This window comes from Anomaloglossus baeobatrachus, chromosome 5 (assembly GCF_048569485.1).
Source record: "Anomaloglossus baeobatrachus isolate aAnoBae1 chromosome 5, aAnoBae1.hap1, whole genome shotgun sequence".
NCBI lineage: Eukaryota > Metazoa > Chordata > Amphibia > Anura > Aromobatidae > Anomaloglossus > Anomaloglossus baeobatrachus.
The window spans coordinates 301,971,598-302,115,776 of NC_134357.1; the positions used below are offsets into that span (position 1 = coordinate 301,971,598).

The window sequence follows — 144,179 nt, forward strand, 5'->3', positions numbered from 1 at the left end:
AACCGTTCTCGAACGTTTCTAGAACTATCGAGCTTTTGCAAAAAGCTCGAGTTCTAGTTCGATCTAGAACAGGCCCCAAAATCACTCGAGCCTAGAACTGGAGAACCTCGAACCACGAACCGCGCTCAACTCTAATAGTAACATGAATTTATCTCCAGATCTCAATAACAACCCATCCAATCCACACACGCAAAGAAATCAATCCATAGCTGTCCATAAATTTTGGATTTTCTTTGCCTGTGTGGATTGGATGGGTTGTTAATGAGATCTGGTGAGAAATTCATGCCAATAGCACCTTTAGAAATATATTTACTTAGAATATTGGTGACATGTTCAATACTTATTTCATCCTCTGTATGCCTAAAAAGTGTACTTCTGGTAACATAAAGCATGACTGTGTCCTACATCCAACTGTACATGTCTATCCCGCATGTAGAGCCTGATTGAAAGTGGATATGTGACCAGATTCCATTATAAATACATTTATTAGACTTGATGATATTGGTATATTTACTTTGAAAATCCATTTCCAGAATCCTAATATTAAGATTAACATGTTATGTATCCAGCTATAGAATGAAATCGTTAGTGAGATCAAGTTTATTCTGTCTCTGCTCCAAGCTTATAACTGCAACCTGTACTGAGCAGTGAGAGATCTCAGTGTCAGTATCGACACTGAGTAGCTTGGGTTAGAGCAGGTGAGGGCAGAAATTGAGTTAATCTTTCATAGTTGATTATATAGCCATTCTGACATGGATTTTCAAAGTAAATACAACCTCCTCATCAAGTGACAGATCTGCTTTAGGATGCATTCACATTAGCGTATAACATCCAATGAGAGAGAACTGGATGCTATACGCTAATGACAGTTGGATGGAACTCTGTTGCGAGCGTATTCCAAGTGTCATTCACTGTGATCCAATTCTCTCACATGTGAGAATAAGATCACAGGTGGGGAGAAGAGGGAGAGATTAATTTCTCCATCTTCTCCATTGCCTGTCTCTGCATATATCAGATGATACCAGTGCAGTCCAATGTTTCACATGCACCCATAGTCTTGTATGGGTGCGAATGACTTAGTCAAAGCATGATCCGATTTTTTTCTCAAGCTGAATCGGCATGAGAAAAAAATTGCTGATCAGCAGTGCCCCATAGTATAATATTGGGCCGAGTGCTATCCGATAAAGCATCACCTAGCACTCGTCCAAGTTATACGCTGGCTATACGCCACTACTTTTACTTTCATGGCCTATCCTTGAGATATGTCATTAATATGTGATCGGCCGGGGTTCCGCACCCTGCACCACTGTCAATCTCTCAATCAGCTGTTCCCGGTGCCAGTGGTAGCAGAGCAGCAGGTGGCCAGAAATGCTGAGCTCTGAAGATGCGCTGCCTTCTGACAATGGAAGCTGCTGGGTTGTGCGCGTCATCCTTTTATTGAATGGTATGGAAGTGCCAGGCCACAGCCGCTATCAGTTGTTGGGGCTGCTCCGGAACTGAGCTTTTTTGGCCTCCTGCTGTCACTGACATTACCAAGAACAACTGATCAGTGGGGGTGCCAGGTGTCTGACCCTGGCCTTTTCTATCAGACATTGATGACCTGTCCTAAGGATAGGCTATCAATATAAAAGTAGGGGACAACCTCTATGCATTGTCCCACCACCAACAGTAATTACGTAAGTGATATATAAAAAGAGGTAGAAACTAAAGTTGCATTTGGTGAAACCAACGAGAAAAAAAAAATGCTTCAAAAGATTGTTGAAGGTGATAATGATTAAAGATTCTAATTTGGTAAATCTAAATTCATCCCCAGAAAAGCTACAGAACACATGCAGATCAATAAGAACATTCAATACGTTGGGGGTGGAAGGTCAAAACTTGAACCAGTCACTAGATGTAGTAAAGGCACTTGATATGGTGCGGAGGCCATTCCAATGAGTGTTTCTAGAAAAATATAGTAATGGGAAAAATGTTCTTTATATGGCTAAACTGCTAAATACCAACCTAGTTGCCCAGGTAAGTATAAGTTGTGCTTGATCTTTAATATTAGACAAAGAAAAAGAGTATGCTCAACATGAATATCAGCACTGTTATGTGTCAAACAGCACACATACAGTGTTGACATTCATGTTGGGGTTAGCGTGTTCAGTAACCATACCCTATTTGGGCACTTGCTTTAAATGTTTTTAATGTTTCAATGTGTGTTTTCCTTTGTACATTAATCCTTGTGCTCTGTGTGTTCGATTGTCCCTTGAGCCATTATTTTGTATACTTATGATATAATAAAGGTTTTTCAATTTTCTAAAAAAACCCATTTTTTCTGGTGATCCCTATTGTGGCATATTCTTTTTCTTTGTCTATGACGTTGCTGTATGCCAGGAGATCCCGGAGGGTGGTGCCCTTCTCAGATCTGATCTTTAATATTAGATGTAATTATGTAGTGAAACGTGTTTGCCATAGTAAATTATCTCGTGCCAACACACCCATTCCTACAGCTGGGACATAAATAGATTCTGTATATATTAATAGGGCCACACCATAAAACTAGCTCTTGATTCATCAAGACTAATTTACTGCAGGTTTTACTTGTGTTTGCAAACCATGATGTGTTGTTTTCATTATTGCCCTTACATAACTTAGAAAGGATCACTGGTGCTATTTTTATCTGTATTTACAAAATGGTACATTTCCATTGCAATTTTTACAGGTCTTGTTGGACAATTGGCTGATCACAATGTGTCCCCATATATGATCTGCTGTAATGTACAAGGAGACATGACCCTAAAGGGTGCTTTACACGCTGCGACGTCGCTAACGATATATCGTCGGGGTCATGATGTTTGTGACGCACATCCGGCATCGTTAGCGACATCGCAGCGTGTGACAGCTAGGAGCGACAATCAACGATTGCAAAAACGTCAAAAATCGTTGATCGTTGACACGTCGCTCCTTTTCATAATATCGTTGGTGGTGCATGCCGCTAGTTGTTTGTCGTTCCTGTGGCATCACACATCGCTACGTGTGACACCGCAGGAATGACGAGCATCTTCTTACCTGCGTCCACCAACAATGAGGAAGGAAGGAGGTGGGCGGGATGTTACGGCCGCTCATCTCCGCCCCTTCTCTGCTATTGGGCGGCCGCTTAGTGACGCCGCTGTGACGCCGAACAAACCACTCCCTTAAAGGAGAGATTGTTTGGTGTCCCAGCGACATCGCTAAGCAGGTATATGCGTGTGACCCTGCCGTGGCGATATTGTTCGCTACGGCAGCGATCACCCCATGACGAAACAGAGACGTGGGCGGGTAATGTGGTAGCGATGTCACAGCGTGTAATGCACCCTTAAGTGTTATTTCCCTCATCATAGCTAAAATGAAGCCTTGCACAGTCTTCAAATCTACAATGGAATGGTTCACAAATAAACGTATCCAGGTGTTAGAATTGCCAAGTCAAAGTCCAGACCTGAATCCAATCGAGAATCTGTGGGAAGAGCTGAAAACTGCTGTTCACAAACGCTCTCCATCCAACCTCACTCAGCTCCAGCTATTTGCAAAGGAAGAATGGGCAAGAATTTCAGTCTCTCGATGTGCAAAACTGATAGAGACATACCCCAAGCGACTTGCAGCTGTAATCTCAGCAAAAGGGGGCGCTACAAAGTATTAACTTAAAGGGGATGAATAATATTGCACACCCCAATTTTCAGTTTATTATTTTTTTAAACAATTTAAAATAAGCAATACATTTTGTTCAACTTTACAATTGTGTCCCACTTGTTGTTGATTCTTCACCATAACATTAACATTTTTATCTTTATGTTTGAAGCCTGAAATGTGGGAAAAGGTTGAAAAAATCAAGGGGCCGAATACTTTCGCAAGGCACTGTATGTCGACATGCTGAGCACCTTCATTGTAAATATGTCTCCGTTCCTGAGCTCCTTCTTGTTAAATATGTCCCCTATTCTGGTATAAATGTCCCCCATCCTGGACCCCTTACTGGTAAATATGTCCCTTATTCTGGTATATTTGTCCCCATCTTGAGCCCCTCTCTGGTAAACATGTTCCCAATCCTAGTCTATATGTCCATATCCTGGGCACCTTTCTTGTATATATGTTCCCTGTTCTGGCTCTAACACATTAAAAAAAAACAAAAAAAAAACACATTCTACTCACTGCTCCCACGTCCCACGGCGTCCTCTTTTGTAGTTGACATTGGCATGCCTATTTTGGCAACGCATGAGATCACTGTCATGTGATCCCAGTCACGAGCATGCCAATGTCAGTTGACCGTCCCTGTTTAGCTGGCAGTGTGTATTGCTGTGCAGGGATCCGATAAGTCTCTGCGCAGCAATGGATTTTAGCTTGATGTGAGTCCTCGGACGCACATCCAGCTGAAGAAAGCACTGGGGGGTTGGCGGGCCCCCTCCTCCCCGGGGGGTTAGCGGGCCCCCTCCACCCCTGAGCTCAATTGTGGTTACGCCCATGATTTTTAAAAAGTTAGATTTTTTTGCACAAATGTACTTCAGGCCCCCTTTCGAGTGATATTATGTACAGCTGTAATTTTTGCAGAAATGTTGCACCATTTTAGCCAAACATTCAATTTTTGCACTAAAAAGTAACAAAAAAGGATTAATCTGTAACTGAAAGTAAATAAACACATACACCCAAAAAAATCCTTTATTTGGAATAAAAGACGAATAAAAACACCCTCTTTCACCACTTTATTAAAATCCCCAAATACCCCTCCAGGTCCGGCGTAATCCACACAGGTCCCACAATGCATACAGCTCTGCTATATGAAGCTGACAGGAGCGGCTGTAAAACACCGCCACTCCTGAGAGCTCCACGGAGCAGCTGAAGTGAGTTGTGCGATCAGTGGTGCCGTCACTCAGGTGACCCGCGGCCATCGCTCTCAGGTGGAGAACTCCACCTGAGAGCGGTGGCTACGGGTCACCTGAGTGACGGCACCGCTGATCGCGTGGTTTACTTCAATCACTCAGGGGATTTGTGGTCACCGGTGAGTCCTTCACCTGTGATCGCAAATCAGGCCGCGGCACACAGACAGAGCCGCGTGATGGCTATGAAGTCGGATGAAGTTCATCCGAGTTCATTCTGATCGCGCGGCTCTGTCTCGCAGCCAGCCATGCTCTATGCTCTGTTTGCTGTCAATAAATTGAAAAATTCCCCATCATCTCTGCTTGCTGTCAATAAATAGAAACATTCCCCATCATCTCTGCTTGCTGTCAGTGAATGGAAACATTGCCCAACAAGTCTGCTTGCTGTCAGTGAGTGGAAACATTCCCCATCATCTCTGCTTGCTGTCAGTGAATGGAAACATTCCCCACCATCTCTGCTTGCTGTCAGTGAGCAAAAACATTCCCCATCATCTCTGCTTGCTGTCATTGAATGGAAACATTCCCCAGCACGTCTGCTTGCTGTCAGTGAATGGAAACATTCCTCACCATCTCTGCTTGCTGTCAGTGAATGGAAACATTCCACATCATCTCTGCTTGCTGTCATTGAATGGAAACATTCCCCAATATCTCTGCTTGCTGTCAGTGAGTGGAAAGATTCCCCATCATCTCTGCTTTCTTTCATTGAATGGAAACATTCCCGAACATGTCTACTTGCTGTCAGTGAATGGAAACATTCCCGATCAGCATTTTGGATGCATGTTTGACAGTGCGGTCCCACTCGGCTCTGCTGCATCCCCATACAATATGGCTGGCTGCAAGACAGAGCCGCACAATCAGAATGAACTCGGATGAACTTCACCTGACTTTATTGCCATTGCGTGGCTCTGTCTTTGTGCCGTGGCCTGATTTGCGATCACAGGTGAAGGACTCACCGGTGATCGCAAATCCACTGAGTGACTAAAGTAAGCCGCGCGATCAGTGGTGCCGTCACTCAGGTGACCCACGGCCAGCTGGAGTCCTCCACCTGAGATCGGTGGCCGAGGGTCACCTGAGTAATGGCACCACTGATCGTGTGACTCACTTCAGTTGCTGCGTGGAGCTGACAAAGAGTGGCGTTGTTGTACGGCTGCTCTTGTCAGCTTCATGTAGCAAAGCTGGATGTGTCGTGGGACCTCGTGAGGATTATGCCGGACCTGGAGGGGTATTTGGGGATTTTAATAAAGTGGTGAAAGAGGGTGGTTTTTTTTTCATCTTTTATTCCGAATCAAGGATTTTTTTGGGTGCATGTGTTTATTTACTTTCACTTACAGGTTAATCATTGGGGGTGTCTCATAGACGCCTGCCATGATTAACCTAGGACTTAGTGGCAGCTATGGGCTGCCATTCACTCCTTATTACCCTGATTACAAACGCACCAGGGCAATTCGGGATGAGCCGGGTAGAGTCCCAGGACTGTCGCATCTAATGGATGTGGCAATTCCAAGTGGCTGCTGGCTGATATTTTTAGGCTGGGGGGCTCCCCATAACATGGGGCTCCCCATCCTGAGAATACCAGCCTTCAGCCGTGTGGCTTTATCTTGGCTGGTATCAAAATTTTGGGGAACCGCACGCCGTTTTTTTAAAAAATATTTATTTATTTATTTTACTGCACTACATAGACCCGCCTTACTGCACTACATAGACCCGCCCTCCGGCGGCTGTGATTGGTTGCAGTGAGACATCTGTCACTCAGCGTGGGAGTGTGTCTGAATGCAACCAATCATAGGCACCGGTGGGCGGGGGAAGCAGGGGATACGAGATGGAATAATGAGCGGCCCTCATTTTCAAAAGCTGGAGAAGCCGTCAGAGCAGTGTGACAGCCGTGCAGCGCCGCGTCATTGATCGGTCAGTGATCAGTGGTTATGAGAGAGGGGGGGAGAGGGAGAGACAGACAGACAGAAAGAGAGAGACCGAAAGACCTGCGTTCTGTTTGTCAAAAAAGCGATTACTTTGGTTTGAGAGCTGTTCTGGTGACTACGTAAACGCCGCGTGCTGCTCTGAGCACGTTATTCCCAAACACCAGAAATGCAGTCAGGCACCTTCTACAGGCTGTGCCCATACTGTTTCTGCATTTTCCCATCCATTTCAGCCTTTTCCTCAGGTACCACAGCTCGCCGTTAGGTCCAACGTGAACTTATTCGAGTTTCCCATAGACTTACATTGCGCATCGAATATTCGCGAAAAGTCGAATAGCGCCGACCTATTTGTCGGATATTCATCGAAGCGGATATTTTGATATTGGATCATCCCTATTATTTACGCTTTTATGGAGATGGTGTATCCCCCTCTTTTTCCCTTATTTTAAACAATGAAATAAAGAGGAAATTTTGAATTTTATATTGTGCTGGATCATCACTTTTTTTTGTCCTCACAAACTCATGTGGATACCGGCCACAGATTTCCGTGCACCTGCTCATTGGAACCTACTGGGCCCTTCTGGACTTCTGAAGTGGTGAGATAATACACAAGACTATTTTTACAGAAATGAAGAACAACTTCATGAACCATTTGTGACATTTTGAAGAATTTGACATAGAAAAAGATCAACAAATATTATAAAACAAAGAAAGAAAAGTGATTTGCAACCCCCCCCCCCAAAAAAAAATACCCTAATGATAAATTGGGCCTTATGTCTTCATTTAACAATGATGAGATTACATTTATAATTCACTTTAAGTTTTATTAAATTATATAGTTTATTCCATTTTATTAAATTTCAAAATTACATTTTTAAAGTACAGCAAATGATATTAGAACTATTATTTTCTTTCAATAACACACAGGTACATATGCATTAGAGCCTAAAAGAACACTTACCAGTGAAAACGACAAGGATTAAGCATGTTGGATTTCAATATGTTTGATACTTTGAATAAGACATATCAGGTAGTAACTATTTCCCCTTTTCTCACTGAAAAAAACATACACATTTAGCCATTAATGTTGGCATAAACGAATAGTTGTTTGCCAAAGTGTATGTCCAGTTTAAGGATTAGGTACAAGGGGCTGCTGATAAGTCTTTGGCTTTACCCAGAAAGAAACGAGATAGGGTGATGAAACTTTACATCTATTCCACATACTCTCCACTGATGTCAGCACATTTCTTACATCGGTATTCCAAGTTCTGTAAGCCTAGCAAAAAAAAGGATATCAGTTGTGCCTCAAATCAGGCATCTGTAGAATCCATGGCATAAGAAATGGTGTGAAATTTGGTACCCTTGAGGGGTTTCTTCAGGTTTGGAAACAGATGATAGTCGGAGGCAGCTTGATCTTGTGATTAAGGTGGGTGGCCAACCAGCTGGAAGCCCAGCTCTGCCAGTTTTGCCTTGGTAGCTTGTGCAGTGTGAGCGGAGGCGTTGTCGTGCAGGAACAAGATTCCTTTGGACACCTTGCTGCATCTTTTAGCCTTCAGAGCTGCCTTCAATTGGTCCAAAAGTTCAGTGTAATACCTTGCATTGATGGTGGAACCCTTTTGAAGGTTGTCCACTAGCAGCATGCCCTCCTTATCCAAGAACACAGACGCCATAGTGGCTGATTTTTGCACCCTGAACTTCTTTAGACGAGGAGAACCACTGTGCCTGCACTCTTTTGACTGTTCCTTATTTTCAGAATCATACAACTAAATCCAGGTCTCATCCATAGTAACCAATTGATCCAGGAAGTTCTTATCAGTCCGGAAACGTAGACAAAAGGACCGGGAAGTTTTCACTCGCATGGTTTTCTGATCTGTTATCAAACATTTGGGGACCCAATTTGCAGATAGATTCCTCATGTTCAAATATTCATGGATAATGACACAAACACATTCCCAGGAAATTCCCATGATGTCTGCTATTGCTTTAGCTGAAAACCGTTGATTCTCCAGTGTGAGGTTGTGCACAGCATCGACGATCTCCAGAACAACAACCACTCTCGGTCGTCCAGGACGTTCCTCATCATTGGTGCTGAAGTGGCCCGTTTTAAATTTAACAGTCCTGTTCTTAACTATGGAATGTGAAGGGCATTGATTCCCCAATGTCTGCAACATATCACCATGAATATTCTTCGTGGACTTTCCTTGCAGAAACAAGAATTTTATCACTCCTCTGCTCTCAGTTGCTGTGAATATCGCATTAGACTCCGCTATTTTGTTTTCCTGCGTGCGTAGAACACTGCTGCCATAAGCAACAAACACAAAATTTTAAAAACCTATATTAGACACATAAAGCTTTCACATGATGTAACAATCATTACCATAGAAACAAAAAAAGATCACAAAGCCAAAGACTTATTAGCAGCCCCTCGTAAATATATGCTAGTCCATCTTTAACCTCCCTTGTAGATGTCCCATAGAATTTCTAAATACAGAATAATGTGGCAGTATCTCATAGGCAAAACAATTAATAATAAACAACCTAGGCACAATATTGCTACTGATTAGCTTCTCAGAAAAATTAGCATGTCTAGCCAACACACCTACATAATGGTTCCACCCTTACATAGTTACATAGGATGAAAAAAAGAAATAAGCCCATCAAGTTCCACCTACCTCCATTTTTGTCACTAAATCATTTATAACCAACAATGTTGTGTTATAAATATAACCTTTTTTAAAAGCTGTTATAGTATCTGCCATTACTACCTCTTGGGGTAGGGCATTCCACAATCTGACTGCTCTAACTGTATATAACCTTTTCCTATTCATCTACTGGAATAGCCTTTCTTCCACCTTCAGTGAGTGTCCCCTGGTCCTTAGTATTGTCTTTGGAAGGAATAAGTCATGTGCCAGTCCTTTATATTGACCACACATGTATTTACACATATAAATGAGATCTCTTCTGAGACGTCTTTTTTCTAAGCTAAACAGATCTAACTTTTTCAACCTCTCATCATATGGGAGGCCTTCCATTCCTTGTAATAATCTAGTTATCACCTTTGAACTGACTCTTAATTTCTGAGTATCCTTTTGAAATTGTGGAACCAAAAACTGGATCCCATATTCTAGATGTGGCCTTACAAGTGATTTATAGAGGGGTAACAATACGTTGGTATCGTAATCTAATCTCTCTTTTTATACACCCTCAATTTTGTTTGTTTTTTACAGCTCCTACTTGCCATTGAGTACTGCTGCTTAGATTACTTGTAACCATGTATTGATGGTGGTTCTGGCTCTGCATACATGTACTGATGGTGATTCTGGTGCTGCATTTATGTACTGATTGTGGTTCTGGTGCTGCATTCATGTACTGACGGTGGTTTTGATTATGTAGCAATAGATACTGTGCTTCATGTTAAAACTGGAAAATCCTAAAAACTTAGTTTTGAGATTATGAGGTGGCATTTTTGCTCCAAAAACTCACTGTAAGTTAGGATGTGCTCACACTAATTTTTAGGAGCAGAAACTCTAAATCCTCCTCAAAACTCAACACTTGATTCTAATGATGTAATAATGTACTGACAATGTATCTGGTCATATATTCATGCAAGCACTCCTTAACAATTTTTTTGTGGCCCTTCAAATAAGTTCAGTATGGCAATGTGACCGTTGCACCAAAAAATGCTGTGCACCCTTGTTCTAATGTGTATGGGAACTAAGACTTGCATTTTATGCTTATCATTTGAGATTGCTTTAATTTTACAGCAATAATAGAGCTGTCTTTTTCCATGTTTCTACAACTTCAATCCAGTTGTTTCAGACTCCAGTTGTTTCATTGTTTTGTTTCCTCAGTGCTAAATCTGTCTAGTAATTTAGTAATATATTTCCTTCTCCTTAATTCCTGCATTGCTAAGCATGAGTACAGTTAATTTGTCTGTTGTAAAATAGAGGAGCAATGATGTATTGGATAGCTCTCGCTAAGCCATCTCCCAGCTGAGTAAAAGCAGGTATTTAGTTGTATTTTAATAGACAACATGTTGTATGCGTTGGTAGTAGAATAGTTGTTTCAAATGTGCAATATGGATAATTTTTTTTTTTTCATTAAATTTATTGCCTTTCTTAATGCCATATTATACTAACACATTTAAACCTATTGCAATAAAATGAGTCATAGAGGAGCTTAATTTTTAAATATGCAGTCAGAGGAATGAGACACGGGAATGACTTTTAAACTTCTACCGGTGCCATAATGGCTCCATACTCCTTGGACTTTGTATAGGCTCATGCTAAAGATGTGTGTCATGTTATGACTACAAATTTTTGGGCTTCATGGGAACTGGGTTCTCCAAAGCGATGTACTTTCATGTAGATTTCTGGTGCCAAACAACAAATGCACATTGTGGTGTCTGCAAAATATCAGTAGACTTCCAAAAGATCTAATGGCTGCTAATTAGTGATGGGCGGACTCTCAGATACGTAGGATCAGCGGGTGTAACCGGATTAAAAAAAAAAAAGTTTACAGCCTGGATTTGATCACCGATATTTGGCCAGATGCCGGTCACCATATAAGTCTATGCACAAAGCAATGTTGTCAGCTCAGCTCCTCTGATTCTCTGGTGACCTAGTAGCAGCCTGGACTTCATTTTGGCAACTGCATGAAGACAAGCAAGAAAATAGATGTGGCGCTTGTAAGGAACCAACTTGAAGTAGTTCATATAAAATATCCAAATTTATTTAGAAAAGTTGTAAATAAAAATACATGACAGTCAGACGCTATCACACAGGCTGGGTACATAATTAAGGCCAAGAGATTGGCAGAAACGCGTTGTCCCCACTGATCATCTAGTCCTACAAGGGGGTAGTCATGACTGTCCTGTATTTTTATTTACAACTTTTCTAAATAAATTTGGATATTTTATATGAACTACTTCAAGCTGGTTCCTTACAATCGCCGGATCTATTTCCTTGCTTGTCTTCATATAAGTTTATGGGGACCAAAATCTGGTGCTTAAAAATGGTGGTAGAAGGGATAGGGGGATTAGAGCAAATGCACTATACTTACCAGTCTCCGGCGCGGTTGTAACTGCTCCAACAGTCATTCATTCTACTGGGGCCACTCATTATGGCTAATCCATATGCACTGCTTCCCCCGCCCACTGGCAGTCCTGGCGTCTGTGATTGGTTGCAGTCAGACGTGCCCCCAGCCTGTGTGACAGCGTCTGATTGCAACCAATCACAGACCCTGTCTGTGTGTCCCTATCATGGTTTAAAAATAAATTCATTTAAAAAAAAAATAAATTGGTGTATGGTCCCTTCTATATTATGATACCCAGCAAAGATAAAGCATATGGCTACAGGCTGCAGTCCCCAGCCATGCACTTATCTTGGCTGTATAGCAGTTACAGTCACATTGGAGCCTTGGTAAGTATAGAGCACCTGTTTCATTCTTATTTTTTCTTTAATTTTTTTTTTTATTTCCCGAGTTGCCAGATCCGGATCATTACCTGGAGTTCTCTAAGAGCTCTGGAGCTGAGTGTGTTTGAAACATTTTTTTTGGGAGGGTGAACAATTGCTCCAACGTTTTGGCCACTAGTTATCTATGTGCCTTGCAATTACTGTACATTACCTGTTAAGGCTGATTAGTCTATATATACAGAGAAGCAGAACAGATTACAAGAAGTTATGGATGCTCCAGGCTCTAACACGGACAGTGGGGGTAATTCATCAAGACTGGCGATTCTCTTGCTGTTCTTGATGAGGGGGCACATTAGGGAAGACGCTCCTGATTCGTCTCATGAATCAGGTGAGGCACGTAGTGCTCTGCTGGAATAAGACCTTTAGCTAAGCAAACGATGATGCTTGTCATGAATTTGATCAGCAGGGGTCCCCACGCCCCATCAAGACCTGTCCCACTCCAGCTCCTCTAACTTTACCGCAGCTAGTGTGAGAATGGAGTGCAAGAATAGCTACATTGCACAAAAAAGTGACTTTTTAAAGCTTTTTTTCGCCATATATCTGGTGAAAAAGCTTTGATGAATTGCAACCAGCCTGTTACAGAATTCCTGCTGCACACAGCTTCTCCACAGCACGCAGTAGGAAAGCTGATGCACCGTTATCATGCATGGTCTTTCTTCTGTGATTGTCTTGATATTTTCTTATTTTCTTTTGCCTTCTATTTCCCCTTGCTCTCCTACTCCACACATTAGTTATCTCTGTACATCACTATCCTTATTACAAGGCTTTCACATTAGCACTTTTATTTTCGCCTTCTCTGTTCATTCCAGCCTTGTCTGTTATCTCTCTCCCCACTTGAATACCACTTGCCTTTCTTTCTTCTAGAATGTCAGCAGTCCAAAATTCAAGCAGTGCATTGTGAGAATTAAGGGAACCAAAGTGGAGCAGACGCTGTTGGCAAACTCAGCCAACACAGTAGTGAGAGAACTGCAAGTAGTGCTGCCAGAGGATGCAGCTGGAGAAGGCATAAAACAACAATCAGGCAAAAAAAGGTATATATGGCTATCATTTTATTATTAAATTTCCAAACAAATGACTAGAGATGAGCGAACCTCAGGTTCAATTTTCGAACCGAACACCAACTTAAAAAAATCATGGTTCGGGGTTCGGATGCTTGACGTGCGAACTTCACTCATGCAGTGTTTGAACAGCTTCCACTGGGGGAAACAACAGCGTGATTACATGTAGTGTGCAACCTAAAAAAAATTGTTTGAAAAAGCCCGCCCATCCTGCCCCGGACGTGATCTGCTTATGGTTGGCTGTTTTTGGGAGGACACTCAACTGCCCATCAGTTACTTGCTCCTGGGTTCAGGTCAAGCTCGAGCCAGTGGAGGCTCAGCTCATTTGCTGCCAGCGAACTGAGCCTCGACTAAACCGCTCATCTCTACAAATGACATGTTCACTTTACTAAGAACTCATTAGGCAATCCATGCTGACCAAACTGCAGTCAGAATGAATCTCAACTTTGCTGCTGCCCCATTTCAGCCAGGTATAATAGTCTTTGTAATGATATTGCTTTTTAGAGAAAATTCACTTCAAAGATCTGGCCTGGGAACATAGTTGGAAACCAAACATGTCCAGGCTACACCCCGGCTGACTATGCCCGGCCTTGCTGCAGGTGATTGACAGATCTCTCTATTGCACGTACTTAGGAAGAAACCTGTGAAATGCCAGCTGTGAAAGGAAGAGCAGGCCAGGGGCAAAGCCCAACTAGTCTGGACCTTTAATTGGGCTGTTTCAGAGAATGGATAACATACCTGGCTGCGATTCATGCTGTCCGCTGTTTGGGCAGTATGAGTCAGCTGACAGGTTCCCTTTAAACAATTGGTCACCTGTCTACTTTGCCGACTACGGATTTTATATAGATTCTGAAGAAAGCTTGACATTTTATATGGTACCCAGATGGTAGACATTCAGCGAGACTGTCGCAGGACTTCAAGGATTTGTCCCAACTTCCTCTCACTCTCTTTGCTGGGTCCACAACTCTTCCTTCTCAGGGGCCAAGAACAGCATATACATAAGGCCCTTTTCAGATGTCCATGTTTCAGGTACGTATGACATCCATTTTTAACACGTACCTATGTTATTCTATGGTGACTCACACGGCCATGTTTTCTCATGGACCGTGTGACCCCTCTTGGCCCCACACGCATAAACGCAGACATGTCAATTTTTTTTTTCCGTGATGTCACATTGATCTGATGAGTGTGACATTAGTGTGATACGTACCAGAGAAAATACGGGTCTGTTAAATAAAAAGATTTTCTATATTCACCTGTATCCAGCGCTGTTTTCTTCTGCTCTGCTGTCTCCTGCTTCTGACCCCCGCTCATTATAATCATTGATTATTCACTGCACTGAGAAGCTGGAAGCCAGAGCATCACAGGCACAGCATCGCCAGGGACAAAGCCAAGGACAGCACCGCCACATCGCCGGTGACAGGTGAGTATCCAGCAAGCAAGCAATGTGTGTTCAGTGAAGTCCAGGAGGTCATCAGAGTTCCCAATGAACTTTGATGAACCCGTGAAGTCACCGTGGTGACACTCGTTGTAGCGCGGGTGTCATCAGGATATTATCAGAGTTCATTGGGAACTTCAATGACCTCCTGGATGTCACTGCACACACACTGCTTGCTGGAAACTCACCTGTCACTTATGTCCCCGCGATGCTGTCACCACAATGCTCTGGCTTCCAGGTCTAAGTGCAGTGAATAATAAATGCGTATAATGAGCGGGGGTCAGAAGCAGGAGGCAGCAGAGCCAAAGAAAACAGCTCTCGATACAGGTGAATATAGAAATTATTTTTTTTAAAAAGACCCGTGTTTTCTCCAGTACGTGTCACACTGATGTCACATGTATGCAAACACAGATGTCACACGTGTGACCCACATGTGACCCACGTATGACCCACGTATGACCATACTGATGTGTGTGGCTTGTACCTGATTAAACACGGATATCTGAAATCGGCTTAAAGTAAATAGTTATATCTCTTCTTCTCCAGTGATCTAGTCTCCAGAAGAATCAAACACACAACCTTCATGTTTACATACAGCAGTACAGCAGCTTTAGCTATGAACCATAACCCGTACTGAAGGAGATCAGAGAATTTGGTAATCCTGAACCAACTTTGGAGGCAGTGAACCCAAGAGCATACTATACAGGTACATAGAGATACATCTTACCCAGCAGTGTATTTCTATGCCCCTGTATTCTAGAGGTGAAGAAAAAGGCAGATTTTTAATTCCTATAAAATTAAAGATAATGAGAAACAATTAAAGAAAAGTAATGTTTTCTCAAGGTGTTAGCACCTCACAATGTAATTACAATATATAAGAATAAGGCTGCACATCAAACTTAGATAATGGTATAATGCCTCAAGCATATGGAAAAATATTGGAATATACAATGAAAAATGCTACTTGCTAATTTCGGCCATGTTTTTTCCATCTCCTATATAAGAAAGTCCTTAGTTACCACTCTCCACCTATAGCAGTTTTTAATTGCAATGAGATGACACACAGTTAGGGTCACAGAGCTAGGGACCCCAATATAGAGATATGCCTTGACGAGGCCTTGGGGCTCAGTTACATTGATCAATGCGATTGCTAATTATCTCCTTTTTCCTAATATTCATAGCAGGTATGCAATTCATTATTCACATGTTCAAATTAGCAAGTAGCATTTTTCATTGTATATTCCAATATTTTTCCATATGCTTGAGGCATTATACCATTATCTAAGTTTGATGTGCAGCCTTATTCTTATATATAGTATGTATTTTTGGCTTGCACTCATATATATATATTAGTGCTCACTTCAGTTATCCTATTCAGTTATATGTAGTTTTTTTTCTGAATGTGAACACAGCTCCGCCCCTTTCGGCCATGTTTTTTCCATCTCTTATATAAGAAAGTCCTTAGTTACCCCTCTCCACCCATAGCAGTTTTTAATTGCAATGAGATGACACACAGTTAGGGTCACAGAGCTAGGGACCCCAATATAGAGATATGCCTTGACGAGGCCTTGGGGCTCAGTTACATTGATCAATGCGATTGCTAAATATCTCCTTTTTCCTAATATTCATGGCAGGTATGCAATTCATTATTCACATGTTCAAATTAGCAAGTAGCATTTTTCATTGTATATTCCAATATTTTTCCATATGCTTGAGGCATTATACCATTATCTAAGTTTGATGTGCAGCCTTATTCTTATATATAGTATGTATTTTTGGCTTGCACTCATATATATATATTAGTGCTCACTTCAGTTATCCTATTCAGTTAAATGTAATTACAATAGTCTCTGATTATTGCGTGTTTTCTGTGCTTATTTAATGCGTTTTTTCCTTACTTGATGCGTTTTTGGTGTAGATGTGAATCCGGGTTTTTAATACTACAGAAAAGTTCTGCTTTTAAAAACGCAAAGGCAGTTTTTTTTTACTTGCGTTTTTTTTTATTTCAGGCTCCACATGGATGTTTATAGAGGAAAAAAGCATCAAACTTACACATTACAAAAGCGTGTTCAGATGCACCAAGGGTAAATTTGTCATGAAATGACATCAACTTTTCTTGGGCATTTAGGCCATGTTCACATGTATCGGAAATGTTTAGTTTTTTTTGCTGCTTTTTTTCACATAAATTCTGCTGTATTAACTGCCCAATGTGCATCTATAGACAACACTTAACTGTGTGATTTTAGTGATTTTTTTCTCTAGAGGCATCTGTATGGAGCCTAAAAAAGTGCAAAATCAAAGTTTTTCTGCGCTATAAAAACTAAATTAAAACCGCGGCTGTACCTCTGCACTAAAAATGCATCAAATAAACGGGAACAGGCATAGAAAATACAGTGAAAATTAAATAATTAGAGAATGTTGTTATTGAAAACAAAAAGCACAATATGTATGCAATATGTGAACACGGTCTTACAGACACAAAAATGTCAATTGAAGCTTATATAAAAATGAGAAAGTTCTGGCTGCTATGGCTATGAATGAATGAATGAATGAATGAATGAACAAAAAAATAAATTCACAGGTCCCAACTAGAGTTGAGCAGGACTAACAGATAATGTGGCATTAGCTTGGATAATTAAAAGCTGCACCGAAGATGCCGTAAGGTAAGAGATTCATGGGTCTACCATTCAGCCAAGAAGTACCACTTACAAAGATGCTGCATCGGAGTCCCATAAATTGATCCACTCATCTCTAATTTTAACCGTCCTGGACACAGCGGGACAGGTCTGGATTTGGATCTACACCCTGAAGTTTCGGGTGTCTGCGCAATGTTGCTCACTGCCACCACCCCCTTGACATCTCCTCCTGCTAGGGTATAAAGAAATAGCACAACACATAAATTGTCCCTCTTTCTGGTTTTCAAAGGTTGGGAGGTACATATATTTAACATAAACTACAGTTCTTTATAGGGAACCTGTCAGGTCCAATATGCACCCAGAACCACAAGCAGTCCTGGGTGCATATTTCTAATCACTGCCTAACCATCCCTGTATACACTAGCATAGATAAAGACAAATTTGGAAAAAGTATTTCTAAAGATATTTTACCGTATGCTAATGAGCGAGGGCCCTAGTCCCCTGGGCGTTAGTTCCTCGTCTAGTCGCCTCCATTAGCATGTCAGTACATCCCTGTGGGTGTGCTAACATGCTAATGAATATGCAGCATCACAGGATGATCTCACTCACCTCTCTGACTCCATCGCGTCCGACGGGGGATTTCGGCTCAGTGCGCATGACCCCGGAGTTTGGGTCATGCGCACTATGAAGAGCTGGGTGTACGCGTCCTGGCTTCAAACTGAAGTAGTGCGCATGACCCAAACTCCGGGGTCATGCGCCCTGAGCCGAAATCCCCCGTCGGACGCGATGGCGGCGGAGAGGTGAGTGAGATCATCCTGTGACGCTGCATGTTCATTAGCATGTTAGCACACCCACAGGGGTGTACTAACATGCTAATGGGGGCAACTGGCCGGGGAACTAACGCCCAGGGGACTAAGCCCCTCGCTCATTAACATACGGTAAAAGATCTTTAGAAATACTTTTTCTAAAGATCTCTTTATCTATGCTAGTGTATACAGGGACATTCAGGCAGGGATTAGCAATATGCACTCAGAACTGCTCGTGGGTCTGAGTGCATATTGGACCTGACAGGTTCCCTTTAATTCATGTTCATGTTCTATGCTACTGCATTGTGGTGCAGATCTTCCAGGACTCCGATAATACAAACTTATTATTACTGGCTTACCATGATAATCACATTCTTCTGACATCTATCATGTGTAGCCTCCACAAGTGCCTTCCTCCTCCGCCTACGCTGCAGACTTCCCTGCCCAGTTTCATCATCCGTCCAGAGCCTTTACATGTTTCATCTGTCAAGACTGTACTTGTCTAGTGATCATTTCGCTAGGTGTACTCAACCTTCAGGATTTTTCCTTCCTAACTTTAAATATAAAGAGCTCGGCTCCATTAAATAACATGAAATAGGAAGCAAGGAAAGAAGGGCAGTGAGCCCCATAGGGGTGAACAGGCCCATGACGATCGGGAGGGTGCAGGGTAGTAAGGAGTTAAAGGTTTTGGTTGGGGATGAGGGAAGTAGATGGGGGCATGGGATTGGTGGTTGGTACTGGAGGGGGGATTGGTGGAGAGCAAGGAAGGGGTGGGGGCGTAGTTGGAGGTATAAAGTGAATGTAAAATGTGTTACCTCCCCTTTCGTCGCTTGAACTTTGTGCCCACCCGCCCGCCCTTATTGTAAAAAAAAAAAAAAATTAAATAAAGAGAGTAATATACACATAAAAAAAAAAAAAAAAAAAAAAAAGAACAACAAAAGGGGGTGATGGTTTTGTCAAAAAAAAAAAAAAAAAGATGTTTGTTTTGTTGTCACAGCGGGGGGATAGGTCCGTCTGAGAGGTTGGGAGTACCGACAGTCGGTTTGTTGGTACGAAGTCGCTCAAGGGGAGTGGCTTCGGAGTGGATGGGAACTTGTAGGCGAAGGTCCTGCAGGTTCTGGGTGGGGGTAATTAACGATGGAACGTTATTACCCCTCACCTTGGGCCGGTTGGTCACGGCCGAGGTGGTCCTCTGGGCCGGTTGGAGGTTTACGGCCGGGGGGTTAAGATTGTTTCCCTCTCGGATGGATCTATCGGTGGTTTTGGTTATAAGGGTATATATGTATAAAGGTTATGTTTAACAATGGGTGGCATGTTGAGCCACGAGTTTGGTATACATATATACGGTTAAATAAAAGCTGTGGCCATTCCTTGCAATAAAGTCGTAGTTATCGTCTTTATTTAAGTAAATATGGTATGGGGGGTGTAGAACCTGTTAACCTGCCTATCCCTTATAGATGCGTCATGATAAAATATATACTATATAGTGCAGTAGAAAAAGAGAAATGTGCAGCAAAGTAAACCAGGGGAAAGGAGAGGACGCGGATGAAGTGAAAGGTATATTTAGTATATGAGAGAGAATATATTTTAGACTCTTGGTTTTTATTTATCCAAAGAATGATAAAACAAAAAAAACATAAGACACAAGAAAATCTGCCAGAAAGTGAGAAGTTCAATTCCTTATCACAAATAGTAAGCAGACTGGATCAACATACATGCAGCAACTCTATACAAAAGCATTTTTTATTTTAAGAAGTCACCTATGTAAACATGTTTTATAGCGCAAATGATAAAGAATAGAGCTTAGCAAATTCATTTGATGCAAATCAAATTAACCGATTCACAACTTTGCAATTTTTTTGTTTTCCCACTATAGTTTTTTCTTCTTCTTCCAAGAGCCATAACTTTTTTTATTTTTCTGTCAATATAGCCTTATGAAGGTTTGTTTTTTGTGGGACGAGTTGTACTTTTGAACGGGAGCACCATTCATTTTAACATAAAACAGGAAAACAGGAAAAAAAAACTCCAAGTGCGATGAAATCGCAAAAAAGTGCAATTCCACAATTGTTTTTTGTTTTTTTTACTTACCATATTCACTATATGGTAAAACTGACCTAGCAACATGACTCTCTAGGTCTATACGAGTTCGTAGATACCAAACATGTATAGTTTTTCTTTTTCTAATTTAAGTGATGAAAAAAATTTGGAACTTTGTAAAAAAATTGGTTTTGATGCCATTTTCCGAGAACCGTATCATTTTTATTTTTGAGAATCTGAGGCTAAGGGATGGCTTATATTTTGCACCCTGGGCTGACATTACCACTGATACCATTTTTGGGTAGATACAATGTTTTGAACACCTCCTATCGTATTTCATTTCAATGTTGCCGCGGCCAAAAACGTAATTCTGGAGTTTTTAAATGTTTTTTTCTTTATGCAGTTTACCGATTGGATTAATTTATTTAATACTGTGATAGAGTGGACATTTCTGAAAGCAGAGATACCAAAAATGTTTTTTTTTTAAATTGTTTTATTTTCAGTGGGACAGAAAAGGGGGAATTTGAACTTTTGTTTTTGTCTTTTTTTTCATATTTTTTAAAACTGTTTTATTGTATTAATAGTACCCTTACGAGACTTGAAGCTGTGATCGTCCGATTGCTTTTGCTATACAGGACAGTGTATCAGCATTGATCTGTACGGCAGAAATCACAATCTCCTATGAATGCCGGCATTCATAGGAGATTGTGATTTCTGGTGTAACAGCAGTGCTGATAAACTTACTTGTGCTATACAGGACAGTGTGTCATAACAGACACAGGGTTCATCAGCTGACAACTAGTTGTCATGATAACCCATCGACGCCCCGCAATAACATCACGGGAGTGCCGATGGGAGCGAGGAATGGTGTGCTCCCCACTGGCACATGCTAAATCTTGCTGTCAGAGATTGACAGCTGTTAGATCAGATCAGTCGACATGTGCAAGGAAAGATGCAGGTTCGGTGTTCGAGTCCAGATCAAAGGTAGGGACATGATCTTGGATGTACCACTACGTCCAAGGTTGTGAAGGGTATAAAAGTCAAATTTTGTTAAATTCATAGGTTTCCCAGAATTTAAAAAATGTGCAATTTGATTTGTTCAAATAGTGAAAAAAGTACTCACAGCTATTTTACACATTGCAGATTATTGCATCAGCCACAGAAGACTCACATGACCTGAGGTGCAATTGAAAAGACTTCCTCATTTTGCCTTGAAGCTATCACATCACATGCTATGGTGGAACCATGTTGGAGGCACTACCATAACCTGTATAAAAGCCAAGGCAGGGAACACAGCAGTAATTTAAGGGTGATTTAGGATAGTGAGTGGATGTCAGACCACATCTGTATGCAATGCATTTTTAACATCTCTTATGTACCTACTCTTTGTAAATTTAAAAGCTATTTGACAAAAATAATAAAGTAATCATGTCTAAAGATAAAGATAGATAGATGATACAAAGATACTAGAAATATAATAGCTAGATAGATAAATTTCAAATCCTCACTGCATATTAGAAACATCTCTGCTTTTGTGCCTTTCATGTTGAGTTTGTTCTACAAATTGTTATGCTTGTTTAATAAATAAATAACTAAATAAATAAAAAACGATGTGCGATCCCCCCTATTTTTGATAACCACTAATCAGCAAAGGTAAAGCAGACAGCTGTGAGCTATTATCAGGTTGGGAAGGTCCATGGTCATTGGGCCCTTCCCAGCCCAAAATACCAGCTTGTTTAACCTAATAAATAAATAAAAAAACAATGTGAGGTCCCCCTATTTTCAATAACCACTAATCAGCAAAGGTAAAGAAGACAGCTGGGAGCTGATATTATCAAGCTGGGAAGGTACATGGTTATTGAGCCCTTCCCAGCTCAAAAATACCAGCTTGCAGCCACCCCAAAACTGGCACTTCAAATTAGATGCGCTATAAAGCTTCGCCTTGGCTCCTCCTGACAATCTTGTTGACAATTGGGGTAATGGTAGTTGGACTTGATGTCAGCTGTGCATTTTCCCAGAACACAGCTGACATCAAGCCCTTTTGTTAGTACTGGAGCGGTGTCTACTATTACTAACCCAGTAAGTATAAAGAAAAAAAAACACACATGAAAAAGTTAATTTTAAAAAACACTCCCCCACTTTCTCCCTGGTTCACCAATTTATTAAAAAACAAAACATGCCTCCAAACGTTCCTAAATTCCGAATATTAATAGCTATGGAGCATTGTTTTGAAGCTCCATAGACTTTGAGCAGCAGCGATTCCCGGCTCATGCTGCCCTCCGCGAGACCCAGCGACTGTGATGAGTGGTGATGTCAGTAATGTTACTGACAGCACTTCTCATCACAGTTACTGGATGTTGCACAGTGCAGAATGACCTAGACCTTCTGATGAGCAGTAACGTTACTAACATCAGCACTCATCAGAGTTGCTGGGTCTCGCAGTGGGCAGCGTGAGCTGGGAATGGCTGCTGCTCAAAGTCTGTAGAACCTCAGAACAATGTTTTATAGTGTTTGATTGTTGGAATTGAGGAACGTTGTGGGAAGCACTGGACTATGTCAGACCTGTGTGGGAACTTTGCTTTTTACTAAATTGGTGAATGAGAGACAGGCTCTTCTTTTAATTTCTCTCTTTATATGTTTAAAGTTTTCACTTGTGGACTACGTTGAATTCCCTGGATTATGTTAAAGAAAAAGTCCGGTAGTGCTCTTAAAATGAACAAATTTTGTGTGTTTTTTTCTCTTTTTACTTACTGAGTTAGTAATTGTGGTGTCTGATAGACACCTTTCCATTTCTAAAACCAGGGCTTCATACCAGCTGTATTTTTGGACAATTTACAGCTGATATCAACCCCAAATACTATTACCCAAATTGCTAATGCACTAGGGCAATCTGGAAGAGCCGAGGTGAAGCACTAGAATTGGTATTTTTAGGTTGGGACAGGACTATAAACCATGGCTCTTCCCACCCTGATAATATCAGCCCGCAGCTGTCTGCTTTACCTTTGCTGGTTACCAAAAATAGGGGGACCCCATGTGGCTTTAATTTATTTATTTTATATTTAGTTAAACAAGCCTAAACACCCTTTAGTGCCACATGAAAGGCAATAAAGGGTGCAAGTTTATAATATGTAGGGGGGTTGTGAAATTATACACTGGAGTGTTAGCTGAGGCTATCTATTTGGGAAAAAGATGGTATAATACAAATAGATAGTCAGGGTCCACTGTGCAAAGGTATTATCTTGCTGCTGACTAATGGCTGATAACAGAGAACAGCAGCTGTAACACCGAGGGGGTAGCAATGTAGTGTTACAGGTCACACCACATAAAGAGCTGCCACTCTTACTTCAGAATAGCTCTGTTAGAGCAAGAAGCCTCTGTTGACTCACAGAGACAACGAAATAATATGAAGGTGTAGGAGCACCGTTACATATCATGGAGATCCTAATACTAAAGCCTCTGTTTCCTCACAGAGGTTATAGTATATATATTTACACAGTATATATAGTGTGTCTAGATCACACACACAATGTGTATAAAAGGATAGCAGGACACAGTACTAACCGTACTGCCCTGTACGCTGGCTCAGTGTAACCACACTGACCTAGGAACACTCTGTGCTAATCGCACTGTATAGCGATATGGATAAAGATCTGCTGCCCTCTAAAACAACAGCCACAGAAGAGAAGAGGATAGAAAAGACACCATTCATTCGGTTTAGCCTGATAGTATGTGTGCTAACGACACCTAGGTCCTACACTCAGAAAGTATATGCCTAACCAGCAATCACAGAGCAATGGGCGGACACACACAGGCTATAGACCGGACTGTGTCTATAATGCCTATTGCTATAGTATTCAGGAGGAGAGCACATGAATGGGCGTCTACCACATGTGTGATGCCCTGGCAAAACCAGGTAGTCACAGTTAGGCCCCCCACATTACACTGTTCCCTCACTAGGAAACACACAGCCGACCAGAAACCCTAGTCACCCCCTCTTAGGGAAAGATAGACATACCAGTGGGTGTGACCAGGCGGTTGGGACACTCCCACCCAGGGGTCCAGACAGCCCGGGGCAGGAAAAACAGTTAGTTAAGCTGAGAGTGGAGTTTGGAGAGGAGTGTGGGCTGGAGCTAAGTGTAGCTCCAGCAGGAAAGTTCAAGTTGAACAGTACCAGGGTAGGAGCCCTGGTGCCACTGGCTAGGAGGCAGACGGTGATCTCCGTCAGCAGGAGACGGGAAGACGACTCGGCAGAACCGAGGTGGACCAGGACTGACACGGAGAACTGACCCGAAAACCGTAGCACAAAGGGGGGTACTCGGACGCTGAAGCCAGGACCGGAACCAAGCGGAACTGGTTAATTAACCGATTGAGGCCAGGACTAGAGGTCCTGTCCCACCCAAAGTCCCTCATAGAAGACAACAGCCCACTGAATGGGATAAGAGGTCACCGCCAGGGCCCATAGATCCCACGGGCCAGTGTCTGCGGGCACGGCTCCTTAGGCCACATCCAGCCGGGAGCGGACTCCTGAGTTTCACACTAGGAAAGTCCACTGTGACGGGGTATGCGGCAGAGCATTAAGGGACGCCAGGCCAAGGAACAATCCAAAGGGCTTTATTGGAACCACAAAGATAAAGCACCAAACATAAATTTAAATCCTTAAAGTCTGCAAGGAGTCCACAACAAAACAAAAGATCCAGGGGCATCTCCCAGTATTCCGATGCCAGGGAAAATATGGCAATGGTCCTTATATCAGTTCCTTGAGTCCAACAGGGTGAACAACAAAACGCAATCCTACGTGGGCACTGATCTCCAATCTGTGACAGTCCATAAACAGGCTCTAGGATCCAGCCTCAGCAATAGATCCTAGTCCTTCTCCAGCCAAGCTCCAACTAACTGACCTAACATGGGTTTCATTGTTCTTCTCTCCTGGGATGAGCCCTTTAGGTGGGCAGAAGAGTCCAACTGCGCCTGGACACTTGATACATGAATGGACTTTAGACTCCTGGCTCTGTTCTGTTTACCAAGTTGTAGATTAGAGAAGTCCCATGTTGAGAAGAACAAACAATCCCCCACCAGTAGTACATACAGGACACTCAAGGAGAGACAGACTATTACAACATGAGCATAGGCGGGGGAGGGACACTCTGTTACATCCACCTTAGACAAATAGTGCAGGAAAAGGATAGAGACCACCAGCCGGGTGGGGGACCTGAATGCAACCGGCCGCGGCACCGGCCACCATCACCTTGGTTTATCAGAGACTTGTGTGGTTTATTAACCGTGAGTACACCAACATTCCCTGTGGTCGCTATCCTGTGCACCGAGCCGCCGGGTCCCGGGGCCACCATCCCTGCCCACGGAGGGGTTAACAACTTGCTGCACAACATCTCCCGCGGGTGCCCCATAACAGCAGCGGTGGTGTCCCACCTCACCACACACTGTGGGTGGCGTCACAAAGCTACTATGGCCTAGCCCGTACATCTACGTCCCCCCATTTATTCGGTGTGTCCGCAAGACCCCCGGGTCCGGAGACCCTCGAGCCACCACCCCTGGTGGCCTGGATCCGAGCAGCGCCGGCTGCTGGCACGGGGGCGGCACACATGCATGGACAAAAACGACTAAGCACTCACGTGCTCCAGGGCTTTTTAGAACTTTGTCACTGCCCACAAGATGGCGGCGCCCATAGCCAGCCCGAACCTCAGCCAATAGAGCTACAGAGCGTCATCGGTGATGTCACCCACTACCAATAAGGAGATAGCATGTCAGCAGTGATGTCACCTCAGCCAATCAGCTGCTGCCATGTACAGAGCATGCTCATTAAGGCCTATTCGGGACTTAGCTTGGAAACAGCATTGTTTTCCTGCACATGTGCAGTAGCTGCTTTTTGAAACTTAAGGGTACTTTACACGCTGCGATATTGGTACCGATATCGCTAGTGAGCGTACACGCCCCCGTCGGTTGTGCGTCACGGGCAAATCGCTGCCCGTGGTGCACAACATCGCTAACACCCGTCACACGGACTTACCTTCCCTGCGACGTCGCTGTGTCCGGCGATCCGCCTCCTTTCTAAGGGGCCCACCTCCTTCCTTCCTCATTGCCGGTGGACGCAGGTAAGGAGATGTTCGTCATTCCTGCGGTGTTACACACAGCGATGTGTGCTGCCGCAGGAACGACGAACACCATTGTACCTGCAGCAGCAACGATATTTGGGAAAGGAGCGACGTGTCAACGAGCAACGATTTTTCACGTTTTTGCGCTCGTTGATCGTCGCTTCTTGGTGTCACACTCTGTGATGTCGCTAACGGCGTCGGATGTGCGTCACTAATGACGTGACCCCGACGAAATATCGTTAGCGATGTCGCAGCGTGTAAAGCACCCTTTAGTCCCTGAACCATAGAAAGTTCTCCCCACCAACTGTGAAGCTGCCAACGATGACTAGAACGTTGCAGTGAAGGGCCAGATGAGGAAGAAGATGACTGAGGCATGGCAGCACCTCGCCCCGTAACACTGGAGATCAAAATTAGAGAACAATGTATGAATACTTGCTTTTTTCAGAAATAATGTGCATTGATCAACATTTGAAGTTTTTTTTGTAAGGGGTACATCATGCCACTAGAACAGTGATTTATTTTGCTCAAACCGTGATGATCATAATAGAGCACAACAATGACTGTAGCACAGAGAAAGATTATAACTACATTTTCTGAAGGTAACAGCAATCACCAATCAGTAGGAAGGGTACAGGCCTATGCTTTGAATGACTTCAGCACATCTGCGGCCACAAGACATCACTAGTCTCTCACATTGCTCTGGAGTGATTTTGGTCCACTCTTCTTACAGTCTCTTCCACAGTTATTTGACTGTTGTGTGTTTCTTGGCAAGTAAGGAACCACATCTTATTGAAGAAGGTTCTGATACACACTTGCATTCACTCTTCCATGTAGCTGTATGAGAGGTCCAACTCATGCTGCAGAAAATATTCCTCAAACCATGACACTTTCTCCACCACCTTTCACTGACTTCTTAACACACTTTAGGTTCAGTCTTTCCCCAGTTTGTTGATCAGATGCAAATAAGTTAAACTTGCTTTCATCAATAAAATAAACTGTGGACCACCTCTCCTCTGTCCACACAACAAGCTCCTCCCCAAAGGTGAGTCTAGCCTTTTGATTCTTTCTGCCAATGAGAGGTTTGGTCAATGCAGAATGAGTTTTCAGTCCAAATGCTCTTAAACCTCATGACACTGTATGACGAGACAGATACTAACACTATTCAGTGCTGAACTGGCAAGCATTAAAGCTACAGTGTTGAAACAATTACCCATGGAGATTCTCCGCATTATCCTGTCCTCTCTTGCGAGGGTGACCAGCCTTCTTGGGGGACTTGAAAGAGTTTTGTGATATTGTAAAGATGCAATATTCTCAAAATCACAGACTTAGAACGACCAACTTCTCTAGTTATGGCTGATAGGGTCACCCCTTTGGCCTTCATCTGGACAACCTGCTGCTTGAGGGTTTCAGTCACTTTGGAACGGCACACCATTTTTGTATAGTTAGTGGAAACTGAAAAGTTAGGCTGCCAGTTAAATAGGGTTTGTCAGATAATTAAGGAAATTAGCACCAGATGCCAGATTAACACCAATAACTTGCAGGTATCTGAAAGTGTTCTCTAATTTTCATAAGTGTTCTTTTACATTTATCTCATTTACATTTTTATTATGTGCTTTACAATAAATTCAATTTATGAAATAAGCTTAAATTACTGCGAGTTTCCTCATGTTAAGATATAATCACATAGGACTACATAATGAATCAACATTCAGAAAATTGTGTGTTGAGCTCTAATTTTCATCTCCAGTCTTTATCTGCAGTGTATCTGTCTATTTTATCCAATATCTTTCTATTACCTAGCTATATTTTTATATGAGGTGTTTTTTACCTTTGAAATGTGTGCATACAAATTGGATGCCACACGGATGGTCCATGTCCCATCTCTTTTTTTTCTCGCACCCATTTATTGGAGTCTCAGGCGCTATAGGTGGCCATATGCAGCATGCTATAATTTTTTAATCAATTCGATTAGAACTGATGGAAAACTCGCAGGTGAACAATGCCTCATTGAATAACATTGATGCGAGTGCAATCCAATTATTTCTTATATTTCACTGGGTATATTTATACAGTGATGTGAGCAGTGGCATAACTAGAATGCAGCGAAAAGAGAACAAGTCCTGCACTGCCTGCCCTCAAGTTACCTTTAGGTTCAGTGGCTCACGTACTGATGATTATCGCATAGCGCTGGTTTCAGGCGCAGCGTGCTGGTCGGTAGAAAGCAGCTAGGAGATCCAACAGCAGGGAGACGAAAAATCGACCGCAAACAGCTGCTATGCCAAACAAATTCTTTTATTCAGACGATTTTCTCCATAAGTGCAGGTAAAAATGCGGGAGGTGGCTTGGATGCGAGTCCCTCCAAAGGACGACGGCCGTTTCGTCTGTAAGTCAGACTTCTACGGGTGGACCCGTAGAAGTCTGACTTACAGACGAAACGGCCGTCGTCCTTTGGAGGGACTCGTATCCAAGCCACCTCCCGCATTTTTACCTGCACTTATGGAGAAAATCGTCTGAATAAAAGAATTTGTTTGGCATAGCAGCTGTGAGTGGCGTAACTAGAATTCAATGGGCCCTGGTGCGAAATTTGGACCACGGCCTACCACCCCACCTCGGACGTTGGTCAGATGTAGGGCAACTGTAGTTTTCTAAATCTTATAAGGCATACGATTTGCCCTGTCTCCCCCTTCATTATGTAGTAATGTCCCCCATCCTGGTATATATGTCCCCATCCTGGTATATATGTCCCCATCCTGCTATACTTGGTTTATATGGTCCTCATCCAGTTATATATGTTCCTCATAGTGGTATATATGATCCGCTTGTATATGTATACCATAATGAGCTGATCTTGGTATATATGTCTTCATCCTGGGCCTCTCCTGATGTACATGGTCCCCAATCCTGGTATGTATGGTCCTCATCTTGGGCCCATCCTGGTATATATGACCCCATCCTGGTATGCATGGATCCCATCCTGGTATATATGGCCATCGTCCTGGTATATCTGGTCCTCCCCCTGGTATATGTGGTCCTGGACTGTCTCTAAGGTATATATATATATATATATATATATATATATATATATATATATATATATATATATATAAAATTCTACTCAGCTCCCACGTCTTTCGGTATCCCCTGGTAGCTTACACCAGAGTGCACGCCATGGCGCCATGGCACATGATGTCACTATGATGCTCTGCCTCAAGTCACAGTAGGGACACAGCTGCCAGCCACTATTTGGATGGCAACGTGTATAGCAGTGTTAGTGGGATGCCCCTGGACTATCGGGTCGTCACAGGGTATTGCACAATCTGCCCTTGCGTGCAGTATCCACCTCCTTCTTGGTTTAGGGTTCCTAACTACATGGTGTTGCCTACATCATCTAATCAAATCCTAGATACACCATGCACCACACCCACCAAACACAGCAGTGGACGGCTTGAGTGGAATAGAGTCGCCCACCTGGGGGGTTGGAGAGGGGAGGTCAGGAGTGTCAAGAGGAGAGAGTTGGGTCTGAGAAATGAAAGTGAGAGGCAGTCAGGAGCGGGGCTCCTGAGAAGCAATCTAGGTGGCAGACGGTGGTCTGGGCCTAGAGGAGCTGGACCCCCAGTCGCAGGGGATCGTGGCAAGGGGCAAGGATCTGTCGAGGAGGACAGCCGGCGGCCTTGCACCATCACCGGGCTGGGACCAAGGCACGACGGGGTACGTGGACCCTAGGTCGGGGAGTAGCTTCAGGCAACCCGATAATTTACCCGAGGAGAACGGAGTCTTCAAGATCCGTTCCCACTCGATCCAAAATTGGGGCATTAGCACAACAAGGAGGATAGGACTTTCCAATTCAAAATGGTCCAGAAAATCCCAAGCGTGAGCCCTGAGAGCAACCTCCCACAATTAGCCATAGTGGGGAGTGGGACCCAGCAAGTTTTACACTACCGGGACCACTAAAGAAGTAAACTTAGGCTAAGTTCACACATCAGTTTTTTCCAATCAGGCACAATTCGATTTGTGCCTGATGCAACGGATCCATCTCAGATTGTGTAAAAACTGATGCGACGGATGCGGTAAAAAAACGGACCCGATTTTTTTATATTTTTTTATGCTGAGAGAGAGAGAGAGAGACCCCATCATCACCACAAAAACACCGCCACTACCACCCCCACCATCACCACACACGCAGGCACTACCGCACGCATCATCACCGCACACGCAGGCACTACCACACACATCATCACCGCACACGCAGGCACTACCGCACGCATCATCACCGCACACGCAGGCACTACCGCACACATAATCACCGCACACGCAGGCACTACCACACGCACCATCACCAGACACGCAGGCACTACCGTACGCACCATCACCGCACACGCAGGCACTACCACACGCACCATCACCGCACATGCAGGCACTACCGCATGCACCATCACCGCACACGCAGGCACTACCGCACGCACCATCACCGCACACGCAGGCACTACCGCATGCACCATCACCGCACACGCAGGCACTACTGCACGCACCATCACCGCACACGCAGGCACTACCGCACGCATCATCACCGCACACGCTGGCACTACCGCACGCATCATCAACGCACACGCAAGCACTACCGCACGCATCATCACCGCACACGCTGGCACTACCACACGCATCATCAACGCACGCGCAGGCACTACCGCACGCACCATCAACGCACACGCAGGCACTACCGCACGCATCATCACCGCACACGCAGGCACTACCGCACACATAATTACCGCACACGCAGGCACTACCGCACGCACCATCACCAGACACGCAGGCACTACCGTACGCACCATCACCGCACACGCAGGCACTACCGCACGCACCATCACCTCACATGCAGGCACTACCGCATGCACCATCACCGCACACGCAGGCACTACCGCACGCACCATCACCGCACACGCAGGCACTACCGCACGCACCATCAACGCACACACAGGCACTACCGCACGCACCATCACCGCATACGCAGGCACTACCGCACGCATCATCACCAGACACGCAGGCACTTCCGTACGCACCATCACCGCACACGCAGGCACTACCGCACGCACCATCACCGCACATGCAGGCACTACCGCATGCACCATCACCGCACACGCAGGCACTACCGCACGCACCATCACCGCACACGCAGGCACTACCGCATGCACCATCACCGCACACGCAGGCACTACCGCACGCACCATCACCGCACACGCAGGCACTACCGCACGCATCATCACCGCACACGCAGGCACTACCGCACGCATCATCACCGCACACGCAGGCACTACCGGACGCATCATCACCGCACACGCTGGCACTACCGCACGCATCATCAACGCACACGCAAGCACTACCGCACGCATCATCACCGCACACGCTGGCACTACCACACGCATCATCAACGCACGCGCAGGCACTACCGCACGCACCATCAACGCACACGCAGGCACTTAGCAAAGGGAGATAATTAAGTCCTGCACCACTGCACATTACCTGCAGTAACGTCTGCGGTATCGCCTGTGCCCGAGTCCGGGTGGAGAGCCTAGAAAGTCCAACAATCCAGAAGCGGGGTGCTCGTCATAGAACAAAATCCATGAATAAAGGTGAGAATAAAGGATGACCGCACTCTGTCCGCTGTGAAGGATTTTCTTTTATTCAAACACGTGCATAGTAGAAAGCCGGAGACACACTGTGAGCTGGCTCCTCAAGACTGGACGACGGCCGTTTCGCCCATCACTTACAGGTTAATCATTGGGGGTCTCTCATAGACGCCTGCCATGATTAACCCCTTATTACTCCGATTGCCACTGCACCAGGGCAATTCGAGATGAGCCGAGTAGAGTCCCGGGACTGTAGCATCTAATGGATGCGGCAATTCCGGGCGGCTGCTTGCTGATATTGTTAGGGTGGTGGGCTCCCCATAACGTGGAGCTTCCCATCCTGAGAATACCAGCCTTCAGCCATGTGGCTTTATCTTGGCTGGTATCAAAATTGGGGGGGACCGCACGTCGTCTTTTTTTAATTATTTATTTATTTTACTGCAAGATATAGACCCGCCCCCGGCGGCTGTGATTACTTGCAGTGAGACAGCTGTCACTCAGTGTGGGGGCGTGTCTGACTGCAACCAATCATGAGCGCCGGTGGGCGGGGGAAGCAGTGAATACGAGATTGAATAATGGGCGGCCTGCATTTTCAAATCAGGAGAAGGCGCCACAGTGTGACAGCCGTGCAGCGCCGCGCCCATGATCGGTGAGTGGGTGAGAGTGAGTGAATGAGTCAGTGAGTCAGTGCGTGAGTGAGTCAGTGAGTGAGAGAGTTTGACAGAGAGTGAGTGATTGATTGATTTTCTGACAAGCAATGAATTTATATCACTTCTGGGCATGCTGAGAAGTAAAAACCGGAACCGGTACATGCTTCCGTTGTTTTACGCATGCCACCGGATTCGGCACACATAGAATTTCATTATGCACCATGCCGCACAGCGCCACTATTCAGTTTTTTGCCCCTGGCAAAAAACGTTCCTCTCTGCGTCCTGTGCGGCCGCCGGAGTGACGATTTTTGCCGCATTCGGCAAAAACCGGGTCAAACGCAATTACATGCGGCACAATCCGGCGCTAATAAAAGTCTATGAGGAAAAAACGCATCCGGCGGCAACAAAAAACGGATGCGTTTTTCCAGCAAAGCGCCGGATGGTGCCGCACAGCAAAAACCTGATGTGTGAACATACCCTTAGTGCCAGGAGGCAGGTCACGGATCACCAGGCAGCACCATTGGGGACGGGACCCGAACTAAACTCCCCTCAGCAGCAGCGGTGTTCAGAGACTTGTTTGACCAGTTGTTGGTGTCAGCTTAATGGACTGAGTGAGTACCATAGTGACCCCCTTCCATCCAACGGCACTCCCCTTCGATCACCGAGCCCCGGGGTTTCCCCCCCTACCCGTGGAGGGTCACAATACCTGGCTGCCCCATTCCATCATCCCCGGGTACTCCCAACTGCAGCCGTGGTACTCCTAATTACCACATACCACGGATGGCGTCACAAACTTTATAAAATCCCTTGTAAATAACCCGCTTCATTTGAGTGGCCGCATGACCCCTGGGTCCGGAGACCCTCGAGCCACCAAGAACAGGGATCCGAGCAGCTCGGCTACTAGCACGGGGTGGCACACAGGGACCCAGCAGCTCTCTCTGCTGCGATACATTTCAGCTGAATGTACTCCCTCATCCAGCTGAAGTAGAAGCTTGGGTCAGCAGGCACCTGTACCCCCGGGGCCCGGTCCCAATCTCTACTACCGCGATAATTACACCCCTACCTGCACTCCTCTCCTCTCCTCACCCCATCCAGCAATTGTTGCTCAGGTCAGCTCAGGTATTGTAAAGATAAAGCACCCTCCCAGGACATAAATCTACTTTACTGTCTATTTAGCTTTGCAGTGCACAGTAATTTAGTTTTATTTAGCACAAGATACAGGACCTGGCTGCCTTCAACAAATTGTTCCAAATGGTTCCCTCAGTGCTCACATTGTATGTAACTGATTTTGTGGGTTGGTGACCCCCAACCTCTTATCAGTCTCAGTTCCTGATCTCCCTCATCCCCCCCTTAAGATTCCAAAGTGTTCCAAGCAGCTCAGTGAACCTTCATTAAGGTAAGATATGGTGGAAGAAAGGCCAGAAAGTTTTTGCAATATAACTAAAGGGTGCTTTACACGAGACGAGCTATCGTGCGATGCATCATTGGGGTCATGGTTTTCGTGACGCACATCCGGCATCGTTCATGACGTCGTCTCGTGTAACACCTCTGAGCGACGCAGTATCGCTCACAAATCGTGAGTCGTGTACTCGTCGCTCAGTTTCAAAATATTGTTTATTTAAAATGGCGCATGTTGTTCATCGTAACCGGGGCAGCACACATCCCTCCGTGTGACACCCCTGGAACGATGAACTCAGCATACCTGCGCCCCGCAGCACCCGCCGGCTAAGCGGAAGGAAGGAGGTGGACGGGATGTTTATGTCCCGCTCATCTCCGCCCCTCCGCTTCTATTGGCCAGTGGCTGTGTGACATCGCTGTGACGCTGAACGTCCCTCCCACTTCAGGAAGTGGACGTTCGTCGCCCACAGTGAGGTCGTCTGGAAGGTAAGTGTGTGTGATGGGGGTTAAACGAGTTTGTGCGCCACGGGCAGCAATTTGCTCGTGACGCAAAAATGACGGGGGCGGGTACGATCGTTCGTGCTATCGCACGATATATCGACTCTTGTAAAGCAGGCATTACTGTTGACCTTGTCAATATGATCGTACATTACTAAATAAACTAATGGAGAACGATGGTCACTGAACAGAGCGATGGAGAGGAAGTCAGAGTAAATATACAGCTGTGCCTGTGCTGCTGGCATGACAAGGCATGCTAAGTGCTGCCTCACAAACTTTATGTGCCACTCAGACTTCCACTGCTTCCCTCACCTGATTTATCTTCTGCAGAGGCTTGCATCACTCTGTACACCACGCACAGCCAGAGAGACCGAGGTCACAGGCAGCATCACTGTACACCGCGCACATAGCCAGAGACCGACGTCACAAGCAGAGGCTGTAGGGGTGGAGCCCAGAGCTGCCAGCCGCTTCTATTGAAAGTGCAGGAACACCGCAGCTCCTCTCTCACTGAAAGGAGACGGCTGCTTCTCTACAGGTCATGTGCCAGGTCCCCAACCCTGCCGGGTCCGGTCACGATGGTGACCTCTGCCACTGTGGTCGTTATGACCCCAGATGTGAGTGACCCCTAATGCAGAGATTCAATTGATGGGGAGATAGATAGATAGATAGCAGAGGACCAGCAAAATGAGAACCATAAGATGTAGCTGGTATTTAATCTGCTTCATTTAAATTGCAATTACACATTATCTTTCTTCATTGTTAATTAATTAATTAGAAAGAAGCAACTAGTCGTCACACCATGTTCTTACTAATCAGCTTCAACTCTAATGACTTATTTCATATATTTGTGAAATCCTTCTTGTGAAAATGGAATAATTGTTTCATAAAAAATAAGAAAATTCCTTAAAATACAGAAATGCAGCTGCGACTGTTGATCTCACAAAGTGTGTGTGTGTCATAAACATTTTTTTGAACATCTGTTTTTGTAGTCAAATTTTACATCCATACATGCCACACCAATATAGGACCCTGTTGCTGATGCTGGCTTTGTAGATAGGCACCTAATTAGCCTTTATTTTGGAAATGTTGTACCTACTGACTTAATATTTCTTATGGCATCCTTTTTGGCAAGGATTGAATAATTGAAGTAGAAATGGTTGTCAAATGTAACATTATTGTGTTGTAAACAATGTATGGTAAAAGAAATAGTGGCAATGGACAAGGTAGTGTAAAAGAAAAAACCCAACAGAAGCAACAATAATGCGACCAAACGCAGATCACAACTGGCCCGTTATGGACCATATGGCACACAACACTAATCTCAGTCACAGCAGGATGATATTACCTCCAACAGCGACACCATCAGTCTGAGTTAGTGTTCTGCACAATATTGTCTGCCTGATCACAAGTAATTAATAGGCATCTTTTCTTGACTATTTTTTTTTAATTCATGAAAAAACATAAAATTCTGTCAGTGCACCGTATTGCAAAATGGGCTGTTGGTTACTTCCAGGTTACCATTACTTTAAAGGGAACCTGTCACCAGTTTTTTCACTATGAAACCAAAAGTGTCACCTTCTGCAGCTCCTGGGCTACGTAGGACTGTGAATAAGGAAGCATATGACGAAACGCGTCCCTCGTCCAGGTTTTTAACCTTTTTTAGCATGTATTAATAAAGAAGAACAAGTTTTATATTTTGGATGTCGTGCTGGACTTTTTCATTTTTACTATATACAGGCTGTATACTACATGAGGATGCCTAATGCTATCTGGGTCTGCACTATGCTATATGGCAGCCGTATACTACATGAGGATGCCTAATGCTATCTGGGTCTACACTGTGCTATATGGTGGCTGTATACTACATGAGGGTGCCTAATGCTATCTGGGTCTGCACTGTGCTATATGGCGGCTGTATACTACATAAGGGTGCCCAATGCTATCTGAGTCTGCACTGTGCTATATGGTGGCTGTATACTACATCTGGATACCTAATGCTATCTGGGTCTCCACTGTGCTATATGGCGGCCATATACTACATGAGGATGCCCAATGCTATCAGAGTCTGCACTGTGCTATATGGTGGCTGTATACTACATGAGGATACCTAATGCTATCTGGGTTTGCACTGTGCTATATGGGGGCTGTATACTACATGATGATGCCTAATGCTATATGGGTCTGCATTGTGCTATATATGGGCTGCTTACTGTTATATGAGGGTTGCTGCCATGTAGTCTTCCATACTCATGAGCTCTGCATGACCACGCCACCACTACTGATTGGTAGCATTCTGTGTACATTTTGCATAGGCAGAAAACGGCCAATGAGTCCTGTAGGCAGGTTGACATAGAGCTCTGCATTCAGATAAATGCTAGATCGGTCGTAGATAAATCAGGGATTTTACCAAGATGACGCCAAGCAGTCCAGTAAGTGTCACATTGCTGGCATCAGAGTCTTTGCCCCTACATTAGCCTACTCTCAGATGGCGTAGCAAACACCTAATGACTGATTTCCTATAAACATCTTGAAAGGAGTTACTACAGTCCTAGGAGACCTCAGGGTGTTACACTGTGATTCATAGTGAATTGATTCATTACAAACTGAATTTTAAGGAAAATGTTGTCATACCTGCGAATTTAAATTTCAAAGATTTGATCATCTCTAGTAAAGGTTTACCTTTTGTAAATTGAGCCTTTTTTTTTGAGGCCCAATTTTTAAATGATTTTCCAAAAAACATCCTATAAGCATGATTGTTATAAGCCATGTAAATAATAAATGAAGTTAAATTCATCATATCACCATACCTCTCATCACATTATCACTCTTGATTATACTTTTTCCAACCCCAGAGTATTGTTTCTAAAAATTGCTGCCATTGCATGTGTTATTATTAAGGGGTACTTTGCACACTACGACATCGCAAGCCGATGTTTGCGATGCCGAGCGCAATAGTACCCGCCCTCGTCGCAGCAGCGATATCTTGTGATCGCTGCCGTAGCGAACATTATCGCTACGACAGCTTCACATGCACTCACCTGCCCTGCGACGTCGCTCTGGCCGGCGACCCGCCTCCTTCCTAAGGGGGCGGGTCGTGCGGCGTCACAGCGACGTCACACGGCAGGCGGCCGATAGAACTGGAGGGGCGGAGATGAGCGGGACGTAAACATCCCGCCCACCTCCGTCCTTTCGCATAGCCGTCGTGAGCCGCGGTGACGCAGGTACGCTGATGTTTCTCGCTCCTGCAGCTTCTCACACAGCGATGTGTGCTGCCGCAGGAAAGAGGAACAACATCGTACCGTCGCTGCCGCGCAATTATGAAAATGTCAGACACTACACCGATGATACGATTCCGACGCTTTTGCACTCAAAAACGCTTTACACACTATGATATCAACAGCGACACCGGATGTGCGTCACTTTCGATTTGACCCCACCGACATCGCATCTGCGATGTGGTAGTGTGCAAAGTACCCCTAAGTGTGTGATCTTATACACCCATATCCTTCTCTAAAAATGACTCTCAGTATTCCACCTCTTAGGGTGTACATTAGTTAGATTATTCTAGATTATTAACATTTTTTTTACCCATTATGCTATACCACTCTGACTATACACTAATAATATAATTTTCTAATTTGCCCTAAATGTAGTCTGTTTACAGCCTCTCAAATATTTTCTTACAATAGATGTTTGAGCTTACAGGTCTATGTTTCTTTGGCTATACTGCTCTAATTAAAGTAGTAGAAATGCCAAAATTACTTCAGTGTCCGCTAACTATTGCTGCGTGGTGCCAAAAATAGGATGCTACACAGTTAACAAGTGCTGTGCTTATTTGCATAGTTTCGTAAGAAGTATGATATAAAATTGATACATGTCCATTACATTCAGGAAGAGAAAGGACGAGGATTATGGATGAATAGTATAATATAACTATAGTAAATTTAACTAGATATTATAGATAATATGTTTTTCAGGACTTGGTGCAATGTACGGTACATTTACAGATGGGAACTTGGTATTAAATATGGTATAAAAAAGTATTTTGAGGCTTTGATATTGTGAGCAAAATAGACTCCTTCTATGCCTCTTGAACTCCAAATTCATAAGATTTGTTTTATGAGCGCTCGGGAAATCAATACAGCACACACGCTTAAAGGGAACCAATCACCAGGATTTTCGTATATAGGCTAAAGCCAGTGCTATACTGGCACTATCAGGCTGATTCTATACATACCTGTAGTGGTCAGCTCGGATGTTTAGGTTTTGAAATCCAAAAAAGTAAAGTTTATAAAATCACCTGCTTCTTGTGTGACAGCAGCTGAGGATCAGATAATATATTCATAGTTATCCCCTCCCCCTGTTAGAATTAGCATAAGTATTATACAAATGAATCACTTTGTCTCTTGCAGGACCTGTGGTGAGGTCATACCCATGTGACCAGAAGGGGCGGGGCCTCAGCCAACAAAGCTGGATACCAGGTCACATGGGTATGACCTCACACAGGTCCTGCAAGAGACAAAGTGAATCATTTGTAAAATACTTATGCTAATTCTAACAGGAGGAGGGGATAACTATAAATATATTATCTGATCCTCAGCTGCTGTCACTCAACAAGCAGCTAATTTTATAAACTTTACTTTTTTTAATTTGACAACCTAAACATCCGAGCTGACCACTACAGGTATGTATAGAATCAGCCTGATAGTGCCAGTGTAGCACTGGCTTTAGCTTATATACGAAAATCCTGGTGATTGGTTCCCTTTAATATGGAGTTCTCCTTTATTTGTACATGTGACCAGTTTATATAGGGTCACAGAGAAAGAATAAGTTCCATCTGAACTATGCACCAATAAGAGCAGTAGAGGCGTGAACAGAATGTGAAACTTCCCCGCTCGTCAGTGTTAGGCTGGTTTCACACTACGTTTATTTAACATCCGTCCATAACGTTTTTTTAGCGGAAAAACGGATCCAGTGCAAATGCGTTTTCACTTCAATGCATTTGCAATGGACTCGCGTTAACATGCGTTCACCTGCGTTTGCGTGCGTTATAGTGAGGATCCAGCGACTTGCAGTTTTTTAACATCTTTCAAAAATGCTACTTGTAGCGTTTTTGAGCTGCGTCCAAATACTGCATGTCACCGGATCCTGACTAAACAGCACGCAAACGCAGGTGAACGCTGGCGTGCTGATAGACAGGATCCTGCTTGCTCTACTGAGCATGCACAGAACCAGTCTCGCGTGACCTGTCTCTCTCTCCTCCTCCCTCCCTCACCCTCTCTCTCTCTATCTCTGTCTTTCCCCCTTCCTCCCCTCCCTCTCTCTCCCACCTGAGAGCTGCGGACACTCGTAACCAAGGTAAATATCGGGTAACCACTTCTCTTAGTTACCCGATGTTTACGTTGGTAACGTGTGCAGGCAGCCCTGCTCCTAGCAGCTGCAGACACTCGTAACCAAGATAAATATCGGGTATCCAAGCCCGATGTTTACCTTGGTTACCAGCGTCTGCAGCTGTCAGAAGCCGGCTCCCAGTCTAGTTCCCCTCACTCCCGATCACATGACTCCAATGCCCGCCCCTAAACATCCAGTGACAGGATCCTGCAAAATAACAGATGCGTTTGCATGCGTTTTTGCTGTAAAAGCAGGATCCGCTTTTGCAGCAAAAAAACGTTCCTGACGCATGTTAAATAAACGTAGTGTGAAACCAGCCTTAGCTGAACCCTGTGACACTATTAATTATAAGACAAGATGGACACTATGAGAATAAAATGGATTTTGTTCTCTTACAATATCAATAGCCTATCCTTTACAGAGACCATCAATATCAGATAGAAGTTTGACAACCACACATCTAATCCTAAAAATAGGCCATTGGTATCAAAGTCGTGGAAAAATGTTTTCCATACAGAAAAGGCAGAATTAAATTCAAAGTCAAGTTGTGAAATTTAGTTAGCAATTTGTTGTAATTGAAGCCGTGCCAGGTAGTCAAGTGTTTCTTTACAGCCATTTACGTCTGAGTGCCAACACCTGGAGTTATCTTTCCAGAAACCTTTCCAAAAACCCTTCCTTCCATTATGAACACGTGCTTTGTTTTTGCTTTGTATTTAAGAGCCAGGAATTAAGTAAATGGTATTTAAAGGGTGCTGCTAATGATTTACTTAAGATATGCACTTCATTATGTAAGTTCAAATTTTTACCCTATAATTAAAACATAAGTGTTCGGTGTTTCTTATTAGCTTCATTCACTTTCTGCTGCATGCCTTTTGGTGTAAGGCATATTAAGGAGACCTAAAGAGGAGCTGTCACTTGACATAAATATGTTATTTTTTTAGTCTGGTCTAAATGATGCTGTTCTGAATTTGATGTGTTTTTTATCTTTTGTTCCTGTACCTCTCCATTACGAGAGATGACCTACTCTTACCAGTAGGTAAATCTAGTCTTTTTGCCTCCTGGAGAGGTGCAGGAACAAAAGGAAAACAATGACAGATTCAAGAGAAAAGTAGCATTTACACCATGCAAAATATTACAGTACTAGTCAAAAGTTTGGATAAACCTATTCATGCAATGGTTTTCAGTACTCTCAAAGGAATGTGCACATTGTAGATTCAAAATAAAGGCTGCTAATCCATAGAGGATCATATATGGAAGAAGGAGTAAAGAAACATGTGTGAAATAAAACAGAATATGGGTTAAATCTTAGATTACTTAAAGTATCCCTCTTTTACTCAGATTACATAGTTACACTAGTTTGTATTCTCTCAAGCAACTTCATCAGTAGAGATGAGCGAACTTTTGGAAGTTCGGTTTGTCAGGTACATTTGAACCACAAAAAGTTTTGGATTTTGACCCCAACTTGATCTGAAACTCAATGGAAGTGACTAATTGGGCATTTTGTGGCTTCACCCACATGCTGCCAAGCATAAGTAGAACACTTCTGGAGCAAGGTGGGCATGGTTTTTCATTTTCAAATTTTTAACTTGTTTGTCTGTGTACACTACATCTGATCACGCTGATTTTACCCCCAGTGTGAGCTGTTCAAACATTGCAAGTGGCTCGCACAGGGCTGAGCATCAATCATACCCAAGCACTTGGGTTACACTTGTAACTCACTCGAACTTCGAACCTGAACTTGTGTTTTTGGAAGTCGGTTTCAGAACCCAAACTCCTATCATCGAACCTCAGGTTCCATCATCTCTATGCATCAGGTAGTCACCTGGTATGGTTTCCAATGAACAGTTAAGCCTCACTAAAAATTAATTTGTGGAATCACCGCCATTGAGAAAGTGTTTGTGTCCATCAAGTTTGTTTTGCAGAAGCAATGTTGGTACACAGTTCTATACAGTGCTGTGCACCATTCCACTACTGTACTAAACCAAACTATGCCAAGAACCACTCAACTATGTAAAGAGAAAGGACAGTCCATCATTATCTTATGGCATGAAGGTCACTTAATCCAAAAACTTACTAGGACACTGAAGGTATCTTCAAAGTGCACTAATGAAAATAATCAATTGCGATGATGAAACTGGCTGTCATGAGCACTACCACAGGAAAGGAAGGTCAAGAATTAACTTTTCTGCAGAGAATAAGTTAATCAGAAATGCCATCCTCAGAAACTACAAGAAGAGACTTGTTTGGGCCAAGCAACACACGGGTGCACATTAGATCAGTGAAAATTTGTACTGTGATAAGTCAAAATTAGAAAATGCCATGTTTGTGAGGCTTAGAGCAGATGATTTCTACATATGTGATACCCACCTTGAAGCATGGAGGGTGGGTGAGATTGTGTTTGAGTGCTATGATGGTGACACTGTTGACAATTTTTTTCTAATAAATGGCACAATTGCACAGCACTCAGCAAAGACATACCACCCTATCTGGTTTGCACTGAGTGGGACCATGCTTTGTCTTACAAAAGGATAATGACCTAAAACACACCTTTGGGATATGTAAGGGGTATATGATAAGGAAGGAAAGGGATGAAGACCTGTATCAGATGACATGGCCTCCACAATCACCCAACCTCAGTGCAACTGAGATGATTTGGGATGAGTTGGACAGAAGAGTGAAGGCAAAGCAGCTATCAAGTGCTAAGCTCATCTGGGAACTCTTTTTAGGCTGTTGGAAATCCATTGCATCAGGTGAAGTTGCTTTAGAGAATGCATAGGTTGTGTAAAGCTGACAACAATAGAGGGGTTCTTTGAGGAATCTTACCACATATTCTATTTTGTTTCACCTGTGTGTCTTTACTTTTTTGTTTACATATCTGTCCCTGCATGGCTTTGCTACCAAAAGACTGAATCTACACTGTGCACATCCAAATAGGAACAAGGAAATCTATTGCATGAACATTTTTTTCCTAGCATTTCACTAGTACTGTTCATATATACATGTAGCACAACCATTCAAGGTCAGTTAAACTTTTTTTTTTCTTATACAGGCCCCCTTTACATTTAGCTGCAATCTGCTAGCATAAGATGTCTCTTCTGTATTGGTAAATGTGTAACGTATAGTTTTATGGGACTGAAGCAAATGCGCTACTTTCTTGGAATTTATAATACCCCCACTTTGTACATGGCGAAATGCAATTTAACAAGGGATAAAAAGATAAAACAGTCTTCCTCACAACAATGTAATTATCAATCAAAGGCCAAAGGTCTACTTACGTCATAAAAATGCCATCTATGGTTTACAAGGAAATACAGCTATGACATTCTATGAATCTAAAAAGAGCAGAGCGTTCTGACCTATGACCTTTCTGAATTCTGGAAGGGATTTATTGAACATATTTGCATTTAAATGAGATGACTTGGGCTTTGTTAATTAAAACTGCTACAGCTGTTCCCGCAGAGTTAACCCTTTACATTCACCCTTTACTGTGGTGGAGCTTTGCCAGGATGGGTTTTGTATGTAGGGTGTCGCGAGGTGAAATAAGAGAAACTTAAAATTAAGATGGAATTAACCTGCCATAAATCCCTTTATAAGTTCATAGTAACTAAGATATGGAATCCCAACGTCATTGGCCAGTTTCTGAAATACATTACTTAATTAAGAGATGCTGAATAAGAGGAATGTAGACTAAGGTTTTTTTTTCTCTCTTTTTTTTAAGATCCGGTCAGTGAAAGATGGACACTTCAAAATCTGATCAACAAGAAATGGAAGTGCCCCCGATTAACCATGGCCAGGAAGTGAAACATCCGAACACAGTTCATGAAGATACAGTCTCTCTTCCTCCAGTAGATGACAGAAATATGGACAGTTCAGTGGACCAGACCAATATGCCTGCCCAAAATCAGATCCACGTCAACCATCAAGTTAGCCATCAGGCTCCCTCTGATATCTGGAAGAAAGGAGGTCGCCTGCTGTCTGCACTGCTGGCCATTAATGTTGGCCTGATTGCATGTGTTCTTGTGAGCAGTGGAACATTAGAAAAAGTCTCTGTTAAGGACAGTGAAGTTCTTGCCTTTTTGGTTATTCTGATGCTGCTTTCCACCTTCTGGATGATATTCCAATTTTATTTCTCTTGTCGGAAAAATGCCGTACTCTACAAAGACTCACACGCAGGCCCTGTATGGCTGAGAGGTAATGCAAAAATAATTGAGGCTGGAAAAGCAAATTTCTTTTAAAGGTTTTAAAACTTAAGGCCACTTTACACGCTGCAACATCGCTAGCGATCGCACCCGTCGTGCGTGCGTCACGGGCAAATCGCTGCCCATGGCGAACAATATCACTAGTAAGCATCACACCAACTTACCTTCCTAACGACGTCGCTGTGGCCGGCGAACAAACTCTATTTTAAGGGGGAGGTTCGTGCGGCGTCACAGCAATGTCACACAGCGGGCCACCAATAGAAGCGGAGGGGCGGAGAGCAGCTGCATTAACGTCACTTCAATCTCATTGCCGGAGGACGCAGGAACGCTGTTGTTCGTCGATCCTGGGGTGTCACACGTAGCGATGTGTGCTGCCTCAGGAACGACGAACAACCTGCGTCCAAAATGAGCAACGATATTTGGGAAAGGAAGGACATGTCAACAAGCAACGATTTTGCCATTTTTCGGATCGCTGATTTCCGAATTCCGTGACCCCAACGATATCTCGTTAGCGATGTCGTTGCATGTAAAGCGGCCTTTAGTCTCTATAATCACCAATCTATTCCTTAAAGGGGTTATCCGGCTTCTTTGACATTTTTTTTTTTATTTCCCTATTGGGCTACATTGGGGCAGGTAAGTAGATAGAGACCACTTACCTGCCCTGCTGTCAGCCCCTCTCCCCCAGCTCAGAGTGATCATGTGACCGCTCCTGCCGCGATTTTGCTGCTTCCGGTCATTTCATGTCAACATGGGCAGGGCCATGTTGACATGCAAATGTGGAAACAGCATGTCGCCTCCCTGCTGGGCTGTACAGTGTGATGAGTCCCGCCCCCCTTCCCTGCACCCTCCCACACATTCCCCCGCACCTCTTTTACTCTCCAGTAACCTCCCCCTGCACTGCTGTGGGGTCCGTGACCTGGGGACGGGGCCTGGCGGCAGCTGCCATGGTGTCAGCTCCAGCACCGGGCCCCCTGCTCAGGATCACACATTCAAATGTACCGGCATCACAGATCACCGATGCCGGTACATTTGAAAGTGCTGATGAGAAGCAGCGCAGCGCTGCTTCTCATCACTGTCCCTCCGGCTGTCTGTGCTCTCTTCAGCACAGCGGTGACGTCACTACTGTACTGATATGTCCAGAGCACAGACAGCTGGCGAACGTGCAGGAGCGGCGGGGACCGAGGAAGGGTGAGTATGTATTCCACATGTGTTCCCGATGGGGATGGAGGGGGGGTTGCAGAGCCATATGTGTGCGTGTGCAGAGCCATATGTGTGCGTGTGCGGTGCAGAGCCATATGTGTGCGTGTGCAGAGCCATGTGTGTGCGGTGCAGAGCCATATGTGTGCGTGTGCAGAGCCATATGTGTGCGTGTGCGGTGCAGAGCCATATGTGTGCGTGTGCAGAGCCATATGTGTGCGTGTGCGGTGCAGAGCCATATGTGTGCGTGTGCGGTGCAGAGCCATATGTGTGCGTGTGCGGTGCAGAGCCATATGTGTGCGCGTGCGGTGCAGAGCCATATGTGTGTGTGTGCGGTGCTGAGCCATATGTGTACGTGTGCGGTGCAGAGCCATATGTGTGCGTGTGCGTGTGCGGTACAGAGCCATATGTGTGCGTGTGCGGTGCTGAGCCATATGTGTACGTGTGCGGTGCAGAGCCATATGTGTGCGCGTGCAGAGCCATATGTGTGCGTGTGCGGTACAGAGCCATATGTGTGCGGTGCAGAGCCATATGTGTGCGGTGCAGAGCCATATGTGTGCGTGTGCGCTGCAGAGCAATATGTGTGCGTGTGCGGTAAAGAGCCATATGTGTGTGGTGCAGAGCCATATGTGTGCGTGTGCGGTGCAGAGCCATATGTGTGCGTGTGCGGTACAGAGCCATATGTGTGCGGTGCAGAGCCATATGTGTGCGGTGCAGAGCCATATGTGTGCGTGTGTGGTGCAGAGCCCGATGTGGGGCTGTTATTTGCAATGCTGTAGTGATACCAGGTCAGGTGCTGGGGAAGAATACTGACAGGGAATGTGTGTGCAGGGGGCGGGCAGGGGGTGAGGCTGGACACTGGGGTGGGTGGTGCCAGCTCTGACTGAGGTTCAGCACAGGAAGTGGTCATGTTTGCTGGATCTGAATGTAAACAAGATCTGCAGAGAATAAAGGGTGACTTCAAGAGGAACAATAGTTAGAAAACAAAAAATAACAATGTAGGGGTGATTTATATGACAATACAGCACAGATAAACTCAAAATTTTTTGTTAAGCTAATGTCGGACAACCCCTTTAAATATACTCCATTCTGGCAGACAATGATACTAACGACTTACTAAGGCATTGCTGATAATAAATAATAACATTAACGTCACTGCTACATGCTATTTCGACAAGTGATGACTTACATCATCCTTCAGTATTTCATTGCTTATGGCTGTACTGCCATTGAAAAAAACACTAATCCTGCAGATCAATATCCTGAAGCACATCCAACATTAATTTTTTTGCTTTAGCTGGTGAAATGTACTTATATATAATAACACAGGGCACCACATCTTCTTGTTTTCCTTAGTGCATCAACAGTTCAGATTATATATAATAACACAGTAGAAATACTTCATTATATTATTTTAATTATTATATAAATGTGTTTTTTGTATCATATTTGAAATATAAAGTCATAATTGAAGGAGTTGTCCATTATTTTTAAATTGATGACCTATGCTTACAATGCGGCTTCAATATAAGGTGGGTGGGGGTCCAGCAGCCCCACAATTCAGTGTATTGAGCCAAAAATCACAGCTAGATACTGCAGATCAGCTCCTATATTATTTTTATGTTGATCTTATACTAAAGATATGTCATCAATATAAAAGTCATGGATAGTCCCTTTGAAGAGCATTGTAGGAACCAGTGGCGTAACTAGAGTTCGATGGGACCCGATGCAAAATTTGGACCTGGGCCCCCATAAACCGACACTTGAGATACAGGATAATTACACAGATACTCGGCTCTTTCTTTCAGCACCTAGCTTTCCCATGCTCTGAAAGCCCTCTTACTATCAGCATCCAGCTTTCTTATGTTCTGATATTCATCTTGTCCTTGGTACCCTGTTTTCCCATGTTTTGCTGTTCATCTTTCCCTCAGCATGCAGCTTTCCCATGCTCTGCTGTACATCTTTACCTCAGCACCCAGCTTTTCCATGCTCTGAAATCACTCTATCAGCATCCAACTCTCCTATGTTCTGATATCCATCTTGTCCTCGGCACCCAGGTTTCCCATGCTCTGCTATACATCTTTAACTCAGCACGCAGATTTCCTTTGATATCAGGGCATAGAAAAGCTGGATGCTGAGGGAAACAAGTATAGCAGAGCATGGAAAAGCTGGGTGCTGAGAGAAAAAGCCTTGTTCACCCAGCTTTCCCATCCCATGCTTGAATCTTTGTCCCCTATCCTTGTATATATTTCCCTATCCTGGTAGATATGATCCCCATCACACCGCACACTTTAAAAAAAATGTAACAATTATACTCACCTTCCTCTACTGCCCCAGTGTGTGGTGTTCTTTTCTGATACAGTTTTTCTATATGCACTCATATACTCCTACAGAGAAACACATGCTGTTTACTGAACATACACTATTATAGTCATAGTTAGAGTTGAGCGCGGTTCGCGGTTCGAGGTTCTCCAGTTCGCGGCTCGAGTGATTTTGGGGGCTGTTCTAGATCGAACTAGAACTCGAGCTTTTTGCTAAAGCTCGATAGTTCTAGATACGTTCAAGAACGGTTCTAGTAGCAAAAAGACAAGCTAATTACTAGCTGGCTTTCCGCTGTAATAGTGTAAGTCACTCTGTGACTCACACTATTATGAAATTTCAGCGTATAGTGTGCGGGAACAGCGCATTCAGATCACTGCTGTTTGGATAATGGCGATCGCCATTTTTTTTTTTTCCTTGTCTTCCTTCCCTAAGCGCGCGGGTGTAGTGGGGCGGGCCAGCATGTCAGCCAATCCCACACACACACACACAGCTAAGTGGACTTTTAGCCAGAGAAGCAACGGCATGTGTGATAGGATGTCCATGTCACATGTCCATGCAATATAAAAACGGACATTTTCCTCCAGCACGCCATTATCTGCCTTCTGCGTCTTGGTGTCAGTCACCGCTGGCGTAGCTCCTGTCTCCGATACTGCTGTGTACGCTCTATACACAGCGCTATACAGAATAGGGATAGAAGTTTCTATTAGTCCTTGTAAGGGCTAATACCGGCAGGGTCAGAGCCATAGGTGACAGTCAGGTCCGTGAAAACAGATATTAACAGCTACACAAGATGACAGCGTCTGTGTAGCTAAGGTCAGGGATTTCCTCACTGCATTTCCCCATTAGGAGGGATAGAAAGGGAGGCTTCCTTTCCTGTACACTGACCCACAACCATGCCACTGTACCCTCCTGCCCTTTGCACACTCAAACTCATTGTTACTAAGCCATTATACTTGCAAACACTGAGTAAACTTAGTGGCATCCTAAAAGTGGCTGTTGGACTATCATTAGTGTCCCACTGGTGCAAAGATATTTGCAGCACCACTGCATTGCACACTCAAACTCATTGTTACTAAGCCATTATACTAGCAAACACTGAGTAAACTTAGTGGCATCCTAAAAGTGGCTGTTGGACTTCCATTAGTGTCCCACTGGTGCAAATCTATGTGCAGCACCCCTGCATTGCACACTCAAACTCATTGTTACTAAGCCATTATACTAGCAAACACTGAGTAAACTTAGTGGCATCCTAAAAGTGGCTGTTGGACTTCATTATTGTCATTATTAAAGCTATTTCTAGCACCTCTGCATGACACCCTCCTGCTCTGTTTTTAATAAGCTATAATAATAGCAACAAATGCTGCCATTTAGTGGCATACAAGAAGTGGCTGTTGTACTCCATTAGTGTCCCACTGGTGCCAAGCTATTTCTAGCACCTCTGCATGACACCCTCCTGCTCTGTTTTTACTAAGCTATAATAATAGCAAAAAATGCTGCCATTTAGTGGCATACAAGAAGTGGCTGTTGTACTCCATTAGTGTCCCACTGGTGCCAAGCTATTTCTAGCACCTCTGCATGACACCCTCCTGCTCTGTTTTTAATAAGCTATAATAGCAAAAAATGCTGCCATTTAGTGGCATACAAGAAGTGGCTGTTGGACTTCCATTAGTGCCCCACTGGTGCCAAGCTATTTCTAGCACCTCTACATGACACCCTCCTGCTCTGTTTTTAATAAGCTATAATAATAGCAAAAAATGCTGCCATTTAGTGGCATACAAGAAGTGGCTGTTGTACTCCATTAGTGTCCCACTGGTGAAAAGCTATTTGCAGCACCTCTGCATGACACCCTCATGCACATTTTGCTACGCTAATTTTATAGCAAACTCAGGGAATTCCTTGCTGCATTTTATCATTCGGAGGGATAGAAAGTGAGGCTTCCTTTACTGTCCTGGTACCCATAGAACACGGCCACTGTACCCACCTGTCCACTTTTGCCACGCTATTTAATTTGCCCAAAGAGCTGACTCTTTTTCTGCCTTCCTAAAATTGTCTGTAATACTAAGTTAGTGTTCCTTTGCTGCCAAGCAAGGTACAACACATGTGCATTCTACACTCCTTTCCATTTCTGGAATGCAATTATTAACTGCAGGTAGTCCAGCCAATCTTTCACGAAGGTGCAGGCGTGGATATAATGTAGCCTGCATCCAATGTTGGTTTTCTCGATGTCTGACAGCTCAACAATACCATCTGTTTCCACTTCCAAAACAAGTGATGACCTGCCAATCACACTCCCTGTTGCGTGTAAAGGGGTGGAAGTTCAGTGTGAAAAACCATGTGAGACTGCTGTCCCCACAGTCACAGAGGATGAAGAGCACGCAGATGCACTTGATGGGGCAGGCGGTGGTTGCACAGGCACGCTAAGCCGCATTGTAGCACAGTGAAATTTACATTGCGACTTATGCTTCATTTTAAGTCGTGTACAGGGTGGGCTCCCCAGTATGCAGCAAAACCAGGCAACAGGAAAAGGACTCTAGTCAGTTGGGTTGATAAATGATTGTTTAACTTTACCAAAACAAACAATAAGAACCATGCATACAATTTAAATAATTGAACAATCTATTCTGTTGCCTACTACATGCTAATCCCTCTGCGTAGCAGTAATTGTGTGTTTGTGTGTGTGTGTGTGTGTGTGTATGTGTGTGTGCGAACACGACTTACCAGTGGAGCATCACAAGAGCTTCCCAGTTATCTACCTAAACATAGACAAAACACATTACCCCCTGAATACCCTTGTTAGCTGAAGCCTCACAGATAAGGCAGATGATAACAGTGTGAATGCAAACCACACAGCTCTGCAACACAGTCATGGAAATCTTGAAAATCAACAGTCAATGCAAACGTGTCTCTGTCCCTCTATGATTTAAACTGTACATGACAATTTGACAGTACAGAGGCAGCAAGTCTTATTGTCTATAAATAGTCAGCCTACCCAGAACAGATATGTGTTTTGCTAATAAAACAAAGTGTTGCATGCCCGCATTATTGTCTGGGCACAGCCTACCGTACCCGGGTACTGTGATGTCCAGTTGCCAGAAATACAGACTTTACGCTCCTCTCACGGTAAGCAGTATAGACAGCACCGTAAGAATGTTGGTCTGTGGCACAGGATGCTGCTCACTGGTGTTACGGTACTCCTCACCAAACTCCAAAATGACTACCCTCACAATTGAACGAAGTGTTTCCGCGGTGGCTCCTAGCTGTAACACACACCTTTAGCTTTTCCTTCTGTTCATAGACAGCATCTCCAAGTCCACACCCGAAGAGCAATTTCTCCTCCACGTCTAAGTGTGGAGAGGCAGCTAGTGTGCATGCGTGTGCCGATTTACCCCAGCCGCAGCCTAACTACAGTGTTTCGCCTAGTTAGTATGCTCAGCCTGACTGTGCCATTCCTGAGGCTAAGTCTTAATTTCGGGATACAGCGCATACTCCCACACTTAGTGCGAAAAGCCTCTTTGCACAGGTACTTGCACTCCGTGCCGGGTCTAAGTCCTGTTTTGTGCCTAGACCCCATGCTAAAGCTGATAGTCTTTTTTCAGAGACTGTATTTCATGCTACTGAGCATGCTCAGGCACTTACTGCATCAGAGACTAGGTCCAGTAATGAACTCTTTGGCCCTGCCCCTGATGTGGGGGGCCCATATAGACCACAGGGCATCAGGTGTCCTGACGATGTGGCCAGGCCACTCCCAAATGGCTTGCAGAGGCCCGCCCCTATGACTTGTCACCTCATTATTGATGGTCAGACGATGACTGGTGAGGTGTTTGTGTCGTGGCAGCCATGAGGTCATTATTGAAGTTGCGGTTCCAAATAGGACGCTAGTTATGCCACTCATGACGTGTCACTCTGCTTTTGTCTCCAGGAGGTGCATTGTGGTCCACCCTGGTTTTGGGCGGACCCAGGTTATAAAACGGGCTGGAGCCAACAAGGAGGTGCGCAGTCTTCTATTATGCTCCGAAAGAGCACACCTCCATGTGTTGAACCCATTGCGGCTTTAGGCCAGAGGTAGGCAGGGATAGGGCGTCGATGCAGGCCGCCACCACAGTTGGTAACGCAGAACGGTTAAGACCAGCTCCTGTCCTACCAGTCCTCCTTGTGCAGCCCAGTGGCATTAACAGGCCTGCTGCTGCTGATGTGCCTGCTGTCCACAGGTGTGGCCCCAATGCACACGGTCAGCGTACTCAATGGCCCCAGTGATGTTAACAGGGAGTTCCTGGGCTGGGTGGGCGTGTGGACCCTGTGACGCTAACAGGGCTCCCAGTCTCCAGATCCAAGTGGCGTCTAACTCGGTTCAGGCTACTATTAGTTTCATAGCCACACAGCTCTGTATCCTTCACCTAACCTTCCAGTTGCCAACCTCTCCTTTTCCATCTGGGAGCACGGTGGACACTGACTGCTGATGGGGATATATACCTTTCTCTTTCTTTTCTTATTAATTTTCGTTATATAGCGGTAACATAGTATATACCACCTTATCCAAATCTGCCAGTCCCACCGTAACAGATGGTGTTTCTTCAGCAAATGTTACTTTTGCTTAACCACCAAACCCACGGACAAAAACTTTTTTCCCCTTTCCAACACACCTGTTCCCCTTTCCACCAGCATCTGTCCTTTTTCAACTCATTTTGCATATGACCAAAAGTGCAACTCTGCAGGGACACCGTACTCAATGCCATCTCAGCACAGCAGCCAGCCCTCGGTCCCTCAGATGTGGACAAGTAAAAGACCATTTCCTCCTACCCATGACAAAGCGTTGAGATTCACTCTGTGCAGCACTGGTGTTTAGTGGAAAAGGAGATCTAAGATTGCGTACCACCTTCTGCAGATACTCCTGTATACGTGCGTCCCTTTCTATGGCAAGAATTATTTCGCCAAATTTTGTCTTGTACCGGGGATCTAACAGTGTGGCAACCCAGTAGTTAGCATTACTTCGAATTTGTACAATCCGAGGGTCATGTTGTAGGTAGTGCAGCAAGAAGGCGCTCATGTGTCTTGTGCATCCAGGAGGACCAAGTCCTTGGTGTGTTGGTGGCAGAGAGGTGAGAATCATGCCTCCTTCCTCTGCCCTCTCCCCCCAACCTCGCACAACCGAAATGTGAGCACGCTCTCACTCATCTGCTGAGTCTTCCATGCCCATCGCCAGTTCGTCCTCCATTTCTTCATGGGCTCCTGCACCTTCCTCAACACATTTTGCTGATACTATGCGCCCTTGTTAATCCCTCTCCCCCACCATGACTGCCGCCTAGGTGCCGCTGACCATCTGGACCTCGTAGATCTTGTTATCCCTTCCGCATATGACTCCTCCTGTACTTCCTCCCCTTCCTCTTGTCCCAAAACCTGACTCCGAATAATGCTTACAGTGTGCTCCATCATGTAGATGACCAGAATTGTCACGCTGAGAATGGCATTGCCAGTGCTAAACATCTTCGTCGACATTTGTAAACTGTGTAGAAGGGTGCATAGGTCCTTGATCTGACACCACTCCAGCAGCGTGATCTGCACCACCTCTGGATCAAGTTAGGCCAGGCTATATGTCATAACGTATTGCAGCAGTGTTTGGCGGTGCTGCCACAAACACTGCAACATGTGCAGATTCAAATTCCTGCGTGTCGGCACATCTCATTTCAGGCGTTTAACCACCAGACCTAAAGACTTCTGGAGCGACGAAAGTTGTTGAGCTGCTGTGTGCAAACGATGGAAGTGAGCACAAAGCGAGCGTACCCGCTGCACAAGGCCATGTAGGCCGGGATGGTGTTTTAAAAATTGCTGGAGAATTAGATTCAACACGTGAGCCACACAAGGCACGTGTGTCACATTGTCACGGCGAAGGGCCGCACCCATGTTTGCATCATTGTCACACCCGACCTTCCCTGGCTGCTGGTTGAGTGGAGACAACCATTGATGAAACTTGGTCTCCAGAGCTAACCGTCCACATCTTCTCAGCGGTGTGACTCACATTTCCCATACATTTCAAAGTAAACATTTGACCGCATGATGGCATTGAGCTCTGCTGCCAGCATAGTAAGGAGGTGTGTGGTTTTCCTTGTGCGCAGTTACAAGGAAGGGTGCCCTGACCACACAGGGTTTGGGCCAAGGTGAAGGACCCACACGAGGTTGAGGAGGCAGAAGCAGTGTATTAACTTCTACATACAGAGGAAGGATTGATACAACTCATGGGGACAGCAAGACTTGTACAGCAGACCCTTCTCCATCTCTCCCCATAGTAACCCATTGCCCAGTCAGCGACATGTAACGCCCCTGTCCATGCTTACTGGGCCAAGTATCTGTGGTGAAATGCACCCTGTCACACAGTTTCTCAAAAAAGCGGTGATGTTTGGTGCGACATGCTGGTGTAGCGCGTGCACGCCTTTCTTGGAGAAGGAGTGGCGCCTGGGCATCGGCTCTTGGGGCACTGCGATGGGCATAAGGTCTCGAAAATCCTCGGTTAAAAAGGTTGGAAAGGAAGCATTTTGGTAGCCAACAGTTTTCAGATGCTGAAAGTCAAGCTCTAAGCCATGTCGTGCCCTTCTAAAAGCATGTAAAACACAGCAAGGGACTCCAACCACAGTCTCCCTTGTTTCCACTAATTGGGCCACACACACCCCACTTGACTGGCATCAGTTGACCCCCATTTTGAAGATGAAAAAGATGCTTTGCATGAAGCACTCTCAAAAATACGCGTGTCTTTCACCTCCCCTGGATGACCCAGGGGAAGAAAAGTCCTCTGAGAGCCATGACTTGTTCATCTTGGTTCTTTTTTCAAAAGCGAGGGGACTCCAACCACAGTCTCCCTCGTTTCCACTAGTTGGGCCACACACACCCCACTTGACTGGCATCAGTTGACCCCATTTTGAAGATGAAAAAGATCCTTTGCATGAAGCACTCTCAAAAATACGCGTGCCTTTCGCCTCCCCTGGCTGAGCCAGGGGAAGAAAAGTCCTCTGAGAGCCATGACTTGTTCATCTTGGTGAACGTTAGTCTGTCCACATTGTCAGTGGATAGATGCGTGTGCTTAGCTGTCAGCACACCCCCAGCAGCACTGAGGACACGTTCCGAGAAAACGCTGGCTGCGGGACACAACAAGATCCCCAAGGCGTACGTGGGGAGTCAGGCAATTTATCCAGATTGGAAGCCTAAAATGAGCAGGGCTCAAGTTGCACAGTAATGACATCGACATTCCCTTGCATATACTCATATCTGTGTCTCCTCCTCTTTTTCCTTGTCCAGCTCCTTTGTTTTCGCATGAGTATATGTCCTTGTCACTTTCCCATGTGTTTGTGTTGTGAGTTGTTTGTCACCTTTTGGACTGTGTTTGTGATTGCCTGCCATTGTTTCCTATGCGGTTCGAGTGATTCGTCGAACGTTCGATGAACCGAACTCGAACGGGACCTCCGTTCGATGAACCGAACTCGAGCCGAACCGCGACCGGTTCGCTCATCTCTAGTCATAGTATACTGTGCACAATATTACATTTACTGTATACCATATACACACTTATATGCAATATAAACTATTATATACATTATATGCCAACTTCTATACACTATATACTAACCACATACACCCTCCTATACATTATATACTACCCACATATACCCTGATATACACTTTATACTTCCCACAAACACACTAAACTCTACACACATACACCATATATTACCCCCATACAAAGTGATATACACTACCCCCATACACACTGATATACACCATATCTTATCCCCATAAACACTGATATACACCATGTACTAGCCATATACGCACTGATGTACACCATATACTATCCCCATACACACTGATATACACCATATACTATCCCCATACACACTGATATACACATATACAACCTATACTATTCCCATACACACTGATATACACCATATACTATCCTCATACACACTGATATACACCATATACTATCCCCATACATACTGATATACACTACCCCCATACACACTGATATACACCATATACTAGCCATATACACACTGATATACACCATATACTATCCCCATACATACTGATATACACTACCCCCATACACACTGATATACACCATATACTAGCCACATACACACTGATATACACTATACACTATATACTATCCCCATACACACTGATATACACCATATACTATCCCCATACACACTGATAAACACCATATACCATCCCCATAAACACTGATGTAGACTATATACTATATCCATTCACACTGATATACACCATATACTATCCCCATACACACGAATATACACCATATACTTTCCCCATACACACGAATATACACCATATACTATCCCCATACACACGAATATACACCATATACTTTCCCCATACACACGAATATACACCATATACTATCCCCATACACACTGATATACACCATATACTATCCCCATACACATTGATATACACCATACACTATCCCCATACACACTGATATACACCATATACTATCCCCATACACATTGATGTACACCATACACTATCCCCATACATGCTGATATACACCATATATTATCCCCATACACACTGATATACACATATACACCCTATACTATCCCCATACACACTGATATACACCATATACTATCCCCATACATACTGATATACACTACCCGCATACACACTGATATACACCATATACTATCCCCATACACACTGATATACACCATATACTATCCCCATACACATTGATATACACCATACACTATCCCCATACACACTGATATACACCATATACTATCCCCATACATACTGATATACACTACCCTCATACACACTGATATACACCATATACTAGCCACATACACACTGATATACACTATACACTATATACTATCCCCATACACACTGATATACACCATATACTATCCCCATACACACTGATAAACACCATATACCATCCCCATAAACACTGATGTAGACTATATACTATATCCATTCACACTGATATACACCATATACTATCCCCATACACACGAATATACACCATATACTTTCCCCATACACACGAATATACACCATATACTATCCCCATACACACTGATATACACCATATACTATCCCCATACACATTGATATACACCATACACTATCCCCATACACACTGATATACACCATATACTATCCCCATACACATTGATGTACACCATACACTATCCCCATACATGCTGATATACACCATATATTATCCCCATACACACTGATATACACATATACACCCTATACTATCCCCATACACATTGATGTACACCATACACTATCCCCATACATGCTGATATACACTACCCGCATACACACTGATATACACCATATACTATCCCCATACACACTGATATACACCATATACTATCCCCATACACATTGATATACACCATACACTATCCCCATACACACTGATATACACCATATACTATCCCCATACATACTGATATACACTACCCTCATACACACTGATATACACCATATTCTATCCCCAAACACACTGATATACACCATATACTATCCCCATCCACATTGAAATGCAACATACACTATCCCCATACACACTGATATACACATATACACCATATACTTTCCCCATATATACTGATATACACTACCCGCATACACACTGATATACACCATATACTAGCCACATACACACTGATATACACCATATAATATCCCCATACACACTAACCCCATACACACTGATATATACCATACACTATCCCCATACACACTGATATACACCATATACTGTCCCCATACACACTGATATAAACCATGTACTATCCGAATACTCACTGATTTACACCATATACTATCTCCATAAACACTGATATACACCATATACTATCCCCATAAACACTGATATTAACCATATACTATCTACATACACACTGATATACACCATATACTAGCCACATACACACTTATATACACCATATAATATCCCCATACACACTAACCCCATACACACTGATATATACCATACACTATCCCCATACACACTGATATACACCATATACTGTCCCCATACACACTGATATGCACCATATACTATCCCCATGCACACTGATATAAACCATGTACTATCCGAATACTCACTGATTTACACCATATACTATCTCCATAAACACTGATATACACCATATACTATCCCCATAAACACTGATATACACCATATACTATCTACATACACACTGATATACACCATATACTATCTACATACACACTGATATACACTATATACTATCCCCATACACACTGATATACACTATATACTATCCCCATACACACTGATATACACCATATGTTATCTAACTACACATTGATATACGCTATATACTAGCCACATACACTCATGGCCAAAAGTTTTGAGAATGACACCAAAATTATATTTTCACATGATCTGTTACCCTCTGGTTTTTAATTGTGTTTGTCTGATGTGTACATCACATACAGAAATATAATTGCAATCATATTATGAGTACCAAAAGGTTATATTGACAGTTAGAATGAGTTAATGCAACAAGTCAATATTTGCAGTGTTGACCCTTCTTCTTCAGGACCTCTGCAATTCTCCCTGGCATGCTTTCAATCAACTTCTGGATCAAATCCTGATTGATAGCTGTCCATTCTTGCATAAGCAATGCTTGCATTTTGCCAGAATTTGTTGGTTTTTGTTTGTCCACCCGTCTCTTGATGATTGCCCACAAGTTCTCAATGGGATTAAGATCTGGGGAGTTTCCAGGCCATGGACCCAAAATCTCTATGTTTTGTTCCATGAGCCATTTAGTGATCACCTTTGCTTTATGGCAAGATGCTCCATCATGCTGGAAAAGGCATTGTTGGGCGCCAAACTGCTCTTGGACAGTTGGGAGAAGTTGCTCTTGGAGGACATTCTGGTACCACTCTTTATTCATGGCTGTGTTTTTAGGCAAGACTGTGAGTGAGCCGATTCCCTTGGCTGAGAAGCAACCCCACACATGAATCATTTCAGGATGCTTAACAGTTGGCATCAGACAAGACTAGTGGTAGCGCTCACCTCTTCTTCTCCTAATAAGCTGTTTTCCAGATGTCCCAGACAATCGAAAAGGGGATTCATCTGAGAAAATGACTTTACCCCAGTCCTCAGCAGTCCACTCCCTGTACCTTTTGCAGAATATCAGTCTGTCCCTGATGTTTTTTCTGGAGAGAAGTGGCTTCTTTGCTGCCCTCCTTGAAACCAGGCCTTGCTCAAGCAGTCTCCGCCTCACAGTGCGTGCAGAAGCACTCACACCAGCCTGCTGCCATTGCTGAGCTAGCTCCGATCCCGCAGCTGAAACAGTTTTAAGATACGGTCCTGGCGTTTGCTGGTCCTTCTTGGGCGCCCTGAAGCCTTTTTGGCAACAATGGAAGCTCTCTCCTTGAAGTTCTTGATGATGTTGATGATGCGATAGATTGTTGACTGAGGTGCAATCTTTGTAGCTGCGATACTCTTCCCTGTTAGGCCATTTTTGTGCAGAGCAATGATGGCTGCACGTGTTTCTTTAGAGATAACCATGGTTAACTGAAGAAAAACAATGATACCAAGCACCAGCCTCCTTTTACAGTGTCCAGTGGTGTCATTCTTACTTAATCATGACTGATTGATCGCCAGCCCTGTCCTCATCAACACCCACACCTGTGTTAATGGAACAATCACTAAAACAATGTTAGCTGCTCCTTTTAAGGCAGGAATGCAATGATGTTGAAATGTGTTTTGGGGGTTAAAGTTCATTTTCTTTGCCAATATTGACTTTGCAAGTAATTGCTGTTAAGCTGATCACTCTTTATGACATTCTGGAGTATATTCAAATTGCCATTAGAAAAACGTAAGCAGTAGACTTTGTAAAAATTTATATTTGTAGCATTCTCAAAACCTTTGGCCGTGACTGTACACACTGATGTACACTATATAATATCCCCATACACACTGATATACACTATATACTATCCCCATACACACTGATATACACCATATACTGTCCCCATACACACTGATATAAACCATGTACTATCCGAATACTCACTGATTTACACCATATACTATCTCCATAAACACTGATATACACCATATACTATCCCCATAAACACTGATATACACCATATACTATCTACATACACACTGATATACACCATATACTAGCCCCATACACACTTATATACACCATATAATATCCCCATACACACTAACCCCATACACACTGATATATACCATACACTATCCCCATACACACTGATATACACCATATACTGTCCCCATACACACTGATATGCACCATATACTATCCCCATGCACACTGATATAAACCATGTACTATCCGAATACTCACTGATTTACACCATATACTATCTCCATAAACACTGATATACACCATATACTATCCCCATAAACACTGATATACACCATATACTATCTACATACACACTGATATACACCATATACTATCTACATACACACTGATATACACTATATACTATCCCCATACACACTGATATACACCATATACTATCCCCATACACACTGATATACACTATATACTATCCCCATACACACTGATATACACCATATGTTATCTAACTACACATTGATATACGCTATATACTAGCCACATACACTCATGGCCAAAAGTTTTGAGAATGACACCAAAATTATATTTTCACATGATCTGTTACCCTCTGGTTTTTAATTGTGTTTGTCTGATGTATACATCACATACAGAAATATAATTGCAATCATATTATGAGTACCAAAAGGTTATATTGACAGTTAGAATGAGTTAATGCAACAAGTCAATATTTGCAGTGTTGACCCTTCTTCTTCAGGACCTCTGCAATTCTCCCTGGCATGCTTTCAATCAACTTCTGGATCAAATCCTGATTGATAGCTGTCCATTCTTGCATAAGCAATGCTTGCATTTTGCCAGAATTTGTTGGTTTTTGTTTGTCCACCTGTCTCTTGATGATTGCCCACAAGTTCTCAATGGGATTAAGATCTGGGGAGTTTCCAGGCCATGGACCCAAAATCTCTATGTTTTGTTCCATGAGCCATTTAGTGATCACATTTGCTTTATGGCAAGATGCTCCATCATGCTGGAAAAGGCATTGTTGGGCGCCAAACTGCTCTTGGACAGTTGGGAGAAGTTGCTCTTGGAGGACATTCTGGTACCACTCTTTATTCATGGCTGTGTTTTTAGGCAAGACTGTGAGTGAGCCGATTCCCTTGGCTGAGAAGCAACCCCACACATGAATCATTTCAGGATGCTTAACAGTTGGCATCAGACAAGACTGGTGGTAGCGCTCACCTCTTCTTCTCCTAATAAGCTGTTTTCCAGATGTCCCAGACAATCGAAAAGGGGATTCATCTGAGAAAATGACTTTACCCCAGTCCTCAGCAGTCCACTCCCTGTACCTTTTGCAGAATATCAGTCTGTCCCTGATGTTTTTTCTGGAGAGAAGTGGCTTCTTTGCTGCCCTCCTTGAAACCAGGCCTTGCTCAAGCAGTCTCCGCCTCACAGTGCGTGCAGAAGCACTCACACCAGCCTGCTGCCATTGCTGAGCTAGCTCCGATCCCGCAGCTGAAACAGTTTTAAGATACGGTCCTGGCGTTTGCTGGTCCTTCTTGGGCGCCCTGAAGCCTTTTTGGCAACAATGGAAGCTCTCTCCTTGAAGTTCTTGATGATGTTGATGATGCGATAGATTGTTGACTGAGGTGCAATCTTTGTAGCTGCGATACTCTTCCCTGTTAGGCCATTTTTGTGCAGAGCAATGATGGCTGCACGTGTTTCTTTAGAGATAACCATGGTTAACTGAAGAAAAACAATGATACCAAGCACCAGCCTCCTTTTACAGTGTCCAGTGGTGTCATTCTTACTTAATCATGACTGATTGATCGCCAGCCCTGTCCTCATCAACACCCACACCTGTGTTAATGGAACAATCACTAAAACAATGTTAGCTGCTCCTTTTAAGGCAGGAATGCAATGATGTTGAAATGTGTTTTGGGGGTTAAAGTTCATTTTCTTAGCCAATATTGACTTTGCAAGTAATTGCTGTTAAGCTGATCACTCTTTATGACATTCTGGAGTATATTCAAATTGCCATTAGAAAAACGTAAGCAGTAGACTTTGTAAAAATTTATATTTGTAGCATTCTCAAAACCTTTGGCCGTGACTGTACACACTGATGTACACTATATAATATCCCCATACACACTGATATACACTATATACTATCCCCATATACACTGATATACACCATATACTAGCCCCATATACACTGATATACACCATATACTAGCCACATACACACTGATATACACTATATACTATCCACATACACACTATATACTGCATATATACTATTACATGTACTTATCTATGCTGAAGTCAGTCTCCAGAAGCAGCGGGGCCTTCACATCCCTGCCCAATCACAGGGCTGCAGCCATGACCAGGAAATGAAGCCATGTCTGCAGGAAATGGAGGACACAGCACAGAACAGGACTGGGAGCTGAGCAGCCCGTCACAGGTTTTAATGCTACAGCTGCCATGTTCTCCTTCCTCTCCCTCAGCTCTCAGTTCCGACTGCTACTAGTGACAAGAGGCAGGGAAAGGAAGGGGCTGCACTGACTATTAGGTTCCCTGCAGCTCACAATGGCAGCAGTACCACACTCCACACACTAGAAGCCGGTGACACAGTAGGGCCAGTGAGCCCAAGGTCACAGGCAGGAAGAGGTTAGAGGGGGTGAAGCCAAGCACTGCCGGCCACTTGTATTACCACTAGTAAAGGTAGAGCATAGCTCCTCTCTCACTGAGCGGAGCCGACTACTTCCCTGCAGGGCGGGTGCCGGTCCCCTAAGCTGCCGGGCCCAGTCGCAGCCGTGACCTCTGCGACTGCGGTTGTTACGCCCCTGGTAGGACCATATTAGTATTATTAGATGTTGACTGTTTTGGTTAGGAGGGTTCCCGATTGGCTTAATTTGCAGTTTAACCTAGTTGCAACATATTTTTTTGCAACAATACTACAGGGAGAATGAATACAAATGATTCTTCAGCTCACTCGTTAATTGCATCACCTGGGTCCCTTTCAAGAGGATGGTGCAAGGAGATCAGCTCCTTGTTCAGAGAGTGAAGATTCAGCAGAAAAAGTTTTTTTCCAGCATCACATCCAAAATTGTTTAAAATTTAATTTTTATTTCATAAAGTTAAAACCAACACAAGGTTGAATGGACATCCATGAATTATAAAACAACGTCTTAGTGTTTCGAGCCTGAAAAGGGCTCTTAAGGGCACTTTACATGCAGCGATATCACTATCGATATCGATAGCGAGCGTACCCGCCCCCGTCAGTTGTGCGTCATGGGCAAATCGCTGCCCGTGGCGCACAACATCGCTTACACCCGTCACGCATACCTGCCTAGCGACGTCGCTGTTGCCGGCGAACCACCTCCTTTCTAAGGGGGCGGTTCGTTCGGCGTCATAGTGGCGTCACCAAGCGGCCGCCCAATAGAAGCGGAGGGGCGGAGATGAGCTGGCCGAACATCCCGCCCACCTCCTTCATTCCTCATTGCAGGCGGCCGCAGGTATGGTGATGTTCCTCATTCCTGCAGTGTCACACATAGCGATGTGTGCTGCCGCAGGAACGACGAACAACATCGTACCTGCAGCTGCAACGATAATCGGTATTACGACTGGACAACGATCAACGATATGGTGAGTATTTTTGATCGTTAACTGTCGTTCGTGCGTTTCACACGCAACAACGTCGCTAACGAGGCCGGATGTGCGTCACGAATTCCATGACCCCAACGACATCTCGTTAGCGATGTCGTTGCGTGTAAATCCCGCTTTAACCTTAGACCGAGAGAATGAAAGTATTACAATATGCATTCAACTCCGTGAGCTGTCCATGAAGTGCATTAACTCGTTGGGTCACTCATTGTAACCACACTCCAATCTGGCTAATTAATATGGTTCTGGATTGGAACCCCCTCCCCCATACACACACACACACACACACACACACACACCGTAGTAACTCTGAATATTTTAATAATTCAAAGAAACCTATTTATAGTGGTTTCACCATCACTGAAAGTGGTAACATAAAGCTAGGAGATGCCATCACTTTCTAATTGTTGGGTTCCAACTCCTGGGACTCCTACCAATTTTTTTGAATAAAGGGGTCACAGTATTGTTTACAATTTGAGCTCTTTTAAAATTTTCCCTTTATTTCAACATCATTTTGATAAAAGAATAATCATCAAAAAAGCAGTGATAAAAATGCCTGTTCCTAATTATCTAATTATTGGCCTGTGTAAACATGCTGGTCAATGAACAATCCCAAGAAATAAGCAGTTTGCTTGTTCATTAGTAGATTAAACAGTTCATGCCAGCATAAATCTAGTTATTGGAAACACATCGCTGCATGTACATGGTGTTATGCTGCTCTAGTGGAGAAACTGACACAAGGTGCAGTTAGCAGACAATCCACTAGATGGTGCAAAAGCAACAAAGTAGTCAGCAGGCCGAGTCAATACCAGGATGTCAAGTGGAAACCAGAGGGAGAAGAAAATCGTAGTCAGGTGCAAGCCGAAGGTCAGAAACAGGAAGTAACGCCAATGTCAGGAGGGAAAAGCAGAGCCAGAGATGAATACAAACAAAGCAAGGTCAGAAGCTTGGTGATAAGAAAAACACACAGAGACAGGACAGGGAAGACAGGAGAGGCTGGGCAAACAAACAGGAGATAAAGGACGGGAGAGTCCGGGACGGGACAAGGAAGTCGGGGGGTGGGTGTCAGAGATAGAAAAGCAGAATGGAGAGGACACAGGTCAGGAAATTAGCTGGAAAGTCAGATGGATCAGGGAACACTCACAGGAACCAGACTCACATGCTGCAGAGCAGGACTATTACTGGCGATGTTCCAGAAGAGCAGTGCCAGGATATAGCGGCCTGTCCTCTGGAACAAGGCAGAAGAAATTAACCCCTCCCATGATCAGAAATCCTAGTATAGGAAACAAGCAAAGGCTCAGCAGCAGCTGAGACCGGCATGAATCATGACACATGGGCAATGTACTACCAACACTGTTGATCCATGTAAACAAGCACAGCACCACTTGTATGTATAGTCATTTGTTGCTGATTAACGAGACAAAATTGTCCCATCTAAATGGTCTTCAGGATACAATCACACATCCATGTCTATTTATATTCATGTAAAATGGCCTGTTTTTCTCTCGTGTCATTCATTTTGCATCTGTATTAATTCTCATCCATTTTTAAAAGCTGAAGCAGGAAGACTGTCTGATTTTTATTTATATATTTACTCTTAAAATTGATGAATTATGGATAGAAAACCGAAGTAAAAAAAGAAAGGGGATGCTTTATCAAGACTGGCATTGTGCACGCTCATTCTATACCAGTCTTGCTGTAATGCAAGGTGCAAAATTCATTAAGAGGCCCACACTATTTTATGGATTCAGCGCCTCTTCTGAGTGACATGCACCTCTGTGCGCTATGCCAGAAATGTTACTCCATTCAGGCCGGAACTGATTCAAACTGTCATGAAAACACCTAAAATTTTTGCATAGCTTTAAGTTGCACAAAATATTCTGAATTTTTTTAAAGGATTTACAACAATTTTCTGCCATAAATGCTTTGATGAATTAACCCTAGCATCTTCTGTTTTTAATCTGCGTCTTACAGCTTCCGGTAGACTTTAATGGCTAAATCTGATCTGCAGAATGTGCTGAGTCTTACAAGTTTCACACGTAAGGACCAATAAAACTTTATGGGTCCATGTGTTGTCCAGTAACAAAATAGACAGCACAAAGGGATGTACAACAGTCATGTGAATGTAGCCTTATTGGGAACCTGTCACCAGGCATTCCAGAATACTGTATTTAAGTGCCCAGGCTGCTTTGTATAGCGTAAAAAACACTTTTATTATATTCACATAGGGGGCGGTCTGGTCCGATGAGTGTCACTGCTCTATTTTAGGGTGCTTCCACTCTGTGGCGATCACCGTCCTCCTTCTGCCCAGCCCAGTGTGGGTGACATGTCCTATGTCATCTACACAGGCTGGCATTGCGGTCCTGTGCAGGTGCACTTTGATCTGGCATAATTAAACGTTGGCTCTTAGGCCTAGGGAATATGTATCATTAGTATTTAGACAAATATATTCCCAAATATTTCTTTATTTTGAATATATAAATTAAATATCCACACCTACAGTGAATTAGTTATAGTACATATAACCTTGATATCAAGGACAGTTCGCATACATATAGCATACAATGATTTATAGTACATATAAGCCCTTGATAACAAGGGAATTCGCATACATATAGCATACAATGATTATTCAACATATATACAGGCTGCTCACTCCAGGATTATGGATGATGCTTCACAAAAACTTAACTTGTGGGCTTATATGTCCTTTCCCATTATATTCATGGCAGACGCCATTAAGATTTAAGCAGGTCCAGAATAAGCAAGCATATAGAATCCAGTCCCAGTATACTCAGAGTGAGTTTAACATCAAGCCTGTTAATTTGATCTTCACCTCAACGCGTTTCCCCACATAAATTATTATGGTTCATCAGGAGGCATAACAAAGAATCAATTAGGTATGCAGATCCACGGAGTCTTTCCTTAATGGAATCGGCGGCAGCACAGAGCGATCCTGTCAAGATAAACAGCCACTTCCGTCCCTGGAGACTCTATCTAGAGTCTCCAGGGACGGAAGTGGCTGTTTATCTTGACATGATCGCTCTGTGCTGCCGCCGATTCCATTAAGGAAAGACTCCGTGGATCTGCATACCTAATTGATTCTTTGTTATGCCTCCTGATGAACCATAATAATTTATGTGGGGAAACGCGTTGAGGTGAAGATCAAATTAACAGGCTTGATGCTAAACTCACTCTGAGTATACTGGGACTGGATTCTATATGCTTGCTTATTCTGGACCTGCTTAAATCTTAATGGCGTCTGCCATGAATATAATGGGAAAGGACATATAAGCCCACAAGTTAAGTTTTTGTGAAGCATCATCCATAATCCTGGAGTGAGCAGCCTGTATATATGTTGAATAATCATTGTATGCTATATGTATGCGAATTCCCTTGTTATCAAGGGCTTATATGTACTATAAATCATTGTATGCTATATGTATGCGAACTGTCCTTGATATCAAGGTTATATGTACTATAACTAATTCACTGTAGGTGTGGATATTTAATTTATATATTCAAAATAAAGAAATATTTGGGAATATATTTGTCTAAATGCACTTTGATCTGCCCTGCTTAGGGCAGATCAAAGTATTGCAATGCGCAGACGTGAGGGAAATTCAAAGACCTCCCGCGCATTTGACAGGCCCCGCGACTCTTGGGAATACTCGTCACCGAGCCGGTGAGTGTCAGGGGATCTTATGGGTGGCCCTACCAATAAAAGGGATGAAAGATAGGGATGATGATGAAGGGGTTGAGGATGTTGGGAGTAGTTGTCTCGTAACGCCACCTGTGGTGTGTGGCTAGGGATTAGCCACGGCTGCGGGTGATGTCCTCTGGTGCGGATGGTAATGCACCTCAGATGGTTCAGCTCCCCACAGGTGGATCTAGGCCCCAGGGAGGAGGATGGTGGCAGTAGTGCTCATTGGCGCCGAAGTGCGGGGTGCCAGCGCCAGCAAGGACAGGAGGACACAGTGATTGCGGTCCAAGGTCTTTACTCACTGAATGATAGCCACCCTCAGAGTGCCGGTTTCTGCCGTAATGGGCCCCAGCCGATCCCGGGTAAGTTGGAGGTCAACACCGGTGTCAGAGTGCATCCTTTCACAAGGGTTACCCCTTGATGAAGTGCAGAACCCGGGCTGAGATTCCTGCTCCAATCCTCAGGCTCTGAGAAGAAAGAAGTTGAAGAAATTGGTGTTGTGTTGCCAGAATTGTAGTCCCGACTTGACTGACTATTGTGTGATGGTTGCTCCTACTTCTACCCCAAGTGATACCTGCCCCCAGGTGGTTGTCCTAGTGACCGGCAAAGTCGCATGCCTCGTGATGGCCATCCCCAGCCTACTCTAGTCCAGTCCGCAGTGAAAAGGCACCTAAGCTGTATGTAAGGTGAAATGTGGAAACACCAGTGATTAACCTCCCCCTCACTCGAGATGAATACTGCACCTTAAATGAGATACAGTACCCTGTGGAGAATGAAGCCTCAGGGGCGGCACACATGCTCACTACAATACTTTGATCTGCCTTCTGCAGATCAAAGTGTGCATGTGCAGGAACACATAGGACGCGTCATCCACACTTTGCTTGGAAGGAGGATGGTGATTGCAGCAGAGAGGATGTGCCGGACCCGCGACAAGCGACACCCATTGAACTGGATCGCCCCACTAGGTGATTATAATAAAGGGTTTTTTTACGTTATATAGATTGGCTTGGGCTCTTATATACAGTATTCTAGAATTATATATATAAGGGCTCACTGGTAGTGGCCGCAGCTTATAAAGGGAAAATCCTGGTGACAGGTTCCCTTTAAGATATATTTTTAGAATAAACCCTTTAAAATTCAATGGTAACTGTGTGATCCATATGGTTTTAATATATTAAAAAAAAAATTTGTCAAATAGTTGACTCGTTTTGACAAACTTAAAGTACAAAATTGATTTACATGCTATTCAGTAAAGGTCATTAAGGTCACTGTGTGCTTCCTCCGGCAGGTGGCTTGGTGTTCTTTGGGATCTGCAGTCTGGTTCTTGATGTATTTAAGATTGGATATTATATTAGTTATATTGATTGTGAGTCTCCAATCAAGCTCATTCACCCCATGGTGCAGAGCGCATTCATAATCCTTCAGGTAAAAGCTCCATCTACATTCAGATGAAATAATGTCTTCCTTGATTTCTATCAATTCTATTTAGGCTTTAGTCATTTTAGATTAAGTAATCAACAGTGCTTGCCTCTGCTTTTCAGACATATTTTCTCTGGGTCTCCAGCAAACACTGTGTACAGATTCATACCAACATTTCCAGGTAAGACGATGGATACATTTTCTCGTTTTGCGTTGTTCTGAATGTTTATGGATTTCATGTAATATTACTGAAGATAGTAGCTTTCACATATACACCTCTTGTCTTGTTTACCTAACTTTGGCCCATCTATGCAACTTGTGAGGGATTCACAGGTGATGGTGCTAAGGCCACTTTACACGCTGCGACATCGCTAAAGCGATCTCGTTGGGGTCATTGAATTTGTGACGCACATCCGGCCGCTTTAGCGATGTCGTTGCGTGTGACACCTATGAGCGATTTTGAATCATCGCAAAAACGTTCAAAATCGCTCATCGGTGACATGCCCCCCTATTTTCCATTATCACTGCTGCTGCAGCTAGCGATGTAGTTCCTCGTTCCTGCGGCATCACACATCGCTGTGTGTGACACCGCAGGAACGAGGAACCTCACCTTACCTGCAGCCGCCCGCAATGAGGAAGGAAGGAGGTGGGCGGGATGTTACGTCCCGCTCATCTCCGCCCCTCCGCTTCTATTGGGCGGTGGTTCAGTGATGCTGCTGTGACGTCGCTGTGATGCTAAACGAACCGCCCCCTTAGAAAGGAGGCGGTTCGCCGGTCACAGCGACGTCGCTAGGCAGTTAAGTAGTGTGACGGGTCCGCGCGATGTTGTGCGCCACAGGCAGTGATTTGCCCGTGTCGCACAACCGATGGGGGCGGGTACGCATGCTAGCGATATCGGTCACGATATTACAGTGTGTAAAGGGGCCTTTACTCTGCATCTCAATGTACCTGGTGGTTCTCCTCTTAAAGATGGTGGAAGGATGAAGGTAGACACAGATGACAGCTCAACTTTGTTCATAGTTCGGCAATGAGCTAGATGGTTACAGAGTCTTAAGGGTGCTTTACACGCTGCGACATCGCTACCGATATGTCGGGGTCACGTCGTTAGTGACGCAAATCCGGCGCCGATAGTGACACAGCGTGTGACACCAAGGAGCAACGATCAACGATCGCAAAATTGTTCAAAAACCGTGACCGTTGACATGTCGCTCCTTTCCTTAATATCGCTGCTGTCACAGATACGATGTTGTTTGTCATTCATAAGGCATCACACATCACTATGTGTGACACCGCAGGATTGACAAACATCTCCTAACCTGCGTCCACTGGCAATGCAGAAGGAAGGAGGTGGGCGGGATGTTACGTCCCGCTCATCTCCGCCCCTTCGCATCTATTGGCCGGCCGTTTAGTGACGCCGCAGTGACGTCGCTATGACGCCAAACGCACCTCCCCCTTGAGGGAGGGATTGTTCGGCGGTCACAGCGACGTCGCTGACAAGGTATGTGTGTGTGATGCTGCTGTAGCGATAATGTTCGCTACGGCAGCGAGCACCAAATGTCGCACGAACGACGGGGGCGGGTGCTATCGCGTTCGACTTCGCTAGGAATCGCTAGCGATGTTGCAGCGTTTAAAGCACCCTTTAAGCCTTGCTCCCACTTGCGTTTAACACGGCAGAGTGTAATCCGATGGAACAGTGCTAAACAATGTGGCAGGGTCCATCTATAATTTTTTTCTCATGCCAAATCGGCATAAGACTAAAATCATAGCATGCTGCGTTTGTCAGCAAGTCTCGCATCATACGCACCCGTACAAGTCTATGGGTGTGTGTGAAACATGGGACTGCACTCAGATGTCATCTGAGTGTAGTGTGATATATGCACAGATAGGCAGTGGAGAACTTCTTCTCAGCACAAAACATTTCCATCCCATGCTTGTATCTTTGTCCCCCTTGTATATAGTTCTCCAAATACTATAATGGCTCCCACATAGCCTTCCACATAGTATAAAGGGTTAAAAAATAACTCTTCATATATTAGAATGCACCCCATAGTCCTCCATATATTATACTGCACCACATAGTCCTCCATATATTATAATGCATCACCATAGTCCTCCATGTATAAAGTAGCTCTCATAGCCCTCCAATTATTATAATGAATTTCTCTTAGTTCTCCATGTATTATAATTCACCCCATAATTCTCCATATATTATAATTCACCCCATAGTACTCCATATATTATACTGCACCACATAGGCCTCCATGTTTTATAATGCACCCCCATAGTCCATGTATAAGGTAGGCTCCATAGTCCTCCATATATTTTAATATAACCCCCATAGTCCTATATGTATTATAATGCAACCCCATAAAACATAAAACTTAATTTTGTATTATACAGCCCCATACTCCTCCATGTATAATGCACCCTTAGTCCATGTATAAGGTGTCCTTCATGTTGTATAATACATCCCCATTGACCTCTATGTATAATGCAGCCCTATAGACCTCCATGTATAATGCAGCCCCCTAGACCTCCATGTCTCCATGTATAATATACCTCTATAATCCATGTATAAGGTGTCCTTCATGTTTATTATGCAACCCCATAGACCTCCATATATAATGCAGCCTCCCAGGCCTCTATGTATAATAATGCAGCCAGCCTCCCCAGGCCTCCATGTATAATAATGCAGCCAGCCTTCCCAGACCTCCATGTATAATAATGCAGCCAGCCTCCCCAGGCCTCCATGTATAATAATGGAGTCAGTCTCCCCAGGCCTCCATGTATAATATTGCAGCCAGCCTCCCCAGGCCTCCATGTATAATAATGCAGCCAGCCTCCCCAGGCCTCAATGTATAATAATGCAGCCAGCCTCCCCAGGCCTCCATGTATAATAATGGAGTCAGTCTCCCTAGGCTTCCATGTATAATAATGCAGCCAGCCTCTCCAGGCCTCCATGTATAATAATGCAGCCAGCCTTCCCAGACCTCCATGTATAATAATGCAGCCAGCCTCCCCAGGCCTCCAAGTATAATAATGGAGCCAGTCTCCCCAGGCCTCCATGTATAATATTGCAGCCAGCCTCCCCAGGCCTCCATGTATAATAATGCAGCCAGCCTCCCCAGGCCTCCATGTTTAATAATGCAGCCAGCCTCCCCAGGCATCCATGTATAATAATGGAGCCAGTCTCCCTAGGCTTCCATGTATAATAATGCAGCCAGCCTCTCCAGGCCTCCATGTATAATAATGCAGCCAGCCTCCCCAGGCCTCCATGTATAATGCAGCCAGCCTCCCCAGGCCTCCATGTATAATAATGCAGCCAGCTTGCCCAGGCCTCCATGTATAATGCAGCCCCCCCAGGCCTCCTGCCACCATGTACTCACTAATTTATATATATAAAAAAATAAAAACAACAAGTACTCACCTCTCTCCCCCGCTGCTCTGTCCTCACCTCTCTCCTCTCCTCCTTCCACCGCTGCTGTCCTCATCTCTCTCCTCATTTTCCCGCTGCTTCGGTCTGCGTCCTCCCATCTTGCGCTCTGTGCTCTCAGCATAGCAGTCACACAGGAGTGATATCACCGCACAGGGGGAGAATGATGATGCATAGAGTGGCATAGGCCACTCTATGCTTCATCATTGCTGTGCGTGATGACGGGGGAGGGGGCCCTGTCTGTGCCGCCGCTGACACTGGGCGGGGGGTGGTGTCAGCGGCGGTGGCACCGGGTCATATAGTGGCCACGTAGTCTGCGACAGATCAGCACAGCTCCTCTCTCACTGAAAAGAGCTGGCTGCTGATCTTCCGGGCGGCCACGGGCCCCTAACCCTAACACTTTCCTTCATGGTACCCTCAAGACAGGATAATACAAATCATATATTAGCCAGACATAGTCTAAATCCTCATGTACACGCGCACACACACACACACACACACACACACACACACACACACACACACACACACACACACACACACAATACAGCTTAATCTGAAAAGTTACTTTAAAGTTGGTTTACCCTTAAAATTCCATTTATTGATATTACAAATATTTCTTTGCATCTTCTAATATGTCTTTTAATATCATATTATTATAAATGTAATATATTATGATTCCTCAGGTATGGTCTGATGTTAGTGCTAATAACAAATCTCAGTATATGGATGGCTGCTGTGACTGATGAGTCTGTCCATGAGACACGAAGCCTGGATATAGATTTGAAAGAGCAAACCAGCACAAATGGATACCATGAGGAAAGAGGTATAAAACAAGAATGTGGTGAAAAAACAATCAGAAAAAGTCTATATCTTTCTATTAACCTTTTCTATACTTTTTCAGATGCAGGTGCAGCACATGGCCATACTTGCCGTTGCAGTAATCACTTGTGCCACATCTTCCAGACCGGATATTATTACCTCTACCCATTTAACATAGAATATAGCCTCTTCGCTTCAGCTATGACATATGTTATGTGGAAAAACGTTGGTCGTGAGATGGATGACAACATGCCATGCCACCCTCGTCTAAGCCCTTGTTTCTGCTTTAATAGTGTCTTTGTGGGACTGTTGCTTGGAGGAATAGTTTTTCTTGGTGGCATCGTGGCTCTTGTTACATACAAAGTACATGTCAATATTCGAGACAAAAGCTACCAGGCCCATATTATGTTTTATTCGTTCAATGTGGTTGTCCTCAGCATTATGTCCATGGGCTCACTCACTGGCTCTATCATTTACCGATTTGATAAGAGGGACATGGATGGTCACAAGAATCCAACTCGCACTTTAGATGTGACTTTGCTCCTTGGAGCAGCACTTGGTCAATACTGTATTTCATATTACTCCATAGTAGCAATGGTGGCTACAACCCCTGGAGAGCTGCTAAATGCATTGAATCTGATGTACTCATTGCTGATGATTGTACAGCTTACATTGCAGAATACCTTTATAATTGAAGGGCTGCATAGAGAACCTTTCAGAGATTCCCCCCTGGATCCACATAAAGAACTTGTTTACACCAATGAATCTGTTGCATCTAGCCTACCAGAGGAAACTCCAACAGTGCCCACACTACCTTTTGCAGCAAATACAGAAAACAGTCAAATGCCAATGAATCATGTTCGCCCATGGAATTTAAAAAGAAGACTCGTCCAGGAAATTTCTCTTTTTCTGCTCCTTTGTAACATTATAGTAAGTATTTATCACTCATTTATACTTTACCTTTATACAACTGTTGGGGGAGACCTCCCGGTCTCTCTCAGGGTCACGGAGTAGGATTTCAAATCAGAACTGCGCAGATGTATATGAATCAGGAAAATAACCACACAGAGAAACGTGTCTTTATTTGGGAGAAGTGGAGGTCATCTGCCTGTGTATTCAAAAGTATAATATTTTATACAGCTTTTTGGACAGTCCTGTAAAACAACATTCCTTTAAGTCATTCAGGTGTTTCTGGGAACAGACGAGACTCTACTCAAGAATATTGATTATTCATGAGTCTAACCAGTTTTCAAAGAACCTGTTCTATTGAAGAATGTCAGTTTACTTATTTATGAGACTACAAACTCATTACTTAGCCCTAAGCATAGTTTGTTTACATATACAATCCTTGCAACATTTCAGTCAGGTATTGAGGAAAGCAATACATAAAACATTCAAAATACAGATTAATCTTATTATATTATAATATTATTATACTGGACAAACGATTCATAGCCTAGGTCTTCACAGTCCCCCCTTAATAAGATTATCTGTCTTCTTACTCCGTGAGGGCTACCCACAGAGACAACAGTGTCCCACAGCTGTGGTATATAGGTGCATGCTAATCACGCTCTTTCCTAACATCTTCACCTCAGTTCCCACAGAGGGGATCCAAGCCCCGTGGCCCCCTTCTATAACAACCTCTTAAGTTTCACTTTGGCTTGTTGTGTCAGATTTGGAGGGGGCTACTGTTGTATATAATACTGAAGGGAAGATTGCCATGGCTATAGCCTCGTTTGTCCCCTTATTACAAATATTCTTACAGCAAGGAAAATACAGTAAACAATAATTATAGCAAAAAACAACACTGGAAGGGTTATAATCCCTATCTGAATTAGTATCCCTTTCAGAGAAGTCCTCCAACTAAACTAGTCACTCAAGGATTGGTTACCCCTGAATTTTCTTTCAATTCTTTAGATAGGGAATTTAATTGTTTTGGGCCTGGGTGACCTTACCATTTGGGCCTGTTTCATCTGGGACATAAGTACAACAGGCCTCTCCTATCATTGCACAAACACCTCCTTTTTCTGCTAATAACATATCCAGAGCCATCCGGTTCTGGTCAGCCAGCAGAGTAGTCTGACCCAACTGAGTAGCTAACCCAGTTAAGGCGTTTCTGGAGTAATTAATAAATCTCTGTTGATTATAATAGAGATAATTGATCAATGCAACATTCTTATTCACAGTAATAATGGGAAGTAAGGACTTACATCCTGCTGCTACTTCATCTCTGGCTTTACACTCATCTGGGACACCACTTGGGACTCCAAATACATCAATATATACATGGGGGTCTTCCAATAGGTCATGGTTTGACACAGCTCTACGGGTACTGGCTCTACCTTGGGTATTTGTTCTTATCTGCTCAAGGGTAACTCCATGATTTACAGGGGCTATTAGGATCGGCATTAACACTTTCATTAGGGCACATTGTCCTGACAAAGGAAGGCTGAATCTAGATCTTATCTTGAGTTCAGCACATAACCAAAAAAACATCTGCTACAGATTGTCTGTGGTTATTTTTCAGATGTTAAATGAGAAGGAAGATACTTGGTCGGTGCTAGTCCATCCAGGGCCGACTCGTGAACCTTGGTGATCTGCTCCTGATAAAGAGCGTGATGAGGCTTCATGTGAACAGTTTGAGGCGCTGACTCAGAGAAGCCTTCTGAGATAATGGGTGGAATGCCAGCCGCTCTCTGCTTCAGTTGTTTCAGGTCCATTGGTTTCTGAGGCGAGACATTAACTCGCGTGTCACTGCTAGTGCTCAGCAGACTAGGCCGGGGAGACATCAGCCTGGTGGGATGGGCTCTCCCAAAACTTTTCCCGGGATTAGAGGGTTTCCAGCTGGCATTTTACATTAAGGAAAATCACCGAATATATTTATATATGTGTTAATAGAAAACAAAAGCATTTATAAATATGTATGTTAGGCTACATTAACTAAACTACATATTTGGGTTTGTGAAATGGCGGAATTAAGTATTTCAGGTTACTCAATTCTCACGGTACCAGTCCCCCCTAAAGACTTATTTCTACCATTTCCAAATACTAAGGGTACTGTGTTCCCTTAGGAAGAGAGGAAGAGAGATCTGTTGGTAAAACCTGCCTGACTGATCGTTGAGGCATGGGCGGAGAGGGGAAAGGGTTTTCTTCACCGGTTTGAGACTAAGGACTCCTAGACGAGTCCTCACCCTTTGTAGTTGGACTTTCCCATGTCTCAAGGTTCTCTAAGTTCTCTCTTCTAGCTGTTTTGGCAATGGTGGCCTGGGACTGTACATGTCTTTTAAAAAGGATAAATACAAGCAAGACGCTCAGTGCAGCTCTGGTGGGTCGACCCTTCTGCAATGCGAGGCATGAATCCATGTTGTCCTACCTTCGAGCTTCATCGAAATTTCTATGGTTGGGAGAAGCTGGATCAGCTCATCTAGTCTTGACTCATGGCTCTTTCTCGCTTGCCCTTTTAGGATCAATCAGTCCCCTGACTGAAGACCATATGCTACCAGCTCTGATTTAAAATCTGGAATTAGAGAATACACCTGTTTATCACACTATTTAGTTAATCATATAAAAAATTGTACATGCCTGTGATAAACCAAAAAATATCTTACAAATAGACCTGTTGATTACGAAAAGAAAGCAAAACATACATTTGGTTCACGACTTGCCAGTTTCCACCTTTCTATAAAATATTCACTTTTTTTACTTCTGTAAACCCATTTTTTACATACCACCTCCATCATGTGCTTTTCAGCAATAACGTTGCTTTCTGCACTGGAATGCCTCTGACCAAACCTAGAAAGAAATTTACAGAACACGCACAAACTCACATAATCTACTCATGGAAGATGTATATGACTAATCTGCAATCACCGGAGCAGTAGAACGGATGAGGGGAGTATTTCTACAAGGTCTTTAGTTTCTCTACCTTGTATTAAGCACATGTCTTACAAAACTTGGTGTGTCTGGCCACCTGAGTACTGAGCAGTGGTGCCGCCCATATTTATCACAATTATAACGGTCTTTGTCACGTGCATTCATGGGTTACCTGGGCGATTATTGAGTAGAGCGCTCATGGTAGAGAAAGCTTACCGCCCTTTATCCACAGACCTTCCTCAGTCAGCTGGCTCCCTGCGTCTCACACTCCGTTCCTTGCTGAATCCCTTGTTCCTTTAAGGATTTAAGAGCACGGCGAGTGACAAATGTCACGGATGTGACAGGTGCCACCGAGGTATGGTACTGGTCTGCATTGGTAAAGGACTATAAACTCTAGGCCCGTTCACTGCTACATTGTTGGAGTTCACTGCTCCATCAGTCACTGGCTCCTTTGATAACAGGAGAGCCTCCACCTGGGCTCACACCCACTCTACGGTCTTTATAGGTTTATCACGTCACACTAGAAAAGATCTGCTGCCTATATCCACATTTGACTATCTTACCCCCCTCCGCTCTACGAACCACAGTGATCGCAAATCTTTATCTCGTTCTCGTATTCCGATGGGAGAGGAGCGAGTGGTTCGATTTTTATTACCTCATGTTGTGTAACCTCAGCATATCCAGTGTAGAATCAACCAGCATCTTGGTATCTGGATCCATCTACGAAAAAAACAAACTTAAAAGCAATGGGCTCATCTGAGACATGTTCAACACCTGACAAGTCTTGTTACAGCAGAGAAATCATGAGATATATGTATGTCTGCTGTATCTTCCATTACAGATAAAAATATAAAGACAACCTAATAGAAAAACTCAATCGATGAACAAATTAAAAACTTAAAAATAGGTGTGACTTTCCACATCATCTTTCCCCCCTTTTTGAATTCATTATCCAAAGCATAATTAGATTCAAAAATGTGTGTGGCCCCAGAGCGCTACATTTAGGCATGAAAGTCACATTGTGTAGATTGTACCTAACCGGGAACACCATAAATATTATGTTATGTATAATCTTATAATGGAAATTAATTTCAAACCTTTTTAACCTTCGCTTGAACCACTGAAATCTGCTTTGCAATCTTTCTTTCTACAAAAGGACACAGATGATTCAAGACATAAATATCATTAAAAAAAAAAAAAAGAATGCCATAAATCATCCACATACCTTAAACCAAATTATTATAATTATTAATAAATTAGAAAATGCTCCAGTATCTACCAATAAATCTAAACATGTCCACAATTTAATTTATTCCTTCGGGATAAAATTAGTAAAATAAAAAACTATTTTCAATTACTTTTTCCACTATAATTTACAATAAATTGCCAAATGTAGGGAAAAGTCCCTTTTTTCTTTTCTTTTTTTTTTTTTTTTTCTTTTTCTTTTTGGATAGGACTATCCCCCCTGCAAAACTGGAAAAACCTGAATTCCTCAAACCAGAACCAAACAAGCCTTCTCATTTTTTTTACATTGTTTTCTAAATGGATAGTATACCTTCCAACATTATTGGGGTAAGTCTTTTAAGATTTTTAGATTAGCTGACACGGTACAAAAATATGCATTTACCTGCCCCTATTCTATTTTAAGATATAATGCTGCCGGACTTTTAAAACACCAATTGTTCAAAATTTTCACTTATTTGTACAATAAAGGGTCCACACTTCAAGGATTCAAAGTAACAAATGTTGTACTTGTAAACTCTCTATTCTCACCAGGCTGTCCAGCATATTCCTCTGATTCTTCCTGAATCATCTGACCACCTTGTAAAACCAATTGCCGGGCCACTTCCCCAGCATTATGTAAATTTGAATTAGCCGGGTTAACATACAACCCTGTCTCCTGCTCCTTCTTCTTCTATTTCAACATATCCGTCTGACTGCAACGTCTGCGCTACACTTTATCAAACACCTGTGCATCTTGCCACAATCTTTTCTTTCAACTTTCCTTTCCTTCCCTTCAGCGCCGCATTCCATTGTGACAGCTGTAGCCGTCCGCTCTGAGGCATACCTAACACCTTAAAAATCTCTAAGGCATGGCGCACAACTTTCTTTTCCTCTCTGTCTGTCACTAATTCTATAACATTCTGCGAACTTTCCGACTTCTCAACTTTCTTTTTCTCCATCTAAACATTGTTGCTGTCTTGGTGGCAGTTGGATTACACTAATTCAAGACTATATGGTGCACACTACAGTCCAGCCGGCACTGGTGTGTTCCACCCTTACTCTAGCTCCCTCAGCTAAGTAAAAACAAAGGTGTCCTGTGAAAGGAGGAGGACGCACAAAAATGTCACATACAAGAATGTCCCGCCCTCCGGACTTGGTCAACTGTACCAATTTATTGTCCTAATCCCTATCTTCGATCACGTATATCCCCCCGCATCCTCAAACTACGGATCGGGTCAGTCTAACCAGCTATATCCAACTGCTGCCGTCTTACCCCCTACTATCCATCCTCCGGATCCCTTGTGACAATTGAAATCCACACCACAGGGTAGGATTCGAGCTACTGGGCCCCCAGCGGGCACCACCACCGAGTCACTATCAGTTACCTTTAACTCCGATGGGGACACAAGGCCTTTCACCCCCTCCTCTCCAAGAACAACCTTGTCAGCAGTAAATACACAGTATGTAACACTTACCGGGGTTGTAGCATGATCAGGCCTAATGGAGTAAAGGGAGGTCCTGGTCCGTGACGTCCAAAGTATCGAGGTGTCCAGGTATCAGGGTGCTCCTTATGGGGGCCCAACGATTTGGGTGCCAAACTGTTGGGGGAGACCTCCGGGTCACTCTCAGGGTCACGGAGTAGGATTTCAAATCAGAACTGCACAGATGTATATGAATCAGGAAAATAACCACACAGAGAAACGTGTCTCTATTTGGGAGAAGTGGAGGTCTTCTGCCTGTGTATTCAAAAGTATAACATTTTATACAGCTTTTTGGACAGTCCTGTAAAACAACATTCCTTTAAGTCATTCAGGTGTGTCTGGGAACAGACGAGACTCTACTCAAGAATATTGCTTATTCATGAGTCTAACCGGTTTTCAAAGAACCTGTTCTATTGAAGAATGTCAGTTTACTTATTTATGAGACTACAAACTCATTACTTAGCCCTTAGCATAGTTTGTTTACATATACAATCCTTGCAACATTTCAGTCAGGTATATGTAGAAAGTAATACATAAAACATTCAAAATACAGATTAATCTTATTATATTATAATATTATTATACCGGACAAACTATTCATAGCCTAGGCCTTCACACTACTTTTCAGTACTATAGTTAAAAATTACCACCTTCATGCTTTTTTGGAAGATAATAGTACTCAAGTAGGTCAATTTGTTGTAATTAGCATCATTTTACAGTTCATATTAAAATTAGAGATGAGTGAATCAATTGGATGCAAATCGAGTTTGTGTATAATTTTTGGAAATTTGTTGAATTTGAACAATTTTTGATTAGCTTTGCATATATTGCATAAAATAGCCACCACCAGTAGCCAGAGAATCCTCACATGACCTGGCATACGTCTGCCGTTGTCTTTTTGGGCATGCCGTATACCTACTGTAGTATTTCCTTTTCATTCCTTTTTTGATTGGGTGCAGTAATTGTATTAAAAGAATGCAAAATAGAATTTTAAAAAAATGAAACATTTGCCTGTGTGACGGTGTACTTCACAAGGTGTGCACATCACAAACTAGGATATTTTTGGACACCTGTTTTATTAGTCAAATATAATATCCAAATATGCCATACCAACAATGTAGCCTGCTGCTACTGTTTCTTCTAATTTGTAAACAGCATTTCTTTTACTGTGTTCTTTGGGGAGGGGGAATTGCATGTGCCTCTTAACGAATCAGGTGCCCTGCACTCCACTCTTCCCCCTCATTAAGATGCTGGTCTTGATGAATCAACCAAAAGATCTCCTGTGGGCAGATGTTTGTTCTGTGGTCAGCTCAGGAGCAGAATATGCCGTAACTGCACTTAGTGGCAGAGGCTAAACAAAGCACTACAGTTAGTGTGTGTAAGAAGAAGCTGTGATATCGCTCACATATGAAGGGGGAGCTAGGTGACAGCCAGCAGGGCTCCAATCTCCTTCAATCTGGTATTGTGCATGTGTTCCGCCCCAGCTGGGGTGTGCAACACTTACTTGTGTCTTCAGTGGCTCGTCCGCCACCCCGGCACTGGTCACTGTTATGCACGCAGTTGGGCAACACATCACAGAAATAATTTCCTTTTAACTCAAACTCCAACTTCTTTCTTTAGCATATAATCTTCGTGAGAGATCCCTTCATAACAAACTTTCCATGTCACTTTCCACCTGCGTTACCGTTCTGCTGCCGCTATTCTATGTAGTAACCTTTTGTCTAGCCCTCGCTCTGGGCATTAGCTCTCCAGCGCCGAGTCTGACTTCTGCTTTCCCAGTCCCAATCCTGGGCAGACCTCTAAACAGAACTCGTTAGTCCCAGGAACCCCTATAAAAAACTCAACTACCTTTCTGGCCTGTCTGCCTAACTCACCCTGCTCCTCCCACTGTACTCTGTCTCCCAAAGTATCCTTCTCTGGTCTGCTGCACCTACATGTGTCGCCCAGGAATATGGTGTACTCGGTCCCGAGTGGTGTACGTCTGGAGGGTGTCACGGTGGTGGCCGTTGCCCGGTTCCGTGCCCTGGGTCCTTTTTGTAAAGGGGGTATATTTACAGGGGATTATAATGTTCACTTGTGACGCCACTTGCGGTGTTGCGGCTATGTGTATGGAGCCGCCGCTGCACAATGTCCGCTGCTGGGGCTGGTGTTAATGGTAGCCTAGATGGTAGGCCCCCTGCAAGCAGGGCTGGGTCCCAGAGGGTAGGTGTTGTGACAGATGCTGGAAGAAGGGAGTCCACACAAAAGTTCAGTGCAACTGGTTTTACTAACTGTCCGGTGATGGTAACTGGGTACCCGAGGCCGGCTGGTTTCACCTCCAAGTTCCCTTCTGCCCAGTGCCAGTTAGTAATTTGGTGCCTTCTTCCTCTGCACCTGTCTCTGGTTAGTGGGTCCCTGTGGCGTAGAGCAACTGGGGGTCCCCGTCTGGTGGTATTATTCCACTGCTGTCCGCCTGACGGTAGCGTGAACCCTGTGGGTTTGGAGTCTCTGGTCCTGTCACCGATTCTCCCTTTGCTACTGAGTCTTTGGATTCTTAGGGTCAGCAAGGTCCTTGATAATCCCCTTGCTGTGCAGGTATTAACAAGCCTACCTGGAGCTTCTGCTTGTCCTAGGGTTCTGTACTCCGTCAGTCCATAGTTGCGGGAGTACTTCACTGTACTCCACCAGCAACTACTCTCCTGGGAACCAGGTTACTGCTCACTACAGGGCAGTCCATCTCCACACCTTCACAGTCTTACTCATACTCCATTACTGTCTTTTTCTCCTTCACCACAGTCCGCTCCTCCCACATAGTCAACTAATGGACTCAACTGGCTCCACCTCTAGGCGGCCATCCATTGGTCCGACCCTAGCTGGGTTCCATTGCTTGGGGGATTGTTGGGGAAAACTGGGATTGTGTAGTGTTTGTGTAGCACCGGCACTGGGTTTCCGCATCCCTAATGGGGTAGGCCCTGCATCCCGATGGGGATGCAGTACCTTGTAGCTCCCTGATGGCTTCAGGGGCGCTACATACACATAATATTTCCCATTGCTAACACATTATCTACCACTTAAAGGGAACCTGTCAGGTGCAATATGCACCCAGAACCATGAGCAGTTCTGGGTGCATATTTCTCATCCCTGCCTAACCATCTCTGTATAAATTAGCATAGATAAAGAGATCTTTGGAAAAAACATATTTCTAAAGATCTTTTACCGTATGCTAATGAGCGAGGGCATTAGTCCCCTGGGCGTTAGTTCCTCTTGCCAATCAGCTCCATTAGCATGTTATTACGCCCCTGTGGGTGTGCTAACATAATAATGAATATGTAGCGTCACAGGAAGATCTCACTCACCTCTCCGCCACCATCATGTCAGATGCTGGATTTCGGCTCAGTGCGCATGACCCCGGAGTTTCGGTCATGCGCACTACTTCAGTTTGAAGCCAGGATGCGTACACCTGGCTTCATAGTGCGCATGACCCAAACTCCGGGGTGAGTGAGATCATCCTCTGACGCTGCACATTCATTGTCATGATAGCACGCCCACAGGGGCGTACTAACATGCTAATGGAGCTGACTGGCAAGGGGAACTATTGCCCAGGGAACTAGTCCCCTCGCTCATTAGCATACGGTGAAAGATCATTAGAAATACTTTTTTTAAAGATCTCTTTATCTATGCTAGTGTATACAGGAATGGTTAGGCAGGGATTAGAAATATGTACCCAGAACTGCTCGTGGTCGGTCCGGGGTGCATATTGCACCTGACAGGTTCCCTTTAACCCTTTCCTGCACACCTGTTCCTTACATTGCACTGATTCTTACCTTAAAACATTCTTATGTGTTATCTTCTGACAATACAATATTTCCCTGCAATGAAAGATCTTACATAAAACACAATATTGCTTGGCAGCCACAACATTACCGTTTTATTACCGTAATAAACCCACCCGGCATACATTACATACTCAGACACATTAGGATTATATCTAACCAAGACACAATAGGATATACATATCTAATATATAAAGCTGAGTGCAGGGCCGCCATCAGGGCATTACTGGTGGAACTCCTGTAGGGGGCCCGGTGAGCAGCAGGCAGGAGGGGGGCCCGGACATGCTGACAGGCCCCTCCCCTTTCATTCCTCTGATCACCAGGTGGGCCCAGGGGCAGGGGGCGTGCACGTTGACACGTCACACTACATTTGTCAATGTCCACGCCCCCTGCCCCTTCCTGGGGCCCAGGTGATCAGAGGATGAAAGGGGAGGGGCCCGGGCAGTCAGCGTGTCCGTCCGGGCCCCCCTCCTGCTCAGCTCACTGTTCACTGCAAGGCCGGGCCAGCCCTGCGAAATGTAGTGTGACGTGTGTCTGGCCTGGAGACGCTGACAGACCCCTCCCCTTTCATTCCTCTGATCACCGGGCGGGCCCCAGGGGCAGGGGACGTGCACGTTGACACGTCACACTACATTTGTCAATGTCCACGCCCCCTGCCCCTTCCTGGGGCCCGCCCGGTGATCAGAGGATGAAAGGGGAGGGGCCCGGCTGCCCGGGCAGTCAGCATGTCCGTCCTCTGGGCCCCCCCTCCTGCTCAGCTCACTACTCACTGCACAGCTGGGCCAGCCCTACGAAATGACGTGTGACGTGTCTGGCCTGGAAACACTGAGCTGACTGCCCACGACCCTCCCCTTTCATTCTTTTGCTCACCGGGCTGGGCAGGGGGCATGGACATGTCGTCACGCTACGTTTTGCACGGCTGGCCCGGGCCTGCAGTGTGAGCCTATCAGATTGAGGAGGCGTGCTGATGTCAGCTGATGCGCAGGCGCAGTCCTCACATCCTGATGGTGACTCACACAGCCACACACTATCAGGATTCAAAGGTGGAAGGCGGCAAATCCAAGTCCTGGCGGCGGGCAGCAGGCTACACGGCGGTAAGACAAAGCCCAAAGGCCGTGGGGACCCTGGGGAAAATGGGGAAGCAGCCGGTTGTGTCGACGTGTCATCAGTGTGAGACAGACTGCACAAGCAGTGGCCTCCTGCCGGCAGTGAGCGGAGGCCGACCGCAGCTCTGTGCCGAGTGACCGCAGCCTCAGGCTACTTTCACACTTGCGTTCAGCGGGGTCCGTCACTATGGACAATAGCGCAGTCCGTTAACGCACTGCGCTATTCTCCATAGACTTGTATGGACAACGCAATGTAACGCAAGTGTCAGTGTTGCATCCGCTGGATGACGCAGCGTCGTTATTTTCACGCTGCGTCGGGCGGAAGGAACGCTGCATGTAACGTTTTTTTGAGCAACGGAAACCTTTATTTTTCACTGCGCATGCTTTTTTTTTTTTTTTTAAATCACAGAAACTTTATTTTGTTTCTCGGTGGCCGAACGTTCAGCTGAGCGCCCGGCCGCCGGCATGTGAGAGTGCTCAGCTGAGCGCCCGGCTGCCGGCTATTGAGAGCGATCAGCTGATCGTTCACAATAGTCTGCTGCCGGTAAAACTGTAAAGAAGAAAAAAAATATAAAAAAAAAAAGCTTTCCGTTGTTTTGTACGATCCGTAGCATCCGTTGTGCCACTATATGCAACACATCCGTTACACAACGCAATGCTACGGAAGCCGTCCAACGCAAGTGTAAAAGTAGCCTCAGGGTGCTTTCACACATCTGTTTTTTGCTGAGCGACACAATCCGGCTCAAAAACCTATGCAACGAATGTGGCGAAAAAAACTGATCCGTTGCATAAGTTTTTACATGCGGCCCGTCCGTTTTTTGCCGAATGCGGCTTGATACTGAGCATGCTCAGTTAAAAAAAAAATCGTATGCGGGGGCTGGATGCGGTTTTTGCCGCAGGACGCCGCATCCGGCATCCATAGGCATGCATTCGGCGCGATGTGGGTTTTTTTGCCGCAGAGAAAAACGTGCCATGCGACGTTCCATCCGGCCGCCGCATCGGTTAAGGCTTCTTTCACACATCCGGTTTTTGCTGAGCGGCCCAATCGGGCTCTAAAACCTATGCAACGGATGCAGCGAAAAAAACGCATCCTTTGCATAAGTTTTTACATGCGGCCTGTCCGGTTTTTGATGGTTGCGGCTGGATACTGAGCATGCTCAGTTCAAAAAACCGCATGCGGCGGCCGGATTCGGTTTTTGCCGCGATGCGTTTTTTCCGCCTTACAAAAAAACGTGCCAGGCAACGTTCCATCCGGCCGCCGCATGGGCTAAATATGCCGCATCAGGCAAAAACCGGACGCAACGCAAGGCCATGCAGCACAATACGGCGCTTATGCAAATCTATGAGGAAAAAACGCAACTGGCAGCAAAAAAAAACAGTTGCATTTTTTCTGCAAAGCGCCGTATTGTGCCGCACAGCAAAATCTGGCTGTGTGTGTGATACGATGTTCAATGTGAATGGTTAATGTGTGATTGGTGAGGTTGTAGTGCAGAAGTGAAGTTTTTCCAAGAGTGGTGGTGAGACTATGGAAGATTCGTGGGGCGGAGGCAGAGCTGGGGCGGAGCTGAGGCGGAGCTGGGGCGGAGGTGGACCTGGGGCGGAGGCGGGGTGGAGGCAGAGCTGGGGCGGAGCCTCAAGGGGCCCCGAAATTTTGCCAGTATGGGGCCCTGAAATTCCTAGTGGCAGCCCTGGCTGAGTGTACGTGTGTATGTATGTGTATGTCCGCTAAAGGAATCCGCACCGTCGCATTTACAATCACGAAATTTTGCACAGATACCCCATGTGACACAGGGAACGTCATAGACTATGTTTTGACGGAAAAATTTAACCCCGCGCTTTACAGTTACTTTCCAAAAGACTGCCTCTATTAACGTCAATGGAGCTGCGAGCTAAAGGTTATTAATAGCAGCTGGGATTAGTTGCTAAAAGAACAAAGGATATTTATAGTATACAAAGCCTATGGCGGGCTTTGCACATTGCGACATCGCAAGCCGATGCTGCGATGTCGCACGCGATAGTCCCCGCCCCCGTCGCAGGTACGATATCTTGTGATAGCTGGCGTAGCGAAAATTATCGCTACGCCAGCTTCACATGCACTCACCTGCCCTGCGACCGTCGCTCTGGCCGGCGACCCGCCTCCTTCCTAAGGGGGCGGGTCGTGCGGCGTCATAGCGACGTCACACGGCAGGCGACCAATAGCGGTGGAGGGGCGGAGATGAGCAGGATGTAAACATCCCGCCCACCTCCTTCCTTCCGTAGAGCTGCCGGCGGCAGGTAGGAGATGTTCCTCGCTCCTGCGGCTTCATATACAGCGATGTGTGCTGCCGCAGGAACGAGGAACAGCATCGTACCTGTCGCGGCAGCGTAATTATGAAAAAGTCGGAGCCTGCACCGATGATACGATAACGACGCTTTTGCGCTCGTTAATCGTATCATCTAGAATTTACACACAACGATGTCGAAAGTGACGCCGGTTGTGCGTCACTTTCGATTTGACCCCAACAACATCGCACATGCGATGTTGCAACGTGCAAAGCCGCCCTTAGTGTGAGCTAACAATATGTCAGTGGAGAGATGGATAGAGAGAGAAAGAAAGAGACAAACAGATATAGGCACAGACAGAGTAAGAGGCAGACAGGGAAAGAGACAGACAGAGAGAGACAGGGAAGGAGACAGAGAGAGAAACAGACAGAGAGACAGAGACAGAAAGAGAGACAGACAATCAAAGAGACAGACAGAGAGACAGGAAAAGAGACAGACAGGGAAAGAGACAGACAGAGACAGACAGTCAAAGAGACAGAGGCAGACAGATACAGACAGGGAAAGAGACAGGCACAGACAGGGAAAGAGACAGACAGAGACAGACAGGGAAAGAGACAGAGACAGGGACATATAATATTAATATGTATTCATTTATATAGCGCTATTAATTCCACAGCACTTTACATACATTGGTAACACTGTCCCCATTGGGGCTCACAATCTAAATTCCCTATTAGTATGTTTTTCGAGTGTGGGAGGATACTGAAGTACCCAGGGGAAACCCACGCAAACATGAGGTGAACATACAAACTCCTTGCAGATGTTGTCCTTAGTGGGACTTGAACTCAGGGCTCCAGCACTGCAAGGCTACAGTGCTAACCACTGAGCCACCGTGCCGCCCAAAGACAGAGACAGGGAAAGAGAACCAGGGAAAGAGAAAGATGGAGAAAGAGACAGACCTGGAACGAGACAGACCTGGAACGAGACAGACCTGGAACGAGACAGACAAGGAAAGAGACAGATGTGGAAAGAGACAGACGGAGAAAGAGACAGACGGAGAAAGAGACAGACAGGGAAAGAGACAGACAGGGAAAGAGACAGACAGGGAAAGAGACAGACAGGGAAAGAGACAGATCTGGAAAGAGACAGACCTGGAAAGAGACAGACCTGGAAAGAGACAGCCGGGAAAGAGACAGATGGGGGAACAGACTGACAGACACAGAGATAAAGAGAGAGACAGTCACAGACCGACACAGAGATAGAGACAGAAAGACAGACACAGAGATAGAAACAGACAGACACAGAGATAGACAGAAAGACAGACACAGACAGACACAGAGATAGAGAGAGACAGAAAGACAGATACAGAGATAGAGACAGACTGATACAGAGACAGAGACAGACAGAGAGATAGACACAGACAGACAAACATGGATAGAGACACAGACACACATGGATAGAGTCAGACACACAGACAGGGAAAGAGACAGACAGAGAGACAGACACAGAGACAGGAACACAGAGACAGACAGAAAGAGACAGACAGAAAGAGACAGACAGAAAGAGACAGACAGAAAGAGACAGACAGAAAGACACATAGACAGACAGACACAGACTAGGAGAGAGACAGTTACTATCCTGGGCAATGCCAGGTGCTACAGCTAGTAGATATAGAAAACACAGTATGGACTAGTAGGAGTGCGACAATCTGCCCAACTTCTACAGATATACAAGATCATACTCTAAACAATTAAGTAAACAGTTCAAATAAATACAGTGACATATTGAATGCATAGCTTGATAAACAAAGTGTAAAAAAAGCTAAAACAAAAGCAAAAAACTATTTTTTACAATCTAATGGAGATGAGAGGGAGTGGTGGGTAACTACAGCATTCTTGAGCACAAGGAAAAATACAGGCAATAATAAGCAGACCAATGTCTGCACTGATGGTGAGGGCAGACTGTTAAGGCTACTTTACACACTGCGATATCGGTCCCGATATCGCTAGTGTGGGTACCCGCCCCCATCTGTTGCGCGACACGGGCAAATCGCTGCCCGTGTCGCACAACAGCCGTCACACATACTTACCTGTCCGGCGACGTCGCTGTGACGGGCGAACCGCCTCCTTTCTAAGGGGGCGGTCCGTGCGGCGTCACAGCGACGTCACTGAAGCGTCACTGAACCGCTGCCCAATAGCAGCGGAGGGGCGGAGCTGAGCGGGACGTAACATCCCGCCCACCTCCTTCCTTCCGCATAGCGGCCGGGAGGCAGGTAAGGGGAGCTTCCTCGTTCCTGCGGCGTCACACGCAGCGATGTGTGCTGCCGCAGGAACGAGGAACAACTTCGTTACTGCTGCAGTAACGATTTTTAAGAATGGACCCCCATGTCGCCGATTAGCGATTTTGCACGTTTTTGCAACGATGCAAAATCGCTTATCGGTGTCACACGCAACGGCATCGCTAATGCGGCCGGATGTGTGTCACAAATTCCGTGACCCCAACGACTCCGCATTAGCGATGTCGCAGCGTGTAAAGCCCGCTTTAGAGTATCTGAGAGTAAAGGCCACTTTACACACAGAGATAAATCTTTGGTGGATCTGTGGTTGCAGTGAAATCATGGACATATTGTTCCATTTGTACACAGCCACAAATCTGGCACTGATTGTCCACAATTTCACTGCAACCCCAGATCTGCCAAAGATTTACGTCTGTGTGTAAAGTGGCCTTTATGGTTAGTAATCATGCTATATACTAAAAGGTGTAAAGGAAATATACTAGTAAATAGTAGAATGACTGTCAGATGTTGCCTTATCATAATAGCCTGCTCTCACCGGTGCAGTCACACATACTGTAGTAAAACCCTGCCTACTATTGCCTTTTATGTTGCTCTTTCCAACAGCTTCTGGCTAGCATGATCTGCCTTTGTATACACCCTTGTGCAATCTAATATATAAAGCTGAGTGTATGTATGTGTCTATGTATGTGTGTGTGTGTATGTCCGCTAAAGGAATCCGCAGTGTCGTATTTACAATCACGAAATTTTGCACAGATGCCCCATGTGACTCAGGGAATGTCATAGGCTATGTTTTGACGGGAAAATTTAACTCCGCGCTTTACAGTTACTCTCCAAAAAACCTTCCTCCATTAAAGTCAATGGAGCTGCGAGCTATTAGGTTATTAATTGGAGCAGTAATTGATTGCTATAGGAACAAAATAAATTGTTAGTATAAGAAGCTTATGTGTGAGGTAATAAGATGTCCGTGAGGAGGCAGAAAGAGACAGACAGGGAATGAGACAGGAAGACAGGGAAAGAGACAGACAGAGAGACAGACAGGGAAAGAGACAGACAGACAAGGAAAGAGACAGTGAAAGAGACAGAGACTGATGGGGAAATGAGACAGATGGGGAAAGAGACAGATGGGGAAAGAGACAAAGAGAAGGAAAGGTACAAGGAAAGAGACAGGGAAAGTGACCGAGACAAATAAAGAGACAGAGACAGACGGGGAATGAGACAGATGGGGAACGAGACCGACGGGGAACGAGACAGACGGAGAACGAGACAGACAGACGGGGAACGAGACAGACAGACGGGGAACGAGACATACAGACGGGGAACGAGACAGACAGATGGGGAACGAGACAGACAGACGGGGAACAAGACAGACAGACGGGGAACGAGACAGACAGACGGGGAACGAGACAGACAGACGGGGAACGAGACAGACAGACGGGGAACGAGACAAACAGATGGGGAACGAGACAGACAGACGGGGAGCGAGACAGACAGACAGCGAACGAGAGATGGGGAATGAGACAGACGGGGAACGAGACAGACGGGGAACGAGACAGACGGGGAACGAGACAGACGGGGAACGAGACAGACGGGGAACGAGACAGAAAGATGGGGAAATAGAGATGGGGAACGAGACAGACCTGGAATGAGACTGACAGACAGATAGAGAGAGACAAACACAGAGATAGAGAGAGACAGACAGTCACAAAGATAGAGACAGACAGAGAGACTGATACAGAGACAGAGAGACTGATATAGAGACAGACAGAGAGACTGATACAGAGACAGACAGAGAGACTGATATAGAGACAGACAGAGAGACTGATATAGAGACAGACAGACTGATACAGAGACAGACAGAGAGACTGATATAGAGACAGACAGAGAGACTGATACAGACAAACAGACAGAGAGACTGATACAGACAGACAGACAAAGACTGGGAGAGAGACAGAGAGACAGTTACTATCCCGGGCAACGCCCGGGTACTACAGCTACTGTAGTATGTTTATAAAAGGAAATTGCGCTAGGTGACAATATGTGCCATTTTGCCAAAATGTGCCAATGTGCCAAGATCTGTGCCAATATATTGTATATTTTATCACATTTATCTATGTAAATCTATTATGTTCATACTATTGTCTTATGTCTCCATTTTCCCCCCTTACAGCTCTGGTTACTGCCTGCGTTTGGTGCTCGACCACAGTTAAGGAATGATTTGGAGTTGAAGTTCTATGGACCTACAGTATGGGCTATTATCACCAATATCAGCCTACCGTTTGGCATTTTCTATCGTATGCATGGAGCTGCCAGCCTTTTGGAAGTGTTTCGGATGTCATAGAATGTAATGTATAAAGATCTGGAAATACCCCGGATGCAGAGTGTTGAAAGACAGTATAACAGAAGGAAAAAAGAACAACTTGAGAGGAGGAAACACAGAATCCGCTCCTTGTGTTCTAGCATCTAAAGACTTTTTTTTATTTTTTTAATTATTTGTAGAAAATTATGAATGAAACACTATTGTGTAGTTTTTAATGATGTGCTTTTGGGCTGATTTGTAACGCAGGGTTTGTCCATTAATATTAATGGACATATATCCCAATGTCCATAAGAAACAATAAAGTCCATAACTTATATTTAAAGAGTAACTATTGTTTTTTTTATTTCATAAATCAACAGTGCACATTAAATAAGTAACTCTGTAATACATCTTCTTAGAGAAATCTGCTTCTTCCTCCTCTTGAAATGATCTTTTACTCTAATTCATGGGTGAAACTGTATTCAGTGAAGACAGATATTCCCATTACCGAGATAGGAGATGGATGGCAGTTGGTGCTTTTAAAATTCTTTGGATGGGATGAGGGAGGAGTTAGCCACTAGAGATGAGCGATCTTGCCAAGGATCGGATCAGTTCAGGATCGCCAAACCTGCCTGAGATCGCCTATTAGATCATCGATCCTAACTGACCCGATCGTCGTTCGTAGCCGAAACCATTAAATTTAATGGGAAGCAAAAGCAATGTGTTATAAAATGGTAAAATGGTTTAGGGGCTGTAAAAGAAATAAAATAAAAAAGGGTTAAAGCAGTACATACTTACCGAGTCTCCCTGTGGTTACTGCGCTACTTTCGAGTCCGCTAATTATCCTTTATACATATTCACTGATTTCCCCTTCCACCGACATCGATGATTGGCTGCTATTATACCACAACCCCACCCTCTGAGACACCATATGTGATTGGTTGGAATCACAAATGCTGTCTGTGTCCTTAACTGGTGATAAATAAATTAATAAAATAAAAATTGTCGTAGGTTCCCCTCCTGTATTGATACCAGCACAGATAAAGCCACTGCTACAGGTTGCAGATCCCAGCCGTGCACTTATCTTGGCTGATTATCAAAATAAGAGGAACCGATTGTGGCTTTTTTTTTTTTCTTTTAAATATTTAAATAAATAAATAATTTAAAAAAACTGGCTTGCGGTTTACCCCAATTTTGATACTCAGCCAGGATAAAGCCTGACAGCTGGGAGCTGGTATTCTGCAACTGGGGAGGCCCATGCTCCGTGCTGGTATCAATATCTTGGGGACTGCATGGCATTTTTAAAATGTATTTATTTATTTTCCACCAGCAGTATAATGTTGTCAAAGAGGGTGGGGACGTGGTCTGACTGCAGCCACTCAGAGACGACGGTGGTTGGGGAAAGAAGTGAATATGTATGAGGGATAATTATCGGCCCCGGAAGTAACGCTGCAGCATCGGGGAGACTTGATAAGTATGTACTGCTTTATGCCTTCTGCTTCTTTTTTTTTTTCTTTTTTTTTTATAGTGGCCAATCACTACTATCATCAATACTTGCCATAGCTGTGATGTGCAGATAGATGATGATTTTTGCCATATGAACATTTACTGATCCTTGGCAAGATCAACGACTTTTGTGGCAAATGTTCGGATATCTGATCCCGATCTGATCCGGCCAAAGATCGTACGATTTTAACATTTTCCGATCTTTGCCGATCAGGATCGCTTATCTCTATTACACATATACAAAGACATTTTGCTGCAAGTTTCATAGAACTTCATGAGCACCAGCTGCCATCTCCTATCTCAATAAAGGCAAAATCTGAACTCACTAGACATAGATTTTACCCATAAATTGGGAATTTTGTAAATGAATGATCAGTCCAGGAAATGAAAGAAGAGGATTTGTCTGATAAATATTATTACAAAGTTTCTTGTCTTCATGTATACTATTGATTTATGAAATAAAAATACAATAAAATGACGGTTACTCTTTAACCTTTGGAGTGTGCTGGTTTTTGACAGATGGAATTAGGTTTGCATGTAGAATTATGTACAAATGATTCATCTCCATTTCTGAAATGTAAATAGAAAAGAAAACCCACAAATCAAGCCTTGCGTGTCTCATATTTTCTAACACATCATATCTCTTATACTGAGGATAGTGAACATATTGCCAAATTTAAAAGAAATAATTTAGGGCAAATTCATTACAGTATCAGGGTAACTTACAGCAAAGTATAGAGAAATCATGTTTGGTGAAAAGGGTTCCAAGAGCTCTATGATTCGAAGAATAGCAACAATTATTATGTGAAAAATCTGCTACAGGATGCCAAGTAACAATGATAGGGACAGACCCAAATATACTCACATACCAGTGACAGCCTCAGACCCCAGCATACCCCATAACAGTGACAGCTCAGACCCCAGTATACCCCATAACAGTAACAGCCACAGACCCAAATATACTCACATACCAGTAACAGCCTCAGACCCCAGCATACCCCATAACAGTGACAGCTCAGACCCCAGTAAACCCCATAACAGTGACAGCTCAGACCCCAGTATACCCCATAACAGTGACAGCTCAGATTCCAGTATACCCTATAACAGTGACAGCAACAGACCCAAATATACTCACATACCAGTAACAACCTCAGAACCCAGCATACCCCATAAGAGTGACAGCTCAGACCCCAGTATACCCCATAACAGTGACAGCTCAGATTCCAGTATACCCTATAACAGTGACAGCTCATACCCCAGCATACCCCATAACAGTAACAGCCACAGACCCAAATATACTCACATACCAGTAACAACCTCAGACCCCAGCATACCCCATAACAGTGACAGCTCAGACCCCAGTATACCCCATAACAGTGACAGCTCAGTTTCCAGTATACCCTATAAGAGTGACAGCCTCAGACCCCAGTATACCCCATAAGAGTGACAGCTCAGATTCCACTATACGCCACAACAGTGACAGCTCAGATTCCAGTATACCAGACCAAATTATACTCACATACCAGTGACAGCCTCAGACCCTAGTATACGCCGTAATAGTGACAGCCACAGACCAACATATACTCACATACCAGTGACAGCTCAGACCCCAGAATACCCCATAACAGTGACAGCTCAGACCCCAGTATACCCAATAACAGTGATAGCCACAGACCCAAATATACTCCCATACCAGTGACAGCTCAGACCCCAGAATACCCCATATCATTGACAGCTCAGACCCCATACCAGTGGTAGCTCAGACCCCAGTATACCCCATATCATTAACAGCTCAGACCCCATACTAGTGGTAGCTCAGACCCCAGTATACCCCATAACAGTGACAGCCACATGCCTGCAATGACAGTGACAACACATTTGTATGTGTGTCGCCCTGGGCAAGCCAGGGGACACAGGACACAACACCACCACACCCCACATCCCAGGTAGGAACACCACAGTCAAAACACAAACCCTTGTTGCCCTCTTCCAGCAGTCTGTTGATGCACACCAGGGGGTGGGCCAGGCGGTTGGCTCCGCCCACCAAGGAGCTCACAGATCTGGAGGCAGGAAGTTACCAGGAGTCAGCTCAGGGACGAGCTTGAGTAGAGAGTTAAGCCCAGGCAGGGCAAGAGTGAAGTCCAGTGAAGGGCTAGAGTAAACAACCAGAAGTGAAAGTAGAAAGGAGAAAGTAGAAAGTGACAGAAAAGCCTGAAGGTCCGTGACTGTGTGTCCGGACGGAACCAGCAAGGTTGACAACGACGGTGGCTGTCCGGAGTGGGACGGTTCGGAGGTTCCTGGAAGGACCCCGTTGGCTGTGTGCCCGGTGGTCTGGAGCAGTGTTCCGAAGGACAGTCAGCACCAGGACAGGGGCCTTTCGGACCCCAGCAGGGCTAGGAGTCGTCAGATCTGCTAAATCCGTTAGTGAAGGGGACGTAGATCTCCCAGCAACAAAGTCCCGATTGACGGCAACAGCCCGACCATTACCGGGGAGACACCGCCACCGCCAAGGCACCAGTTTCCCCAGGGCCAGCGCCTGCGGGCAAAGTGTAGAGCTCCTCCGGCCCAGATTGCAGTCAGGGAGCGGGTAACCGGAGGGAATCCACCGCTACCACCATCAGAACACAAGGTGCAGGGAAGAGTGACAACACCGTTAACTACCGGGAGTGCAGGTGCAACTGTCTGTGGGACCGTCCTACCAGCCGTTGGTTTACCGTACAAACTGTGTCCGTGTCTCAGGCTGAGTGAGTACCACAGTGCCGCAAGGCACAGCGCTGCCCCCGCGTCCCTGCGCCCTCCAGGCCCTACACTTCACATCTCTTCACCGGGCCCCGGGATCACCAACCCCTACCCACGGAGGGGCAACACAACACCTGGCTGCTCCTATCACCACCCCCGGACTCCCCATCCAAAGCAGCGGTGGTGCAATCACCACAACCGTGGGTGGCGTCACGAACTATAATCCCAACAAACACCCCCCTTTCACTCACGGGCGAGGAGTGTCGCTCGAGACACCCCGGGATCCGGCCCGCAGCTCGAGCCACCAGGAGCAACTGCCGGACCCGAGCAGAAGGGGTGAGCGCGGTGTGCTGACACCCTCCTCCCCGCCCGCGACATATGATCGGCTCTTTACTCACCTCAGGAGTGGCCAGTAACCGCCTCTGCCAAGACCATCTATTAGTTATAGCATCCAGCTATGGAAAGTTGCCCCATTGTGCCCAGAACATTCTCCCCTGTGCCACTCTAAGCTTTTCACCATACCTAATAATAAACAATTCTTTTTATTCTGCAAGTAATGTGTGGTGCATTCTGAAATGTATGTATTTTGTTAGCACTTGCCATATACTGTGAAGCTAACATGAAGGAATCAAATAGCGTTCATTGTAGTGTCTTCTTTGCCATCAGCTGGTTTGTGCTGGAAAGCCCAGTACATGGATTATGATTTTTAGATCTTTATGTGCCTATACGTAGCTACAGTGGTATAATCACTGGTGAATCAGTGAATGCACATTTCTGTATTAGAATGACAGTGTGAACTTGCATAAAAATAATTGAATATTGAATGACTTCATGAGCACATATACACATGTATAATTAATTGTATGTGAACATAGTAACATATTTTCTATGGCTTCCTCCAGACTGAGGCTGGCATTTTACAATAAAGCTTAAATAGCACTCATGCACTTTTTAATATTACATGTGAAGCTCTTTATTTATGTCTGCCAAATTCATGATAATAATATTATTTCTATATCGCAAACATATCCCGCAGCACTTTACGATTCAGAATAAGTCTGAACAACAGTTTGGTTTGTTTAGAGCTGAAATCTCCATTCATGATCACAAAGAAAGCTCATGAGATGCTCCTAAAAGAAGTGACCCTCCTAAAACATTTCTTAAAGGGGCTGTCCACTTTTAAGACAGCCCCTTCTTATTCCACGTGGTTCCCCCCATTAATATAAAAAAGCCTATACTCACCTCCCGTGCCTGTGCCATTCCAGTGGTGTCAATGCTTATATTCCCAATTACCGCTGATTTCTCTCCCCACCTTAGGACAAATGTGTTAATCAACAGGAAGTGAACTGCAGCCGCAGCTTTCACTTCCTGTCAATTAACTCATGACAACGGGTATTGACGAGTCATTCCAAACCTGATTAAGTCCTTGCCTCCCCCTGTCCCATTCATCCTCTCCACCGGACACCTAATTTAGCTACTACAACTAAAATAAAAGAGACCACACCAGAGGATGGAATTAATTGACCACAGCAGCCTTTTATTTATACATACAACATATAAACAAAACGATCCCACTAATAAGAAGGGAATGGTCCTCGAAGCCCCTAACAATTCCTTTATTGCTGGCCCAGCTCAGCTTAGACTTACAAGGTCGTATTACCCCTAGCCGATTAAACTCCTGCTCAGAGGCACTTATTGCAAAATGACCTGTCAGATTTTTTCCGCACCACCACGGGCCATACCTTCACCACCTGTATGGCCCTCAGCCATTTTCCATTCCTTTGAATCCACCTGGGTAGTCCAGAGCCTTGTGAGCTCCCCCCCATCCATCCACCGTAAAACCACATCCCCAAATTCGAGGACCCCCCTTCCCCCACTGCTGTGACAAGAATTAGAGAAAGAAATAGTTAAAGAGTACACCCCAACCTAAATCTTAATTGTGATTGTAAACTAACACATATAACTGTATGAAAAAATTGAAGGCCATGCGTAGCCGGCTAGTCCTCCTTACCATGAACTGGCATTACACTGAAAAAAAGGAGGGTGGGTGGGAGTTCTATTGTAGGCTGCCTAAAATTGCTGCCCTACACTAATGGCTTCCCCTGTTTATACCCCAAATACCCTGCTCCACCTCTTTAGGATCTCTGCCTTTGATTTAATCCCCTCCTTCCCTAGCCCTAGCAAATCCCCTAAACCCTGCATTATTTGAAAATACACCAATACTTAAAACCAAAACCCAAGTCCTGTATCATTTAACCCTTTCATTCCCGTGTAACCCTGTCATGTCGGCCTCCTTACTAGTCCGCGGGCCTAATTCCAGCCTTACTTGCCAACGGGTATTGACGAGTCATTCCAAACCCGATTAAGTCCTTGCCTCCCCCCGTCCCATTCATCCTCTCTGCTGGACCCCTAATTTAGGTACTAAAACTAAAATCAAAGAGACCACACTAGACGATGGAATTAATTGACCACAACAGCCTTTTATATAACATACAACATATAAACAAAACAATCCCACTAATAAGAAGGGAATGGTCCTCGAAGCTCCTTATTGCAATTCCTTTATTGCTGGCCCAGCCCAGCTTAGACTTATGTCGCGCCCCGGGGCAGCAAGCGCCACAGGGTACTGCACCTCACCTGAGGTGCAGTATTCATCTCGGATACTAAGGAGGTCATCACCAGTAAATCACCACCAACACACTCATCCAACACATAACACAGGAGCTCTTCCACTGGGACTGGGCTAGGGTAGGTGCTGGGGTGGCCATCGTGAGGTATGGTTCCTCTTGCCCACTAGTTCAGCAATCCGGGAGGTGGGGCACCAACAGGGGAAGTTAGGAGCCATTTCACACACAACAGGCAGCACCGGACAGCATCCGCATCAGGTCAGTCTCAGGAATGGACAAGCAAGCAAAGACACAAATAGTCAGAGGTCCATGGTCTGGAGCTGTAGGCTCGACACGGGTTCTTAGGAAGAAGGGGGATCCCAGGTTTCACGGGGAGTGTGGAAGGCACCCGTGACCCGTTCCACGGCCCAAGAGCTGGGCTGGAGGAAAACCATCGAAAGGTGACCCACAGAAGGAAACACTGGCCTCCACCTCCACAGTATCTGGGATCGGCTAAAGCCCATCACAGTGGAGTCCAGCACTCCAACAGCGGTGTCATTCCAATGAGTAAAGAACTTGAACTGCTTCCTCTGTGTTGTCCCATCATTACCGGAACTCCCATCATCGCGCCCCTACGCCATAGGCGACTACTACCACCATCATCCTCCCTGGGGCCTGAGCTCTGCCTGTGGAGAGCTGTACCATCTGAGCTGCGTTATCATCCACCCCAGAAAAGAAGTCCCGCAGCGGCGACTAATACTGGCCGCACACCACAGGTGGCGTCATGAAGACATAATACACATCCCCATCTCCCATCTTTATTGACACCGCCAAGGTAACCGAACCGGACCTGGCCACCGTGGCATCCCAGAAGCAGAACCGTGGCCCAGTAACGGGTAGTCCCAGACCCCGTGGGCGCGTCTCAAGACCATGTTATCTCATTCCCGATCCCGATCTTTACAAAACGATCGGGCGAGGCTCCCGATCCCGACCATCGGGGGATCGCCCATCATACCTATTACCATTAAGTGTAAAATGTTTGAACCGCCTTTAATTATAGGCAAGGTCAGATATTATGGCACTTATACTTTCTGAAAGCTTGTGATTTATTCTTCTGGTGCCACCAACTTCAGGATCTTCTTAACACCTGCTCAATATTGGACGTATTAGTACTTCCAATGTCAGGTCCCTGTCTCTGATGCAGGCTTAGGAGCTGAGCTTGTACCACTACCTCTGGGTATGTGCACACGGCATCTTGTAGACACCGGAATACTTGCCTATTCTATTTATTGTATGGGGTTTATGTTTATAGAGAGAAGCCTGTTATATTAGAGCACCAGTTATCTATTGGTATATAGCTGTATGGGAAGGAGGAGATATTTTTGTATCCTATAGGGACACATTATGTATATGTGGCTGTTGTGCCTTTTTAAGTGTTTTTAATATGTGGTTTTTCTTGTCCTAATTGTAATGAAGACTGTTTTTGTACTTTGATATATGTGTATCCCTCCTTTTTGCACAGCCCTTCTCTTCCTCTGCATATATATTGATGGGTGTGTTGAGGTGATCCCTGGCCTTTTGTTTAATTCATGGGTTAATTATCCCCCATAGATGGTGCCCTCCAATAGGTCTTTTTCAATTGGTTGTTTATAGTTCTCCACTTATGGAGTACTTTTCTGGAGTGATGGCACATCGAGTATAGTTACTGGCGTGATTAATTTTGGTATATATTGGATTCACATATTTTTCTGGATATACAATTTGTAAGGGTCTTTTTTTCTTATCAGCTGCTATGAATTTGGAGGAGAGGGAGAATGCTTGGACCAATCAAAGGGTTGATGTTTTCGATCTCCCTAATAGTGATCAGGTGGAAGGGTGAGTGGAGAATGACAATGGCTTTGATAAAATTGGTAATGAGCTAATTAAATACCACACAAATCTAACCAAAGTATGGTATAATATAAAAAGCCTGGAACAGTATAAAAAACTGGGAATTGTCCCAAGGGGATTAAGAGTACAAATATTCCCGGCATGGAAAGCAGACCCGGTTTTTAAAAAAAACTCGGGAATCTGGTTTACTAAAATGTTCCCTTATTATTCTAGATATGTTGCTCACACATGATCGGGAACTATTGGTTTCTATTAAAGAGGAGATAAAAAATAGGGAAATGAAACTTAAAATTTTGATCAACTCTCTATTGTGGCACCCTTCCAGAATAAGCCTAAAGGGATAATTAACCTCTTTGAACAGGAGGTTACTAAGAGAAAGAACAATAAACGTCTTAGGGATAAAAAGGATTTTCAAACAGTGGAAATCTTTAAATGGAACCATAGGGGGAATAGTAGATTTAAATAAAGAAATAAGAAGGCATCCGCATCTCTGAATACCATTAGGAAGAACCAAGCCTCTTCCAGTGAGGATTTTTTATCCTCAGACCCGAGCAATCAGGAAAGTGATGTAGGGGGGGCAGAAAAAAACAGAACCAATCTCAGAAGTGGAATGAGGAAAACAGAATGTTCACTCTACAAGAGAGGGGGGAATCGGAAGAAGAAGTAAATGAGGACTGTGGGTATGAAGGTAACCACAGTATCATCAATCTATCAGATTATGAACTTAATGAGATAGAGAGGAAAGTCCTTTCTCTCCTATGAACAACTTGGATACTACCAAAAACCCCAGTTGATCGATACCCTACCCCAAGATGAGAGGATGGCCTTCCAGACTTTACTTGTATTGTTGGATGAACAAAACGCTCCCCCGGGTAAGCAAAAGTTCCCAGGTAGATTACCTTCACAAGCCACCGCCCGTCTCTCACTTTTTCCAGTGGTCCAAATCTTCTTCGACGTGGTTTGTAAATTTATTGGTGCTCTAAAATTGGATAATAATAAACAGAATAATATCTCTGCGAATGAAAGAAGAGCATTACAGCATTTGAAGGAGAATAGGGACCTAGTGATTAAGAAAGCGGACAAGAGGTGGAATATTGTCTTTTGGCTGGTGGAGTTATATATGGAAGAAGCAAGGCGCCAGTTATCAAAAAGAGATGTCTATCAACCCCTAACCTCTGATCCAACTGTAACCTTTAAATCTAAAGTAGACCGTTTGTTGGTGTATGTATACCATCAAGGAACAATCACTAAAAAAGAATTGGAATTCCTTTCAATCCGGAACCCGGAGGCACCTACTTGTTACATGCTCCCAAAGGTGCATAAATCCCTTATTAAACCACCTGGGAGACCGATTGTGGCTGGGATTGGTGGCATTTTCGAGCAGCCTTGTTCATATTTGGATTTTTATCTACAGCCTATCGCCCTTCACTTGGAATCATACATCAGAGATTTTGCTGACCTCATTCTACACTTTTAAGAACTTACTGTCCCAGAAGGTACCATCTTGATTACAATGGATGTGGAGTCGCTCTACACCAATATCCAACACGATTTGAGTGTGGGGCCAGTCTCTTATGTTCTGTCCACAAAAAGTACAGGTTCTAGGGAGCATGATGAATTCTTATTGAATTTGCTCTCGATGATCCTCAATTTGAATTACTTTGTTTTTGATGGGACCTTCTATAAACAGGTGTCTGGGACTGCGATGGGGGCACGTTGTGTCCCCTCATATGCAAATATCTATTTAGGAAGGTGGGAGGCGACTAAAGGGAAGAGAATGATTAACTATGGAAGAAATGTCTTTCATTGGTTTAGATATCTGGATGATATCCTGATGCTATGGACAGGTTCGTAGAGGGAACGTGAGGAATTAATTTCTGAGTTGAACAATAATATGTTTAACATCTTCTTAACATCTCATTTGTCACTCACTGTGTCATGAACTGGGGTACAGGGGCTCCTCGTTTGCCTTCTGGAGCAGTTCCTCCCGTACCTGAAGTCGCTCGGTCCGGTCTTCTGAGCCAAGGATGCTCACCAGGACTTTTTGGCATTCTGACACTAAGGGTCAAAAAGAGCCTACTGAGCATGTGTGGGATTCCTATGGGTCTTTTGCCACTATCTGAGCATGTCAGTGATGTGGCACGTTTCTATTGGCCATGGTGACATCATCGGTGATGTGGTACGTTCCCATTGGCTGCCGTGACATCATCAGTGATGTGGCACGTCCCCATTGCCCGCCGTGACATCATCGGTGATGTGGCACATTCCTATTGGCCGGTGACATTACCAGTGATGTGGCACGTTCTTATTGGCCACTGTGACATCATCAATGATGTGTAGGGTTCTCATTGGCCAAAGGGGCTGGCTACACATGGTTCCTCCATTTTCTGGGCAGTACAGAGGTGATAAATAGCCCTGAGGGCCACATGGAGGTGCGCAGTCGTCTTAGTGCATACTGCTGTACACATCTTAGATAGGGTTAGGCGGTGAAGTCCCACCGGACTAATTGAGGGTCAGGAGGCAGGTTAGGGTAAGGTGTTGCGGTCATATCCTTTGACCGAGTTAGGGTCAGTAGCTGGTGAAGCTAGGCTCCAGTGATATCAGGCTTGGGCGGCTTTGGTACCGGTGGCTAAACGGCTATACCATATAGCAAGCAGATATAGGAGCAGTACCCTGTACACTCACCCCTGCATATACCCTGAGCCTCTGCTAGCAGGATACGGCTAGTGTTCTGCTTGTCCGCTCCTATACATACCGTGTATGCTACATATATATTACCTTCTGTGAAGGAATAGAAGTGTAATGCGCCATTTAGACTCTGTAAGTTAACAGAGTTATGTTTATTTACTATAATATTATTTTCTTATCTGACTCATCTGACTGTCATTTAATAGAGTTCAGTATACATACTGCAGTATCGAGTGGCTTATTACACGGTTACTGCATACACAGGTCCTCTGTGACGCGACAGAGTCTCTTTACATCTGTTGGCACATATGTGTGACCTGTAACATAGAGTACCTTAGTTACCGCGTTACTGTTGGGTTTCAGTAGGGCCTTGTGCCACCAGCTGCAGTTCTGCCATCACTGCATGGTGGACCCTGACCTTTGGTAGTAGTATATCTTCATCTATTCCGAAACCAGGAGGTCTCCCCGTAACACATTGTAGTTGAATTCCTGGATCTTAAGCTGTCTCTGGTAAATTCAAGGATTGTGACGGATTTATTTTGAAAACCAAATTCGACGAATAACTTCTTACACTATAGTAGCTTCCATCCAGAACACCTTACATAGATACATAATTACTTAGGTTGAAAAAAGACGTAGGTCCATCTAGTTAAACCTTCCTCCACCAGTTCTACATTTGGTCACTAAGTCATTTATAACCAACAATGTTTTATGTACTGAGGAAATCATCCAACCCTTTTTTAAAAGCTGTTATAGTATCTGCCGTTACTACCTCTTGTGGTAGGGCATTCCACAGTCTGACTCCTCTAACTGTAAAGAACCCTTTCCTATTTAGCTGTCAGAATCACTTTTCTTCCACTCGCAGTGAGTGCCCCCTGGTCCTTAGTATTGTCTTTGGAAGAAATAAGTCATGTGCCAGTCCTTTATATTGACCACACATGGATTTATACATTTAAATGAGATCTCCTCTGAGACGTCTTTTTTCTAAGCTTAACATGTCTAACTTTTTCAACCTGTCATCATATAGGAGGCCTTCCATTCCTTGTAATAGTCTAGTTTTTCGCCTTTGAACTGACTCTAACTTCTGAATGTCCTTTTTAAAATGTGGAGCCCAAAACTGGATCCCATATTCCAGATGTGGCCTTATAAGTGATTTATAGAGGGGTAACAATACGTTGGGATAACGGGATCTAATCTCTCTTTTTATACACCCTAAAATCTTGTTTGCTTTAGCAGCTGCTGCTTGACATTGAGTGCTGCTGCTCAGCTTATTTGTAATGAGAATACCCAAGTCCTTCTCCTGTTCTGTAGTCCCGAGTTTACTTCTATTTAATGTATACGCAGTTATATGATTACTCCGTCCTAGGTGCATTACTTTACATTTATCAACATTAAATCTCATTTGCCAAGTATCTGCCCATTCTGACATCTTATCAAAATCTTTTTGTATTGTATTGTATTGTACTATCAAGGTCAGTTTTTAATATCCTACATAGCTTGGTGTCATCAGCAAAGACTAAAGGCCCTGTCACACACAGAGATAAATCTGCGGCAGATCTGTGGTTGCAGTGAAATTGTGGACAATCAGTGCCAGGTTTTGTGGCTGTGTACAAATGGAACAATATGTCCATCATTTCACTGCAACCACAGATCTGCCAAAGATTTATCTCTGTGTGTGACGGGGCCTTAACACTTTACTTTCAATCCCATCCACAAGGTCATTAATAAAGATATTAATAGAATTGGTCCTAGCACAGATCCCTGCAGCACCCCACTGCTGACTATAGTGCATTTAGAGAATGTACCATTTATGACTACTCTTTGTTTTCTATCTTTTAGCTAATTCCTTATCCAGTTGCATATAGTTTCCCCTAGTCCTTGCTTCTGGAGCTTTAGTATAAGGCTATTATGTGGTACAATATCAAATGCCTTTGCAAAGTCCAAATAAATCAGATCAGCTGCATTACCAATATCCAGGTTTGCACTTACCCCCTCATAGAACCCCAACAGGCTGGTTAGACACGACTTATCTTTCATGAATCCATGCTGTCTGTCAGTTATTATATTATTTTCTGCAATATATTTTTGCATGTCATCCCTTAAAATGCCCTCAAAAACTTTGCATACTACTGATGTCAGGCTTACTGGACGGTAGTCGCCTGGATCTACCCTCTTACCTTTCTTAAATATTGGTACAACATCAGCAATCCTCCAATCCTGAGGCACCAACCCTGTTACAAGCGAGTCTAAAAAGATGAGATACAGCGGTCTGTCGATTACGGAGCTCAATTCCCTCAATATTCATGGATGAATGCCATCTGGCCCTGGGGATTTGTCAATGTTTAATTTACTCAGACGTAGGCGTACCTCTTCTTGTGTTAAATTAATTATATCCGGTGGTGAACTTTGATTTCTCACTTGTTGAATGATGCCTGGTACAGTCAGTTCCTTGGTGAACACAGATGAGAAATGCCTATTTAATATCTCAGGCTTTTGTTTGTCCTCTATAACTAACTTGTTATTATATTTTAAGGGGCCAATACTATCCTTTGTTTTCCTTTTGGCATTAATGTATTTATAAAACATTTGGGGATTTATTTTAATGTCATTTGTTTCAGTAGCTAGTTTTGCTTGTTTGATTTCTTTTTTGCATTTCCTATTGATATCTTTATACTTCTGAAATGCTATTTCTGTATTCTCAGCCTTTAAGATTTTAAACGCTCTTTGTTTTTGTTTTATTATACTTTGTACAGTCTTATTTATCCATAGTGGTTTATTTTTATTCTGGACATTTTATTACCAGAAGGTATAAGTTTTTTACAGGACTCTAGTAGTATATCCTTTAACTCACCCCATTTATGTTCGGTATCCCCAGTTACCATGACTTTGTCCCAATCTACACATTTAAGCTCTTCCCTTAATTTGTTGAATATATAAGTATAAAGGAGAGCGGGTTTATGCCGCGCTAGAAACCACAGATGCTTGCAGATTAAAAGATTTTCTTTTATTTTACAGTTCTATGCGTTTCAGAGACATCTCCGTCTCCTTCCTCAGGAAAAAGTAATCTTTTTCTGCATCTAAAGAAAGGAGGGAGGTTTTGGACTAAAACAATGATAGAAGGATACTGCATGGCATATTTAATGTAATCATGACCTTTACTAATTAGTGGTCAGATCTGCAACAGATTCTTCAGAAGAATTGAGGGATCCTGCAGAGTGAGTCGTCCTTGACACATCATAAACCTGAGGCTTCTAGGTTGGTTGCTAGAAGAACGAAAAATCTCAAGGATGTCCTCGCTACCAGTTATTTCTGTAGACCGACCAGGAAGACAGACGGGGGTGCTACTCTAGAAGGTTTATATCCATGTGGCAACTGCAATATCTGCCCATATATGATGGTAAGAGATACCGTTTTTTTTCTAATATGTTTCCATCTTTATAGACGCCAAGGGGGGTTTTTAACTGCCAGAGGAGGAATCTGATCTATGGCTTAATTTGTGGATGTCCTAAGATTTATATCGGACAGACGAGACAAAAGCTTAGGAGAAGAATCCAACAACATCTCTCAACTATAAGTACAGCTAAAGTGGATCTGGAAAAAGGCAAGACACTTTCATCGGTGGCGGCACACTGGTTGGAGAAACTTAATGGAAGAGTATCCAACATCAATATTATCGGACTTGAGGGCATTAAAACTAATATCAGAGGGGGCAATATTACCCTGGACCAACTCAGACGTGAATCATCATGGATTTTCCGCTTGAATAGTCTTGTCCCTATGGGACTGAATGAAGAATTACTATTTATAGGGTTTTATAAGCAGAGATAATTTCCTCATGTATATACCTGTGACTTTATAAGTCTCTGGGAGATAATTGATCATTGATTTCATTTTAGAGGGGATACTGGGCTCTTGATCTCCATAGAATACCTTAATGATCCGATATATAGGTGCCGCCCCCGTACCAGCAGCCAAGCTGCTCGGATCCGGATCCGCAGTGGCTCGAGGGGTCTCCGGACCCAGGGGTCGTGCGGACACTCAAATAAAAAGGGGCAATATGTGTACTGGGATTGTTGTATTTACTTTGTGACGCCACCCACGGTGTGTGGTAAGGTGGAGTACCACCGCTGCTGTTGGGGAGTGCCCAGGGCGATGAAATGGCAGCTGGATGTTAACTCCTCCGTGGGTAGGGGTGGATACCCTGGGGCAAAATGTCCAGGATACGGGGAATGATGGAGACCGGAGGTGGCACGCCGGGACAGACCGGGGAATGTTGGTGTACTTCTGCCGCCCCAGCGACAGCCGACGGGCTGCTAGGACCCGGATCCACAGTGTCTCGAGGGGTTTCCAGATCCGAGGCGGGGTCGCACGGCTACCTCGGAAATAAAAAGGGGGGGATTGTTGCTTTGGGTGGTGAATGGGATAATGTTCGTGACGCCACCCACGGTGCATGGTAATGTGAGAGACCACCGCTGCTGTTGGGGAGCCCGGTGTTGGTGTTGAAGCAGCAGGATGTTTAACCCCTCCGTGGGTAGGGAATTTGGTGTCCCGGGGCCCGGTGATGTATGGAGTGGGGAACCTGTCGGGGGTGAAGGGGATATCGGGTACTCACACAGTCCAAAGTCACTGACGCTGACACCAGGTAAACCAAACTCTTGAATGCTCTGTTTCTCTTGGCTGAGCACGCTGGGTCCGTGTCCCTTTGGTGTTGCTGGTTGGTCTGAAGCCTTGTCCCTTGGCACTGTGTGTAATTTGGTGGATCCCATTCGCCTAAGACTACTCGGGTCCCACTCACCTGCGTGGCTAGCAAGGTGAGCCTGCTCTCAGGGTTCACGCTTGGGATTTTCTGGACGGTTGTGGGAAGTCCTATCCCCCTCGTTGCACTAGTAACCCAATTCTGGAGCGGGTGGGGAACGGTTCCTGAAGACTCCGTTCCTGTCGGGTGAATTACAAGTAAAAGGCAGCCGGCCTGCTCTCTGTAGCAGCACCGTACCTCCTGTCACTACCCCCTGCGACCGGGGTTCCAGCTCCTTCTGGCCAGGCCAACGTCTGGCACCTGGGACGGGTACAGGAGCCCAGCTCCACAGCGTGACCTGTCCTGTCACCGCTGTCTCACTGCTCAACGCTACTCTGACATCTCTGCCCTTCCTCTTCCATCCCTCCATCTGGGTGGCCCTATTCCCCTCAGGCTGCTTAATGGGTGGTTGGTGGTTGTGATGCAGAGTCTTCCTCAGGATTTATGTACACCTGTTGGTAGCAACACCAAATTGACAAGACCCGTAACCAAGGAGGAGCGGGTACCATGCAGAAGGGCAGGTTGCACGGCACCCTTGTGACGATCTGATAGGCCAGGGCATCACATACTCACTGTTGAAAAATTGCACAAAAGTCTGTTGGTAAACCAAGGTGTCAGTGGCCGACTGTCGCGTGTACTCGGGTCCCACACCCAGCTGGTGTACCGATGTCCCTTCCTCTGGCACTCTGTAACTTTCTCAATTATGGACAATCCCGTATGGAATGGGGAAGTCCGCTCCCGGTGCTGTTGTGGTTGGGAGTTGTGCCTGTGAAAACTGACCCTTGGGATTTCAGTGGGTGTTTGTGGATACCCTATCCCCCGCGGTGGGCTGCCATTTCGCTCTATCTGGGCTAACACTTCTGGAACAATGTCTGGAACTTTGCTCCCGGCCTGGTTAATTAGAGAAGGGGCTTGCGATCGTCTTCTAACTAGGGTATAGGTACCCCGCCTGTGCATGGTTTCTGGACTGGATCTCCGCTGTTGGTACCGGCAGGCTCCAACCCTGTCCCGGTCTACTTTGGATTTCCCGTGACCGGACTCCCGCCGCCTTTGGAGACGGTCCACTGCTTGCCACCTAGCCAGTAGACCAGGGCCACTACCCTGGCTACCCTGCACTAGGTTCAGCCTTGACCTCCAGCTTTTAACTCCACTCTTTACTACTCAAAATCTGAACTTCCACTCCTGTGTTCCTGCCCCTGGATCCTCAAGACCCCAAGGTGGGCGCTCCCAATCCGCCTGGTCCTGCCCACTGGTGTGTCCTTCCTACCCTGAGGGGGGTGGCTAGGATTTTGTGGCAGATGGTACCTGATGTGGGATGGTGTTATGTCAAGTGAATTGTTCCTCTGTGACCACCTGGTGGCGCCAGGGCGTCACATATATAGCTATGGAAATGGTTCTTTTTGCCTATTATGGGGGGCTGGTATTTTGCCCCCCCCCCCTTAATAGGGTATTGGGTGATTGATATGGGGACTATGGTAATTACATCAAATTGGTATATATGTACAGGGGATTTATGTGGAGAAGCTTATGCCCATTTTTTGAGGGCATATGAATGGTTATATGCTACATATGTTATGTATTTGACAAACATTAAAAAAATATCTTTACTATATTTATGGTTGGCTATGTATAATTTTTCTATATGTGCCTGCATATTTTATACATAACCTCTTGAGGTTATTATTATATGGGAATATACATGCATATACCCCTGTTGCTGGTTTGCTAATATAACGAACTCAGGTGATATATACCCCTTTATCAATATGTCCTTTTGGATGGTATGTTGCTTTTAAAAACCTCTTACCTACATAGAAATACCCTATAGAAAACTTTAACTTGTCCCATTATTGGTGACTGTCCAGTTTTCTGATTTCTCCTATGGTACTGATCATCCCAAAATGCCTTCTTCCCTCTCTTCTATCTATGAGGGTTGTCCCTCCATGTTATGTCTCTTTCTATGGCGGTTGCCATCTTTTCAGAGTCATGCACATGTGCATTACTCTTATTCATACTTCTTCCTTCTCACTAGAGGGTGCATGCATGCTTGTCATTTCCGGGACTCCGGGTGCATGCACGGCGATTACAATTAAAGCTTCAAGCAGCTGATAAGAATCCTATCAGGTATTTATAGCCTGTAATTCGGGACATGAATAACCCACCCCTGATGAAGTTGCCCTTGCTGGCAGCGAAACGCGTGGGGACTGATCAGTGGCGTAGCTACTGCTTTTGCTGCCACTGGCCGTCGATAGTCCAGAAACCTTCAAAAATCCGGAAAGCCATTAAAATATTTATTTTTCATGGAACTACAATCAAAGATCTAATTGTAGACTGCTTCTATTAGTCCTAGACTTTCACCTTTTTACACACATATGAAGGCCTATTATACACACACAGCTCTGCTGCATACATACAGACAAACACACAGCTCTGCTGCATACATACAGACACACACACACACAGCTCTGCTACATACATACAGACACACACACAGCTCTACTGCATACATACAGACACATACAGCTCTGCTACATACATACAGAAACACACACAGCTCTGCTGCATACATTGACACACACACACACACACAGCTCTGCTGGATACATACAGAGAGACACACACAGCTCTGCTACATACATACAGACACACACAGCTCTACTGCATACATACAGACAGACACACACAACTGCTGCATACATACAGACAGACACACACAACTCTGCAGCTGCTGCATACATACATACAGATAGACACACACAACTCTGCTGCATACATACTAAGACTGGAATCACACTTGCGAGTGTAAAATCGGACTGAGTCTCATGCTAGAAAGTAGTCTGTCTGAGTGTTGATCCGTGTGCAATGCAACAGCAATGCGATTCTGTGATTTTTCTCATGATTGTAGTCCATGTGCAATCCGTGTGTTATCCGTATGGGATCCATTTTTATTCTCAGCAGCTATGTCATCTGCCATTCAGCTCTGCTACATGGCCACTGACAGCAGACACAGACAGAGCCATGTAGCAAAGCTGAATGGCCGCTAACAGCAGACACAGACAGAGCCGCTAGATCAGAATGAAGTCGGATGAACTTCACCCAACTTCATTGTCATCCCGCGGCTCTGTCTGTGTGTCATGGTCTGATTTTTGTTCACCGGTGAAGGTCTCACCGGTGACCGCAAATCCCCTGAGTGACTTAAGTGATCTGTGCCCATCAGCGGTGCCATCACTGAGGTTACCCACGGCCACAGCTGCAGTCCTCCCGCTGAGATCTGTGGCCGCGGGTAACCTGAGTGACGTCATCGTTGATCGCGCGGCTCACTTCAGTCGCTGCGGGGAGCTCACAGAAAGCCGTCGTAGTCTTTGACCGCTCTCTGTCAGCTTCTGATGTTGCAGAGCTGAAAGCATCGTGGGATCTCGGTGGATTACGTCGGACCAGAAGGGGTATTTGGAGGTTTAATAAAGTGATGAAAGAGGGTGTTTTTTTGCCGTGGAACTCGGCCCGGGGGCAGCAGAACTGAAGGCGAGTGGCCAAAATGCCGCCCCCCTGACATGTGCTGCCCGGGGCGGACCTCACCCTCCGCCCCGCCTTTGCTACTGTGACGCCCTGGACTAGCCAGGTAGTCACAAACATATATACAGCCAAGCAATTTATAGTGTATGAACTGTGGTAACAATTAAAATATAGCCTTTATTGGTTAATAATTAAAAATATCAAACCACACAACAGTTACAGTTGTAAAAAACAACCCAATAAATTGGAGCAGATGTAAAGCTCCTAGTATCACCAAGGATGGACAAACTTCACACGGGGGGAGGGGGGGTCTCCCACCGCGGTGATAGAAACAACAATCAACAAGTTGTCAGATACATTAAACAGAATTATATACAAAAGACAATAGAGTCGTGTAAACAACACTCACTGTAGACTCTTAAAGATATATTAAGAAAAAAACATAGTTGTCCAATATATAGAGGAGGGGGCCAAATCATTACAGCCTCACAATACCCCTCAATTGGCAACCATCTGACCTGATATGCTCTTAGACCTCCCAACGCGTTTCATAATATGCTTATTCCTCAGGGGACTATGGTCAAAAGAGAGCTGCAAAAATAAACAAAAAGGTCAGGATGCTATTTAAGTACAAGTGAAACAGAAGAAAGCGTATATTTCTAAAGAATCCATATGTTTTTACCTTCAGTATAGCAGACCTTCTGCATGTTGTGTCTGGGCCTTGGCATACAGCACCAGACTTTCAAATCTCCCACCCTTAAATATTCTGTGGGTGTATGGGGGGACACCCCACTTATGTTAATGAGGCTAATGATAATTGTCCACCATATGCAGGGAGGCAATCCTTCCCTCGGGATGTAAACGCCCCTAGGGTGTATGGGCGGAGATATACCCCTATCATGATTCCTCCCCTATCATTTCCCCCATAGAGAGCAGAGCCTTCCCTGTGATCGCGTCATGGAGGTACCACCCACCTCTGACACGGTCGCGCTGACGTGGGAGAAATCCCACAACGCGGCCGAGTCACAATGCCTGCGAGCCGTGGGCGTCACCAGGACTCCGCCCACCACACTGACACCCAGACAGCCTCTTGTTGCTAAGTGGCGTGCATGTTGTGCGACACACATCCGGTCGCATCATATTACCTCACATCCATGCCAGAGGGTCACATGTGCGAACAGCGCAATATCCGGTCATGCGGCCATGCAGATGATCCGGTGACCATGGAAGCGCCGGACGCACATCGGCCAGAGGGTCACATGTGCAAACAGCGCAATTTCCGGTCACGCGGCCGTGCAGATGATCCGGTGACCATGGAAGCGCCGGACGCACATCGGGCACCGCCCACCCACAATGCGTACGGCCCCACACTGGTCACGCGGCAATACAAGGAGGCCACATGATACTACAAGAGGGCATAGGACACATAGGGGGTACCGCCCCCAGCAGTAACCCATAACTAATAACGTGGAAAACTGTCAATACATATAAAGCATGCCCATAGTTACAAAAAGGGCAGTTTGCCAAACATATGGCCACTGTCAATGGCCCATGCTAGATGTGAAACCGCACTTTTGTGCTGAAGAACAGGACGCAACCATGACTATATATGGCACAGCTCATATTCTAGAAATAGCGTCATTAGTCATTAAAATAGTAAACGGCTATAGTTGTATATATCAATAAATCTAACAACTAGTGCAGAATACTCCAGGCATGAATGGTAAAGGCAAAAGGGGTCAGAGGAGGGTGGGGTAGAGGTGATTTGAATAGTATCGTCTTATGGACCCGCTACATAGATGTTGTTTTCGTACTGTGGCGGGGGACAAAGGAGACATTTTTTCGGTTTGTCTCCGATATCAATCATAACCCCCTTGGCCTCCGTTTTACGGCAGAGAGCAATGAAAGGCAGCTCTCTTTCCTGGATATCTTGGTCACCAAGCATGCAGATGGCACCCTTGTTACAAGTACTTTCCGCAAACCCACCTCGTCTAATTCACTCCTGCGTTGGGAGAGCAACCACCCTAGACCTCTTAGGGCAGGCATTCCGAAGGGCCAATACCTGCGGGCACGTAGGAATTGTTCGACCCCTTTGAATTTCTCTTGTCAAGCAGAGGATCTACGCAGCCGATTTAGAGAGAGAGGTTATCCCGATCATGTCCTTTCCCAGGCGTTTCGGACAGCACTATCGAGGGACAGGACAAGTCTACTGGTCCCTTCACCAAAGAAGGATGAGATAATAAACGGCAAGTTCCGTTTTATCTCCACTTTTAACAACTGCTCCACAGAAGTACGCAGGATTCTCGAGCGACATTGGGCTATCCTGAAAATGGATGTAGACATTGGTGATATAGTGGGAACTTATCCTAAATGTACCAACCGGCGGGGTCGCTCCATCGGTGATAGGGTCGTCCACAGCCACTTTGTTCGTCCTAAGGAAATCAGTTGGTTGCATTCGGACCTTAAAGGATGTTTCAAATGTAGCGGCTGTGTCGCTTGCCCACACATATAGACTGGCAAAACCTTCTCGAGCTCCGTAACGGGGGAGTCTTTTCAGATTAGAGTATTCATTAACTGCCGCTCGAGAGGTGTGATATATAAGGCGAGATGTGGTTGCAGTCTTGAGTATGTGGGCAAGACGAGCAGAGAGCTTAGGAGGCGTGTCGGGGAACATCTTCGTGACATAGCCAACAAAAGAGACACCCCTTTGGCCAAACATGTAGAAATAGTACACAATGGGGATATCTCCTGCCTTACATTTATGGGCATTGATCCCAGCCCGGGGTGGGGATTGGGATCATAAGATTCTTCAACGGGAATGTAGATGGATCCACACTCTCAAGACACAGACCCCATTAGGCCTTAATGAGATTCTTACTTTTGGATGCTTTCTATAGTTTTTTAGGGCCCCTTAGGGACTCCTAGGGACAGCCACCGTGGAACAGGGGGACCCGGTACCTTAAGGTGTTGTTACACTCCGTCGGTAGGTAGGAGCCTCTTAGGGTCATATAGGGACATTTTCAGGAATCATGGCCTTCCTTACCCATTGAACTTTGATTTTTGTGTATACTCTCATTTTTTCCTTAGCTTCTTTCCCCATGCCCCTGGTTACGGTACTCTTGTGGATGCCTGCCTTAATCCGATCTACGTGTCTACCCTATATGGGTTTTGTTGGTAGGACAACCTTAGTTAACGTATATTTAACCTTCTCCCCGTTTTGGGGTCTGTACCCCTTCAGCCTTTATAACATGGGGCTTGTCAGTATTTTTCCCCCCTCTCCCCCCCTCCCACTCCACCTCTACCCCACCCCCACCCTCCTCTGACCCCTTTTGCCTTTACCATTCATGCCTGGAGTATTCTGCACTAGTTGTTAGATTTATTGATATATACAACTATAGCCGTTTACTATTTTAATGAATAATGACGCTATTTCTAGAATATGAGCTGTGCCATATATAGTCATGGTTGCGTCCTGTTCTTCAACACAAAAGTGCGGTTTCACATCTAGCATGGGCCATTGATAGTGGCCATATATTTGGCAAACTGCCCTTTTTGTAACTATGGGCATGCTTTATATGTATTGACAGTTTTCCACGTTATTAGTTACGGGTTACTGCTGGGGGCGGTACCCCCTTTGTGTCCTATGCCCTCTTGTAGTATCACGTGGCCTCCTTGTATTGCCGCGTGACCAGTGTGGGGCCGTACGCATTGTGGGTGGGCGGTGCCCGATGTGCGTCCGGCGCTTCCATGGTCACCGGATCATCTGCACGGCCGCGTGACCGGATATTGCACTGTTCGCACATGTGACCCTCTGGCCGATGTGCGTCCGGCGCTTCCATGGTCACCGGATCATCTGCACGGCCGCGTGACCGGATATTGTGCTGTTCGCACATGTGACCCTCTGGCATGGATGTGAGGTAATATGATGCGACCGGATGTGTGTCGCACAACATGCACGCCACTTAGCAACAAGCGGCTGTCTGGGTGTCAGTGTGGTGGGTGGAGTCCTGGCGACGCCCACGGCTCGCAGGCCTTGTGACTCGGCCGCGTTGTGGGTTTTCTCCTACGTCAGCGCAACCGTGTCAGAGGTGGGTGGTACCTCCGTGACGTGATCACGGGGAAGGCTCTGCTCTCTATGGGGGGAATGATAGGGGAGAAATCATGATAGGGGTGTATCTCCGTCCATACACCCTAGGCGCGTTTCCATCCCGAGGGAAGGATTGCCTCCCTGTATATGGTGGACAATTATCATTAGCCTCATTAACATAAGTGGGGCATCCCCCCATACACCCACAGGATATTTAAGGGTGGGAGATTTGAAAGTCTGGTGCTGTATGCCAAGGCCCAGATACAACATGCAGAAGGTCTGCTATACTGAAGGTAAAAACATATGGATTCTTTGGAAATATACGCTTTCTTCTGTTTCACTTGTACTTAAATAGCATCCTGACCTTTTTGTTTATTTTTGCAGCTCTCTTTTGACCATAGTCCCCTGAGGAAAAAGCATATTATGAAACGTGTTGGGAGGTCTAAGAGCATATCAGGTCAGATGGTTGCCAATTGAGGGGTATTGTGAGGCTGTAATGATTTGGCCCCCCCCTCTATATATTGGACAACTATGTTTTTTTCTTAATATATCTTTAAGAGTCTACAGTGAGTGTTGTTTACACAACTCTATTGTCTTTTGTATATAATTCTGTTTAATGTATCTGACAACTTGTTGATTGTTGTTTCTATCACCGCGGTGGGAGACCCCCCTCCCCCCCGTGGGAAGTTTGTCCTTCCTTGGTGATGCTAGGAGCTTTACATCTGCTCCAATTTATTGGGTTGTATTTTACAACCGTAACTGTTGTGTGGTTTGATATTTTTAATTACTAACCAATAAAGCCTATATTTTAATTGTTACCACAGTTCATACACTATAAATTGCTTGGCTGTATATATATTTTGTGAAGCAAACGACACTTTCAACTTTAAATAGTCACAAACATAACATCACACACACCCCCTCCCCTGGTTAGGCAACAACAGTCAAACAAAATCCTTGTTGCCACCCTCCAGGCTTGATGTCCACACCAGGTGGGGCGGAGCCAGGTGGTTGGCCCCGCCCACCGAGAAGTTCACAGGCTTGGAGGCGGGAAAAGTAGCAGTTAGAGTTGAGTCCAGAGAGAGTTGAAGTTGAAGGAGAGAGTTTGGAGTTTGGAGTTGAAAGTGACAGGAGAGAAACTGCTGGTGTCTGGGTTGGAGCCCAGGCACGTACAGCAAGGTCGGCAAACGGTGGTGGCCGTCTGCAGGAGTTGGCGCAGGTCAGCGGAACCGTAAGACCGGGAACAGGCGGTGGCCCGCCGGTACCGAGCCGGGGAGCAGATATGAACCAAGCACAAAGGCAGGGCCATCAGACCCCGACCAGGCTAGGAGCCGCCGAAAAAGGTCAAATCCGATAGTGTCCGGGGACCCCAGGGGTTCCCTCGCACCCAAGACCCGACAGAAGGCAACAGTCCACACAGTGAGGATAAAAAGCCACCGCCATAGGCTAGAGATCCAAGGGCCAGCACCTGCGGGCAAAAGGGCTCCTTCGGTACATACACGCCGGGGAGCAGACTACCAGTCGGAAACCATTGGAGTCAATACATTCTACAACGGTGCAGGGAAAGACAGCCACCATCAACCTGTCTGGGGAGAGCAAAGACACTGCAGCCAGCTGCGGGACCCGTCCATCCAGCTGTTTGATTTACCAGAGACTCTGTGAATCTGTGCCTGAGTGAGTACAACAGTGCTATCCGGCACCGCGCCGCGCTGCCCCGCAACCCTGCACCCTGGCCTTCCTGCCTCCCCGTACCACCACCGGGCACCGGGATCACCAACCCCTACCTACGGAGGGGGAACCAACATCCTAGCTGCTCCATGCCATCGCTCCCGGGAACACCGTCACCAGCAGCGGTGGTGCCCATTATCACCACGACCCGTGGGTGGCATCATGAACTATCTCCCCAAACAAACCATCCCTTTTCACTCGTGGGCGAGGAGCGCTGCTCGAGTCCCCGGGTCCGGCCCACCGCTCGAGCCACCGAGCAGCAGCAGCCCCGGACCCGAGCGTAGGTAGCGCGGCCCCTCCGCCCATGACACTACGCCACTGGGACTGATATCTTCCTACCTCCCTGATTTTATGGCTAATCCCATTTGGTAAACCCAGCTTTGCAGGTAGCTATATGGCTTTGGGCAAATGTTACTCCCTCTTAAAGGAACCTCTCATAATTATTTGATGCACATACTTTTGCTCTGCTTAATCTATTTAACCTACAATAATTATTTGACTATTTTTTCCTTATAGGGATCTTCTTACTATATATGTTGCATTGCATATTGGGTAACTTATTTTTGTAATTGTAATTTTGCAAGTTCATGTAAAAATCTCCATCTATTATTATCTGTCTGGGTATATTTGATTGTTTATAACTTAGTTACCACTTACCAACTTGTGTCACCTGTATTCAATCTAGATCCCATTTATGGGGTTTATGTTTATAGAGAGAAGCCTGTTATATTAGAGCACCAATCTGTTGGTATATAGCTGTATGGGAAGGAGGAGATATTTTTGCATCCTTTAGGGGCACAATTATGTATATGTAGCTGTTGTGCCTTTTTAAGTATTTTTAATATGCGGATTTTCTTGTCCTAATTGTAATGAAGACTGTTTTTGTACTTTGATATACAGTAGGTGTATCCATCCTTTTTGCACAGCACTTCTCTTCCTCTGTATATATATTTATGGGTGTATTGAGGTGATCCCTTGCCTTTTGTTTAATTCATGGGTTAATTATCCCCCATATGTGGTGCCCTCCAATAGGTCTTTTTCACTTGCATATTTTTTGAGGCAGAAGAAACTTAATATTGGCACCGGAAGATTTGTCAGTTCACTTCTTTTAGCAGCTTCACTTCTTTCGAAGCCAGAAGAGGTTAAAGAAAGTAAAAAAGAAAGAAAACAATGAACATTAAGTTATTCTTATATTGCAGTGTTCATTCTTTTTGTCATTTTTTAGTGCTTTTCCAGCCAGTTTCTAGATGGAATCCACCTGAAAAAAACAAACAAACCCGTGCAGCAGCAAGAAGAGCTGAGCTCCGGCCGCTGCTGTTGATCCTTTAATTCCGCTCTCAATTTCTGTTAGCTGCACTTAAAAAGTGCAGTTGAGGGGTTCACCTTTGCATATTGGTCCCTCGAGACACAATCATGTGTTGCCATGGAAGTTGGAGGTCTGATGAAAGACTACCTGCCACGATGGGGCCTCTGTGCAGATCAGTCTATGGCTGGCCTAAATAGCAAACTGTGATTTTCAAACTATACTGCAATACTGTGGTACAGTACAAGTTATTGGATGAACAAAGGGTTAAGTCCACAAAAGGGGCTAAAAAAAACAGTAAAAAAAAAAGTTTTTAAAAATAGGAAAAATACGGTATATAAAAATTGGACTCAAAGCCCTTTTTCGCCCATTAAAAATAAACAATAATAAAAATAACCACATGTGGTATCGCTAGATGTGTAAATGAACAATCTATCAAAATCTGAAAATAATTAACCCATTCTTTAAATGCTGTAAAGAGAAAGAAACAAAACAACAACAAGAAACCAGAATTGTGTCTTTCAGTCATAATTAGAAACGCTCAAAACGTCATTTCTGCCTCAGAAATGATATTAATAAAAATGTCACCTCGCCATGGAAAAAACGCCTAACAGAGCTCCATCGACAGAAAAGTGAAAGCATAAGGGTTAGGGGTGGGCGAACCCATAAGGGTTAGGGGTGGGCGAACCCGAACTGTAAAGTTCGGGTTCCGTACCGAACACATGGTGTTCATGTACACGAATATGAGCTTTCTGGGACGTTCATGTAACCATTCGGGTCCAGGGGCTGTTAAAAAAAAGCACGTTATTAAAAAAAACATTCTGATCATACTTACAGGTGCCGCGATGTCCTGCAGACTCTGCCTCCCAGGGCTTCTGCTTCCTCGTCCTTCCGATCAATGCTGTTCCACCCGGTAAGCACCTCTGGCTAAAAGGACCTGCCGTGACCGTTACGTCATACCAATGTGACCAGTCACGTGTGAATGTTGTGTGACGCCCTGACACTGCAGGTAGTCACACATAGGCCCCCACATAACACCTTCCCTCACCTAGGTTACACACAGCCAACCAGAAAACTCTAGTCACCTCCCCCAGGGAAAGACAGGCACACCAGTGGACGGGATGGGACCAGACGGAAGGGAACGCCCACCTAGGGGTCTGTAGAGCCCGGGGCAGGAGAAAGCAGTTGTTGTTGGAGTTAGTAGGAAGGAGTGAGCAGTGGAGTGGAGTGGAGTCCAGGCCTCTGCTTCTGCTGAACTAACAGGTGTCAGGGTCGGAGCCCGGACACTTTGGCTAGGTAGCAGACAGTGAGCCCGTAGCTAGCAGAAGACGGGAAGACGGCTCGGAAGATCAGAGGTGGACCCTGAAGCCAGGACCGGAACCAACAGCCTAGCTAATCAACCGATTAAGGGCAGGATTATAGGTCCTGTCCTAACCTCAGTCCCAAAAAGAGAAAACCACCCACAAAGAGGGATAGGGCATCCGTCAGAGCCTGTAGATCCCATGGGTCAGCGTCAGCGGGCACGGCTCCCAACAGTATTACCGGGAGCGGACTCCCGAGTTCCAGACCGGAAAGTCCATAACACTACAGCACAGTGCAGAGGGAAGAGATACGGACCATCAGCCCGGGTGGGGGACCAGAATACACCCGGCCGTGGCGGCCGGCCACCATCACCTTGGTTAACCAATAGACTTGTCTGATTTCTTTAATCGTGAGTAAAATGAGACTCCCTGGTCTGACCAGGCGCACCGGTCCCTGCCATCACCGTCCCCTGCACCAAGCCACCGGTCCCGGGGCTACCATCCCTACCCATGGAGGGGTTAACAATAAGCTGCCATCTCATCGCCCCGGGTGACCCACAACAGCAGCGGTGGTGCCACATCTCACCACACACCGTGGGTGGCGTCACAGACAGTTTACTACCATCCCCGTACAAATACGTCCCCTTTTAGTCAAAGTGTCCGCGCGACCCCCGGGTCCGGCAGAACCCCTCGAGCCACATCACGGATCCGGATCCGAGCAGCGCCGGCTGCTGGCACGGGGGCAGCACACCTCGATTTCTGGTGTCACGAACAGGATACTTACCCGTTCACTTAGTTGGTGAAAGTGCACCTTGTTTTGGACTGTCAGCGGTGCTCTGCTGCAAAATTGTAGAAAACCGCCATTTTAGCCCCCATTTTTAGGCACGAAAAAGGACAACCCAGCGTTTTCTTCCCCGAGAAAGGGCGCAAAGCCGAAGCCACGCCCTTTGGGAACACGGCCGGAAGGAGAACTCTGAGGCCAAAATCGAAACTAGAAAGTGGAGCGAGGAGAGTGCTCGCAAAAGACCAAGGGGGAGAGGCGGGAAGATGTCCTCACCCAATGCTGATGGCGGAGTTGCGTCTGCCGCTGGAGCGGTGTTGCCCGCGAACACGGCAAATGACGAAGACGTGGCGGCTCCCGCTCCGGTCACAGGAGCGGTGGGAGCTGCGGCCCCAGCGATCACCCAAGTAATGCCGATTACCTTACCCTATGTGCCCGGCGCTGCCTGGTTACCTCAGTATGATGGAAAGCCCGATGCCCTGCAGATATTCAAGAAGAAAATATGTACCGTCCTTGATATGTATGCCATGACCGGCAAGAAGCGTGCATCGGTGGTGCTTGGGCAGTTGACCGGTGCCGCGGAACAAGAGGTAGAGACTTGGGCTGATGCCGACCGGGCCTCGGTAACCACCATTTTTGATAAACTACAGGTCGCTTTCAAAACCCGCACTGAAGCGGAATTGCGGATGCATTTCTATAGCTGCCGACAGCGTCCTCAGAACAGCATTCGGGATTATGCCTTGAGGCTGCAGACCGCCCTACGTACGTTGAAACAGATGGACTCTATCAATGAGATTGAGAGCAATAAAATGCTGGTAGAGCAGTTCCTGCAGGGGCTGGGGTCCACCGAAGATCGTAAGCAGCTACGGCTGTGGGCCCTAGAATATCCGTACTTGAACTTTGCAGTCCTGAAGGTCCGAGCTATTAAAGTGCTCCAAACCTCTGAAGCCAGTGCCCCCGACCCGCCATCTTGGATGGCTGACACCACTCATGTCTCAGTAGGGGCCCCTTTGTTAGCCCTGCAGATACCTGCAGCAGCACCCGGGACTCCTGAAGACTTATCATTGCAAGTCCAGCGTTTGAGTGATGACGTCGCGAGGATCCTCACCGCCTTACAGCTTCCCCCGAAGGCCCAGCCGGCCGAGAAGATCCAGCTCGCCAACAGCCCGGAAGACGTCCCCTGGATGCAAAGGAAAAAGAACAACAACAGCCGGTATGGACAGCCCGTTTGCTACAAGTGCAACAAGACTGGTCACTATTCCCGCCGGTGTGCTTTAAACGAGCAACCCCTGAGGCCAAGGGCCAATCATCAGGAATAGATCCTCAAGTCCCAGCTGATTGGCGTGATTGATACGTAGAAGGTCGCCCCATCATCTCTCTTGCCGTGGACGGTATCCCGACCTTCACCCTTCTGGAGACCGGTTTGCAGGTAACGACTATACCTTATGTACTATACAAGCGTTATTGGTCTGATAGTGAACTCACCCCACCTGATGCCAGTCTGACCATCATTGCAGCTAATGGACTCCCTATGACCCAAGTAGGGTTTAAGGAGGTAACCTTAAAGGTGGGGCGAGTGGAGCTGCAGCAACAAGGACTCATTGTAGTACAGAATGACCCTAGTGACCGTAACCCGAAAATGGTCCTGGGAACAAATGTGATCGAGAATTGTATGGGCGAAGTGCTGCATTTATTACAGCAACAGTCTGTCACGGCAGGAGCAGGCTGGCAGAGGGCCCTCCAACGTGAAATCCGGGCTCTCCTGCTGTGGCAGCAGGTGAACATGTCAGGTGGAGAGATTGGTAGCGTGCAAGTGATCGATGTAGCGCCTCTAGTGGTGCCTCCGCGGAGTGAAATGATGATTTGGTGTAGGGCAGCAGTAGGTCCCTGAGGACAGGATTACCCAGGAGTGGTGGAACCCCTGCCTTCTGAACACTGGCCCACGGTAATGGCAGCCAGAGCGGTGATTGATGTCAAGAAAGGGAGAGTGCCCGTGAGAGTGATGAATTGCGGAGAGGAAGAGGTCAGGCTACCCCGTTACGCCACCATTGCTAAACTATTCACAGTAGACACTGATGCCATCCAATCAGCAGCCTCCACCATCACGGCATCCCAGTCAGACAGTGACAGTTCACCACAGCGATTAGAGGAGTGGTGTCAAGAAATGCACGTAGGCACTGACTCTACACCTTCACACCACAAGGGAGGGGTGTACAGGGTAGTGCGAGAGCATGAGCAAGTATTCAGCAAACACCCGTTAGATTTCGGGAGGATCAAGGGAGTCCAACACCACATCCCCACCGGTACACACCCACCCATCAAGGAGAGATACAGGCCGATTCCACCTGCAAATTACCAGTGCGCCAAAGATATGTTGAGGAGCATGAAGGAAGCAGGGGTCATCCGTGATAGTTGCAGTCCCTGGGCAGCTCTGTTGGTCCTGGTAAAGAAGAAGGTCGGCACCATGAGGATGTGTGTGGATTACCGGAAGATTAATCAGATAACCCACAAGGATGCGTACCCGCTGCCCTGAATTGAGGAATCGTTAGCTGCATTGAGAACAGCAAATTACTTCTCCACTCTTGACCTTACTAGTGGCTACTGGCAGGTGTCCGTCGCAGAAGAAGACTGGGAGAAAACTGCCTTCGCTACCCCGATGGGTCTCTGCGAGTTCAACAGCATGCCTTTTGGGCTGTGTAATGCGCCAGGAACCTTCCAGAGGCTGATGGAGTGCTGTTTAGGACATCGAAATTTCGAAACAGTCCTGTTATATTTGGATGACGTCATTGTCTATTCCCAGACGTATGAGACACATCTGGAACACCTTGCTGAGGTGTTTGACGCCCTCTCCAAATATGGGATGAAGCTGAAGCCCTCTAAATGCCATCTGCTGAAGCCTAAAGGCTGCTTTACACCAGACAATCTATCGTGCGATAGATCGTCGGGGTCACGGTTTTTGTGACGCACATCCGGCATCGCTGGCAATGCCGGCCTGTGTGACACCTCCTAGCGACGCAGTATCGCTCACAAATCGTGAGTCGTGTACTGCTCGCTAGGTTCCATAATATCGTTTAATTTAGTTGTTCATCGTTTCCGGGGTAGCACACGCCGCTCCGTGTGACACCCCGGGAACGATGAACAGCAGCTCACCTGCGTCATGCGGCCGCCGCCGGCTATGTGAAGGAAGGAGGTGGGCGGGATGTTTACGTCCCGCTCATCTCCGCCCCTCCGCTTCCATTGGCCGGCGGCCGTGTGACGTCGCTGTGACGCCGAACGTCCCTTCCACTCCAGGAAGTGGACGTTCGCTGCCCACAGCGAGGTCGCACGAGAGGTAAGTATGTGTGACGCGGGTTACTGACTTTGTGCGACACGGGCAGCGATTTGCCCGTGACGCAAAAAGGACGGGGGCGGGTACGATCGATTGTGAAATTGCACAATCGGTCGTACCGTGTAAAGCAGCCTTAAGGTGCAGTATATCGGGCACGTGGTGAGTGCTGAAGGTGTGGCCCCGGATCCAGAGAAAAACAGTTATTCAGAACTGGCCAAAGCCTACCACAACTAAAGAAGTGAGACAGTTCCTGGGCCTGGTGGGATACTACCATCGCTTCATTAAGGTTACACCAAGATGGTAGCCATTATGCAGGACCTCCTGGTGGGACAAACTAAGAACGGCAAGGCTTCTGGCCCCCCGTTAACCTGGAGTGAAGAGCATGAAGAGTCTTTTCAGCAGCTGAAGACGGCTTTGACTGGGGAAGAAATCCTGGACTACCCCAACTATGGTCTCCTGTTTATTCTCTACACAGATGCCAGCAATGTGGGCTTAGTTGCCGTCCTGTGCCAGATCAGGGCCGGCTCCAGGTTTTTGTGGGCCTCGGGTGGAAAAGTCCCAGTGGGCCCCATCTACACGCAGACACACACATACACAGATACGTACATGTACATATACATATTTAAAGACAAACTCCCAAAAATCCAAATAAACAGACAAATCTATACAGTCATATACACTGACATACATAGATACACATCATACATGCATACAGACAGACACACACAGCTCTGCTGGATACAAACAGATAGAGAGACACACACAGCTATGCTGCATACATGCAGACAGACACACACAGCTCTGCTGCATACAGAAAGACACACAGCTCTGCTGGCTTATATAGACAGACACACACCGCTATGCTGTATATAGACAGACAGACACACAGCTCTGCTGCATACAGACACACACACACACACACACACACCGCTCTGCTGGATTTATATAGACAGAGACACACTGCTCTGCTGCATACATACATGCAAACACACAAACACTGCTCTGCTGCATACATGCAGACACACACACACTGCTCTACTGTATACATACATACATACAGACAGACAGACACACTACTCTGCTGCATACATACATGCAGACAGATACACTGCTCTGCTGCATACATACATACATAGAGACAGACAGACACACTGCTCTGCTGCATACATACATACAAACAGACAGACACACTGCTCTGCTCTATACATACAGACAGACAGACACACTGCTCTGCTGCATAAATACATACATACAGACACACTGCTCTGCTGCATATTGTGAGATGCCGAGGGGAGAAGTACTAGAGAACAGGTATGTTTCCCCTCGGTTCATTTCATATGTCTCCATGTACTGACTGTGGAGCGGTCGGCCCATGCAAATGGGCTGGGAAAAGCTGGGAACATTATATCTGGCTCAGCAATAAGGTAGTCACTGAAGCCTGTTTATTTCAGTGTAATTTTGGGCTCGGTTTTTCCTGGAGCAATCAGTAGGAATGGCAGTGGGACTGGTTGCTCCCTTCTCCACATTCAATTCAGGTTTTGATCCCTCACTGGATCAGCTGAAATAATCAGGAGGCATTCAGTGAAAGGAGCCTGCTGAGGATAGCAGGACAGGCTCATGGCTGCTGGGGCTGAGACTCCATACCTCCACTGGCTGTGCTGAGGAACCCACACAGTAAGAGAATACTGTTTTGTTTGTTACATAGGTTTATTTTGTAGTTAGCATTCTGTTGTTAGTTAGTGGCCAGACGGCCTTAGACATTTATTTTCCTGTTTTTGCATGTGTAACACTGAAGGATAAGTGTACACAATAAACACGGCAGTGGCCGTATCTGTTTGGAACCTGCCAGTCTGCCGCTGTCATCTGTGAATCCATAGCCACTCGCTTGGACCAAAGCAAAGATCCCAGCTGAGCTATATCCCCTGACTCACAAATGGTGTCTCGAATGCAGGCATTAGTGGCTATTGGACTGTGACTGCAGATAAACCGTTCTATGGGCATTGTCTCTTGTTAATGTCCTGGCTGAAAGCTCCTGTGCTGCTGAAGAGCCAAGAGACCAGCAATATTGAGGAGCTGCTGAAACAGTTGGTGCAGACCAATACCCAGCTACAACAGGCCAATGTCCAGCAACAACAGGCCAATGTCAAGCAACAACAGACCAATGCCCAGCTACAACAGGCCAATGTCCAGCAACAACAGACCAATGCCCAGCTACAACAGGCCAGTGCCCGGCAACAACAGACCAATACTTACCTCCAGAAGGCGCTGGAGCAGCAGCATCAAATACACCAAGAGCAGTTAAATGCAATTAAGGAGTCCTTGGTTCGGCAGCCACGAGACACGGAGGACCGTGCACAAAGCCCTGCCAGTGCGCGGAAAGCTGTACAAAAGACTTTACTTAAAATGACTGCTGATGATGATGTGGAATAATATCTGGCAGTGTTTGAACGTATTGCAGAACGAGAGCGCCTACCGGTGGACGAATGGGCTGAAGTGGTCGCTCCATTCCTGATTGGAGATCCGCAAAAGGCATATAATGATATAAGTGGAGCTGATGCTATGGTCTATAGTAAAGTAAAAGGCGAAATCCTGGCAAGGCTGGGAGTAAACACATATGTACGGGCACAGCGGGTACATCTATGGACTTTTGTGGCACATCAGCCAGCTCGTTCACAAATGCATGACCTCATCCATCTGGTAAAAAAATGGCTGCAACCAGAAACTTTGACGCCTGCACAGATGGTGGAACGTGTTGTCCTAGACAAGTACCTGCGAACCTTACCGGCTAAGATCCAGAGGTGGGTCGGACAGGGTGACCCAACTAGCGCTGACCAGTTGGTGAATATTGTCGAGCGTTACAGCGCTACTGAAAGCCTACTCCAGGGGACGCTTTCACCTTGCTGGGGTTCTAGGAAATCACCTGAAAGTCTTGCTAAAACTACTCCTTTTCCAAAAGAGAATGTCGCAACTAGGGGTAGCAGGTCCACAAAGGACTATGTTAGTGGTGCAATTTCTCAGCAAGTCACCAGGCCCAGACTGAGGTCCCCAACTGGAAGGCAAGGGCCCATACAGTGTTGGCGATGTCGTGGGCTCAGCCACGTAGCTGCTAACTGCCCATTAACTACAGAGCCTATGGACTGTAACACTACAAGGCGTCTGTCATTATACGTACAGTCAGTCTGTGCTGTGGATATCCTCACAGGAAATGAACAACATGTGTGTTGCATTGAGGTCAACGGCTATAGTGTGAATGCCATCTTAGACTCTGGCAGTCAAGTAACCTTGGTACATGCTAGCTTGGTGGACCCTGGAGTAATAACAGGTTCAACTGTGGGCATTAGTTGCATACATGGCGATACTAAAAAGTACCCCACAGCCTGGGTAACTCTTACCATGCTCTTGGGGGCCAAAAGACATCAGGCGGTGATTGTAAAGACTATGTTGCATAGCGTAATCCTGGGGAGAGACTTTCCCTTATTCTGGGACTTGTGGAACGTTAAAAATGGCGTGAACACCCCGTTTGAAGGAAAACTGGTGAACGATACCCTGGGGTTAGCCCCTGAGCCACTGGAACAAGATGATGGGAGACCCAACACAGGGGTAGCGCCAGAATCTGTAGACTCTCCTCTGGCTGTGTTTGCAGGCGAGGCGGACACGCTAGAGGATGTTATAGAGATGCCAGGTCTTGAGGTGGCCCGTGATAATTTCGGGACCGCTCAACACCAAGATCCAACTTTAACAAGGGCAAGGGAAAATGTGAAGGTCTCTGAGGGAAACCCAGTGTACCCAGGGGCTCAAAATGTGTTTCCACATGTGGCAGTGCAACAGGGCATGCTATACCACATTGACAAGATGCGAGGAGTGGTGGTGGAACAGCTAGTGGTACCCAAATCCTTTCGTCAGGTGGTTTTAGACCTGGCACATAAACATCCCTTGGGGGGCCACCTGGCGGGAGAAAAGACAAAAGACCGTATTCTGCAACGTTTCTTTTGGCCGGGTCTGACGGGAGATGTAACTCGGTACTGTCAATCCTGTCCTACATGCCAGTTGACTGCGCCTATGACACATTTTAGAAGCCCCCTGGTACCCTTGCCAATAATAGAGGTGCCCTTTGAGAGGATAGCAATGGATATAGTCGGTCCATTAGTTAAATCTGCCAGGGGTCATCAATACATTTTGGTGGTACTGGATTACGCCACCCGTTATCTGGAGGCTGTACCCTTACGGAATGCCAATGCAAAAGCAATTTCAAAGGAGCTTTTGAACATGTTTTCTCGCGCAGGCATTCCGAAAGAGATACTTACGGACCAGGGAACCCCCTTTATGTCTCGTATTCTCAAAGAACTATGTAAATTACTAAAAATATCCCACCTGCGTACCTCAGTGTATCACCCTCAGACGGACCGTCTGGTCGAGCGCTTCAATAAAACCCTAAAGGGGATGTTGAAAAGGGTAGTGGATAAGGACGGGAGGGATTGGGATACTCTCCTGCCATATCTCTTGTTCGCCATACGAGAGGTACCCCAATCCTCCACGGGCTTTTCACCTTTTGAATTGGTCTATGGGTGGTGTCCCAGAGGCCTGTTGGATATTGCCAAGGAGACTTGGGAGCAAGAGGTGACTCCTTACCGCAGTGTAGTTGAACATATAACACTTATGCAGGACAGAATTGCGGCAGTTATGCCAATAGTCAAAGAATGTTTGGAGCGCGCACAACGCGCCCAAAGCAGGGTGTACAACCGGGCGGCTATAACACGAGTTTTTCAACCCGGGGATCGAGTGTTAGTCTTGGTACCTACTGTAGAAAATAAATTTCTTGCAAAATGGCAGGGGCCATACGAGGTGCTGGAAAAAATAGGTGAAGTGAATTATAAGGTACACCAACCAGACAAGAGAAAACCCCAACAAATCTACCACGTAAACTTGCTTAAGTCCTGGCGGGACAGAGAGAGTCTGGTAGTGGAAACTACCCTTGATAGTGGGCCTCGAGTGGCACCAACATCTGAGGTAAGTGACCCCCAGATAGTACCACCAGAGGTGGGTATTGCAGACACGCTATCCAAAACCCAAATACAAGAAACCAAGGAGTTCGTACAGAGAAATGCAGATATTTTTTCAGAACTACCTGGCCGTACTAACCTAATTAAACATGACATTGTCACCGACCCTCAGACACGTGTACGGTTAAAACCGTATCAAATTCCTGAGGCTCGGAGACAAGCCATTGCCCCGGAAGTAGAGAAAATGCTGGCGCTCGGGGTTATTGAGGAGTCCCGGAGTGAGTGGGCTAGTCCTATCGTGCTGGTGCCCAAGCCCGATGGGACTATCCGGTTCTGTAACGATTTTCGCAAGTTGAATGAGGTATCGAAATTCGATGCCTACCCTATGCCAAGAGTTGATGAACTTATAGAGAGACTAGGTTCAGCCAGATACATATCCACTATTGACTTAACAAAAGGTTATTGGCAGATTCCCCTCACTGACTCTGCCAAAGAGAAAACTGCCTTTGTTACGCCACAGGGACTGTTCCAGTACCGGGATATGTCATTTGGTTTGCATGGAGCCCCAGCCACCTTCCAACGACTAATGGATATTGTCCTAAAGCCCCATGTCCAGTATGCATCCGCATATTTGAACGATATCATTATCTTTAGTGATAACTGGGAAACTCATTTGCCAAAGGTGCAAGCTGTCTTGGACTCTCTAAGGACTGCCGGCTTGACTGCCAATCCCAAGAAGTGTACATTGGGGTTGGAAGAAGCTTGCTATCTGGGATACATCATTGGTAGAGGAGTTATAAAACCTCAGGCAAACAAAGTGGACGCCATTCAGAATTGGCCACAACCGGTTACCAAAAGACAGGTCAGAGCCTTTTTGGGGATCGTTGGTTATTACCGGCGGTTCATCAAAAATTTTGCTACCATCGCAGCCCCACTCACAAATCTTACCAAGGGGTCAACCTCTGTCTCAATAAAGTTGAACGCAGAAGCAGAACATGCCTTTCAAAGGTTGAAAAAGGCTTTATGTGACCAACCAGTGTTGGTTACCCCAAACTTTACACGGGAGTTTATTGTTCAAACATATGCCTCTGGTGTTGGCCTCGGCGCAGTGTTTTCACAAGAAGTGAACGGCGAGGAACACCCAGTGGGCTATCTAAGCAGAAAACTTACAGAGGCAGAACAAAAATACAGTGTGGTTGAGCGAGAAGCCTTAGCTGTGAAGTGGGCCCTGGAAACCCTGCGCTATTATTTACTAGGACGCCGATTTAGGCTAGTGACGGACCATTCACCCCTGACATGGATGTCCCAGGTAAAAGAGGGCAATGCGCGGGTGACACGCTGGTTCTTGGCGTTACAAAATTTTAAATTTTCAGTGGAGCACAGAGCAGGCAAGGCGCATGGGAACGCAGACGCGTTGTCTAGAACGCACTGCTTGGTAAGTCATTGTGTCCGACCCCACGGGCTCGAACAGAGGGAGGGGTATGTGAGATGCCGAGGGGAGAAGTACTAGAGAACAGGTATGTTTCCCTTCGGTTCATTTCATATGTCTCCAAGTACTGACTGTGGAGCGGTCGGCCCATGCAAATGGGCTGGGAAAAGCTGGGAACATTATATCTGGCTCAGCAATAAGGTAGTCACTGAAGCCTGTTTATTTCAGTGTAATTTTGGGCTCGGTTTTTCCTGAAGCAATCAGTAGGAATGGCAGTGGGACTGGTTGCTCCCTTCTCCACATTCAATCCAGGTTTTGATCCCTCACTGGATCAGCTGAAATAATCAGGAGGCATTCAGTGAAAAGAACCTGCTGAGGATAGCAGGACAGGCTCATGGCTGCTGGGGCTGAGACTCCATACCTCCACTGGCTGTGCTGAGGAACCCACACAGTAAGAGAATACTGTTTTGTTTGTTACATAGGTTTATTTTGTAGTTTGCATTCTGTTGTTAGTTAGTGGCCAGACGGCCTTAGACAGTTATTTTCCTGTTTTTGCATGTGTAACACTGAAGGATAAGTGTACACAATAAACACGGCAGTGGCCGTATCTGTTTGGAACCTGCCAGTCTGCCGCTGTCATCTGTGAATCCATAGCCACTCGCTTGGACCAAAGCAAAGATCCCAGCTGAGCTATATCCTCTGTCTCACAATACATACAGACACACTGCTCTGCTGCATACATACAGACAGACAGACACACTGCTCTGCTGCAAAGATACATACAAACACACAGCTCTGCTGCATACATACATACAAACACACTGCTCTGCTGCATACATACATACATACATACAGACACACTGCTCTGCTGCATACATACATACATACAGACACACTGCTCTGCTGCATACATACATACATACTGACAGACACACTGCTCTGCTGCATACATACATACATACTGACAGACACACTGCTCTGCTGCATACATACATACATACTGACAGACAGACAGACACACTGCTCTGCTGCATACATACATACGTACACACTGCTCTGCTGCATACATACATACATACAGACACACTGCTCTGCTGCATACATACATACATACAGACACACTGCTCTGCTGCATGCATACATACATACAGACAGACACACTGCTCTGCTGCATACATACATACATACAGACACACACACGGCTCTGGGGTGCCAACACACGCGGCCCTGGGGAGCCCACACACGTGGCTCTGGGGAGCTGACACACGCGGCTCTGCTGGGCTCTCACACGTGGCTCTGCAGGGCTGACACACATGGGTCTTGGGGGCCCACACACGCGGCTCAGCGGGGCCCACACACGCGGCTCTATGGGGCCCAAATACACAGCTCCGGGGGCCAGCACATACGGCTCCGGGGGGGCAGGGCATACATCTTGGGGGGGGAAGCCCATAAAGCCCATAAATCAGGGGGCAGGGAGGGAACATACAGATCGAAGGGGGGTGTAGCACATACCGCTAAGGTCAGCTTACCGCTGGCTGGCACTGCGCCTCCTTCATCTGTGGGACTGAGCAAGATGCCGTGTAGTAGCTCCGCCCAGATATGAAGATCAAACCAGACCGTTCGCTGTGGTCTGCGCGCCTTAAAGGAACGGCAGCCGCAGATTCCTGCCGAGGACTCGGCCAGGGGCCAGCTGAACTGATGAGGCCAAGTGGGCCCCTCCAGCTCTCCGGGGCCCCGGTATTTGCCCCGGTGTGCCGGGTGCTGATGCCGTCCCTGTCCCAGATGCAAGAAGGTCGGGAGAAGGTGATTGCTTATGCAAGCAGAAAGCTCCGGCTGACGGAGAGGAATCCCGAAAACTACAGCTCTTTCAAGTTTGAATTCCTGGCACTCGTCTGGGCGATAACCGAGAGGTTCAAGCACTACCTGGCGTCTGCAAAATGTACTGCTTATACGGATAATAACCCCTTGACTCACCTGGATACGGCGAAGCTGGGGGCCCTAGAACAACGCTGGGTGGCTTGGCTGCCAAACTATGACTTCACTATCACGTACAGGGCCGGCCGCAAGAACACCAATGCAGATGCGTTATCCCGGATGCCGCACCTACCCCATGGGGGGCTGGATAAGGATGAAATAGAAGAAATTGAACTGCCTGCATTTCATCAAACCCGAGGGAGAGACAGACGCGAAACCTTGCAGTGGTCAGCAGCAAGTAACTTTCAACCCGCTTACCCCACCATGGGTGGCAAGAGGCCCAAGATCAAGAGCCTGCGGTCCAGCTGGTCAAGACACTAATCTCCCAAACCAGTTCTAGGATGGAGCCCACTGCCCCGTGGAAGCACAGCGGTTGTGGAAGGAAAGAGACCGTTTGCATGTGCTGCAGGGTAAGCTGTGTAGAGGGTTGATCAAGTAGTAGGGTTGATTGTAGTGCTGCAAGCATATGTGCCTGTGGTTTTGAAGGCTTATTACGATGGGGCTGGACACTTCGGCTGGAAGAAACTAGAGATGCTGCTGAGGGAGCACTTCTACTGGAGTGGAATGAGAGAATCCATTGAAGCGTGGTGCAGGGATTGTGGTCCCTGCGCGCTAAGAAGAAGAGATGGGACCAGTCAGAAGGCCCTGTTACAGCCAATCGTCACTCATCAGTCACTGGAGCTGGTGGCTCTGGACCATGTCAAGCTCACGCCGAGCCGGAGCGGTTACACGTATGCCCTTACCATCGTAGACCATTACTCCAGATTTATGGTGGTGGTACCCATCAGGGATCTGACAGCTCAGAAAGCAGCGAGGGCCTTCCAGGCATACTTCTGCCGGCTGCACAGTTACCCAGAGAAGGTGCTCACGGACCAAGGCCCTGCCTTTGAAGCAGAGACCTTCCAAGAGTTCTGCAATTTGTATGGGAGAAAAAGGATCCGGTCCACGCCCTATCATGCTCAGACTAACGGGATTTGTGAAAAGATGAACCACTTGGTCCTCAACCTTCTTAAGACTTTACCTCTCGAAGAGAGGAACCTGTGGCCTGAGAAATTACCCGACTTGGTGGACATGTATAACAACATTCCTAGTAGTTCCACGAAAGGCACACCCGCATATCTGATAAGGGCGAGGCCCGGGAGACTGATGGTGGATCTGGAATTGGATGTCGAGGTGCCCGAGACCATTCCATTGACCACCAATTGGGACGCCAAACGCCAGAAGCAGTACCGGCAGATCCAAGAATATGTGGAGAAAAACCTGCGTCAGAGTCGAGAGGGGCAGGAGCGACGTTTCCTGCCCTCTTTGCACCTGGAGACGTAGTGATAAAAAGAAAACGCAGGTTGCACAAGCTGTGGACGATCAGTGGGAGAGGACCCTTTATGTGATCGGGACCAGATGGAAAGGAACGCCCACCTAGGGGTCTGTAGAGCCCGGGGCAGGAGAAAGCAGTTGTTGTTGGAGTTAGGAGGAAGGAGTGAGCAGTGTAGTGGAGTGGAGTCCAGGCCTCTGCTTCAGGCCTGAGGCTGAACAGACAGGTGTCAGGGTTGGAGCCCGGACACATTCGCTAGGTGTCAGACGGTGGGCCCGTAGCTAGCAGGAGACGGGAAGACAGCTCGGCAGATCCGAGGTGGACCGGGACAGGGTTGGAGCCTGCCGGTTCCAACACCTGAGACCCGACCGAAAACCGTGCACAGAAGGGGGTACTTGGACCCTGAAGCCAGGACAGGAACCAATGGCCCAGCTAATCAACCGATTGAGGGCAGGATTATAGGTCCTGTCCCAACCTAAGTCCCGAAAAGAGACAACCACCCACAGAGAGGGATAGGGCGTCCATCAGAGCCTGTAAATCCCACGGGTCAGCATCAGCGGGCACGGCTCCCAACAGTATTACCGGGAGCGGACTCCTGAGTTCCAGACCGGGAAGTCCACAACACTACAGCACAGTGCAGAGGGAAGAGATATGGACCACCATCCTGGGTGGGGGACCAGAATACACCCAGCCGCGGCGGCTGGCCACCATCACCTTGGTTAACCAATGGACTGCTCTGACTTCTTTAATCGTGAGTAAGCTGAGACTCCCTGGTCTGACCAGGTCAACGGTCCCTGCAATCACCATCCCCTGCACCAAGCCACTGGGTCCCGGGACTACCAGCCCTACCCACGGAGGGGTTAACAACAAGCTGCCATTCCATCGCCCCAGGTGACCCACAACAGCAGCGGTGGTGCCACATCTCACCACACACCGTGGGTGGCGTCACAGACAGTTTACTACCATCCCTGTACAAATACGTCCCCTTTTAGTCAGAGTGTCCGCGTGACCCCCGGGTCCGGCAGAACCCCTCGAGCCATATCACGGATCCGGATCTGAGCAGCGCCGGCTGCTGGCTCGGGGGCGGTACAGTTGTATTACCTCATTGGCTACAGACTGGTCACGTGAGTATGATGTCATCACAGGTCCTGGCACACCATGATGCGAGTGTCATCGATCGCATCATGGTGCACAATCTTCCAACGGCAGCGGGTCATGTATTTCCACAGCTGAAGCGCTGCTGTCTGGAGAGAGGGGTGATGCACTGCGAGACGCAAGTGCAATCATCCCATCACTGTCAGCCTGCTGCATCGCTCTGACCAGATCGATGCAGCAGACCTGAGATGGCTCTCTGTGCTTCTCACTGTGTATAGACTGTCTGTGCACAGTGATGAAGCTGACATGGCTGTCCCTGTGGATTACGTCGGACTAAGGATTTTTTTATAATAAAGGTGGAGTCTCTAAATGTTTTTTGCTTTATTTCTAATAAAAAAAATGTCTCGGTGTTGTGTTTTTTTTTACCGTTTCCTAGAAATTCATGGTGGCCATGTCTATTTTGGTGTGACACCATGAATTTTGGGTCTTTGTACTATCTTAGAAAACAAAGCTGGTATTAACCCCTTTATTACCCAGCGAGCCACCGCCATCACGGCCACTGGATGAGCCGGGTAAAGCGCCTGGAAATGGCGCTAAGAAACAATGCGCCATTTCCAGGGGCGGCTGCGGGCTGCCGAGAATACCAGCCTTCAGCTGCCTGGATTTATCTGACTGGCGATCAAAATACTGCGGCATCCCACGCATTTTTTTTAAATTATTTTTTTTAAATATAAAAAAATATTGGGCTTCCCTGTATTTTGATTGCCAGCCAGGTAACGCCAGGCAGATGAGGGTGGCAACCCCTAACGTCTGCTTTATCCGCGCTGAGAATCAAAAATACAGCGGAGCGCTACGTCATTTTTTTAATGATTTATTCATTTTTACAGTACTGTGATGTCAGGCAATGAAAATATACAGGGAAAAAGGCCATCCATAATAAATATTCCAATTATTAAGAAATAATCCAGCTTCCGGAATAATATAAATTTGTGTGCATGCACATCCCGGAAAAAGTGTTTTATGTGATTTTTTTTTCTTTTTTTTTTATATATGTGGAAGAAAAAAAAAAGATAGAAAAAAATGATTTTATGTTCATGCATATATGATTTTCTTTTCTCTTGTACATACTTTTATTTGCTCACTTTTTGTGGAATACTTTGTATCATGTGTGTTTTGTATATTATCTACCCTGTGATAGCACATGTGTTTTTCTGATTAAACTCACCCCTCCCATTGGTAGGAGTGAGTTTAAAAGCTTGTGGGCAACATTAGTTTACTCATGCTTGACAAAGAACGCAGGTAGCATTCGAAACGCGTTGCCGCACATGGGCTCCCTATTTTGTCCTTGTAATGATACATATTTTTTACGTCCTTTAAAATAAAGCTTGCACAAGATTTTATATTATTCCGGAAGCTGGATTATCTTTTTTCTTCAATCAAAATACAGGGAAGCCCATTTTTTTTTAGTTATTTAAATAAATAGTAATAAAAAAAGTGGGCTCCCACTGCATTTTGTGTATTACTAGCTAAGGGTAATCCAAGCAGCTACTGGCTGTTAACCCCCACTGCTTGGTGTTACCTTCACTGGCAATGGAAAATCCAGGGAAGCATTTTTTTTTTAAAGTTTTTTTGCCAAAAAACTGAAAAAAAAATGACGTGGGCTTCGCCATATTTTTGTATGCTAGCCAGGTACAGCAGGCAGGTACGGGCTGCGCCCAACCCCCAGCTGCCTATTTGTACTCGCCTGGGAACTAAAAATATAGGCAAGCCCTTTTTTTAATTATTTCATAAATTTCATGAAACAATTAAAAGAAAAACGACATTGGCTTCGCCCCATTTTTGTGTCCAGCCAGATACAACTAGGCAGCTAGGGATTGGAATCCGCAGCACAGGTTGGCCCAAGCATTCTGGGCCCCTCCGCTGAGAATTGCAGTCCGCAGCCGCCCCAGAAAATGGTGCTTTCATAGAAGCGCCATCTTATGGCGCTGTATCCAACTCTTCAGTGGCCTTGGTGACGGGTGGCATGCTGGGTAATAAGGGGTTAATACTAGGTTTGTTTTACTAGCTAGTATTAAGCCAGAAATTCTTAATGTCAAGCAAGTTTGACCCGGCCATTAATCTCCAATAAAGGGTTAAAAAAAAGACACCACACAGAGAAAAAATACATTGGTAATGGTAAATTTATCATAGGTATGTGCTAGATGTTATTTAAAAAAAAAAAAAATCCGGCCTCCTCCGACCCCTTAATAGCCGGCCATCACGCACCATGTTATTTCTTCTTTGCCCAAGACAGCACCAAAAGCTGGAGCTGTCATGTGCATGAGGAAATCCTATTACCGATAAGTTTAAAATGTTTGGCACATGCCTATGGTTATAGTTGAGCGCAGATATTATGGCGCTTATACCTACTGCCAGCTCACTGGGGGAGTCCGGTGCACGGTCCAGAGTTTCCACCACCAGGACGTAACAGTTAGAACAGGCCATGGATCCCGCCGAAGCACTAGCGTCCCAGCTGGCCGGATTGCAGCAGGAACTGGGACGCCAACGCGAGACTCAATCTCACATGCTGGCCTTCATGACTTCTGTGAACACCCGCCTGAATACGCTGCAAGCAACAGCCACGTCCCTGGCGACTCAGACCACGTCCGTGGCTCCCGTAGGGGCCTCCTCTGAGACCTCTAAACTCCGCCTGGCCTCTCTGTCCCGGTATGCCGGGGTTCCTAAGACCTGCAGGGGATTCTTGAATCAGTGCTCGCTACACTTCAAGCTGCTTCCGCACTTTTTTGCCTCTGACCAAGCCAAAGTAGCCTTTGTGATGTCCCATCTAGAGGGCGAAGCACTGGCCTGGATGAATCCCTTGTGGGAGAAGGAAGACCCTGTGACCACCAACATCCAGGACTTGCTGCAAGCCTTTCGTACCACCTTTGACGAACCCAGACGCGCCTCCGCGTCCGCCTCATCACTCCTCAGGCTTTGCAACGCGACTTTGATGGTTGGCCAGTATGCCATCCGGTTCCGTACTCTGGCCTCTGAGTTTGGGTGGAACAATGAGGCATTGACCACCGCTTTCTGGGAAGGGCTTTCCGGTCGCATTAAAGACGAACTGGCTGGCCGGGATGTTCCCTCCACCTTGGATGCCGTGATCGCTCTAGCAACCCGAGTGGATCTCCGCTTTTAGGAACGCTCCAAAGTAGTCTCCCGTGAGAAACGTCCGATGCGGCTCTCCTCTCCTCCCCTGAGGGCCACCGTCCCTCGGTCTGTGAAATCTGGCAGCTCTACTCCCGAGCCCATGCAAATAGACTGACTGAGGCAGTCCGAACAAAGCCGAGCAGAACGGCTCGCCAAGGGTCTCTGCTTCTACTGCGGAGATGGTACCCACTTGCTGCGTTTCTGCCCTGAGAGGCCGGGAAACTCCAAAGCCTAGGGTTGAGAGGAGAGGCCACCCTAGGTACTGGGACTCTCTCAGACCCAGTTACATGGACTGTCCAGGTAACAACGGAGGAGACCCGGTTCACGACAGAAGCATTTGCCGATTCTGGGGCAGCAGGCAACTTCATTCAGCAGGCTACGGTGGACAAGTACCGGGTGCCTGTTATTCCTTTAAAAAAAAACCCTTGTGATTGCCTCTGTGGATGGGAAACCCCTATCTGACACCGTCTTATTCATCACCAAGCCTGTGGAACTACGTATTGGTGCCCTGCACACCGAGAAAATCGCTCTCTATGTCATCCCCCGCATGTCTCATCCGCTCCTGCTGGGTTTACCCTGGTTATGGGTACATGAACCTTCGGTCAGCTGGTGTTCTGGAGAGATTACCCGATGGGGCCCGTCTTGTCATGAGAACTGCCTGAAGTCCATACAGCCCATCCGTCGACCTCCGGTCCCGGAGTCCCTACCAGGACTGCTTCCCGCCTCTTGGTCATTCGTGGACGTTTTTGATATAAAAAAAGGTCAGAGGTATTACTGCCACATCGACCCTACGACTGTGCTATCGACCTACTGCCTTGAACCACTCTTCCTCGGGGAAGGATATACCCCTTGTTTTCTGCTGAAACACAGGCCATGTCCGACTACATCACCGAGAATCTGGCAAGGGGGTTTATTCGGAGATCCTTGTCTCCTGCTGGAGAAGGCTTCTTCTTCGTCAAGAAAAAAGAAGGCGACTTGCGCCCCTGCATCGATTACCGGGGCTTAAACCAAATCACTGTGAAGACTAAGTATCCTCTGCCTCTTATCCCAGAATTATTCGATCGGCTCAGAGGGGCCCGTATATTCACCAAGTTGGACCTCCACGGAGCCTACAACCTGGTTCGTATTCGATCAGGGGACGAATCGAAGACTGCATTCAACACTCGTGATGGGCACTACGAGTATTGTGTGATGCCCTTTGGCCTGTGTAACGCTCCAGCTGTCTTCCAGGAACTAGTGAATGATGTGTTCAGGGACCTCCTCTACGTCTGTGTGGTCGTATATCTGAACGACATCCTGGTCTTTTCCCCGGACTTACAGACCCAAAGAGAAAATGTGCGACTTGTGCTACAAAGGCTTAGGGAGAATCGCCTGTACGCCAAGTACAAGAAGTGCGTGTTCGAACGGTCATCTCTCCCCTTTCTGGGTTACGTGATCTCCGACACCGGCCTGCAGATGGATCCCGAGAAGGTCTCTTCTATCCTCAACTGGCCCTCTCCTTCCGGACTGAAGGCTATTCAACGCTTCCTCGGCTTCGCCAATTATTACCGTCAGTTCATCCCTCACTTCTCTGCTCTGACAGCGCCTCTCTCCGCCTTGACCAAGAAGGGGGCTAACCCGAAGGACTGGTCACCTAAGACCGATGCCACGTTCTGCTCCCTGAAGCGGGCGTTTGCCGCCTTTCCTGTTCTCCACTGACCAGAGTTGAACCGACAATTTACCTTGGAGGTGGATGTCTCCTCCTCGGGGGCCGGGGCCGTGCTCATGCAGAAGTCCTCCACTGGGAAGATGCCCACCTGCGGCTTCTTCTCCAAGATCTTCTCAGCACCTGAACGCAACTACACCATTGGAGATTGAGTGCTACTGGCTGTCAAGCTGGCTTTGGAGGAATGGCGTTACCTTCTGGAGGGGGCGGTATTCCCAGTGATCATTTACACTGACCACAAGAATCTGGAATACCTGCAGTCTGCGCAAAGACTGAACCCGCGACAAGCCCGGTGGTCTCTGTTCTTTGCCCGGTTTGATTTCCAACTCCATTTTCGGCCCGCGGATAAGAAAGTGCGGGCGGATGCCTTGTCCCAGTCCTTTGTGCCAATGGAGCAGGAGGAGGAGACGATCCAGTCCATCATCTGCCCCAGTGAGGTCATTCCGGTGGCTCCCGTCACTCTGGCTCAGATACCACCTGGGAAGACCTATGTCACGGAGACCGACAGACAGAAAGTCCTACACTGGGGTCATGCTTCAAAAATAGCCGGCCATGCTGGTCAGAAGAAAACATGGAGTACGATTGCCCGTCACTATTGGTGGCCGTCCCTTCGCCAGGACGTCGTCTCCTTTGTCTCAGCCTGCCCATCCTGTGCCCGGAACAAGACGCCCAAGCACCTGCCATATGGTCGTCTTCTGCCGCTGCCAATCCCCTCCGTTCCGTGGCAACACATTGCTATGGACTTTATCACTGACTTGCCCTTGTTTTCCGGACATACGGTCATATGGGTCGTGGTGGACCGTTTCTTGAAGATGGCTCATTTCGTCCCCATGATCGGACTGCCCTCTGCCCAGGAACTCGCTGACGCCAACGTACAGCATATCTTCCGGCTGCACAGCTTTCCCGCACACATTGTGTCCAACCGAAGAACTCAGTTTACTTCGCGCTTCTGGAGGGCCCTCTGCGAACATCTGGGAGTGTCTCTAGACTTCTTCTCGGCCTATCACCCTCAGTCAAATGGCCAAGTGGAAAGGGTCAACCATATCCTTACTTCCTTCCTGCGCCACTACATCAATGTCCATCATGACGACTGGTCCACGCTTTTCCCTTGGGCTGAGTCTTCCCATAACCACCACATCAGCGAGTCCACCTCCAGCTCTCCCTTCCATTTCGTCTACGGACTTCACCCTTACATTCCTTTACCTGTCTCCCTGGCTTCCGATGTCCCCGCTGCTGATGCCCTGGCCAGAGACTTTTCTGCTTTATGGAACTCTGTCAAGACCTCCCTTGAACGTGCTTCCCTGCAGATGAAGAAACACGCGGACAAGGGACGCCTGGACCCTCCTTGTTTCTCTCTAGGGGATCTGGTCTGGCTTGCATCCAAATATGTCCAATTGAAGATGCCTTCGTACAAGTTGGGTCCACGATAAAAAAGGCAATTCAAGGTTATCGGAAAGATGAATGCGGTCTCCTACAAGCTGCAGCTTCCGGCCACGATGCGGATACCTAACTCCTTCCACGTCTCCTTACTCAAGCCTGTTGTCCTTGGTTCCTTCTCCGCTGACGCCAGTACTCCTCCTCCTCCTATTGCTGACGATGACGTCTATACGGTAAGAGGTATTGTTGCCATGAAGACCGTGAGGGGTAAGCAGTTCTTCCATGTGGACTGGGCAGGTTATGGTCCCGAGTACAGGTCCTGGGAACCCCGGGAGAATGTTGGCACCCCCCTGATACGTGACTTCTTGTCCCGGTTGAGGGTAGGGGGCGTGGGGGAGGGGGTACTGTCACGCTCCCCGGGCCCCAACGCCGTTCCTCACTCACCACTCTGGTCCACGGTCCTCCTGCCCACGGCCTCCCTGCTCACTCTTCCTCCCCTGCATCTTCCATGCTTCCTGTCCCTCGCTCCCGGCATTCCTTTGTGACCCAGGACACACTGCTGGGCTCTCCTGCATCCTCTGCACCGCTTCCTGCTCTGGTCTCTGGCACTCGGGCTTCGCGCATGCGCATTAGGGCACGCGCGCGGTCATTGACCTCTTTTTAAAGGGCCAGTGTTCCAGAAACATGATATTGCCAAATGCAGGTACAGGGTATAATAGGATCTTCCTTCCATGTGGTCGGTGCCTGTTCTACGTGTTTTGTAAGCTAGGAGTTCAGGTCTCCTTTTGCCTTGTCCCGTATTAACCCTGTATTTCTCGCAGAGCTAGTACTGCCACTCCAGCCCGGTCCTGACCATGGCTTTCCCAGGGGTCTTTTCGGTGACTGTTGGCTGAGAACTCCACCATCTTCTTCAGCCTGGACCCGGCTCCGATCCCCGTCTCCACTTGGTGACCTCCGTCCTCTCGTTCAGCTGGATCCGGTTCCCACCTGACATCTCCACCCGGCACCTGAACCTGAGCCTCGTCATCTGGACTACTTGCAGGAGCTCTATGGCCCCAGGGACATCTTCCTCCCAGTTTCCTGAACAGACTGTTCCTGTACAGTTAGTGCTTCGGCTACCGTGCATCAAGGCCCTCTGGTGCGGTGACCGGACAGTCCCTGTACAGGGGTTAGCTCCGGGTTGCCTCACTGGGGGAGTCCGGTGCCCGGTCAAGAGTTTCCACCACCAGGACCTAACACACGGAGAAGTTAATTAAATGCGTTTGTTAAAAAACTATGTTGCTCTGAATGTTTCACTTATGACTCTGTAGGTGTCAGTGTATAGGTGTGATAGCTGCAAAAAGCCTGTTTTTAAAAAAAAAAAAAAAAAAAAAAATCCGGCCTCCTCCACCCCTTAATAGCCGGCCATCTCTCACCTTTTCCCCAGTCCCATGACAGCAGTTTCATAAGTCTGAGGAAATCTAACTACCGGTAATGGTAAATTTATCATAGGCATGTGCTAGATGTTATTTAAAAAAAAAAAATCCGGCCTCCTCCGACCCCTTAATAGCCGGCCATCACGCACCATGTTATTTCTTCTTTGCCCAAGACAGCACCAAAAGCTGGAGCTGTCATGTGCATGATGAAATCCTATTACCGATAAGTTTAAAATGTTTGGCACATGCCTATGGTTATAGTTGAGCGCAGATATTATGGCGCTTATACCTACCGCCAGCTCACTGGGGGAGTCCGGTGCACAGTCCAGAGTTTCCACCACCAGGACGTAACAATTAGAACAGGCCATGGATCCTACCGAAGCACTAGCGTCCCAGCTGGCCGGATTGCAGCAGGAACTGGGACGCCAACGCGAGACTCAATCTCACATGCTGGCCTTCATGACTTCTGTGGACACCCGCCTGAATACGCTGCAAGCAACAGCCACGTCCCTGGCGACTCAGACCACGTCCGTGGCTCCCGTAGGGGCCTCCTCTGAGACCTCTAAACTCCGCCCGGCCTCTCCGTCCCGGTATGCCGGGGATCCTAAGACCTGCAGGGGATTCTTGAATCAGTGCTCGCTACACTTCAAGCTGCTTCCGCACCTTTTTGCCTCTGACCAAGCCAAAGTAGCCTTTGTGATGTCCCATCTAGAGGGCGAAGCACTGGCCTGGATGAATCCCTTGTGGGAGAAAGAAGACCCTGTGACCACCAACATCCAGGACTTGCTGCAAGCCTTTCGTACCACCTTTGACGAACCTGGACGCGCCTCCGCGTCCGCCTCATCACTCCTCAGGCTTTGCAACGGGACTTTGATGGTTGGCCAGTATGCCATTCGGTTCCGTACTCTGGCCTCTGAGTTTGGGTGGAACAATGAGGCATTGACCACCACCTTCTGGGAAGGGCTCTCCGGTCGCATTAAAGTCGAGCTGACCGGCCGGGATGTTCCCTTCACCTTGGATGCCCTGATCGCTCTAGCAACCCGAGTGGATCTCCGCTTTCAGGAACGCTCCAAAGAAGTCTCCCTTGAGAAACGTCCGATGCGGCTCTCCTCTCCTCCGCTGATGGCCACCGTCCTTCGGTCTGCGCCATCTGGCAGCTCTACTCACGAGCCCATGCAAATAGACCGACTGAGGCAGTCCGAACAACGCCGAGCAGAACAGCTCGCCAAGGGCCTCTGCTTCTACTGCGGAGACGGTACCCACCTGCTGCCTTTCTGCCCTGAGAGGCCAGGAAACTCCAAAGCCTAGGGTTTGTTAGGAGAAGCCAACCTAGGTACTGGGACTCTCTCAGACCCAGTTACATGGACTGTCCAGGTAACAACGGAGGAGACCCGGTTCACGACAGAGGCGTATCTCGATTCTGGGGCAGCAGGCAACTTCATTCAGCAGGCTACGGTGGACAAGTACCGGGTGCCTGTTATTCCTCTGGAAAAAACCCTTGTGATTGCCTCTGTGAATGGGAAACCCCTATCTGACACCGTCTTATTCATCACCAAGCCTGTGGAACTAGGTATCGATGCCCTGCACACCGAGAAAATCGCTCTCTATGTCCTCCCCCGCATGTCTCATCCGCTCCTGCTGGGCTTACCCTGGTTATGGGTACATGAACCTTCGATCAGCTGGCGTTCTGGAGAGATTACCCGATGGGGCCCGTCTTGTCATGAGAACTGCCTGAAGTCCATACAGCCCATCCGTCGACCTCCGGTCCTGGAGTCCCTACCAGGACTGCCTCCCGCCTATTGGTCCTTAGCGGACGTTTTTCATAAAAAGGAGTCAGAGGTATTACTGCCACATCGACCCTACGACTGTGCTATCGACCTACTGCCTGGAACCACTCCTCCTTGGGGAAGGATATACCCCTTGTTCCCTGCTGAAACACAGGCCATGTCCGACTACATCACCGAGAATCTGGCAAGGGGGTTTATTCGGAGATCCTTCTCTCCTGCTGGAGCAGGCTTCTTCTTCGTCAAGAAAAAAGAAGGCGACTTGCGCCCCTGCATCGATTACCGGGGCTTAAACCAAATCACTGTGAAGGATATGTATCCTCTGCCTCTTATCCCAGAATTATTCGATCGGCTCAGAGGGGCCTGTATATTCACCAAGTTGGACCTCCACGGAGCCTACAACCTTGTTCGTATTCGTTCAGGGGACGAATCGAAGACTGCATTCAACACTCGTGATGGGCACTACGAGT

General features: G+C 45.9%; 1 protein-coding gene across 1 annotated transcript; it reads left to right on the top strand.

Annotated features, from left to right (window-relative positions):
• Positions 1 to 43,646: 43,646 nt before the first annotated feature.
• LOC142311337 (proton channel OTOP2-like) lies at positions 43,647 to 96,350 on the top strand. Its single transcript, XM_075349664.1, has 6 exons — positions 43,647 to 44,116; positions 68,429 to 68,565; positions 68,682 to 68,740; positions 72,679 to 72,818; positions 72,897 to 73,744; positions 91,036 to 96,350. The coding sequence occupies exons 1-6, from the start codon at positions 43,660 to 43,662 to the stop codon at positions 91,204 to 91,206; spliced, it is 1,812 nt and encodes a 603-aa protein (XP_075205779.1). The 5' UTR covers positions 43,647 to 43,659; the 3' UTR covers positions 91,207 to 96,350.
• The last annotated feature ends 47,829 nt before the right edge of the window (positions 96,351 to 144,179 follow it).

Coding starts and splice junctions, on each gene's coding strand:
- LOC142311337 (XM_075349664.1), top strand. CDS start 43,660: ATGGACACTTCAAAATCTGATCAACAAGAAATGGAAGTGCCCCCGATT. Junction 68,741..72,678: donor ATTCATACCAACATTTCCAG/GTAAGACGATGG, acceptor ATGATTCCTCAG/GTATGGTCTGATGTTAGTGC. Junction 73,745..91,035: donor TGCTCCTTTGTAACATTATA/GTAAGTATTTAT, acceptor CCCCCCTTACAG/CTCTGGTTACTGCCTGCGTT.